The sequence below is a fragment of the Dreissena polymorpha genome, chromosome 2 (assembly GCF_020536995.1).
Source record: "Dreissena polymorpha isolate Duluth1 chromosome 2, UMN_Dpol_1.0, whole genome shotgun sequence".
NCBI lineage: Eukaryota > Metazoa > Mollusca > Bivalvia > Myida > Dreissenidae > Dreissena > Dreissena polymorpha.
Window position 1 is genome coordinate 44,175,665 of NC_068356.1, and position 144,179 is coordinate 44,319,843.

General features: G+C 35.2%; 2 protein-coding genes and 2 long non-coding RNA genes across 5 annotated transcripts in view; 2 read left to right on the forward strand and 2 right to left on the reverse strand.

Annotated features, from left to right (window-relative positions):
- The first annotated feature begins 297 nt into the window (after positions 1-297).
- On the forward strand, positions 298-58,092 carry LOC127866838 (uncharacterized). 2 transcript variants are annotated; one of them, XM_052407671.1, is made up of 23 exons: positions 298-452; positions 2,987-3,255; positions 26,968-27,150; positions 27,384-27,490; positions 27,669-27,742; positions 29,757-29,918; positions 30,468-30,673; positions 32,738-32,853; positions 34,316-34,435; positions 34,775-34,865; positions 36,783-36,935; positions 37,114-37,234; positions 40,232-40,926; positions 41,751-42,043; positions 42,734-42,874; positions 43,618-43,705; positions 44,743-44,855; positions 45,397-45,516; positions 46,504-46,830; positions 47,416-47,625; positions 50,068-50,173; positions 53,272-53,342; positions 54,338-58,092. In XM_052407671.1, exons 3-23 carry the CDS (start codon positions 26,991-26,993, stop codon positions 54,551-54,553), a joined length of 3,690 nt encoding a protein of 1,229 aa, XP_052263631.1. In that variant the 5' UTR covers positions 298-452; positions 2,987-3,255; positions 26,968-26,990; the 3' UTR covers positions 54,554-58,092. The 2 variants fall into 2 exon arrangements, with proteins under 2 accessions (XP_052263631.1, XP_052263630.1); XM_052407670.1 differs by lacking the exon at positions 2,987-3,255.
- A 59,280-nt stretch (positions 58,093-117,372) lies between these two features.
- On the reverse strand, positions 117,373-118,570 carry LOC127866852 (uncharacterized). Its single transcript, XR_008043138.1, has 2 exons — positions 118,445-118,570; positions 117,373-118,143 (listed from the first exon to the last, which is right to left on the reverse strand). It is a non-coding gene; the product is annotated as an uncharacterized LOC127866852 (long non-coding RNA).
- Positions 118,571-120,725: 2,155 nt separating this feature from the next.
- Positions 120,726-138,774, forward strand: LOC127869694 (proteoglycan 4-like). The gene is made up of 5 exons (XM_052412351.1): positions 120,726-120,802; positions 121,917-122,065; positions 124,717-124,783; positions 131,850-131,989; positions 138,245-138,774. The coding sequence occupies exons 1-5, from the start codon at positions 120,726-120,728 to the stop codon at positions 138,772-138,774; spliced, it is 963 nt and encodes a 320-aa protein (XP_052268311.1).
- Positions 138,775-143,735: 4,961 nt separating this feature from the next.
- The window catches only part of LOC127866850 (uncharacterized), a 2,597-nt gene continuing 2,153 nt past the window's right edge, over positions 143,736-144,179 (reverse strand). Inside the window, exon 3 of the long non-coding RNA XR_008043136.1 lies at positions 143,736-144,179. This exon is cut by the window's right edge and continues 1,220 nt beyond it. This is a non-coding gene — a long non-coding RNA (uncharacterized LOC127866850).

The following is a 144,179-nucleotide window of genomic DNA, read 5'->3' on the forward strand; positions in this document are numbered from 1 at the left end:
GCAGTTATAAACTCCCATACTTAACAATCTATTAATTGCTCTTTTTAAAAGATATTTCTTGTTATATTTAGTTGTTTTTCATATTCGGTTTTAATGATTATAAAGCATTTTTGTTGTTGTCTATACTATACATGTAGTAATTGGTGAAATCATGTTCAACGTTTTATTAATTGAGAACTCTGAATGTTAAACAACTACCTGTATCACCAAGTACGCTGACCGATTGTAAAGTAAACAGTGTTATCGTAAACGAACATCCGGCTGATAAATTACCGTCTCGCATACACACTTATTATTGCCAACTGATTAGAGACTGTGATCAGACTACGTATGTGGCATGCTCTGTAAACAATATTGATTCCAATGTTCTTCATACAAGCAATCATCCAATTAATATGTGCATTTCATATAACTTTTATTGCGAACTTGGGAAATAAAGAAACAAAGACCAGGTAAGAAAATTATTTTTGTGAATGCATTGACGTTTTAGTACAAATGCAATTAATACATGTTAAAATAACAACAAGTTGCATGAAAATACCTTGTTTTAACTTACAAAGTACATGTCTTATCTATATACGTTAGTACATTTATATATATAAGGGGTAAGCGTTCAATGAAAAGTAAAACAAAAAGAAACGATGATGCCAGTGTAACATCTATTTATTTTTAGAGGTTTTTCACGTCCCATATAATGTTAAACAATAGCTAATTCACTAGAGGACGCTTTAAACGCACCAGTTGTATAATGCTTTATAAAAGCTGCATTTTACTCATTGACCGATCGCGCTCTGACACTGTTAAGCCACGTACGGGTGTGTTTGTTTTTGTACTGTACTTTTGCATTGAAGTATTCGATAATACTGATTTTGTTTTACATATAATTCGTTTTTCAGGACAATATCAACGACCTTAACATGTCTATTTTTTTATATTGTATTGACAGATTGTGCGTGCAATAAAGCGGTTGCATACTGCTTGATCACAGTATTAGCTATTGAACACAAGCTCTTATTGAACGTGCAATATATGTTTAACATGTACTATGTTCTATTTAGTTTAATTGTACAATACAAGCAGTATATTTGTATTTTACTAATGAGTTGTGTGTACTGGTAAAGGAATGGACGTGCAGTGAAATGTTTTTGTATTTAGTACAATGAAGAGTGATACCTTTATTGCAAAATAGTTTATAGATATGACTTATGAACATTTAAAGGTTTTATAAAAACACTTGTACATAAAACACAAAGTTTTATTCCAACACAATGCAGTTTGTGAAAAAACCAAAGACGATAAAGACTGATTCTATAATTGTATTCATTTGCGAAACAAATACATCACCAAGCTAGTGTAATATCAAATGCGCATTTACTTTTATAATTGTGCAGATAGCAGAAGGTGGTCCCTGACGTGATAAGTCGGGTCATGAATGTATCCAATGTTACAGCGGCCTTTACAATCGAATCGTCACTCTCTTGTAAGAACTTGTTTATGTGGATTTAACGTAGACGTTCTTAGTATAGGAGTATGTTCAGTTCACCTAGAGGTTGTAAGTACTGTTGAATGTGCAATTTACCGAAAATTGAATGTACTGGTTTATGTTCACCTAACGGAGACGCAATAAATACGTGTGTATGTGCACTTAACGTATACGTTATAAGAACTGGTGTATGTGAAGTGCACGCAGAAGTTGTAAGTACTGGTGTAAATGCAATTGACATAGGAATTGCACGTACTGGTGTGTGTACAGTGCATTTAGACAATTTACGTACTTGAGTACAGTTTGAAGAAGTTGTAAGTACTGGTGAATGTGCAATTTACGCAGAAGTTTCAAATTATCTTGCATGAGAACTTTACGTAGACGTTGTAGTTACTGTTGTATGTACAGCTGTCAGGCAAACTTTGTAATAATTTGGGTATGTGCACTTCACGTAGAATTTCTAAATACTGGTGAATTTGCAATTTCCGTAGCAGTTATTAGTACTGTTATGTACGGAATTCACGCAGAAGTTGCAAAGATTTTGAATGTGCAGTGCGCGTTGAATATGCAAGTTCTTGTGTATGTGCAGTTCAATCAGAAGTTGTTATCCTACAATACCGAAATAACTTCTGATTTCACACATGTTTTGTATTGTTTGCTTTGCAGATAGAAATAATAGGAGAATTGATAATCTGACAAACACTTATGCAGTCAAAATATAAGTGTTAATCACGATATACCCGTTGATGTATTCATTTTGAATTGCGAAACCGATAACATTAAATACGATTAAAGATATAAGTATTTAATACACAGACACGTGCTTGATTAGTTAATAAGATTTTCATATATTTAAAAATTTCCGTCACCAAATATTGCTGCTGCTTCCTGTATTTGCACGATGATGATCTGAAATATTAACAATATGATGCTATATTCTTAAATCATTGTGAAAAAAGAAGGGATGTAGTTGACACTTGTTCGTAATTTCACTCATCGTTCCTCAAAAAGTAATAACAGTTAAACTAATTTTATTATCGGTATTTTCTCGTGATCTCAGTTGTTCAAGCGGTATCGGTCTGCAAAGCTGCAAAGTTAACGCGGAGTTTTACACATACACATACGCACACAAATCGTACTTGCAAAACAATCGTTCTCTTCATGCATGTATGTTTTTAATATAAACTTACATTAAAATTTACGACAATTTTGAGCGATCAACAACAATTAATGGATTTGCGCTGAACAACTTACAATTATTATATCGGTTAATGTAGTTGGGATTAAATGTAGTTGTCGACCCCACGTTAAACGTGTACTCTTATTGCGTTATTAGCAACGTTGGTCTGTGAACAATTTAATATGGGTATGCCTGTTCATAATTTTTCATGCATTTTCTTTAAAAGATACAGCACTTCAAACGATGCAGTGATCAACGAAAGCCATAGAAGCGATTACAAAAATGCAAATGTGACTAAATCTGTATTTCTGTTTTGTTTTCAGCAACGTCGACATATTTACGGTTTAAGTAGTTATAGATGGAAATACGTATTTGAAAAAAAAAGTCTACTTTAAAGCATCACTATATACTCTATCAAAAGTCAAATTGGCAATGTTATCAAATATATGAAACGTGAGCAAGATTGTCCTATATTAGATTGTATGCATCATCTCGCGATTCATTGATAACGCCCATGAGATATATATATACAAAGTCCACAAGTACGCACCCCAAATAAGTAGAACGACACCACTGGATACATCAACGACAGGTAATACAAATATTTTTTTCTCTATATCAATATGTTGCAGATATTAGGTTATATTTCTGTTGCATTTATAATCTTATTACTTTGTTTCTGTACTTGCATCCTTTTTTATTGTAATGTAACGTGTAACCTTTGTATAAACTCTAACAAGGTAAAATAACGCAACAAATATGTATAAAATGCATTGCATTGAATTGATTTTACCATTAAAAAGACAGCGCCCGTATTGGATAATCCACAAACATGATATTTTCTTCATCAACTCACTAAGCATTAAAAGATAGCCGTAAATATTTCATTAACATGTTGCCAAATCATGTCGTTGCAAACCCGAACTGAAACGACGTTTCTTTTAATTCGCCAAAAGCGACCGTACGTTCTCGTTTTTTTTGCGTTTTGAGAAAAATCACATCGGAATTCGTAAAGTTGCAACAAACGTTATACGCAAGCTTATATATTAAAGTAGTGTAGTGCGCTTTATATGTACCCACTTATTCAACGATTGCGCGGCCTTTCAAATGGTTTAAAAAGACTGGAGCTTCTTTGACTGTTGTACTGCGTTTTTCGTAATTTTGATCGTCTTTTAACTTTGTGTAATATCTATGTAATGTTATGATATCCTCTGGTTGAGGCTCCATTGGTACATACGTAATTTTCTTATTGACAATTTTCTTTGCGCAGATGTGTCCGTTCTTTTGAAACACATCTTTCTTTTTGTTTTCTGAGGAAACAGTGAACAACTGATTCACTGTGGTACCAGACGATGAATCCCATGCACCACAGTCGTCTGGTATATCAACTTGTGTGTCACTTTCGTTCTGCACTACAAAGTATACATCACTTTTAGCACCTATTGGGATACTTTATACCGGCACATCCGCGTTCATCATTGTAACTAGGAGTTTGTCATTGTCCAGAAAACGTTTACTTTCTAGTTTTTGCCCGACCTCCGGTTTATTTAGTAAATCAGTGGAACTTTCCGCTAAATTTTCATCACCGCTTACAGTCTGATGACGGTTAATTCCCATGAAGTAATTAAACTAAACTCCGAGCCATCTAAGGTCCGGCACTGGACCCAAACATAATCCAATTCCATATCTGACCACACTTTCAGTTCATTTTCAGACATGTTTTGGCATTTAATATGAAACCAAGATCTACACGTAGAACAATACAGACAAAACACTGAACATTTTCCTTTACACGTACCGCACGGGTATCTAGAACCAAGAGCCTAACTTAAGCCAGCCATATCTATTGCACAATATTATCTTTAATTGTACACGGATAAAAGTTTTATAAAGCAGTTTAGTTAAGCACTTTAATTTATCAAGTCTGTTGTTTATTTCCATGTGGTTTTATTATATACGTTGAACTTTTTGGCATACTTAGACAACGATACTGCAGACACACATATTACAAATGACCGTCTTTGTTGACACTTAGCAGATGACACTTTTATTGCCATGCGATGTAAGGGCCCCCAGTGGTCTGATCTGGCTAATATCCCTTATTAGCTCCCTTGAAGGTATGAAAGTAGAAACGGTATCAAGACTGATAAATCAACATAACAGACCAGAACCTGTCATTTACAGGGTTTTCATGGTCTTAAAAAAGTTGTCGCAACTTTTACGGATTATGAGCGACTTCAACTAAGTTTTTTAACTACATAGTCATTTTATTCAATAATTGATCCGTAAACATATGTATTTTATTCTCTTTTCAATGAAATAAAAAACATTTTCACAAGACAGAGTCATTTTATGATAAATTATAAATGTATGTAAGAAACAGAAAATTGGAAAGTGCTGCCTTTTTTTTGGAAAACTTCATGGCTGTGGCTGTTCCCCTGCTGTTATCTGGTGGTCTTAACAAAGTAGAACAAAAATATTACATTGCTTTAAAAGAAAATAAACAAGATTTTGCATTTCCCTACATGTTTTTGTAACTTGGAAGCATTTTCAGGTTTTTTAATTCAATCATTGTTTAAAGCATTTTTAGGTTGAAAGAGATTATGTAAAGCCACGATTGCAAGGTAATTAAAAATGTTGTATCTGAATATATTACAATTCTTTTAATTTCTAATTACCTAATAATTACTTTAATGACAGAACACCGTACATTAAAACGCATATATATGATCGTGCGGTTCATAATGTGACAAAACATTCAGTATTTGGGTAAGTCGCAAGCGTATTTGGGTAGGTCTCGTGCGTATTTGGTTAAGAATATGGGTACGTGGGATTGTACTAGCACAAGCTGACTGTAATAATTATACGTATTATTTCAAGTTGTCTCATTTTATAAAACTTTAAAACATATTACTTTTCATTCAAAATATCTGTTTTAAAATATTTGGGTACGTCTGGAGAGTATTTGGGTATTTCCGCGGTGATGGCATATCTTTAAAATGACATGCCTAATTGCTGTTCTTCAACAGAATTGTATTTCTCCTTAAGAGGATTTTTAAATAAATATAAGAGTTACTACTACTTTTAATACTAATTCCGAAAATTATGCGTATGATTTTTAGGTTCAGTATGTACATGAGGGTCAGTGGAAACACGTTTCTCTCTTAATGTTAAAATTGAAAATAATTTAAAAATATAAATATGTATCAGAATATTTGTATAAAGTAACAATCCAACTTTTCCAACTAAATTTATAATTTTTTTTAGACCAACAGAAAATTTATTTAAAACGAACTATTTACCGCGAGATTACCGATGACGCCATTTTTCAAGATGGCGGCAGTGGTTATACATTAGGACACTCATTTTAAAGCGGTTGTTGTGTTTTGAAACCCAACTTTGATTGTAATTCATGTCCAAAAGTGCATTTTATTGAGAACTATTTAAACAATCTGTAAGGCTGACAGATTATGCAAAAATTGGGTGTCAATTGCTGCGAGTTAGGGGTAAACAGTATACGTAACCGGCCATTTCTGACTTCTATTCAGCACAAAATCATTATTTTCAATTCTTAAGATACAACGTTTTTCTTGAAATTGCTTCACTTGATTAAAAATGTCCAAAAATATGGACAAACATGCCGTTATGAGTCAAATTCATGAGTATTTGGGTATTTTGGGCGTATTTGGGTGTTTTTGGGTAAATCGTGCTGCCGGTTTATATGGACTACCCTTCCCCCAGCTTCTACTTCGTCCGGAACCCTCATAATTGTCCATTTGTTATACACAATAACAAAACAAAAAAAGTTGGTGGAATTTTTATGTCATCGACATTCAAGAAACGAAATGTATTGACGTTTGATGGAAATACATTTCAAAATAACGCGTAACTTTGGCAAAATGCTATCGACTGACATGTGCGCCGCCATGACGATTCTGTGCGGGTAAAGTTTTCCGCAAAACCTTCACCTACGAGGTTACATTCCACAAGGATGATTGCGATTCCGTCCAATGAAACCCTTCGTTTCAAATCGGTATGACTGAATAGCGGGAAGTGCTTCTTTCCGTTTTCAGCTTTTGTATTGATGAGGCCTTTTCCTTCGACTTAAAGCACTTTAAGCGGGATTTAGCCATCTACGCCTTTCAGTCACGCCTGTTCAAAATATTTCTCGTGATGCATATTATAGGACACATATATGAAAAGTTTACAACAAACATATTGAATTATTGCACACAAATATGTAAGTTTATAACACACACATATTTTGATAATTATACAACACACATATCAGAATTATACCACATGTACATCAAAATATTGCATTCATATTATGAACTTTTATAACATATATATGAAAATATCGAACATAAATATGAAATTTTACAACATATATTTGTTATGCAATACATATATCGGATTTGACCATAGATATATATAGTGACTGGTGGACATAAAAATGGAAATATAGAACATATATATTCAATTATACCACATAAATATGGAAACATTGAATTTTTGCAACGTTTGACACGCCATAGTTATTGAAGTTTGTGCTTAAACATACAAAAGTATGTTTATTGCATATTGCATCGATAGTGCGCATGTATATAGCAGTAATTAATGTATATTCAATGTGTAACGGTTTAAATACTACTGCTGATTTCCCTGCGTCCGCTAAACATTATATTTATAATGATGTGACATTTCTGCATTTCGTCCGATCCATATGATAATTCGTCAGCGCACAACTAATATTGGGTAATATAAATCTCACAGTGAGTTTACTCCTGTAAAGGAGAATATAAACAACCAAATTAAAGCTTTAATACTACTGCTGTGTTTACATCTTGAATGCCTAATTGCTATACATACACTTATTGTAAAATGTACATGAAGTATATATATAGCAATTAGGCATTCAATGTGTCCGAAATATTTTTGTCCGAAATGTCGACGAGTAATAATTTCTAAGCAAAATACTTGTTTTGATTAAATCATCTCGCATAAATGTTTACTTACCATACAGTGTAACGCACACTTGATGATTGTTATATGATCGGAACGAAACATCGATTGTGTTTTCCTCATCTATAAGGTATTAACTGGAGATATCTTTTTTCGCTTCTTTTTGTAATTGATAAACTAATTCCAACTCCCATATAAAAATTATAAAAATTCCTACTTTCAAGGCATTTTCATGCCTTTCCTATGTATCAATTTTGTTATCAAGTCTAGCATCATTTTAAAAATATATATGTCTTCTTCCAATAATGGCAGTAAAGCATATACAGTCTCTAAAAAAGTAACATTCGTCAAGATGCAAAACATGGTTTCGGCAGTGAGATATCGACAAGAGTACCGTACTTCAATTAACGAAGCCCAAACGTTCATCTTTAAACGTTGTCCCCATGTAAATGCAACAAAATATTGCGAAACACATAGGATGCCGGAAATAACCACCAAAGTCATGGGTGCGATCAAGACATGCATTTTAAACCAGAAGATACAAAGACCTCTTTAGGGACCACGGGGTAATACACAATAATTTATTGTAATGTGACCTAAAATAAAAGTGCGGTTCCCGCGAAATACCCGCCAAAGAATCAAAACCTACGTTATTTTATGTATCATTCGATTGGATCCTGCCATTAAGTGGTTAAATATCCTGATTTCTTACATTTAACGTTCAGTTCGATTTTAAAGAATTTAAAATTTATCCCGACATAGGCTGTGAAAACGCTCATGTCTTGGACTAAATAGGCTTAAAAGCTTCACAAGTTATGGGAAATATGTCTTAATAAACAGGTATGTATATGTTCTGTCAAAAGTTTTAGTCACTAGATCATCAAATAATGCTTCTGTGTCAAGCGTAAAAAAGTCGCGTAATTAAGCTTAGTGTTATACTGGTAAGCTGCTTACATGTAACCGTTTGTAGCTACAGGTATGTTTATTAATATCGTAACTGACTTTTACATCATTCACTTTGAGTATTGTAAACATATAAAACGGAATAAAAGTCATCAGATAAACGAATTATCCCTGCTACTTTTGTTTCCTATAAGGCAAGAATGAAGCGGGCATAGTCTACTTTCGATTTCAATTGATTAACATACCCGTAACCTTGGGGGAGGGGGGTGGGGGTTGGATGCGTTCGCACCCAATATTTTGACAAGTAAAAAAATGTGTACTATAAGTTGCACCCAACTTTATTCGACGCAAAAACGGCTATTTATCTTTTCTCTGAATCCAGTGAGTCTTCGTATTTAAGCGTTACAATAATGTTGAATTCAATAGGCTATCGACAGTTCACCATATAATTAAATTTTTCTATGAAGTCATTTCCAAGATAGACCGTGATTTTTATTTACAATTTTTAACCGAAGAATTGCTGAAATCATTGAAGTTTTGACAGCAACATATGAGAAGATCTATGCTGTTATAACATTTGATCAGGTGAACCTTATTGTTAAATGTTCAATAATTGTGAAGGATCTTGAGCATAATGGGCAAATACGTCCTTTTTTCAATGTCCTGGTATACACTGTTAAGGACTTTGAGACCAAAGGGCCAGTAGTTTGTGGTTATAGGGTTTTTCTGAAGCCTTAAGTTTTATATGTTTCTTAAATTCGTTTAGAAAACAGATAACTAATTTGTTAAAAATAGTTGACAAAAGTAAAAGTAACCAGTTATACCATTTAGTTTCTGTTTAATATTCAGGGTGCAGAATCAGCCTGGTTTTCAGGTATTTACACACGGGCTGGACAGAATGTAAACACACCGTTCAGAACATTATTTTTACAAATATGTCACGTTAGTGAAATACATTTGCAAAAATCTGTAGTGCATAAAAGACAGTTTTTCTTGCAGTTTGTGCCGATTCTTGAGAATACGTCTGAAATCGGTGACTAAAATTCAATTTGCGTGAAGGATATTTGTGCAGTATAAAAAAAAAATTTGAAAAAAGAACACATGACATATGCAGCTTAAAAATCTTTATTTTATGCACTAGTTGCAATTCTTAAGAAAACTGTATTACAAAGTTATTAGGAAAAAAGCAGCACTTACCGGTGTGTTGACTTCCATTAATAAAGTCACATGATCCTGCACCCTGGTATTGATACAAATTAGAGATGACCCAGTTTTGTTAAACAGTGTTTGTTGTAAAATACACTATTAGCACGTTTAGAGCAATTCTAGGCCTCTGGTACTATCCATAATAGCAGACAAACAATTGTTTAGAAAAAAGTAAAATATTTCCTTTTTATTTGCTCAACTAATGAATGGTACAATTTTTGAATGGTAAAATACACTACTTTTATCAAGATTCCAATAAATAATGATATTTTATATCGTTCTTCATGTGTGTTTTTTTCCTTCTTTGTGACCCGCCGAAAAACGACCTTTTCCTCTCGGATTTTTTTCCCCTCAGCAGGTTAATTTTCCCCTAGATTTCATCACCCCCCCCCAATTTTTTTTTTACCTTTAAATATATAAATTAACATGATCCAGTGTAGAATATAGAAAACTATAAAAAATATTGCATAATTAAATTATCTGTTGCCTTGAATTTGTTTTAAAAACAGTAAAATATTTTAAATTGATTATTTAAGACTTTCTTTTTGTTCCCCAGATCCGGCGTTTTGCGCGATTTTTTCCCAAAAATCCGGCGTTTCGTTCAATTTTCTTCCCCTCAAAAAAGGCTTGGCCCTTTTCCCAAAATCAGATTAAAAAAACTCTGTTCTTATTGTTGATTTAACTTTTTATAAATGTGTTGTTGCATATGTTAACAAAGTATGTGCGCGCATAATTAGTGTCGGGTTAAACGCCGTATAATATAATGTATTTCCGTGACTGGTCGATAAAGGTGGTAAATGAAAAAAGGTAATGGGAAATACATGTATGTTATATCATATACATGTCGATTAGTCACTGAGTATGTTCAATGAAAGGGAAATTTCATATAAAAATGCTGTACAACTCCAGTCTCTAAATACAGATAAAAAGTCACCAGAATGCAGTGTTTTACGTTTCATTTTCAAAATGTTTCTAGGGGGAAGGACCCGATTGCAGGAGGGGAACACCACTTCGTTGCTCAATTACATTCGTTGATGGGAAAATTCGCACCCCCCTGTTCAAAACCCTGGCTACGGGCCTGATTAATGAAAAATAGATTTACATATGTGTTTTGTTGGATTAAAATTTGTATTTCATTAACATAGACGTTTAGTGCGATTTGTTATAAAAACAACCTTAATTTTAGAAAAAACATTAGGAAACACCTACAGCAAACAATTTTCACTACTATTTTTGTGGGATCAATAATGCATAGAACACCTCAGAAAATTGAAATATCACAATATTTTGCACAGTTGCACATGCGTACAGTCAACAATAAATGGATGACTCTCTAGTACTCAGGTTTGGTTTCACTGTTCACAGTTTTAAGTGTCATAATCAGCAGTATTGCTGCTTGCTTTGAACTGTTATACTCTCAGGTCAGTTATGAAAAGAAGTCGGATCTAAGTGTAAAGTTAAAAGTTCACATTAAACAGGTTTAAAGAACAGTACAATGTTTTACATTTACCGAATCAATGTGATAACCGTATTTTAAATCAACTTTGATGCAGTGCTTTGTCAAATTGTTACCTAGGTGGTGACTGCCCTTTAAAAAGTTTTCTTTGCATGTTTGTGGAACTAGATAAAACCTCTAGTCTATTTGCAATAAAAAGCCAAGCGAATTAAGTGGATTTTTTTTATAACATTAAAACAGAATATGTTAACAATTGTTACTTAATTCGTCACAGTGTGCTATTTAACTAGCAGAGTTTCAAACGTTGTTTAATAGATTTGGCGGAAGTTTTGGATTTTGGGAGTTAAGTCGAATCGTATTTGTTTTGTTGAATAAATGGCACAACAATTAATAAATCTTCAGTTATGTATAAAGAACGATAAACTGTTTATGAAATGTTGAATGTTTTGTAGCCATATTTGCTATGGAGACGATTAAGTTAGTTTTGCAGACTGATGTACTGTTCATCTTCTATTATAAGAACCAATCAATACTTGCATATCAATGTAGATTTCATGCATCATGTACAAGTCATTTTCTGAAAATCTGAAGAGAGTGAAAGTATTGTTTTTATAAATGAAACATTGGTTTGTATTGACCGTAAATGTTCAAAATTATTTATATTTAGTATCGTCTGTGGACGTTGGTTTGGTTCTAATTTGTTTAACAATTCTTATGAAAATAAATATTCTTATTTTCAATGTTTAAAGAAAGGTTCGTTTACGAAATCATCTACGGTATTTAACTGTTTAACCTACTTCTACATGTTGACGGACCTATACGATCAAGGTTTTGACAGATGACATGTGCTTACCTAAATTTTGGATGTTATAATACATAGGGAGTTCGATGTTTGGGGCTAGATTGGGCAATAAAGCAAACACCCATATTAAAGATTGACTGGATATATGAACTGCAGGCGCTAGGGTTACTGTGAATTGATCTGGTTTATTCGCCAATTAACTATTCCAATCTATATTGCATAGAAACATATAGATAAATGATACGACAGGCGTTTACAAGCATGTATGATCTTTTTTGCAAGAATGCCTTTTTGCATTTACTGAAAAATACACTGATCAGAAATTATGCGGCTCCCCGGTCGCTCGGATTTTAAATTTCAAGCGCCAAGGTGAAGGGCCATAAAAAGCCTGTGGAAAAGACTGTTGTAAATATTACAATATATCTTTTGAATTAGGCACAAAGTCTGAATTAACAACCACCGGAATCCTATTTCAAAATACTTTCGGAATATACTATTTACTTATTAATTTATCATCTACATGTATAACCATTGTCTGAGATTTAATGGAAAAAGCAGCTAAAGGATTGGATGCGAAAAAACTTTGGGGAGGGGGGGGTCCTAATTGTTTTTATAAACTTACGAAGCTGTAAATCTTTTAGTGTGAATTTTTTTAAGTGCATTTCAATAAGCTTATTGTCTACAATTATCGGATTGATCAAACTATATACTAGTGTATATGGCATTGTCATTACATTTGTCCGAAATGTTTTCGTCCTAAATGTCGACGAGTAATAATTCCTAAGCTAAATACTTGTTTCGATTAAATCAACTCGCATAATTTTCTATTTAACATACAGTTTGACACACAATTGATGATTGGTATATGATCGGAAAGAAAAATTGACTGTGCTTTCCTCATATATAAGGTATTTACTAAAGATGTCATTTTTCGCTTCTTTTTGTTGTTGATAAAGGTTGGATTACACTAATTCCAAAGCCCGTATAGTCCAATTATAAAAATGCCAACTTTCAAAGCATTTTAATGCCTTTCCATTGTATCAAATGTTGCAAGTCTTGTGTCATTGTTAAAAATATACTTGTTTTCTTCCAATGATTGCAGTTAAAAATATACAGTCTCCCAACTTCTAAGAAAGTAACATTCGTCCAAATGCAAAACATGGTTTCGGCATTGAGATTTCGACAGAAGTACCGTACTTTAATAAACAAAGCACAAACTTTCATCTGGCAACGTTGTCCACATTAAAATGCACCAAATGTTGCAGACGCACAAAGGATGGGATGCCGGAAATAACCACAAAAGGCATGGGTGCGATCAAAACATTTCTTTTAAACCAGAAGATACAAAAACCTCTTTAGGGTCCACTGAGGACACATAATAATTTATTGTAATGTAACCTTAAATAAAGTTGCGGATCCCGCGAAATATCCGCCAACGAATCAAAACCTACGTTATTTTTCTATATCATTTGATTGGATCCTACCAGAAGGTGGAGACGATGTCAGTATAGGTTATGGGGGCTGTCTTGACGGTCACGTGACCTGCCGCCAGTACAATGCTCTCAGATTTCTGATATCAGCAGCAGCACCGGCAGCATCGATATAGCATTATTTTATTTGTTATCTACAAACGCCCGTTTACTGTATTCACAATGGCATCGGACACAACCATCGGTAAGTAGATGGTTTATTTAAGCTTTGTATGCACGTTTCAATAATCAATGCGACCTATTAAGTGCATTACAATGTTAAAATAGCAACCTTTGTTTTACGCTTTTGTTTTGACAATTGCACAATAATGATTAAAATTGTTTACAGACGCTCTCTTGAATCTAATTTTATTAACGCAATGTCACAGTTATGCCAGCCCGGTATAATTATCAGCCAATCGAAACGCTAGTTGTCACGCGTTGCGCGTAAACATTGCCAAATATGGGACAATCTAATCATGGACTATTGTTTTACACTGATCAAATTGCCGAACAAACAAATCTATCCGAAAAGTTATTCATATTGACAAGTTTACATCAATATTTTTCTACAGGCCAGCACACAGACGAATACAGATATTTTGAAATAATCAAACACACATGTGTTTGTAATCAATTTTTCAGTTTGAAAGAAATTCATGGAATCGCTATTATAAGATAGATGTATCAGTGCATGTCGTAGGTTTAACGGTAATTCAACGTTAAAATGATATTTTAATTTCAGTTTGACGTTGGCCAAACGTTGAATCAATGTTGCTATCTAAAACAGCTATGGTTGAACCTTGTTTCAACCCCCCCCACCCATCCCTTCCCAAAAGAAGCACAACAACAGTGAGAATACAATAAACAAAAGTGAAATTAAGCCTTTTTTTGTTTCAGGCCTTTCCCCAGATGACGTCAAGTTGACAGTGAATGATCCAACCCTTTGGCCAAATGTGACTTATGAGGATTTGGTTGACGACATTGTAATGACCAAAGCATGTGATGGAAAAGCAATGAAATCGTTTCGATAACTGTACGCCTTCAACAATGGCTGGTTAGGGGACAAAATGTGGAGATCACACAACAACATTTAGTATCTAAAAGCCAAAGTGTCCCATCTCAACCAGGAATCGGCCGTGCAGATTACATGGATTGGGCGCCAATTGCAGATGATTCTATCATCCTCACAGGCTATTGTACATGTCCAGCAGGTACAGGCAAGAGCTGCAGCCACATATCGGCCATTATTTATGCTGTGGCATTAGCATGGAGCCATGTACTCGCAGGAAACACCTGTACAGACAAGGCTAGGCTGTGGGGTAGAGGTGCAGGGGCAGCTGTGCTGCATGAGGAGTTTGAGAACATTTACTTCGAAAGACCCAAGCCAGACGATGCAACAATAGTTTTAAAAAAGGTGACAGGAACCAAACTGCCAAACATAAGATCATTCCTTGAACACTCTGAGCTTCAAGATCATGTCAGTGAGTCGTGCACCAACAAGCTGTGGGCATGTGAAGGTACACTGCTCTAAAACATCTTAAGTGCCAAGGAAAAACCTGTGAATGTTATGAAGTGAGTGGACCACAGTGACCACAACATAGACCAAACCAGGCCAGTAAAGGAAGTGACTTGTCGGCCATGTGATGCATTTTATAAAAAATACATAAATCTGTCTGCTGAAGCAAAGAGGGGCATCAGCGAAGCTACCTCCTTGCAGTGCTCCACAATAAGGAGTGATGCTCGAAAGCTGCGGATTGCATCGAGTAAAGTCCATGCCCTTCCTAAAACAAGCCGTGCAGACCCAAACAAGTTTGTGACAAACCAGATCTACCCACGGTTTAAAGGGAACAGTGCCACTCAGCATGGGCAAAAGTATGAAGCTGAAGCCAGAGCTTGGTTTGAGCAGAACACTGGTGTAAAAGTGATTCAAACAGGTGTTGTCATCGACCAGACTGAACCATATCTTTCTGCAAGTCCAGATGGTCTTGTTAGCGAGGACACCATTTTTGAAATTAAGTGCCCAACAAAGTCCTTGAAGGAACTAATTTAAGGCGAAAAATATGATGTTGTGAACACCAAATCAGGGGATCACTGCCTGAACCCAAAAGGACGAAATGGCTATTACACACAAGTGCAGATAGCGATGTACTGCACTGCACGACAACACTGCAAATTTGTTGTGTGGACAAAATGTTAGAACCAAAATGGTTAGAATTCGAGAGTTTTACTTCAAACACCTGATAGTCCGTCTGGTTGATGAACATAATTTTAAGAGATTAATGATATCTGATGAATACAAACACTACTGTTGATGGCAGTTTTAGGCAAACACTGCACTGAGAAGAGCTGAGCAATTTCTAAATTTCTGTAAAACAGAGTAAACTATAATACAACAATAGGAGCTTTCCCATCAGGGTATACTCTGTTTGCAAGTAATGCGTGAATATAATGACATGCTTGTCATATAAACAAAGAAGATCTATTTCGGTTAATATATGCAAGTTATCATTAACATTTCTATTATACAAAATTTCAAAAGTTTCACTGTGACATCTTTAAAAGTTTGTGTACAACCAATTGATCATTTCCTGAATAATAAAATAATGATAACCATAACCACATGAGTACTAATTATCATTATAATTATTAATGGTAGAATAAATAATAAATATGAATTTAAATCACTAAAGCTATATTCTAATACTCAGTCAAATTAAAAGTTAAACTTGTCCATAGAATAGTAGATAAATACATGTAATATTATGAATATTTAATAATTTATTAGCTAAATTGGTTAGAATAAAACTTGATACAGTCATGTACTAGAACATATCGTCACATTGGTGCAAAATGGTACCATGTTACATTAAAATTAGTAGGCACATGATACCTTTTTGCACTAATGTGGCGAATTATATTGTGTCCAAATTGTCATTCTTCTTTTTCTGACTCATTCATTAGTTGCTCCTATATACAACATGCATTCTTGATTGTACTAAGGCTCTCTTCTTTGAAATCATGAAAAACATGTCTTCAATCCTCAGAAGTATTCTCTCTAATTAAGGAGACCTGCAAATTACAAAGAGCGGCAATCATTCGCATTTTCTTGTCAAGTTTTGTGGTCGATTTAATATTCAAAGTTGTATTTAATATTCGGTAGCATCTCGGTCTATTTATGGCGTTTTCCACATGTATTCGTACAGATGACATACGCATTGATGTAATGATTTCTTGTGCAGATAGCAGTGTTCTTCCTTTCATAAATGCTGGAATGTTCAATTTAACTTGTCTAGCACACAGTTCTTTGCCTAAAGTAAACCCGCGATCGGCCATAACTTCATCGCCAGGAAATAAGTATTCTAAGAAACCGGAAGAGTTAGTGATGAAATTACTAAGAATATAATTTCATGATGCTCTCCGGCCATATGCTTTTGACACAAACATTCTGCACCCATTTTGAGCAATAGCAACACGAAATTTGGCAGTATTATGACTTTTATAATCGCTGTAAGTCTGATTCAAGCTTTCAAAGTGAACGGTCGCTGGATAAAAACTTCAGTACAGTCAATAATGCATGTTGTCTTAGGATAAGTGTCTACAAATGATGAAGGCAATGTTCTTCTTATAAATGTTCTAGGTAGCCAAACTACACAGTCGCTCAACTTTACAGCCAAAATGTCAATCCATGTGTGAAATATGTTGGCGACTAATGGTCTTGAAATGTTGAAGCGCCTGCTAATAAAAAAAAATGTCAAACCTAGCCGCAGTCTCATCAAGACAGATCAAATTTGATCTTAAATGTTTAATTTGTAACTTAAAGCTTTACCAAATGGAATCATCATAGTTATTAGGGCCATAAGAACACTATAGTCAAGTCCTGTATAAAGCGTTCATCAGTGTCTGAAGAAATGTCATCAATGCTGAATTCTTGTATGGTTTGTTGAGTAGATGCATATTTAGTGGATTTATGATACGCATATGGATGGTCAAGTCTAATTAAATCATCAGTCTTGGCGTTGGCCACTACCATCTTAGGCACATTATTGCAAAACCTGGATATTTTAGACAGCACGTTGTTTTACACTCAATCTGTTCATTACTAATGTCATTTACATAATCCGATGGTATCATAGTGGCAGTAAACAAGGGCTCGGAGGGCTCCTACTTATTCTTGTCACCTTCAGGCATCAGCGCTCTTCCGACCAGCTGACGTCTTGGCTTTGGCGTCTTGGTCACTTCATAGCGCATGTTGACGGTAGGCAGAGGGTTTTTTAGTTGTTCGCGTAGCGAACACTAATGTTGTTGCTGAAAATTTCAAGTCGGTTCGGCTTATCTATGGAAAGCCTACTACCCGCCACACATGCCGTATCCGCGGGAGAAAGAGTTGTATAATTTATGCAAGAGGTTTGCGTTTTCCAATCATATTCATTCACAAATAGAAACATTACATAACTATCGTGTTAAATGTAATAGTTTCGAACGGAACTTACATAGAAAAGAATCAATAAACAATGCTTGCATTATACCTGTCGCGGAAGACATTGTTATGAATGATTAAATAGTCCACTTTCTGCTGCGTCTTCGTGACGTAATATTTTTGCTCAGCTCATTCATAATATGAGGTTATTAATAGATGCGGCTGCCGATAAACAAGGGAGAGTCCAATTGCACGAGTGATAACAACGCAATAGTATAAGGTTACGCTTGTTTATATTCTCAATTTATAAACGTTGAACATAAGTTCAACAATAACTTCAGGGATACGATAGACAACAACAAAAATGCTTCATAATCGCTAAAACCGAATATAACAAACAATTTAATATAACACGTTCGTGCTTCTACAGCGGGGATTTCCTGGAAATGTTGTTTTGTTCTCAAAAGATAGAGGCGATCTTTTGTATTTACGGGTGCTAACAACGCAATAGTAGAAGGTTAAGCTTGTTTATATTCACAGTTCTCAATTTATAAAACTTTTTACATGAGTTCACCAATTACTACAGGTATACTTTACACAACCTCTAAAATGCTTTAGTATCGATAAAACCGAAAACAACTAAATATAAAAAGAAATAAACGCTGACTTTGAAATAAAGTTTGCAATTTACTTTTCTAAATAAATAAATAAAAAGAAAAACAAAAGTTTAACTATTGCGTGTTTTTTCACTTGTAAGTTGCATATTCACCGCATGAAATGTGTGTTATCATTGTTAAACCACACATAAGTGAAAGAAGATAAAAAATATACTACGGAATTGCACATCATATGTGTCCTCACATGCCTAATTATGAGAATATTTCTTCACTATCGAAATATATCGTATGTTAATATTTGATTTAAACGCAGTTTTCTTTCGACACATTTAAATCACAATTTCGTAGCCGCGTCATGCGAAAATGGGTCTTATGCGTTTCGGCCAGCGTTTCTTAAACCCAACATGTGCATTTGCGCAGTCAGGTCAGAGGCGATGCTGTTCGCTTTTATATCGCTGAATATGCTATGGTCTCATTATGTTTCTCCTGACCAGACTGAGAGATGCGCAGGCTGAGTGGGCTATATAAATGATGGGCGCATATGAAATAATACCCATTTTCGCATAAAGAGAGTCATTAAACATCTCATTGCGAATTGTAAATGGCACATTTTATCACAATGCTTTTCGATACAAAATTGAATTCAAAATAGCAAACTCTTAAATAAGGGCAGCCTATCCAGGTGTTCAGGAACGATGTCAAGACGTGCTGACCGAGTAAGGCAAACACTGTGGTTGGATAATTAAACGATTTTCCCTCTTATCGTGACACTACATGTATACTTTTCGGTAATGATTGTTTTCTCATCTTGAAAGCAAAACTGAAATTCTGCGAGATGGGATTTACCGCGTAATTGTAACGGGGCCGCAATTTGTGTCGTTTAAACATACAGAGAGTAGTCCGGAGTTCATTACAATGATCAGTGCTAAATCCTTTGCGCTGAGCACAGACACAGTGATTAAGCCAAAGTTCAGAGGTTTTATCTCGAATCAGCCTTTGAAATATTCGAAAATATTCATGCGTGTCTGCTGGCGTTATGTAAAAGTCAATAAGATTAAAAGCTCGGTAAAACAGCTACGCCGAAAAGCGCATTAGTGCTCTATACCTATGTTTAGGTCAGAGTTGTTGACACCGTGTGAACTGCTACGGTAACAAGTAATACATAAACATCAATGTACGGTCAACAGGGCTGTCTTGATGACTACCTAGTTCGTGAGTAAAAGGTATTGCTCGCAGATTTATTTTTTATTTATTTTCATCATGATTTTATTAATATTTTGAATTTGTATATGATGTCAAAAATCAAAAGTTGTGTACAGGGAATTTTCATCATGAAATTATATTCTTAGCGAGATAGGTATTTGATATTCCAACAATATTCATTTAATATGATGGTGACAGCAAATTGTCTTTATATTCAGTTCTCATTTCCATTTTCATCATACTTTCTATGCTTTCAGAACGTCCAAAAAGGGACATGTTGTTGTTATTTTGTCTAAGTTATCTCTTTCAAATAAATAGGATGATAAAAAGTGCACACAAAGCTCGACCCGTGCGTTATGACACACTCTTTACACATTTGAATGGCGTGTGTTAATTTTAAACTTACGATACATTCTGAAAAATGAATTGCGTCTTAAATTATGCAATAGCGAACAACTTCAGTGCCTCCAGCGCTTTGATCTTCGTTGGAAGCCCTTCTAAAAAATGCAGGGCACAATACTGAAAATAGAAAATTCATACATCTGCCAGTATTTGAACTGATGCATGTAATAAAAAATAATTGTAATTCCCACCCCTGAACCCAACTTTTTGTTTGAGGGGGGGATGGGGCCCAAAAGGTAAAAAAACATTTTTTACTTTGGTAAAACTGTCCTCAATCAACCAATGAACTAATTCATTATAAAGTTCACCAAACAGCACTCGTTCCAAGATCGAAACAGTGTTAACAAAGCTGAATAACAATTTTGTCCGACCGAATTGCCATTCGCCAGAATACTCATCAAGTTTTTATTAAAGACTGACTGCTCAGGCCCAATTTCAGATTTATACGAGAAGTATGCAGATCTTTACTTAACAAAGTTAACTTACCTTCATGCATGGTTCTTACCACGGCTTTGCTTGCTGGATTGAAATCTTTCCTGTTGATAACACCCAACCACTCTCGTCTTCGCTCGGCGTTCGGTGGTAAACAATGGTACTTGAATGGAGCGAGGCATATACAATCCTCATTTGCTTCGCCATGTTCAGCACATATTGTATTTTTCCAACGATACAGGTCCCTCTGGTTATTGCTGCACCCAACTACGACACATTGTCTGCCCATACAGTTTTCGGAAGGCATAGCGGCTGGATAAGTTTTCGTGATTTCGGCGATATTGACTGATTGATTAGGGGGCACCGTAATGGCGGAAAAGGAGAGTTTCAGGGGCGATCACTTTGTCGACTTAATTTCTGAAATCTTCTCTAGGTGGTTAAATATCCTGATTGCTTACATTTAATGTTCGGTTCGGTTTAAAAAAATGTAAGTTTTCACGACATGTTTTGGACCAAATAGACGTAAAAGCTTCTCCAGCTATTAGTCCGGCAGAAAATAACATATACCCGACATTGTGGTGTATAGTAACCGTTAAAATGTTTTTTTAGGGAATATGTTACTGATGAAGAATCCAAATGATGCCGGGCTGGTGTCTTTGGGGATTTTGAGAAATCCCAATTGGCGTCCAAGATGGCCGCTGTTTTCAGCATGTTAACGTACATGTATATGGTGATATAATTATGACTTTATCCATTATTTTGTATATTTTCAGCTTAAATATAGTAATGTTTTGAGTATTAATATTGTTTAAGTGGTTCATTTGAAATTAAATTAAAGATTATACGCAAGAAGGCTGCCAATACGGTCGCTCATGCAAATAATTGCACTTAAAATTCTATTTCCACTACATTGGATCGAAATTTCATTCTATACAAACTAAAATAATAGTATATCTGAATGATATTTTGTAAATACCATTCAATAAAAGACTTTAAGTGTATTATTTTACCTTAACAAGAAGAGATTACTTACAATGAAACTAAGAAACCATAATTAACATACAAAAGTAATGCATAAAACGCTAGGTGCGAACATCATGTACACATTTTCGTTAAGCACCAATGATTTACAGCCGTTTGATTTACATTGGGTAAGCATGGACTACGCAAATGAATCAATTATAATGTTTAATTATGTTTCAAAAACATTAAATAACAGTTAACCAACGAAACTTCCAGTTGATGAGTGAAACGTGTTTAAAGATTACTTGTGGGGGTCAGTAGGAACGCGAATGGCAAATAATGGTTTGGAAGAGCTGCATGATTCACATTTGCTGGAATCCTCAAACTCCTAAATGGGAGAAATATCCACATAATGTACGGGCATTACGAATAGTGACAGAGGAATTGTTGCGCAAGGTCATGTGCCAGTCGCACGTCTAAATTGATGGTCATGATTTCTTATACTGATCCCGTGTGTCAGTGATTGGCCCTTAGACTGAAAGGCACATGATTATAGAGATAACTTTAAGTCGTCTATAAGACAAAATCTGAATAAATGCGATGTCTACGTAATGTTTGGCTGATACACATGGTTCAGCACCAAAAGTGTGGCGAGGTAAGGTAGACAATCCAATGTCTAAAGGGTGTCGATCTAACGGGTGACATGTCTGTACCACCACAAAATATTATACTAAGTGTCACTGAGAACAAACAACAGCTGTTTGGATGCAATTAGGTTGCTGGACAGTTTGGTATCGGTAAGGGAACATTTATTCAGATGCTGAACGCAGGCAACTCCATAAGACTTTAAGGTGATATGACAGCTTGTAAGAACGAAAATGTGAAGGAATATTTGTCTCAGGACGCTATTAAATACTGATATAGAGGAAACGTGTATTACCAGACATAACCTTTAAGAAACCAGGGTAGGGAAGTCGGATAAGTCCATGCCACTGCAAGCAAGCTTGCCGCCAACCACGGAAACATTCTATGCAAATGAGAAACGTGTTCACATACAGGCGTGTTTATGGAATCTCACATAAGATGCAGCCCCCCACCCGATCTAAATCCATGTGATTAACACACTTTTACCCATTACAGTAGCATCAAATGTTGATTAAGTTCCACTCATTTTGCTTAAAATAATAAAATAGGGGTGTATACGCGATAAAAGTGCGACTATCATGTACTATCTTTTTGCGCTTGTCAGAAGATTCAGGTTGACAAAATACAATTTAACAATGATCAGACAAAACATATGGATCGCCAATACTGCCTTATGATGGCACTGGTCTTTACCGGTATGTTCTGTGCATTAACTAAGTTGTTTTGTGTAAACTACATTTTGTCCTGTAGAAACATCATTTTGTTCTGTACATTTTTCAGTATGCTAAGTGCATTTGCAATATCGTTTTGTACTAACGACATTTTGTTAGGTGCATACATCATTTCCTTCTGTGCATTCGTCATTATGTTGTGTGAATTTACCAACCCGTTTTGTACTAACGACATTATGTTAGGTGCATACATCATTCCGTTCTGTGCATGTGTCATTATGTTGTGTGCATTTACTAACTCGTTCTGTATTAACGACATTTCATTTAGTGCATACATCGTTTCGTTGTGTGCATGTGTCATTATGACGTATGCATTTGTCATTATGTTGTGTGCATTTGTCATTATGTTGTGTGTATTTTTCATTATGTTGTGTGTATTTGTCATTATGCTGTGTGCATTTGTCATTATGTTGTGTGCATTTGTCATTATGGTGTGTGCATTTGCCATTATGTTGTGTGCATTTGTCATTATGTTGTGTGCATTTGTCATTATGTTGTGTGCATTTGTCTTTATGTTGTGTGCATTTGGCATTATGTTGTGTGCATTTGTTATTATGTTGTGTGCATTTGTCATAATGTTGTGTGCATTTGTCATTATGTTGTGTGCATTTGTCATTATGTTGTGCGCATTTGTAATTATGTTATGTGCATTTAGTAACTTGTTCTGTACTAACGGCAGTTCGTTCTGTGAATTTGTCATTATGTTGTGTGCATTTTGTTAGTACAAAACGATATTGCAAAAGCACATAGCATACTGAAAAATGTACAGAACGAAATGATGTTTCTACAGGTCAAAATGTAGTTTACAAAAAAACAACTTAGTAAATGCACAGAACATACCGGTAAAGACCAGTGCCATCAGAAGGCAGCATTGGCGTTCCATAAAAACAAGCCCATGAAGTAACTTGCTTTGTCCATGAGAAATTGGAAATGGAGAACAATGGTATATAGCGTGATGTAATTGTAGGTACTAAAGACAAACATGGGAACTGAAATAACCTTAGTGAACAAATGTGGAATTATGAGTTGTATGATGTTTCAATTGAAATATAATGTTCTTTAAGACATTTATGACACAGTAGTATTTTCATAACTCAAATAATACTTTTGACGAAGTTGCTGTTACTGTACACTCGCGTTATATAACTTTTCTCCAATGGTCAGGATTAGGTCGATATGTTCTTGTTAAACCATAATCTGCTTATGAATTATACGAATTCATTGAATCGAACAGTTATAAAACACTTAATTGCTACTCAATTGTCTTATTTCTTCATAGTCATTATGTTTTGTGAAAATTTGGGTATGATCTTGGTTTTAAGAGCAATTTTTGAGCAGTTAAATCGAGTCTGTTAGCCATTTTGGATGCCATTTTCATTTTGTGTTTATATAACACACGTTTGCATTGCTTGAATCATATTTTACATGTGTTACTACATCAAAATGACATTAAAATACATAAAATAATTCATTTCTATTTTTTTAAACAAATCAGACCGAAAATGGCCGCCGTATTGGACGCCATTTTGAATTTCTCGTAACCCCTAAAGATACCAGCCCGGCATCATTTGGATTCTTCATCAGTAGTATGTCCCCTAACAAAATATACTTTAACATTTACTATACACCCCGATCGCGGGTTTAGTGAAAAATGGCCACTTTTCTGCCGGACAATATGGGAAATATGTCTTAACAAACAGGTATGCATATCATATGTTCTGCAAAAAAATGTTTAGTCACTAGATCATCAAATAATGCATCTACGTCACTCGTAAATAGGTCGCGTAGTGTTATACTAGTAAACTGCTTACATGTAACCGTTTGCATCTACAGCTATGTTTATTAATATCGTAACTGATTCAACATTCATTTTGTGTATTGTTAACATATAAAACGGAATAAAAGTAATCAGAAAAATTATCCATGCTCCTTTTGTTTCTCATAATACAATAATGAAGCGGACATAGTCTACTTTCGATTTCAATTGATTAACGAAACAAAGGTTCAAAGATGGCTTTTTGTTGGATTAACATTTTTATTTCATTTATATAGACGTTTAGTGCGCGTTGTTATAAAACAACCTTAACTTAAGCAAAACAATATGATACACTTACAGCAAACAATGTCCACTACTACAAAACAGCATTTATGTAATCCCTTCCATTTGAGTATTGGGAAATAAGTTAGCAAGCATTTTAATTTAAATATTGGCCTTTGTTGAGTTCGCGTATGAGACTCAGACAGTGTCAAATGTGTGACCCATTCACCATTTCGAGAGAAAAAATAATGATCTACACGAAACTTTAAATACCGATTACTTATATGCATAGGATAAAGAGCATTTACTTAATATAGGAAGGTGTTTTATATTTCAGTGAAACTTTATACATAAAAGGACAAATTATACCATGATCTTTCCTTGCTATCGCATGTGTGTTTCGTGGGGTGTAGATTACCATTTCTTAAACTAGAAAAGTGGTTTCAGCTCAATTTCTCCACTGCAAATTTCATACATTGAAACCTTGTACTATTACTCTGCTTTTTGTTGCATGGTTGGCTGGATTCAAAGTCAAGTTTCTAAGTATTTTTAAATATACACATTGTTTTCTCTCACTAACATTGAGATTGATTTTAGCTTATGCTATGGCATCATACATTACACATGGTGTGCGTTGGTTAAAAGTTAAGATCATCGTGCCATTGAACTATGTTAACCATTTCATAACTGAGAACATATGCCATCTACATGAGAACACCATTTAAGTTATACTAGCATAATTATCATTAACATGATTAATATAAAAGTATTGTATAATGCAAACACATATGGAACTTAGTCCAAGGTGTGAATGTTGACACTATTTTTATGTAATATTAGTTTACCCCGAGAGCGATTGTTATTATGGTTCGTGCTTAAATATACTTAAATTAGAAAATGCACATTACATCGATAGTGCGCATGTATATAGCGGTAATTAATGTGTAACGGTTTTAATACTACTGCTGATTTTCCTGCGTCCGAAAACCCTATATTTATAGAGAGTTGACGTTGCTGCATTTCTTCCGATCCATATCAATATTCGTAAGCACACAACCACAATTTGGGAATATATGGATACAGTAAGATATTAGTCGCATAAGCAGTTGCTTTCCTATCGTCGGTATACGAATATAAGTGCATAATGAATTAACATGTTATTACCATTTGATTAATTGCTTGAGCTTTGCATCGTATGCATATATATCCAAGTAATCTATTGGGGTTGTGTACAATATGGATTACGGCATCCTTTTGAAATAGGTTACGAAAATCTGTGATTTGACAGCTGAGAGTAAATTTTTACAATTATTCATAAGTAATAAAAGATTTGTCTGACGAGTTTATTGTTTTGATTGACGACACTAATTTACATTAACGCTTTCCATTGAAAATTGTATTTTGAATACATCGTGCGTCAATTTAATAAGATATCCCGGTTCTGTGTTTAGATCTATATACACGTATTTATGATAAGGTGTGTTAAAGCGTTCAATTAACTCAACTGAAACAACATCTAACCTTTGTATGGTTAACATTCGTGTAATCGTCTCAAATAAATTGATTAACTAGCTGAAAAAAAGATCATGACCAGTAGACTAAACATTTGTGTATATACGATTGTTAAATTTGTTTAAGTTTTTATTTTAAAAAAGTCGTCTAATACGAGCTTCAACAAGAAGACATGTTTGACTAACTTATTGAGCCTTACATAATGATTTATGTAAGGTGATACACACTGTGTGCCTAGATGTTCATGAAACATACAATTTAGGTAGGAATTGAAGGGCCTAAGGCAGCGCGATAGCCTCAATTTTTACCTTGAAGTATTCAAGTAAAGTAATATGTCAAGTAAAATGTGTACTGATGCCATTTTACGCTGTAATAAATTTTCATTAAAATGACGTTTAACTAATGAAAACTTTGTCACTAGTTATTCATACATTTGTATATGATTTTGTTAGAATGCGCCGATTCAAATAACGTACAATAGTATACCTAAAACGATATAAAGTTATTGTATGACTTAGACAGCATCTTGTATGATTTCAGAAAGCACTAGATTGGAAGGTACAATGGCACTGGATACTTGTTGGGATGAAACCGAAGTTAAAGACATTGAATCACATTTACAGGATGGAAGAATGGTTGAACTTAGCACATCGTTTCTTATGCAGTTAAAAAATTGTTCCGAACTTACTGACAAGGGCGGTGGATTCGGTAAAATACGTATTTGTAAGTAAACTCTCCAACATGTATTTTATAATAAAACAACAACCACATTGCAATTACTACTTTTACTTTCTGGTTTTCTAATTCACTTTTAATATGTTTTTACTTGTCCGAAAAATATGTTCTTCAGAATATTAGAAAATTTAAATAGTATAATTAATGAATGTCAGGTTTTGCTACACGTAGAAACCAGTGTTTTACATGTGCACATGTTTTCTTGTTTTCTTTCTTTAAAGCCCGCGAGGTCATCCCTGGATTCAAACACCGACTTGTCTTAAAGGAGATTGGAGGAGACGATGGGAACAACAAATCTCACACCCAACTTTTAAGTTCAGTTAAAAATGTTAGTTTAAGCTGGATGGGTTATTTGTAATATGTGTTTTGTCTCGAATGTAAACAATATACAGATAAAAGCAATGATAAGTCTCTGGCTATAAGATTGTTTATGTTTTACATGTAAATACACGTCATGCATGTTCGTTAGTTTGGCTGAAAAATATTATTTACATCAGCATTTTTAGGAGAAGCTGGCATCACGCGTCAGACATTTTGCTATTGTTCCACTGCTAGCATACCACGACGACATTTCGATTGGGTAAGCACATTAATAGTGAAACCTTTTCCACGGAATAAGCTTTTTTACAGTCCTTAGATGGGAACGACGCTAGATCGCGATTCTTATGAAACACTTGCATTTTTAAGAATTTTACGTTCATTTGTAAAAATATTCCGGATGAGGAAAGATGAACCGTTTACATTTCTTTTGAATCAATAAATTACTTATTATTTAACAAACACTTTTACTGAAACGTATTTCTCTATGATAAAAAGTCAGGTTACAAAATCATACGATGTGAAACTCATTAAGCAGTTAATCATTATTTAATGTGCATTAGACATGCAGTAATTCCTTGTTGCTAGATATCATGTATGCCAATTCCCTGATGACATGTTGACAAACTTATTCATTTCATTGAGAACCCTTAATATCTGATGAATTCCAGTGGGATGTAAATCCTTTCAAACGGGCCTGTAGGCTACACAGGGTTGCGTTTCGTGTCTATACACGCATGATAAACTCGTCACAAACATGATACCAATCTAGACACCACGTTAATCGCCAAATCTTCACGAAACTTTCACAGAACATTTGTCCTAATGATGTATCGGTCAAAAAGTAAACTAGGAGACGTATGAAAAAAGTCACTATATTAAATAAAAAAAGGTTGTGGACATTCTTTAGGTTATTTTATTGGCCAATCTTGATAAAACTTGGTCAGAAACCTTTTTTTTCAATGATATCTGCCAAGTTCAAAAACTCTTCCGGTCTGTTCAAAAACACAGCCTCTAGTAATCGGGGCAGTGTTTCAAACATGATAATAGTTAACCTTGTGAACACTTAAGATGTAAAATATATTGGTCAGTCACCATAAAACTTGCTCATACACATATTCCAATGATATATCGACCGAGTTCCATAATGATTCCAATCCGTTATCCTTATGAACACTCTGTCAAATGTATTTCCAAATAATCAAACCCAAACGATTGGATCCATACATTTATACAGTTCGACGTTATTATGTCAAACTAATGCAAAGATTGTGAACACCTTAGAATGGTCACATTTATCGTACAGGCTTTATGAAACTTGGTCATATAATTTGCCCGGTGTCACTAGATTTCAAACACTAGGTCACTACCAAGTAACAAAACAAATTTTAAGTTGTGTATGTTACAATTGTTTACTCCGTTTTGCGAACTACTACTACTACTACTACTACTACTACTACTACTACTACTACTACTACTACTACTACTACTACTACTACTACTACTACTACTACTACTTCTACTACTACTACTACTACTACTACTACTACTACTACTACTACTACTACTACTACTACTACTACTACTACTACAACTACTACTACTTGTACTACTACTACTACTACTACTACTACTACTACTACTACTACTACTACTACTACTACTACTACTACTACTACTACTACTACTACTACTACTACTACTACCACTACTTCTACTACTACTACTACTACTACTACTACTACTACTACTACTACTACTACTTCTACTACTACTTCTACTACTACTACTACTATCACTACTACTACTACTACTACTACTACTACTACAACTACTACTACTACTTCTACTACTACTACTACTACTACTACTACTACTACTACTACTACAACTACTACTACTACTACTACTACTACTACTACTACTACTACTTAATGCACTAACGGGGATCATGTATCTCGAACTCTCCCCCGTAACCCAGCAGAGCACATTTTGGGAAATTAGAAATTACTGGTGGACTCGAATAAAATATACTGCTCACACAAACGAAGCAAAATAATACATCTTACAAAATACCAAACTGCATATGCCTTCGAACTCGGTTAACATGTTGCTCTCAAAAACATAACACGTCCCATAAATTGGGGAGCAAAGACCCTATTAGTCAGTGTCCCATTTTCTATTTTCACATAGTTAACAATAAAAACACATTTATTTCAACGTATATAAACATGTATTATGCTTTATTATTTACGATGATTAGGAAATGATTTCAGGAAATATTACTTGATTTCACCGTATTTTGAAAATCAAGACTTGTTCGATGCAATACGATCTGACACTGGGGAACAGATTATTCTTGTGTGGAAAACAAGGCTGAAAGTGATATACCAGATAGCCTGTGCAATAGACTATATGCACACACCGAATTCCTTCCGGTATGTCTACCATGATCACATTTAAATTGAAAATTGATCCAAATGCATTTAAAACACGTGTTATTTTAATTTTTGAAAAACACTGAGCCACATTACGGTCGTTTAAGCCAACACCGTTCCTTGTACCGAATGTCAAACGTAATTCCGATTACCAAATACGGTTTATGCCGCTTTTGAGTAGAGTCTTTGCAGTGCACCGTTTGTCACCGAATGTCATCAAATCGTGTTCTAAAATCATCAGCAAAGTATTTAAACGCCGCCATGTTTAAGTATTGTATTTATGCGGTGTTTGTACTGTCTTCGTTGGCATAATCGGGAAACAATTTCATTGAACGTTCTATAGACGCGGTATACACCTTATGCAAATTTACTTGGTATTGTTAGCTTTATGCTGCTCACTGGTAGTCTAAATAGTTTTATCAGATCCTACATTAACCAGTAGTAGTACTCAATATTTCATTTTTTATTAAAAATTTATGATCTTTTATTTGCGTCCAAAACTTTAAAGAAATACTCATGCTTTACTACTGTGGATTATTTTTCCAACAGAGGAACCATTCTTCATTTGGACATCAAGTCAAAAAACATTGTGCTTGACAAAATGTACAACGCTAGATTAATAGACTTTGGCTTGTCGAGGGAGTCTAAGGCAGGAGGGAATATAACGACAGGGCTTTTCTCAGGAACGGAGTTATACCGACCACAAGGTTGTTACAAACCGAGCCCCAAACTGGATTATTATGCTTTCGGTGTTGGTAAGATTTGAATTAATATTGGCGCAACACAGTCATATTGTTTGTATGAACATATATACCATATCAAAGTGTTATGCATTGCATATTAAACGTTCTAACAGTTTAAAAATTCAATTTTTCCATATTCGAGCACATGTGTCGGTCCCTAATTCTATGCACCTCTATGACAAGGATATCACTTATATTAACACCTCTGTGTAAGATATCCGACCGCACCTTGTGATAGAGCGCTGAGCGTAATGGTTCGCATCTTGTGATAGATGCAGTGGAATAAAAGGAACGTGTTCTCAACACGTGTCATCTAGAAGACCTTTACAATTGTAAAAAGCAACATTAATCATTCTCTGAAATGATATAACATTCAATATCTTAAATATCGGTATAAACATATGATGTTTTTCATCTATGTTTTATTTGTTTTATACGCTGAGGCGCAGGTGACACTCTCCTCCTCTTTACCTGTGACTTAAGTAATATGTCTTAGTTTAACAATTCTGATCAGTATAAGGGCACCACACATATAATATATTATTGTTTAGATCAAAATTAGGGAGGGCACATGTGGGTAGCGTGTGGCTGTGATAATAATTCGTGAAAACATAATTGTGAATGATAAATAATCATATTATAACGAAAAATCAACTTTTCTGAAAAAACATTTCACTATCAAATATATATGTAACAAGGTAATACACTCGAAATCAACCGAAAAAAGGGTGCATCGCTTTGAACAGCCATTACTTCATCAATTGTGCAGCGATTTCATGAACCAGGTCTTATTCAACGCATAAATGAATTTCCTTTCTGGAAATGTATATATCTTGTTATACATGCTATACAAGCATTCTACACATGCTGGGTCAAATTTTAAGAAATAACACGATACACATCACGCGTGACACACTTGAGGTCGATCAGACAGTATTCATTAATGAAATCTCCAGTTGTAAAGACACACCTTCGCATTGGACCAATGAAATCACTCGTGTGTTTAAAATGTCAGTTAGTTGAAATGTATGTAAACAAAGGTTGCAAAAGGCGCTGGACAGTTAGTTTTGATGCATAATTCAACGGCAAGCACGGTTACAATGTTTTTCCATACGTTTTATTGATTTATGGTATCAAGGTCCGTGAACTTTGCAGGAAAAATGCCCTTTACTCCGTGAAGAGTTCAGTCTAAAATCCTGTCTGATCGACCTTAAGTGGGTCACGCGTGTTGTGTATCGTGTTATTTTTCAAATAGTTGACCCAGTATTTGTAAAAATAGTGCAAGACATGTACATTTCCAGAAAGGAAATTCATTTCTGCGTTGAATAAGACCGAGCTCGTGAAAATCGCTGCGGAAATTGATGAAGTAATGGCTGTTCAAAGCGATGCACCTTGTTTTCGGTTGATTTCGAGTTGAATACCTTGTTATATATATATTTGATAGTGAAATTGTTGTGTTTTTTTCCAGAAAAGTTGATTTTTCGTTATAATATTATTTATCATTCAAAATGAGGTTTTCACTAATTAATATCATAGCCACACGCTAATCACCTGTGGGGAGGGTGGATTTAAGCGCGGAATTAAATTTGCAACGTTTAATACCCAATAGTAATGCCATCCAGAATGTATGTCCAAACATCGATATAAATAGCTCAATTTTAAATTTAACGTTCCGACACGGTAATCCAGCTTACATCTTTTTATGGTAAATGTTGTGTTGTATGTACTTTCTTGATCAAAGTAGACGATTTGTCACAGTTCTTCAATGAAAGACTAACCAGCAAGAATGTTTCTCTTTATAATATGTCTGGTGTTTGATTATAAAGTATTACTCTTTTTGAAACATACTTTACGTCTCATAATATCGGAACATTTGAATGACTACCAACATGTTTATCGTTGTAAATTAAAACAATTCGTATTTAATTCACTGGTTACATGTCGTTTACCCATCCACAAAAACACATATTTATTTATTTGTTTGTTCGTTCGTTCGTGCGTTTCTTTAGTAAAATAGTTAATTAGTTAGTAATTGAGTTAGTAAGTTATATTATACAAATAATGTTTTTTCCGCAGTAATTCGAGAAATTTTGACCGGTCTTGGTCCAGATGGTACAGGACCTGAGGAAGCAGGCGCACCTCAGACACCATTGGGGAAATTGGATAAGCGTAATTTCGAACTTTTGATACTGGTAAATGTGTATTGATTTGACTCGTCATGCTTGAAAAATCGATTTGTTTTATTTAAACTCGTATTTGTTAGTTCGGATTTTTTTTTCGATTGTTGGTACAAAAGTACATTTCTTTAAAGGCAAGACAAGCTTAAGGCGATTCCGATATTGCATCTGTTCAAATGTGTATCAAGTAATGTTACTGTCTTCATCTAACCCCAGTTGAAATGAATGACAATCCAGAAAATATATTAGGAGAGACATTCTTTTTTATCATCCAGCAAGCAAACACCTTATAATAAATGCAATCGCAACTATCCCATTAAACGCATATGACGGAACGGATTGCTCTTAATAAGTACTTTGTTACAGCAAGCTTTTTCGGAAAAGTACATATGTTATATGACCATGATACTTTTGTTTAAAATGAAAATATTATAATTTTGTTAAAGAATTGAATAATATGCCGATGGAAGTAATACATTTTTGTTTCCGTGGTCTTAGTGATCAGGATTGTATTAGACCTATTTGTCATTGGTCGAGTATGGCTAAGGCGTAAATGTAAACAGTTTAAATAAACCTAAAAAGTCAACAGTATGCACAATGAGCGTCAGCACAATTACGTTCCAAAACTATCATGTTGTATTGGTTAAGCTTTTTTTCTGTTATTTGACGTCAATTGTAGGTTAAGAACGATATCTTTTCCTAAAGATAAACATACTGACTTAAAAGTATCAAATATTAGTTAATATGTTTATCTCGGATCTGATCGCGCTGTATTCAAGTAGTGCATTTTGCATGATTTCCGGAAACAGAAACTATACAAACGCTTCTTTGTCCGTCGGTCCAAAATCTAAATTTGCTTCAATTTCGTTTCTCTGGATAAGTTTCCCGATTCATTATTGCCGGCGTTCAACCGTTCTAATTCCGTCTGTTCGTTTGGTACTTTATTTCCGTTACAAAGGTATCGAAGTGCTGACCTGATTTTGACCAAGCTTTTTCTTGAGAATAAGGATACGGTAGTATTAGCGAATAGCCATTGTCTTTTCGCTCGGGTCACATTTTCAGAGTAATATTTCCTTTTAATTATATAAATGACGTTTAAGAAACAATTATTTTAATAAGCACATTAGCAACACTTTGAATATAGTTAAAATGAAACTTCGTTTGAGAAACATGCAAAGTCATGATAGTCCGTCGCAATAAATAGTTAAGGGTTCCATTCACGTCAACCGCAAACGGCAAACAATTTTCTAATTGTGCTTAAAATTAAACGTTAAATGAGGTGTCTTGCATCATGTAAATGCTTTTATACCTTTTCACGAGATAAACTGCTAATATGAACTTTAATTCTACGGAATAATAAAAAGTAGCTAAACAAATACAAAGCAAGAACATACGTAGTATTTTAAGAATAATTTTATAAGTAAATGTGATGTAACATATTTTTCTAATTGATATTTAATTGATTTGAATTTCACAGAGGCGAATATGGAACGTTTGTGTCTGGAAGGATTTGTCAATAATAGCTGATCGATGCATTTCGAGTTGCCACGACAAAAGCAAACAAATAACGTCAGATTCAATGTTATCGTCATTGAAGGTGAGTATATTGTAATAAACCATTAAATATAAAAAAACAAACGTTGAAACAACACAAACTGTTAAATATGTAAAAAATTTAAAAGAAAATTGACATTGATTATGGCTTCACATTCAAACAAACAACATACTGTAGCTTGAACATTAACTATGTGTGAAGTCATGACAGTGTCACTTAATTCTGCCCATAATTTATCTGGATTAGGATTGTTGAAAATAAAAGATTACAGACAAGAAAACAACTTTTAGTTCAATGGTAGGTTCGTCACTAATGAAGAAAATAACATTTGATTTGCAGCTGTTGGTCATCTAAATGGTTCTTATTCTTTTCTTGTAACAGTTGATTTTAAGAAAAGAAGGACAAAAAGAGTGGACGGTTTTGGGAGACAATAAGTGCGAAATATGTGTGGTAAATGAACAAATGGAACAAAGTAAGTGATTGATTTAATTAACTATTGATTTACCCGACTGATAAAAGTCTATAATGCAACAATATTCGGATTAATAAAACAAGAAACATATTGAAAACAAAAAATTCGGAATGAAAAGTGGTTGAGGCGAGAGTCTTTTGATTGGCATGTCTTTATGTCTTATATATCTTATTTGCATCACGAAGTGTTATTGGAAAATTCTGTTGTTTTAAGGTTTTTCCGAGAAGGCCATGAAGTGATTAGATTTGAATTGGTCAGATGTTGTTCTCATGGGGTAAAAAAAAGCAAATACATAAATGGATAATATTGATTAACTGGTCGATCGTTATTTAAATTGCAATAGTTGGTTTTCATAAACAAAGCTTGCAAATATTCAACAACAACATTAAAACAAGTCGAGTCCGAATAATATAAAAATGTTCTTCGTTATACTAAATTTATTTGCAATAATAACCATGCACACATTTTTGGATCATAACCTTCTTAAGTTATAGACACACTTGATTCGATTATATATATTAATATAAATATTAATATAAATATAAATATATATACTTACACACACTTTTGCATTTCTTATGTTGGATGATAGTTGTTAATATTTTTTATTAAACTGAAAGGAAAATAAGCAAAACATGCCATTATTTTGTTCTTTGTACTTATAATGCAAGTAAATTAATCGTTATAGAAACAAGTTGCCGTTTATTCATATTTATTCTGGAACTGCGGCTGACATAACCATTGTCATTATCATTGATGATAAGAGATTTATTTACGTAAATAAGAAAAACAGAAAATCCATTTATAAATGCGTTTGACTTAAGTAAGCCTTATTCAGGTTCTTATAAAATTTGTTTTCAAACATATATTGTTCATAGGAATAATGAAAATCAATAAAGATATTCATATGTGAAGAATTGTATAATGTTTTCCTAATCAATTTGCGTTCTCTTGAATGTCCTGAACAAATTAAGATGTAATTATTCAACAATTTCCTGAAAAACTAAGGGATGAATCGGCTAGTGTCCGTTCGAATTATCGTTCATTGCAGTCAGTTTCATTTAAATGTGTATTCTACTAGATTGATTACAATTCACGTTTATATGAGTTGTAAGTATTTCTAGGTAATGCGTAAGGTATGAGTATCTTTAAATCGGCGATTAAAATCAATACTACAGACACTATGAGACATTTACTTCAAAGGCGGTTTCCTTAATTTATTCATTTGTGCTAGTGCTTGTCGTGTGCTTTTACCCCACATCTATATCATTGGTTTAGTGATAACTTACCATTTTAGTTTGTGTTTTGTATTTTAATTATAAGAATAAGTATTACGTGATAAACATGATTATCATGGAAAACAAATCTTTTAATTGTATGTGTTATAATCGTCATCATGTTTTACACATTAAATGGAAAACGTGTACTTTATTTTAATTGATCTCTATGTTGTACACATCAAGGTGAACTAAGTGATAACAAAATAATTTAAAAATGAAATTTCAGCTATATCCGCAGCGGATAAACCTTAATACAGCTTTGTTCTTTTATTGATACAAAGCAACCAATTGCCAGCCATTATGACACAAAACACATGTAATAGACATGACGCGGAAATACACAACCAACCCCCGAAAACAAAAACTGGGGTCAAAGCTTTGAAACGTTCCAAGCAATGCATTTAAAACCAGTTTAAAGGAGTATAAACCTCATCATTGTTGCATAGTTATTCACAAACATTTAATTGTTAAATATGTTAACCACAGAGCATATTTTAGTTTTGAAATGTTTCTAATTCGAATGTAGTCCACATAATCGCGTAAATATACGAGACTGTGAGTGGTCGCATTGAATTACAACCTTAACATGTGCGTGTAATATTTTGTTATTAATGTATATGCTGATATTTTATTGCAGAATATAGTTTTATTGGCCCAGTAACAAGAAAATATCATTATTCTAACTGCACGACACAGATCAAAACATGTTGTGCCTGCATGCGAAACGGGTATATTAATCCAGTCAAGTGTCAAGGGTGCGATAAAGACGACGAGATCAAAGCGATTATCGGTAAGACAAAGCGAAACATAACTGGGATGGTTCAGCACCCTATGTGATATAATAATTATTAAGTCATTGACCATAATCCTTAAACATACACCAATATTAACACACATTAACTTAAAGTTAAGTTGAAGTTTGATTATCAGAAATATCCGATCACGAACATCTTAAAACATTATTCAAGGAGATGGATGGGGTGCCATTTTAATAGCTGGATATGACGAAGACAACAGTTTCTTTCAAAAAGATGTCAAGGTGTTTGCACATGCTATATCATCGAAGGTTCTACCATCAATGTGTGTTAGGTAAATGCAATGTTTGTTAGTAACATTATTTATCATATACATAAATTAAATTGAATGAATTCCCCGATACTGTGTCTAGAATTTAATGGTTTATATATTTTTAGGCGTCAATTGCTTAGACAATACAGGACAATGCATACATTAAAACAATACAATTATTAAAGATCTTAGACATAAAATGATATAATACAACTTAAATTGGGCTTAAAATGGTCACACTTAAAACTTATCACTAGAGTAAACACCATTAGCCTGAATTAATCTTTGAGTTTCAAATAAACAATTACAATATAGTTACTCAATTGTTGAATTTGCACCATAAAAATCGCATTGACACTTTCTATTATAGAAAAATTGAATGAAGCTGAAACATATACAAGCTACATAATATCTTGTTGGCAACACCTTTGAATCGTGCATCACTAATATATTGTTTAGTAATATTTCCAGATCATCGTTATGCAACTCAGAAAGAAGCGTTATACGTGGTGTAACATTCTAGACTATATATCAGTGATGTATAAATGTAATATATAACTATTTAATAAAATTGAAAGAAGCATTCTTATATAGTCTTAATCGATTAAGATCGTTAAAATCTAGATGGCAAAGTAGAGTAAAAATGAAACTCACAAATAAATATTATAATGGCACTATTAAATTGGTTTTATAGCAATCATGTCCATGATCCATTACTTGAATTGATTAAAAAATATTTGTTAATAATTTTCTTAAAAAATACCTGTATTGTATCAGGTTATGCCGTTAATGCATAATCGATTGATTGTCTCGCGATCACTCGTGTTTATATTTTATTATATTAAACACAATTTATAATAATACAGCCATCTTATCAAAAAGTGACCGAACCGAACAAAACGGTAACAATCCTCATACCCAAAGCCTAGTCTCAGAATATTCTTCTGAGATTTAATTCGTACATCGAAATAAATGTTAAAAACCTTATCGATAAGATTTGCAAGCAAATCGGTTTTAAAAGTATCTTTGTTTCATGAAAAGTGTTTTGTTTTAGTAATGTATTGTTTTAATTATCAATTAAATATGTTACGAGTCCCCTACTTGTCTCGCTGGAGGGGATTTGAGGTTTTACCTCCATCAGTCAGGTCTGTCTGTTCGTTCGTCTGTCCGTAAACTGGATCCTAAGATATTTAAAAAAGATACTTTAATGAAAAGTGACATACATGTCAAGAATAATGTAAAAATGAGGTCAAAATTCAGGTCAACAGCTAAACAAAGTTGGACATTGTATTAATTCAAACAGTGCTATGATAAAAATTGGTATACACACAAGGCTATATGATTGTCAAATGTCCTACTATCAAGTCAATCTTCTTTTCATTCGGTCGTACGTCTTTCCGTCTCCAACTTTCGAACTAGTTTAAACGTTCATTAGAAAACAAAAGAACTGCGATTTCTCAAAAACTCACCGAGATACTCGGATAACAAATGAATTTCAAAAGTCATTATTATCATTATCTCCATCGCCAAAATCTTTATTACCCATACTCATATTACACATTACCCACTTAATCATATATTTGAATATAAGCGTCATAATGATTTACATTAGTAATGGCAATAACAGTTCCTCTATCGGCAGGACAGACGGGTAGACAATTCTAATATTATATATATAATTTTATTCATCGCAACGGATAAATACTTTTATTTTTTATGTACATTGATTCGTGAATTAAGGTCGCAGTCAGGTTAAATATTTCGACCTCTGCACTGGATAAATCTTCCTTAACTATCAAATCCACTTCTTTATTCTGCCTTAAATGTAATGCAAAAATAGGTAGGTAGGTAGGTAGGTAGGTAGGTAGGTAGGTAGGTAGGTAGGACAGACGGGTAGACAATTCTAATATTATATATATAATTTTATTCATCGCAACGGATAAATACTTTTATTTTTTATGTACATTGATTCGTGAATTAAGGTCGCAGTCAGGTTAAATATTTCGACCTCTGCACTGGATAAATCTTCCTTAACTATCAAATCCACTTCTTTATTCTGCCTTAAATGTAATGCAAAAATAGGTAGGTAGGTAGGTAGGTAGGTAGGTAGGTAGGTAGGTAGGTAGGTAGGTAGGTAGGTAGGTAGGTAGGTAGGTAGGTAGGTAGGTAGGTAGGTAGGTAGGTAGGTAGGTAGGTAGGTCGGTCGGTCGGTCGGTCGGTCAGTAGGTAGGTCGGTAGGTAGGTCGGTCGGTCGGTGATTTCTGTTTATTGAATGCTTTCTATCGTTATTCTTATTTTTATACATTTTATACAAATAGTGTTTTATGTATTCGCGTTTATTGTCTTAAAAACAATATAACAGCTCTATGTTTGATTGCAATTAATGTGATGTAGGTTTTAAAAGTAATTTTATGGGCTACTTGCGGTCCTATATGTATGCATAATGACTAGTTCCGTCACGTTTTTAGCCGTCTTGACCCGGGCAGAAACAATGCATAATATGACCTTTACTATGCGGAAAGTGCTTACACAAAGATAAAACAGTCATAGTCAAGGTCACAAACTTGAAACGCATATGTGTTTTTGTAAACAAGATGCTCTAACAATTATTAATGATAGATATTAATAGTTTTCTTTCGTATTAATTTTGAAATGCCAACGTACATGGATTAGAAAATTCGGCCGCTTTAAGGGTTAAAATACTCTTAGACATAATTCGAATATGAGAGCAATAAAGGTACTATAAACATGTTCTTCTACTTAGCTTAACTTCTTTTTCGTGATTTGCTTTGACGAAAGGTGGCAAACATAACTGTATTTTTAACATACACGAATCGAATCAAATTAAATTGTTAAACGTAGCCCTTAGTCAGGCTTTTGAATAAAATTTTGGGAATTATTTCTCCAAAACTGTTTAATACTTCATCAATTAGCATTAAATAAATGTGATTCCACGATGAACAATAGTTACAAATAAATTTTACTGCTCAATTCATTAATTTTCTGTAAATATTCTAGCACTTGGATAGTAATTGATCCGGCAAGAAATACAGAACGGCCCGTGTCAGCAAGAATTGATGATGCGTTTGAGGAGATGGTCAAACGAGATATCCACACGTTGGTGTTCCTTTACTCAGGACATCACGGCAAAACAGGATTTCAAGTTGGCATGAACGAATATGTCAGCATACAACTCATAAACGACAGGATACAAAAATGTACAAACATTAAAAAAGTCATAGGATTTATGGATTGTTGCCAACCGGAGGAAATCAAAGTAAACGCAGAACAAAAACTCATTCAGTTCAACGCAACAAGTAGTGCGAATGAGGTCATATGGAAAAAAGGAAAACCAAGTTATTTTACCAAGGTGTTGGTACAGGCGTTTACAATGAAAGCTTCAGGTGGCAAATGTGAATGTTCGGGTTGTGAATGTTGCATAGATGGGGACTTCATAACGATCGACACATTAAAGAATTACATTGAGATACATAGACAAAACGGACTTCTACCTCACGATCCTCAATGGTTCGTTAGCAAAATGGATTGGAAGAATGAATACCTTGCATACAATTACACATACAAAGTGGCATTTCGTTTCGAAATTGTACTTCCAAAACCGTTTACGGCAAAACAGGCACACGAGGTTTCGGCAACAACTGTTGTAGACTATCAGGGCCTGATACAAAGGATCCTTTTTCCGAAGTTTGTTAGTAGGTATTGTTTTTGTATTGACTTCTTTTTAAGAACAAACAAGAAAAATACAGTAATCATTTATGTATTTTTGCTGTATATTTCTTGATGAAACAAAATACAGTTACCAGGAATTTAAATGTGCAATTTATTCATTAAACAAATCGTAAGATTTGTGTTTTGCAATAGTGTTGCATGCGATAAAGAGCCGCTGATCATATAGGATCATTGATGACATTGTTCAGTTATCGACACTTTAGTTGATATTGGCGTGTATTTTCTGGGCTAAAACTGTAACGCTTTCCAATAACTGTTAATACTCGTATTTATGAGTTTAGGATTTGTGAACAGGCTATGTGTGTGCAACCAGAGAGTTAATATTTTGGCATTAAAAGGTAAAATTTGCATAAACTATACTGCAAGATATGTCGGTTTTATCAATAACATCACCCATACTTTAACATTTAAAAATAATTCAATCTATTCCATCATTTACATGTTTGTGCAGTTCAGTAAATTGCGCATTCCGACATTGTGTTTACACAAATTCCTCCAGTCGCAATTGGATCGTTCAACAAATTACAATATGGGGATATGCGTTTCACACATAAATTAAACTAATACATGCGCACCGTAATGTTTCACGAAGTAACATTTGAAATAGAAAACATAACGAGATGCATACCTAAATTGCAATTTTCCAAATATTAACTCAGATAATTTTTGTTTGACGTCAAGCATGTGCAAAATCTTTAAGCTAATTTTTACGAAATTAGTTTTGGTTTGCGTTTCACATAACGGTGAGCAATTAAGACATAAAAGTTAATGATTCTTATATTTGCAGACTTATTGGGAGAACGACTGAATACAAAAGGAAAGCATATCTCACATACAAACAATGATGTTGATTGTTTGTGCATTGTTTATGAGACGGGCCCCAAAAGTTGTGAAGAGATAGATACCATAGAAACACTTCTACTGGCATGGAACGCAAAGCGTTTGTTGTTCTGCAATTTACGGTTCTCTCAGAAAAGCAATTTTCATAAACCATTTGGCTTTTTCTTGGAAAACGGCAAATCTGTCCAGGATTGCATTTATGAAAACGGTAAATCTGTAAAGGACTACTTGTATGAAAAGGTAATGTTTATGCTATTTAAGTTATTTCAATTAATGAATTAATTAAAACAAAAACATGAGTTACATCGCACCGACCTCTTTAAATTTTGTTCTCTCTGTAACAGTGTTTCACAAAAGTTGCCGAAAACGTTACAAAAAATTACCACCGCCTGAAAATTTTGGCGTGTCAAACGTTGCTATATATATATATGTATATACAAAATATTGTATGTGAGTATGTGTACAAAAAATTACCACCGCCTGAAAATTTTGGCGTGTCAAACGTTGGTATATATATATATATATATATATATATATATATATATATATATATAAAGTTAACAAACTTTATGATGCCTTGCCATATTACATGTCCAAAAGTAAGAAACACAACATTTGACCATCGATTCATGTTTCTACATATCTTTAAAACAGTCCGATACATTTAGAACCATTTGAAACCATTTTTTACTATGACTATGACTCAAAAGCATCTTGATCTCGTCGATACAATGCATCTTGCTTTTATTTTTTACGACATAGATATGTATGTTGACAATATTATAAATGTAAAACTATACTATATATACATATATATATGACAAATACATATTTTGTGATGAAATAAATTTTATAATGTAGTGGAATACCATAGATGCTTAGTAATTTTATTGTAGTAAATTTCAAACCAAACGTACGCACATTTTCCAGAACGAATTTGAGATGAACGAAATGGAGAATATCTTACAAGAATTACAAGATAAACAGGAAAAGTGCGACACACCCGAAAACGCGATAACAAATTTTATTTTAAACGTGTCTTCATTCATAAACTGGTGTAAGCAGACCAAGGTAAATCAATGTGTCAACAAAATATTGTATGTGAGTATTTCTTTAATGAACCATGTCCATGTCAATTACATGGACTTCTGAAAAATGCAGCCGTCAGAGATGTACATGTATAAAGAAAAAATATGGCACAACATGTGCAATTTTTAACATGATTAAACATTCATGATTCAATTATTATTCTACTGTGGTTGCTTTAACTGCTAGGGGCTGCCTTGTATTTGCATGCGCAAATATATCTTTATTTGGTTCATGTTGAACAGTTTTTAATTATACCTTTCACCTTTCGTTATAAGTTCGCAAAAACAGTTCCTTTATATCGTACGCAAGCTTTCATTATATCCAGTCATTGAGAAACACGACCTTAAGAAATTGAACTTGGGAGACATTAAAAATTTATCTTGAATCCATTAAGAAATGACCGTTCAAACATTAAAATCGCCACATCTCTTTAAAACAGCTTTGTTGATTTTAAAACATTTCAAGACTCATCGTCGAAATTAGAGGTAGTTTTCTTCGATTGACAATAGCAAAGGAATGAAAACATAAAGTTTTATTTACAAAGATACTAGTTATAACACGAAACCATCACCGATTGTATGTTAATATAAATGCTAATTCAATGGTTCCGCATTAGTGACACAAGAAAGGTTTTGAGTAGGAATACAATACGTTGCATTTTCTAGAAACAAATTTGTCGTCTTCATTAATTATGCATATAATTGAGTTATGTTTTTTCCTTTCAGCTCAAGCATCGAAAATTAAAAATTCGCTTCATTGATCTCTTTGAGGAATGTTCCAGCTGCGTCGTTCACCTTTTGTTGATTGCTCCAGGTAGGATTTGCATTAACATTCAATTTCATTCAACGAGTGTTAAAAAATACCTGCTTGAAATAGTAGTGTCGACACATTACAGAAGGTTCACCGTTTGTGTTTTTCGATTTATAAGCAATTAAACGCAAACAAAGCTTTTAACCATTTTTTGCGTTTAAACGGTTTTCAGCTATGTATTTGAAAACGAAGTACTCTGAATTATTTGACCTTGTTCTCGATAAGAATGCAAACATGAAAATCTTTTTTATTCTTAAGTGTCTATTTAAGAAACTTACCCTGATGTGATACTCGTTACCTATATTGATTCAACTCTTTCCCATTATATTATATTTGATATTATAAGAATTATTATAGAACATGCATCTTAACTTTTAAGCATTTATGTTAATGACGCCTTGTTATGGAATTTAATCGTAAACTAGATTCTGGCAGCTGCAATGTTAATCATCCCCGAATTATGTTTGCATGTAAATTTTTAGTATGCAAATAAAATTAATAAAACAAATAAATAACACATTACTTGTGCACTCAATAACGGTAATAAGTATGTCCATAGAAACTCAAACAATATCAAAATGAAACATTATAACAGGATGCCAATCCCAAGCTTCATGGTTCAAAGTACAACAACAGCCAGTGTGGTATATTAATGACTTTTTTTAATGAAGCGTTTGTCATATGACGAATGATCTGTCCTTAAGATATCGATAATAAAGAGCTATATAAACGGAACAGTCAAGCACTACCGGAAATGATTCATGAGTGTCTGGTTCTTACAGTTCTATATTTAAATACATATGTATTGTTATTAAATGGCAAGGTTTGAATGTAAAAAAATGCAATCACGGTCTTAATAGATTAAACAGGATCTAATTAATTATATGCAACAATGAAAAACTAACCTTAATGCGATTTGAAACAAAACATAAATGAAGATATTGCCGTATTTTAAATTGAAAATAATATAACTCTATTTAATAATGTACCGAAGAATGAGATTTTCAAGACAATCAGATTATATAAGATTTTTTTAACAGGCGACGCAGGGTTCAGGGTTGGGGACACAGTAGCGAAGGACAAGAAACGCTTCGAGGCAATCACTGAGGCCAAGGCAGACAAGTACCGTGCCTCCAAACAGAAAAACGCTGAGGTGCGTTCACTCGGTTGAGACATTTTTAAGGCAGTCCATAATATATGTGTATGGACATCGAAGGTAGTGGGTGATAGGAACGCCCATTGTTTATTCATAAGTTATTTGTACAGGCGATTTTTTATAAATCACAAGGCAGTGTGTTGGGCTTGGTGGTTCCAATATTTTAAAGCTGTTTATTATAAGATTGGGGATAAAAAAACTGATGAAGGCGTAAGCCGAAACGTTGATAAAAAAAGGAAAGAAAAATATGTGTTTTGGTTGAATTTATCATACTTAGATTGGTGATAGATAGTTTTGCGTCATTTTTAATGTCTGTTATAAATCAAGTTGGTTTAGAAAACTGGCTGGCATTTTTTGCAGCTCTAGATTAAAAGAGTTATTGCAATTGATGTTATATTGTTTATGTCAAATGTCTATTGTCTGTGTATTGATCATTTCGTTGAATTTTGAGTTGTTTACAAGAATTTCATAAGTGGAGGAGCTTAAATGATTGTGATGAAAGTTTTTAATGAAGTATCTTTTCCCATATATACATCAGGTGATGTGCACAATAGATGAACTTATGGAGTGGTTCACTGATGAGCAGAAGTTGTTGCAGTCATGTGAGTCTATCAGCTGTGATCCTGCGCGTATCCAGAAACAGCTGGCTGAACAGAAGGTACCTATCAGGTGGCAAATTGTGGAATAGATAATGTCAGTCAAACCATTGTTTGTGCTTGATGGCACTAACATATAGATTTTTCTGAACTTAAAGGTATTTTTTTCTCACAGGTGTCTAGCTACTTATTTAGACATCGGCCATTTGAAAAAAAGTGGTTTAGCCGATTCTAATTTGTAGCTTAACTTAAAAGCATGAGAATATTCTCAAACCAAAACTCTATTATGTAATTTTGTTTACTTCCAAATAAGACGATGATATGCATGTTGTTAAAATTGTCACTTTTGAGTTTTAGTGTGGTAGGTTTTTGTTTTCGTCGTGGGTTCTTTTTCAGTCATGATTATAGAGATAACGTGAAATCACATGACAGAACATCCCCACATGATGCAATTGTTACGGAAAAAAGTTGTGACAGTCATTCGTTTGGCTGATAGAAAATGTGACAAACATTTATGTCGATATTGTAATTCTTCAGCACTCAATACGTTCTAATCAAATATTTCCTCTTTTATGTATTGTTCATATAGTGTTCAAAAGAAGCACTTAATCCATTATTTTCCATACTATATCATCTGTTGACATTTTTTCACAAGAAAGTTATCTCCCCTGCATTGTCAATTTTAAAGCTATTATGGTATGCAAATCTTGATATTGGAAAAGCGAATCGGAATCCACAGCTTAACGGGGACCTGTTTTCAAAATGGCAGTTTGACATTGTCAATTTAATCGATTATTTATTATTATTACAGTGGATACAGATTTAAAAAAAAGTAACAGTTATTAAGACCAAATATTAATAAAAATGTTTATTATGATTTATCGTCATACATTTATAAAATATTTGTGATATAACAACTTTATGACAAGTACCCTCAACAAGCATATAGCATACTGCTTATTTTATGTACGCCTACAAAAAGTTAATCAGGTATTTCAACAAGAAATATACAATAGAGCCTGATACAGTACATAATTCCGTCCTTGCAGGCAATTAATGACGACATCAATGCCCAGAAAGCCAAGGCCCGCAATACCATAGCAACGGGAAAACGCCTAATTCGAAAGGGCTCCGTGGAGGACGAGACTTGTTTCAACGGTAAAATGGAGCAACTGAAGCAACAGAGTGACACAGTCGCCAAGCTGGGCACCGTCAGACTGGTACAGCTGAAGCAGGCATTGCCGATGTCAAGGAAGTTCAAGGACGCGCACCAGGACCTGGTGAAGTGGTTCCAGGAAGTGGAGCCTATAATTGCTGAGCTCGTAGCCATGTCCATTAATCAGGACACCGTGAAGAAACAGCAGGACAAGATCAAGGTGAGGGGTTTCTCTGCTTATCAAATGTTTTGTTCTTAAAGTTGGAAATGTCTCCATGGCTAGGCTGGAACCACAACTATGAACATTATAAAATGTAATCTATATAAGACGGACGCACTATTTAATTAGCGAATCGAAATAAGTAAATAATAACAAACAATAGTATAAAACATTTTTATTGATCAATATTATCAGTTATGTCTTAGTTTGACACAAAGAGTGTTTCTTGTTTTTTAGCCTGTTGGTAAGAGTTTTGTCCATTAACAAATGCTAAAAAAATGTTATTTAAAGTGATTAAAAGTATCATTTTTAACCCAGTAGATTAATATTAAGTAAGGATGTACCTTTAATTTTAAAGAATATTTTTTAGACTTAGGTCAGATATATGACCCACATCATATAGGAAAGGTTCTTATGCCATGTATGGATAGTGTAGCTCTAGATCTGATCCATTTTCGCATGACACAGGTATACAGATTTGCGAAATTTGCAAGATTTCAAGATATGACTAGATCTTATACCGTGTTGGTACCCATTCTATGATCTTCACATTAATTAACAACTTGTATCATAATTCTTTCCCAGATCCTGAAGCAGGACCTGCAGGACAACAAGCCCCTGATGGACAAGCTCAACAAGACGGGTCTGGACCTTACTAAGCTGGCCATGAGTCCTGCAGATGTTGACCTCCTTCAAGAGACCATGCAGGATGACAACAGGCGCGTGGAGGACATACGACGGGGAGTCAGAGAGCGCTCAATGTCCATAGATGAGGCCCTGCAACAGTCTGCTGAGGTTTGTAGAGGTTTTTTAGCTCATCTATTTTTTTGAAAAAAATGAGATATTGTCATCACCTGAGCGTCGGCGTCTGCGTCTGCGTTCGGTTAAGTTGTGTGTTTAGGTCCGTTTTTAAATGTATCAAAGCTTTTGCATTCAAACTTGGTTCACTTACTTACAATCATGAGGGGACTCGGCAGGCAAAGTAAGATAACTCTGGCTGGCATTTTGACAGAATTATGTGCCCTTTTCATACTTAGAAAATTGAAAATTTGGTTAAGTTTTGTGTTTAGGTCCACTTTATTCCTAAAATATCAAAGCTATTGCTATCATACTTGTAACACTTACTAGCTATCAAAAGGGGACTGTGCAGGCAAAGTTATGTAACTCTGACTGGCATTTTGACATAATAATGGCCCCCTTATACTTAGAAAATTGAAAATTGTGTTTAGTTTTGTGTTTTGGTCCACGTTACTCATAAAGTATAATAGCTATTGCTTTCAGACTTGGAACACTCGCTAACTGTCATAAGGGGAATGTACAGGACAAGTTGTATAACTTTGGTTGGTATTTTGACGGAATTATGGCTCTTTTTTTACTTAGTAACTTTGCATATTTGGTTTAATTTTGTGTTTGGATCCACTTTACTTCAAAGTATCAAGGCTATTGCTTTCAAACTTCAAATACTTTCATTCTATCAAGAGGGTACGGTACCTGTCAAGTTGAATTTGACCTTGATCTTTGAATGACATTCAAGGTCAAATTATTAAATTTTGCTAAAATTGCCATAACTTCTTTATTTATGATCAGATTTGATTCAGACTTTAACAAACACCATTTACCTGACATACCACAATAGACTCCACTCAAACCATCACCTACGTCCCACCCCAGAATCTCCCCACCCCCCCCCCAAAAAAAAAAAAAATATGTGTTTTGCCATTTTTTCTTATTATTGAAAGATAATCTAATAAATGACCACACCCTCACACTATACCCCCTCTCAACCCCCCGTCCCCCCTCCCAAATATTTGTTTAAACACGGTTAAACAAACACAAATATTTATGTTTATTTTTTTTTTTGAAAGACCGTCCAATTTAAATCAAACTGAAAATATTGGCCAATGATATTGAAGGGTATATGTAGCAAGCATTGTCATTGGACAGTGTTTCAGAGTATAAGTCAATGAAATTTAAGACTGAGCTGTTTTTATGCCCCCGAAGGGTGGAATTTAGTTTTTGAACTGTCCGTCAGCCCGTCCGTCTGTCTCTCTGTAAGTCAGTCAGTCTGTCCGTCCAAAAACTTTAACATTGGTCATAACTTTTGCAATATTGAAAATTGCAACTTCATATTTGGCATGCATGTGTATATCATGGAGCTTCACATTTTGAGTGGTGAAAGGTCAAGGTCAAGGTCATCCTTCAAGTCAAAGGACAAATATATGGCTTCAAAGCGGCGCAGAAGGGGGATTGTGTTTCTGACAAACACATCTCTTGTTAGTATTGTGATTGGTCAGGATTTTAAGTATTGGCGAATTATTTTCAAGACTAAGGTGCACATAGCATTTTCATTTTTCTGTGTTTAATGTTCAGACTGTGTGTGACATTCTCTGGTAAGTTTTAAAAAGTTTGATTAGTCAGAAATAACTGTTAAGTTTAATTATAATTGTCAGTTCTCTTATTTTACTCAAGCCATGCGTTTTATGAAGTTCATGGTAACCTAGTTGAGAAAATTTCGTGTTTGATGCAGTTATTATGTTATTTTAGGGAAGTGTTAGCGATCATAAGAAAATGGTAAATATAAGTTAATGGAATGTCGTCTCATCAGGTGTCAAATATAGAGAAAGATCGAAAGTGAAATAACAAGATACTGCCCCCTGCTCCTTGATATGTCATCCCCTTTAAAATGGCTAAAAAAAGGGAAATCTGTTGAAATTTTATTTGTAAATATTCAATGGCATATGAAAAGCCTAAGTGTAAAAAATGGCATGTCTTGGGTTAAGAAATAACAGGAATTCATTAAATTATCAGAAAATGTCACCAGACTGATCCGGCTTTTTTTACCAACACAGTCTACCTTTTCATGAACTTAATTCTGTCCCTATGCAATCTATAGAACTGTACTTGATTTCTATATTTTGTGTAGAATAATTGTGTTCAAATCCTGTCGACAAATGGCCTTTTATTTCCCCTGTTTCATAAATGGCCCCTTATTTTCCCTGTTTAATAAATGTCCCCGTATTTCCTCCCTACAGATTGTGGGAGACCCGGTGAAGAAGCCACCGTCATAAAACCCCTGTTCATAATGGCCCTTTACTTTCTGTTAAAAAATTGCCCCTTATTTCATCCTACAGAATGTGTGGGACACTTGTTCATAGATAGCCCCTTATTTATGTTTCTTCCAAAGATTTATTGCGTGCAATCCTCTGTTTATTAATGGCCTCTTATTTCACCATACAGATCGTGTGGGATCCCGTGAAGAAGCGCTGGGTGGACAAGAATGGGGACGACAAGGAGGAGACCCCTACTGCCCCACCCCCCAATGACCATGAACTCCCTGGCACAGGTCTGATTTTCACATGTCTACATAAACCGCATCATGCGAAAATGTTTTTTATGTTATATGCAGCCAGCATAGGTCCAGACCAGCATGAACATTCGCGCAGTCTGGTCAGGACTTCCTTGATTCCTGAAATTGTGTTGATTATTAAAATCAGTCATTTTCATTTGATCTTAAATTAGTGGAATTTTTAATAATGTCTGATTTATTGATCTTAAATTAGTGGAATTTTCAATACTGTCTGATTTATGACCTCGGACTTGAATCTCTGTTGGACATTTTATTTCCTAATTGACAGGACCAACAACATAAGTGTCCGACAAATAATATTGGTCCCACAGTATTTGAAGTGAATTTATTTCAAATAGAAATTATAAACTAATAAATGACCAATTCGCTCCTTGATTGAAAAGTAACAATTGATCAATACACTTACTGTGACAACTGTTAAAGTGTGTCTGTCAGTCTGTTGGCCTTATAGATAAAATCTTTTCCAAGGAAGTACTTCTTAATTTTTAAACTTAAATCATTCAAACATTTATGCATGAAGTCGTGAATGTGCAATAAATATTATCATAAACGAAATTTCTTCCAGAGTAATGCCCCTTTTTCAACTTAGGTTTTTTGTAACACTTTGATACATATTATAACATGCATTGCCTTGGGTATTTAGTGCTACTAAGACAATCTCTAAATATATAACATTTTATTTGATTACATTTTTACATGCCGTCAACACATTTTTAGTATCATGTTAATACCATGCTTGTTGTTTTCACTTTATTTTGTTGCATAACCCTGTGCTGATATTCGGGATACTTGCCAATGCCTGACTCTGTTTTGTACTTAGTTATTCTTGATTAGTGTTCATGATTGTTAAAAGCTTGAAATTGTATGATTTTTTTAACTTGGCTGACATTTTATGTTACGCCAATTATATTGTATTACCCTTTGCTTTGTCAAGTTCAAGTGGATGTTTGTAAGACCTTTTTTGTTGGTTCCGGGTTTGAATTATTCTTTATTTTTCAATGCCATGAATGACATTTTTTGTTCTTCCTATTGTTTTATATGCTTGCTGCTATCTTATAATCATTTTATATGCTTTTTCAGAGCTTGGTTTGTATACTTTTTTTCTTCTCCATCATTTAATGTTTTCCCCCATAAGACGCAAAGTGAAAATGGCTTTTGCAACCAGCATAAAACCAGAACAGCCTGCGAGTAACTCGCAGTCTGTTCAGGTTTTATGCCGTTTGCTGCTTATCAATACCTAAGGGTTGGTAATGAAGCCTTTAAAACTTGAATTTAGTAAGAAAGGTATTTAATTAAATGTCTATGGGACTACGAATGCTTCAAAATACTTATCTAAGTGGTAAAGGGTTATAAGCAGTGGAAAACAACATGTATTATGCCTGTTAGTGCTCACATCCAAATGTTGTCATATTCATGTTACTTGATTTTTCCTTTTCTGTAAATCAGTTCAGATCACAAAGCAAGCATGTCTATCTCAATCATGACATTTTGTTTCCATTGTTGAGGAAAACTAATCTCATTTAAATTGATGCGAGTATTTATTTACATTTTTAAAACAAGCCATTGATGATTCATATTTAAAGTTAAAACAAGTTTACCGATTCCCCGAGTTGTGTTACTTGCCGATTATTTCCGTACCCGGACAAACGGCACAAGGGCAATCGGTTCCCTGTGTTTTTTTTGCCGTCCGTCGGTCCGTCTGTCCGTCAGTTCTTCCGTCCGAAACTTTGTCCACAGCATAACTCTAAATTTATTCAATGATTTACTTTAAACTTAGAACATAAACAGATGGCAACTAGGAGAAATGCAGTGACCAAGAACCATAACTCTATCTACCTTAGTTTTTTTAATTATCTCCCTTTATTTAATTTCAAAGTATTTTTTTGTCCGGAGCATAGCTCTAAATCTACTGAAGGGATTTACTTGAAACTATAAATATAAACATATGGCAAGTAGGAAAAGTGCAGTGAACATGTACCATAACTCTATCGGCCGTAGTTTTTGTATTATCTCCCTTTATTTAATTTCATAGTAAATTTGTATCCGTTTTGTCCGGAGCATAACTCTAAATCTACTGAAGGGATTAACTTTTAATCTACTGAAGGGATCGTGATTACAGTGATCAAGAACAGTAACTGTTTATAGTCTTCTTTTTAAATAACCTCCCTTTGTTTCATTTTCATATATCTTATTCCCTACAGCATAACTCGAACACTATATAACTAATTGATCATTGAAATATAAATAGATGACACATGTTCCATGTTTTACAAATATTATTCTACTCTCTAAAACAAATGTTCTCATATAAGCAAACACATTTCGGCGAGGATAGCCATGTTAACATGGCTCTTGTATTTAAGTGTTAAATGGGAATCCATGCTATATAATCTTTATTCAGCGTATATATTAATATATACCTATCAAAGTTTTGATCTGACTCAAGGATTGTACATTGTTGTTGATGTTTATTTTATAAATAAGGTATAAATGTTTCTGTAAGCTTTATATCAGTCTAAAAAATGGAAATTAGAATGCCTATTTTCTGTCATTTCTTTAATGTAAACCTAATTGAGTCTAAAAACTGCATGGCTGGGTGTAACTCAGCATTTATGTCTTTTTGTTATGCCCCCGAAGGGTGGCATATAGTTTTTTAACTTTCCGTCAGTCCGTCTGTCTGTCCGTCAGTCCGTCCGTCCGTCCGAAACTTTAACATTGGTCATAACTTTTGCATTATTAAAGATAGCAACTTGATATTTGGCTTGCATGTGTATTTCATAGAGCTGCACATTTTGAGTGGTGAAAGGTCAAGCTCAAAGTCATTCTTCAAGGTCAAAGGTCAAAAAAACAAATCCAAGGGATGTAACAAGATTTAAAGGTAGATAATTTCTATTTATCATTTGGCAGGTACAGATCATTTTTTACAAGGGATATAATAAACAAAATCAAAGCGGCGCAGAAGGGGGCATTGTGTTTCAGATAAACACATCTCTTGTTTTATAAAAGTTTAAATAAAAAATCTTGCAATTGTCATAGTGAAACCAAAGACAAAAACTGAGTAAAAAATGTTTCAGTGTATGCAGAAGTTTCCGAGGAGACTGAAACATTGCAGTTTGACGAAGAGTTTGACGAAGAGTTAAGAGAGGTAGGCTGTTGGACATCATGTATTAATGGCTGCTTTTGGATCTAATTATAATTAGTGAATATCCTTAAACCTTTTCCACTCAGAGGCAAACGGAAAATGGCTATATCCAACCAGCATTAAACCAATGACTCGTAGGCCATTCATTTTTTTGCAGTGTGATTCTCATTAGTATGGTAGGGTTGGAAATTAAGCCTTTATATCTTGAATCTGAGAAAGTTCTTTAAATTAATTTGATTTTCTGTGGAACTGGAAATGCGTCAAAATGTGTTACTGAGCGGAAACGGGTCAAGACAAAATACTTAAACATGCATATTGGAAGTTGTATTAGTTAAGGAAGGGTCTGTGCTGGTTCCATTTTCATTCCACTTGTTGCTTCTAGACTTAAAATTAATCAATTGACTAAATACGTATTTATACTGATTGATTCAGATCTTCTACTCATTTACCGAATTTCATGAATACTTAAAATAAATAAATTCACTTGGGACAAATTGCTTGTGTGTTCTGAGTTGTATAGAGAGAAATGTCTTATATTCAGACCGACTCTCTGCTCACATCTCATGGTTGTGGCCATTTTGCAATGTTTTAAGATATAATTATCGCCACCTTGCTATGGAAGTGTTCATTTTCACCAGTTGTGAAATTCCTGCTTTCATTTTTAATTCTCTTGGGTGGGGTTTGGTCTTGTCAACATTTTCTAATTAAAATTTTCACAATTCAATCTTGAGCACCATAAATTGAAATAAATTGCTTATTGAACCTTTGTTCATTGTTTACCTTCTTTATATAACTTAAATATCATTGTGTATTTAAGTTTTCTTATTTCAATTGAACATTTTGGTCCAAACCATTTTTTCACACCTAATCATCAATCATGGACAGTCCAGACAACTTTTAAATAGGGGCTATTAATTGTATTTTCCATTTGCAAGATTTAACAGCGAGGATGTGTCGCTAAAAAACAATCAAAGTGTCGTTGTTGTTTTTTATGTCAGGTTGAACCTCCAGACGTAGACCACTTGGAAGACTCTGACACACGGGAAGTGGGATTTGATGTAGACAGTGACAATGCCAGTGACAATGAGGATGAGACTGAAGAAGACATAGAAGAAACTGAAAACGAGCCTCAATCTGATGAGGAAAACCCTGATGAGGATTTTGATGAAGAAGAGGTCCATGTAGAAATGCTGAAAAAGCTGATGAAAATTTGAAGATAGTACAGATTTAGATGGTGTGAAAGAAAGACTGCACGGCGATTTGGAAAATGCTCCTGGTGAGAATTGTGAAAGTGAATCAGACAGTGACCGACGAAGTAGTGGTGAGGTGTATCAAAATGCTTTAGATGACAATCGAAAAGTAGTGGATAAATAAAATGTTGAACTGGCAGAAGATCCTGGTGGATCTTCTATAGATCCAGTAAAGGTTAATGCAGACAATGATGATTTGATTAATAATTTAATTGGTGATACTTAAGATTAGATGGTGTTAAAAGTAAACTTGAAGAAAACATTTCAGGGGATATTTTAAATAATGACAAAGACTTACAGATCCTTCTAATAATACTATAAATAAAGCAGCAGAAATAAAACAACAGTTGGGCACAATTCCCACAGCTGATAGTTCTGTTACCAATGCAAATGATGCAAATAGTGAAGAAGTTTCAAACAGAGTAAAATTGATTGTACACAAATGGATATGTTGACAACAAGAATATGTATGCTTTTATTTGATGTTTGATAACTGAATCTTAATGATAACAACATGTTTTAGCAGACTTTTGAAGAAGACTGAATGGTGTAAAGAAAATTACCAAATTCCATGCAATAAAAGCATCATTGGTTTCAAGGTTTGACCTATATCATATGTATATGCATATTGGAGTTAGATTTGTTATCTTGCTGTTTTGTTAGCATGTTTAACAGAAGTCACATATCTAGTTGGTACATCTGTTACCCCATAGCAGTAGTCTAGACGAGAAATTCATATAATTACATTGGCAGTTTTATACATTTGTTTATTTGTATTCTTTGTTTTATAGAGCTCTATATGTACACATAGAGTTTGTCCTGCAATTGTTAACAGTGCTTGCACATATGTACATACATTGAATATTTTTATATATAAACATTACATATTAATGCCATTGAATACTGTGTTAAATGCTTTATGTGTATAGGAATTGTTTGGTTATAATTTCTCGCACAGCTGTGAAGTTGGCTTAGATTTGTTATCTGTTTGCGTACAAGTAAACTTAGCCAGTCAAGCTCTGTCCTCATTTGAAAACATTGATTAACATACCGCAGTCGGATTTCATCTTTTGGTATTGTATCTTATAATTAAAATGAATTCTAATTCATAAGTAATAACAGTAAGTAGTAACTGTAAGAAACAGTAAGTAATAAGTGACTCAAAACTAAATGCATGCAATACGAGAACAAACATCTGTGATTTCTGAGTGCAAATTTAATCTACAAACGCATTTGGATACATGATATATATCACCACATACATGATGTTATTTTTTTTCCTTTAAAAATTTTAGAAACATAGATAAACAATCAACAGTTAAGTGAAAGTTTGGAAGTATACAGTTGATGCATTTTATGTTTATTATGACCGTTTATAATAATAGTCTGTGTGCCATGGATGTCTACACATTGCTCCATCTCAGTTTGTGTTTTGTGTGTTCATCTTGGAAAGCATGTTTTTTGTGGCAATTGTATGTACTCAAGAATAAACAGTTTTGTCAAGAATAATACCATAATGTATGAATTTTAAATTGAAGTTTTGCGATATAAAGGATAAAAGTATTATATCCTTTGATATTGGTGTCTATAATTGTGTGGGACTTTTTTCAAGTGATTCCGCACATAATGTTTGATGTTAAACTAGTAAATATCTTGAAAGTGTTGGTGGCATTTATGAGGTATATATGTGAAATCAAAGTCTGTAAATGTGTCATTATATTAACCAGCTGAATTATGTCTGTCAGTAAGATCAGTGTGACTTTGACATCATTTGAGTAGGATGCATTAGGTATGAATTGCACTTGTCCATCCGTCCTGTACGTAAGTCCTTACCCTTGTGTTTTTAGATCCATCTTTTATCTATGGCTTTATTTCGCTCAAACTTATACATTTGAAAAACCTAAATGTGTGGATTGGTATTAAGAAAGAAATTTTGAATTTGGCTGAGGTTTGGCAGAATTATGGTTTTTGTTTGTTTTTCCAGTATAGAATACATTGTATCAACGTTTTGTGAGTTCAACTCCTCTTTAGCTACTTTGTGGATCGCGCTTTAACTGCATATGTGTATCTTAAAGAAAGGAAATTTTGCGACTTTAAATTTTGGCAGAATTATTACCTGTTTGCCTGTTTTCCCACTGTTGAATAAATACTAGTAGTGGATATGTCTGTGTCCGAATGTGTGTTGTGGGGTTAACAGTAATGTCTGTGTCCGAATGTATGTTGTGGGGTTAACAAAATCTGGGAAACTTTTATAGTTTAACTATATTTATCATGTACTTGATTGTTATGCCCCCAGATCAAATGATCGGGGGTATGTAGATTTTGGCCTGTCTGTCTGTCATTGTATGTGTGTTTCCCAAAACTTTACCCTTGGTCATAACTTTTGCAATATTGAAGATAGCAACTTGATATTTTGCATGCATGTGTATCTCATGGAGCTGCACATTTTGAGTGGTGAAAAGTCAAGGTCAAGTTCGTCCTTCAAGGTCAAAGGTCAAATATATGGCTTCAAAGCGCAGTAGGAGGAATTGTGTTTCACAAACACAGCTCTTGTTTTATAAGGCAGTGTCATCAAATTAAGTGTTCAAATGTCTAATTTGACTTTGAATACATTTTAGTTTGTGCTAAATTTGTCGATGATTAAAAGCAGAAGTTAAAAAATATGTCCAAACAAAGCTGATATCAGTTTGGTAGTTTATTATAGTTAAAAGCAAGTAGTATTTAAAAGACATGCTATATTGTTGGAAAACGAGAACTACAATTATATATGTGCAGTTCTGAGTCTGCATCATAACGTTCTAAGCAAAAATGTGAAGGCATCAAAAACGAAGTTACAGACTAAAATTGATGAAAAAATGCATGATTTGAATAATTTAATGCGTATATATGTGCAATACATTCAAAAGCTTTCTGTTTGTAGCTTGGTTTTGGTTTCACATGTTATAGATAAATGTGTATTTTGTCAAGCAAGAGCAAAATAGTGTAAGTTCAGTTTAGATACATAGAAAATGTGTGTATGCCAGTACATACATTTTTTTGTTGTTCAATTCATTGAAAGAAATTCAGTTTACAACGTACAGTGTATACTTTTTGATGATAAGTTCTGCTTTAAACAACATTTGTTAACAAGTTAACCCGTCAAAGATCGTAAATGAAAAATAAATTCACTTGTTGATACTGTGTCTTGACATTCCAGGGAAATTGTGATTTTGTTGTTAAATTTCCCCCTTGTTAGTTTCTGTATTCGTTAAGACTAACTGTTTGTGGGACGGTTTTAGTTCATTTGAATGCATATATAATTATATATATAAACGTTTTGCACAGGCATGGGATTAAGTGCCCGATTGTTATACATGTTGTTACATATTCTAATATTATGTTGTACAGTATAGCATAAGAAGTTATAATATTTACCATGGGCTGTGGCAATACGTCTTAATACCTAACAAATTTCAATTTGCAACAATTTTATGATAATTGCATCATTAAAAATGAAAATAATACTGCCGTTTCCTTTCTGTGTACCTTTTTCAGCCGAGTTGTAGGTCTATTAAGTGAATTACTCTTTTCATGTCATGTTTGAGGCTTGCTAAAGTGAAAAGTGAAAACACCATTTATAAATAACAAAATGCTAAATACCAAGTAAATATGGTAAATGTATAGTATAAATGGGGAGCCCACTTTTCTAATGACTGTTAAATCGCAATAATTAAGCCCCCATTTTGAGCAATATGGATAAATTGCTTTTCACTGATTTGTCATTCCGGCCATTTACCATTGTATGTCCCGTTAATATTTAGATGACGCGTTTACCTGCAATCACGCATTTTGAAGAGGCAACCAACAATCCTATTGTTTGAGATCAACATGTCAACGGTCAGGACATGTATCATGAAGATCGTTTTAAGAGAACGCTTTGTCCATATCTGTAATATTTATGCAACACGAGAGGAAATGAAGACGACCCCAATCAATTTTGAAATGTTAAATGTAAAAGTCACATGGTCTTGTGTAATAAAATTTGTATCTACACTCCAATATAAGTTCCAATTTTTTTTGTAATATTGTTTCTAGAGAATGGCTTGAGGGATTTCATGTAAACTTAAAATAAAATTCACCATAAAGAAATTACCCCATAGGCAGATTTTGGTTTCTTTAGGTCGAAATGTCAAATTTAGGGGCAATTATATACTTGAAAATCTTTATATACACTTCTGTATACTGAAACAATACTATTTGTCTGACAATGTTGTTTTCCAAAAATGGTGGGTTCACTCAAACACAATTCAAATGTTCGATGAATATCTACTTCATTAGTCTTATATTATGACAAGATTAAGAGCTCTCAAACAGCTCTTGTTACTTTTTATGCCCCCGGTAGGGTGGCATAAAGCAGTTAAACTGTCCGTCAGTCCGTCTGTCTGTCTGTCAGTCTGTGCGTCCGTCCGAAAACTTTAACATTAGCCATATTTTTTGCAATATTGAAGATTGCAACTTGATATTTTGAATGCATGTGTATCTCATGGAGCTGCACATTTAAAGTGGTGAAACGTCAAAGTCAAGGTCATCCTTCAAGGTCAAAGATCAAATATGTGGCTTCAAAGCGGCGCAGTAGGGAGCATTGTGTTTCTGACAAACACATCTATTGTTTCATATCAACAATACATATATGAATTCCAGGCACCTTTGGGCAGACTCAGTGGCAGGCACAGCCCGAGATGACCAATTAGAATCAAGCGCAGACTGAGGCAGCCAATCCGAACACAGCAGGCTTTATTCAGACTGCTGGCCACTTTCAGCCATACAGTATTTTTGTAATCCACACATACCAGTACACAAAATCATTTTTTATTGCCTAGTGTTTGGAAATATGTATTATTTATATTGATCTGTGAAAAGTTAGTTTCATACTTCATTTTGTCGATATGTTCAAGTGTTTAACCGTACAGATATAACTGCAATTATCCATGAAGCATTAAGTAAATTATTTATAAGCTTTAAATTTTTAGTATCCTTAAATTTGAATATTTGAGTACAAACAAGTGGTCATATAATTATTTGAGTACCCATACATTGTTCTGTGCTAGTACCCAAAATGTCTTCAGTAATATAATTGGAAGACAATGTGTAATATTTTAAAAAACTAAATGTTTTTTTTTCATTTTTAAAAGAAAATGTAATAATTGACCACATCCCCACACTATACACCCCTCTCCACCCCCACCTCTACCCCTTTTTTGATTGAAGTATTGAAATAGGTCCCTTAACCTTACACAAGAAAACTAGATGAACGGTCTGCACCCGCTAGGTGGTGCTCTTGTTAGAATTTGTTATAGCTGGTGAATATGCAGTGTGCAATGAAAAATTTACAGTGAATTAAATCAAAGAAAAGAAGTATCATATCATAATATGAGATTAATAAGTCATTCACCTTCATCAGGTATCTGAGAGGGACCGTAATCTTGACAACGCCATCCTTCAGTCAGGCAAATTCAATGTGGCCCTAACCTCATGGTTGAGGCAGGGGGCATTGTGGTTATGGGCGCGGAGAATTCTTCTTCTAGTGCGGTGGGCGAGCGCCTGAGTCTAGCTGGGGTGAACCTAGTACGTTGTGGCATCGATGAGGATTTAGGGTTTGGGACGTGAGAAGATCGATCTCTCGCTCGAGTTGGAGTGACGGCTTGCGGAGGATCTCTAGCATACCAGTTGCAGTTTAATGAAGAAGAATGACCGGCGAGATAAACGGGCTGTCCAGTAGGCGCTGCGGTGGAAGTGTGTATCCTAGAAGGCAACTCAGTGGAAGTCGATTGTAGCTCAAAAGGTGAGATCAAGAACGTCGGGGTACCCAAGATAGCGCTGTGGCGGAAATCGTCGATTTCCCTGATTGTGCGGTTTCGAAACTTTGTGGAAGCCATACTGGCGTTGTGGCGGAAGTGACCAAGTCTGCGTGGTTGCGGAGTTTTGCGGTAGTCCAATAACTATATCGACAGTAGTTGGTTGTAGCCCGTAGGGCGCGTGTGCGGTGGAATTTGACGATAGTTCATATGGTGCTTCGGTGGATGCTGGTGATACAAGTGTGCTCTCAACAGTGGTGACTGAAGCCGACGGAAGACCTGAGATGTCAACAGTTTTATTGTTCGTGTCTGTGGAAATAAACTATTTCTTTAATTTCTGTAACTTTCGTTTAAGCTGATTCGTGTACGTCGCTGTTTCCGTCATCTCTTCGGGAATTCGATCAACTTCTGTTTGACTAAAAATCTTCTCATCAATCGCTTTTAACGAGTCCAATATTTCCCAAATGTTGTTCAAAATCACCTCCATGGAGTCACGATCATTTTCATCTTTTGCAGTCTGTAATTCTTCAAATTCATGTGCGATAATTGCTCGACTCCCATTCCGGATAGACAATAGTTTATGTAAATCTTGTATCATTGTCATTTTTCGTCACGGCACCATAATTTGTGAGAAATGTTGCTTAGAAAGTACTACGCGTCTTAACGGTTCGATCCTTTATTTTCTCTATTTAAATCATAACAATTACAATGACGCTACCGTCATCGACGGCCGACGTTAACGCGCCAAATGGCGGCAAAGCATGACGTTACATATTCTCCTCCGATTGTTAATAATTGTCACTTTTCGCGGCACCAATATCGCGATCGTGTGAGATAATAAAAGAACAAAGCGTTGTGTGTTCAGGTTCTTCCTTTTACTTCAGATTCAAATATAAACATGACGTATATTAACAACAACAAATATAACATGACGTCAAGGACGGACTACACTAAAGCGCGGCGCGGCAAAAAACGTTACGTTACATTCACAACATTGTCCTCGAGTTATTTGCCATTTATCATATATGACATGATTGTTTTTTTTTCGTCCTTCATAGGCGGAGGGATCTTGTTTTGGCGTTGTCCGTCCGTCCGTCCGGCACTTTTGTGTCCGGAGCCATATCTTGGAAGTGCTTTGGCGGATTTCATTGAAACTTGGTGTGAGTATATATATGGATAAGAGGATGATGCACGCCACATAGCATTGTACACCATCTGTTTATAACGGAGTTATGGCCCTTTGTATCTTGAAAAAATGCTTTTTAATATAAGCTTTGATCTTTATCTCCATTAACACATGAATAAAATCCATCAAACTTGCCATAGTTGTTCTAAATCATCTGGGGGTGCTTCACACTCAACACCCATAATCCTAGGGACTAAGGTCAAGGTCACACATTGAGGTTAAAGGTCACAAATGTGATGAATTATTCATTATTTAGTTATTCCTTTACTATGCATCAAGAGATTCTGTAATAACTGTCAACAATTGTTCTCCATTATCTAGCTGAGTGTCGAATATAAGATCCAGGTTGCTAGGGTCATGGTCAAAGTCACACACAAAGGTCAAAATCACACATTTGGATTAAATATGCCTTATTTGGTAAGGATTCTACCATACTAAAATTAGTTTAAAAAAATAATTGACAAAAGGCACAATCCTTCACTTGTACCTTTTCTTTTAGTTCTTCACCCAACCATAAACAAAATTTATTTCGCGGGTGATGTTAATTCAACGAATTTGATTGTAATTCAAATGTTGTCTTTAAATATTAGTTGGATGTTTAATGGAAAAATGAACTCTTTAAAGCTCGAACCATTGAGTCATTTTTTTAATCTTCTTTCTGTTATTTATAAATCTTCAACGTTAGATTGGAGGTACAACATAAAGTTATATATTGTTCAATTTTCATTGCATTTATGTTTTTATTTTTGGTAAATTATTCCTATAATAAGGAAGATATGGTATATTATTATATTTTCAGTTCCTTCTGGAGGACAGAGCACCAAACGTGAAATCCGTGAAAGAGTCGGGAGAGACGTTACAACTCAACCTGGAGGCTAAAGAACGGCAGGCCATCAAGAACCAGACGGCGCAACTTGACAAGCGATGGAGTGACCTGAATTTACGGGCCGAACAGCGGTCCCAGACCCTCGAAAACATCGTCGGCATCGACCAGGAGTTCCAAGAAGTGCGTGAGCCGTTGGTTGGCTGGCTTGATGGAGCTCAGAAGAGGTTTGCAAGTTTGGAACCATCCACGATGGATGCGGATAATATTGAGAAGATTATCAAATACCTGGTTGACCTTAGAAATAAGATGAACTTTCTGGATGAAAAGACGAGAAAACTCGCGCTCGTGGGAAAAGAACTTCAAAACCATTGCAAAGGTAAGAAGTATTGCTTTTAAATGGTAATACGAATGACAAATATTCAGTACACTAACTTTAATATATATTTATGGACATCGAAGGTAGTGGGTGATAGGAACGCCCATTGTTTATTCATAAGGCATTTGTACAGGTGATCACAAGGCAGTATGTTGGGCTTGATGGTTCCAATATTTTAAAGCTGTTTATTATAAGATTTGGGATAGAATTTTTTGCGTCATTTTTACTGTCTATTATAAAACATGTTGGTTTAGAAAACTGGCTGACATTTTTGCAGCTCTAGATTAAAAGAATTATTGCATGTGATGTAATATTGTCAAACGTCTATTGTCTGTGTATTGGTCCTTTTGTTGAATTTTGAGTTGTTATACAAGAATTTCATAAGTGGAGGAGCTTAAGATTGTGATGACAGTTTTTAATGAAGTATCTTTTCCCATATATACATCAGGTGATGTGCACAATAGATGACTTTTTGGAGTGGTTCACTGATGAGCAGAAGTTGTTGCAGTCATGTGAGTCTATCAGATGTGATACTGTGCGTATTCAGAAACAGCTGGCTGAATAGAAGGTACCCATCAAGTGGCAAATTGTGGAATAGATAATGTCAGTCAAACCATTGTGAGTTTGTGCTTGCTGGCACTTATAAATAGATTTTAAATGTAGATTTTTCTCACAGGTGTCTAGCTACTTATTTAGACATCAGCTATTTGAAAATAGTGTTTTAGTCGATTTTAATTTGTAGCGTAACTTAAAAGCATGAACATATTCTTGAACCAAACATCTAAGAAAGTATTATGTAATTTTGTTTACTACCAAATAAGACGTTCATATGAATTTCTTTAAAATTGTCACTTTATGAGTTTTAGTATGGTAGGTTCTTGTTTTCGTCGTGGGTTCTTTTTTAGTCATGGTTATAGTGATAACGTGAAATCACATGACAGAACATTCCCACATGATGCAATTATTACGGAAAAAAAGTTGTTACAGTCATTCGTTTTGCTGATCAAACATGCGACAAAAATATGTCGATATTGTCATTCTTGAGAACTCAATACGTTCTTATCAAATATTTCCTCTTTTATGTATTGTTCATATAGTGTTCCTATGGAGCACTTAATCCATTATTTATGACTATTTTTCATACTGTATCATATGTTGACATCTTTTTCACAAGAAAGTAATCTCTCTTGCATTGTCAGTTTTAAGGCTCTTTATGGTATGCAAATCTTGAAATTGGAAAAGTCAATCATAATTCACAGCACAACAGGAACCTGTTTTCAAGATGGCAGTTTGTCATTGGCAACACTATCGATTATTCATTATTATTACAGTGGATACACATTTGAGAAAAAAAAGGTTACAATTATAAAGACCAAAGATTAATAAAAATGTTTATAATGATTAATCGTCATATATTTATAAAATATTTGTGATATAACAACTTTATGACAAGTACCCTCTACTCAACAAGCATATTGCATACTGCTTATTTTATGTACGCCTACAAAAAGTAAATAAGATATTTCAACAAGAAATATACAATAGAGCCTGATACAGTTAATAATTCCGTCCTTGCTGGCAATAAATGACGACATCAATGCCCAGAAAGCCAAGGCCCGCGATAGCATAGCAACTGGAAATCGCCTAATTCGAGAGGGCTTCGTGGAGGATGAGACTTGTTTCAACGGGAAAATGGAGCAACTGAAGCAACAGAGTGACACAGTCGCCAAGCTGGGCACCGACAGACTGGTACAGCTGGAGCAGGCATTGCCGATGTCAATGACGTTCAAGAACGCGCACCAGGACCTGGTGAAGTGGTTCCAGGAAGTGGAGCCTATGATTGCTGAGCTCGCAGTCGTGTCCATTAACCAGGACACCGTGAAGAAACAGCAGGACAAGATCAAGGTGAGGGGTTTCTCTGCTTATCAATGTTTTGTTCTTAAGGTTGGAAGTGTCTCCATGGCTAGGCTGGAACCACAACTATGAACATTATAAAGTACAATCTATATAAGACGCATTCTTTAATTAGCGAATCGAAATAAGTAAATAATAACAAACAATAGTATCAAACATTTTTATTTATCAATATTTTCAGTTATGTCTTAGTGTGACACAAAGAGTGGTTCTTAAATCACTTCAAATAACAATTTTTAAAAATTTGTTAATGGACAAAACTAAGTTAGGATGTCCCTTTTATTTTAAAGAATATTTTTTAGACGTACGTCAGATATATGACCCACATCATATAGGAAAGGGTCTTATGCCATAAATGTGGATAGTGTTGCTCTAGTCTGGATTACCTGCCCCTGACACTTTGTATTGGGTCAGGCACACATGATTCATGGCGGCAGCAAATGTGTTCTTTAAAATGGATAATTATTTGATTTTCGGAGCAAGGAGTTCAAATTATGATACTGTGAAACCATTATTATTCGTCAGACATTAATTTTCGTCTTTTTTGTCCTTCGACCGATGGACGAATTCAAGATCCTAACGAACAATCATGTCACATATTTGAAACAAATAAGACTGAATTACCGTAGGCATGAGGCATTTAAATCCAGCGTAATCCACGCATATACAAAGGGCTCGAAATTAACACTCGCACACTCGCAAAATGCGAGTAAAAAAAGATTGCAAGGTAAGTTATAAGCCACTAGTATTTTTGCAAGTAAAGAAATAGTGAAAAAAACGAGTTATATTGCTAAATGCGTTCGACGGCGTGAACGCTAAACCGTAGGTCAATTTTTTGAACGTCCAAATACCCATATGCGGAAGCGCGCACCTTGTTTGTAGACTGGTATACTTATAGTACAGATACCCGGATGGTATTGATACAAAGAACATGAAACAGTCGACTATTCACACTCAAGTTAAATCCGGTTTTGACACAAAGGGGTGTACATTATACAGTGTACTGACAACCGACATTTCCTGTAAAACGCGAATGCAATAAGGCTGTATCGAATGCGTCAACATCGTTTAGGTAGAATAGTGCTGATTAGCGCTAATTGTTAACAAATTTATTACCCATTGTGTGTATTGTGTTTTTCAGGGGTGTTGCAGTTTATACAGCCAACGCGCGGCGAATCCGGATTAAAGACAATACTATTAAACGCAATTAAAATATGACGATGTGTGATCAACACCTGACTGAAATATATTCTGCGCTTTTATTACAAATTAATAAAGAACATATTGATTTGTGTTCGGTTGTTTGGTTTTAACTGCATCTACTATTTTTGTACATATACATAAAAACCCGTACCTTTGTTTTTTTTATAACTCGTTAACGGTTATTCAGTCCCACTTATCCGCTAATCATAACAAAGAACGTGTCAATGACATAAAATAATAAGGGACAGTTACTATCACCTGAAAAAACAGACTTGTTAATTGGCATATGCCAAACAAGGCCCACCTCCTGCAAGTGACTACCAAGTGTCACCCCTCTTTCCCCAGCACGATTTTTTCGCAACCGCGTATTACATGTATTACAAACATTACAAACAAATCGGACGCTTTTTTTTCAAAACCAGAAATGGACGAATTTAAGTGCTGACGAAATAGTCATTTTTTTAAAAAAAGAACGAAATTTCGTGCTGACGAAAATAATTGGTTTCACAGTAATCGGTACGTTTTATTATAATTAATATATTTGTGATATTGATTTTTATTGATTCTTACGCAAAACCTCAGTACATAGACATATTTATATGGCTATATTTCGGAGAGAAAGGATTTCGGATAAACTTGTATAACGCAATTTTTAAGTAGTAATTTACAATCCCTTTGGTTTATCTTCGTGACACATGTGTGACAATTATTCCATGTGCCATGAGATATTTCCATATTCGGAGTGTATAATTTTCTACTGTTCGATTTAGTTTGCATGATGCAAAGTAAACACTGCATAATTTCTTGAAGACATTAGTTTATGTTAGTACACAATCTCCAACGTATTGTTAAGCATATAAGTGGACGAAGAAAACAACAAAATACACATGGAACGACCACCTATCCAGCATTTCTTGCATCAAAAGTACTGACCACTTTGTGCAAGCAACTGACTGCTTCCTCACTTGAATTTGTAGCGAAGCACGAAGGACTCTTGGAGAAAAGGATAAAAAATGACAGTTAAAGTTGGCTTGTTTGATGGTTTACCCAACGACACAACGACACATTGGACTCCAGATCAGCTAATGGGGCTGGATAAATATTTAAAAACTGACCTTTAACAGTTATTGCTCTGAAATAATATAATTTTACAATATGATTCACATATAAACTGAAATGTAGTATCTATACATAATTGATTCTTTAAGTAAATCACAAAGTGAACATTTTCTGTGAATTGTAGACTTTATTTTCGCTTGGTGTAATTTCATGTAATTTAAAGGTGTCAAAAAGGATACAACCTATTATTTTTAGAGTCTTGTTTTACATATTAATTGCTTACATGGCTATGTGTACCTGGAAACGAACAGAAAGCGATATTGTTAAATCATTTTTTTTTCTTTTTTTGAGCAAGTAATTTAAGAAAAAAGTTGGTACATATTTCCCGGTATATCATAATTAAGCAAACACTTTAAAGATGCTGGGGACTGTTTCATCAAAGGTCGCACGACAATTCAAATATACAATTAAAACTGAAAAATTGAAAATATAAAAGCTGTTAAACAACATGCACTCAAAATTTGGACCATGGGTAAGAACATTATGACTTGTATTAATTAACCGTAATTAGCAATACTATGATTGTGTGTTTAGTAATAATGTTTACTTGAAATATGCATCGTATTCTAAATATGTGACATGATGCTTGATGAAACGGCCCCCATGACCGGTAAGTCAAGGTCAATATTGTAGGATGAAAATATTAAAATCAGAATATAAAATAACAGCATCTTTAACAAATAATCATTATTAAGAATTTTTCAGTTTTTTTAGAAAATATCCTATTGGGCACACTTAAATGTATCCAGTCAGTAGAGAACTGCAGTACATTGTTCAAACAACTCTTAGATTTCCAAACTGCCAGTCCAGTTCCAGATCAGGATTACAAACGCTGCAACAGGCAAGTGGTTTAACCGTTGTGTGGAATCCGAAGAAAGAATTTATTATTTCACGTTTGCATATTGATTTGTTTAATCAATATTCTTTCATGTCTTTCCTCATTGCTGGTGACACCAGGTTGAATAACAGGATGGCCTGTGCATCTGTGCCCGTTCTTCCAGCTCGTCCAATTTCTTAGACGTATGCTGAAATAATAAGACAATTTGACTATTTGTTTTAAGTTGTTAGCAGTTGTAAATTGTGTTATATATTTGACATAATACAAAAGATTTTCTATTTATGAACATTTGTTTAACCACAACGTTGAATCAGAAGTGCTTAAAAAAATCTTATTTCTGTTTAAAAGTCACTAGATAAAGCACATATCATACTTTCAACAATTTATTGTAATGTAATGTAAAAAGTACTTTTGAAGAAATTGATTTGTTTTCTCTGGTCATTCATTTAACAATCTTAAATCATTTTAAATCATATTTCTGATCAAATATTGTAATGATTGTAATTTAAGTTAAGATCAATGTTGCTGTTTTTGTGATTAGATCCAATGCAAGGTATCCTGTTATGCATGTTTTAATAATCTGAGATAATCAACATACATGAACATGGATTTATTACAGTATTTACCCTTTCTTGGTAAGTTGGTAAGATATATTTGAATCCAACAAAAATGATAATGATGTATATATATATATATATATATATATATATATATATATATATATATATATATATATATATATATATATACCATTTCCATTTGCTATTGTTGACCAAAAAAATATATATACAGCATATACAAATGTACATACGTACATTGAACATATATTCTCTTGTGCAATCGTGTACACATTAATTATCCGAAAGACGCTGTGTCCGAATTGGGTAAACATGACATAATATCATTTTTTAAATAAATCGTAAGTGATTCGAAAAAACAAACAATAGACGGATCGATACCTATAATTAAACCTTAAAAAAGCTTGAAGGATTTTCACTTACTCCAAACTTTTAATAGTTTTCGATAATTAATACATACAGTCATTCATGCAGTTCCGGTCGTCCTTTTGCATTTTCGCGGCAAATTCAACAATTAAATTAGACATATTTCTCCTTTTTTCGTAGGATTAAAGATAATTCTTTTATCTACAATTTAAGTCCAGTTTGAATGAAATCAAGCAAGTATAAGTATGTAAATGATTCATTTAAAAAACGCACCCAATGTATCCGATTCCGGTCTATGTCAATCAATTCCGACACTCATATCTATTTATAGATGTGTATAGATGTGCGCAATCGGGGGTCATCTCAAAGAGGTTTTTGACAGTCACTTTTGACAGTTTGTGTACAGAGAAGAGACAAAGGTATAGTCATTGTTACACAATTTGGGTTGCAAATAAAACAACATGATAAAGTAATAGTGTTACAGTTGTATTTCTAACAAGTCAACTGCCTGTTGACATAACACTTTCAATGCTGGGTAATTTTTATTTAGCCCAGTCCATAGACAATAGTCAATAATCCCAATAATAAAATGCAGCATTGAATTGTTTAAAATTTATATATATATATATATATATATATATATATATATATATATATATATATATATATATATATATATAAGGCATTAAGAACCAGCATATTATGAATCATCATATTATCACATATTTTGTAGAAAAATAAAGTTTGGTTTACATATTATGCACACAAAAGCAGTACGTCTGCATAAGAATAACATGGTCCTACAAGAGATCATAATATGAAATAAAGTTTAAATAATATGCTATAAACAGCAGTACCTCTGCAAATAAATTAGCAACAATAGTTCATAATATGGAATGAAGTGTATATATTATGCTCAAAACAACAGTACCTCTGCATATGACTTAAATGGTGCAAAATAGATCATAATATGAAATAAAATCTAAATATTATTCACACAACATCAGTGCCTCGGCATAGAATAAAATGGTGCAAATATACTGAACTCCTTACAACCTAACACCAACTTGCATCCGGTAGCGATGACTTTCCAAAAGTCTTGTGACAAAAGGAGACATTTAATTGCTCGAAACAATGCATTTTAATCTCTTTGAATATCATAAAAGAGCTAACCGCAGATGATACATTTACGGTGGCATAGAGGTGACATTCACTTCTCTTTTTTTTTTAAATTGCTCTCCTCTTTTTTTCTATCTCATGGCCACGAGCTACCTATGCCGTGGCCACGAGATAGAAAAAAGAGGAGTGCAAAACTAAATAAAAGCGGCGTACAATTAAAAAAAGAGCGGTGCTTCTCTTTTTTTAAATTGCTCTCCTCTTTTTTCTTTCTCGTGGCCACGAGTTAGCTATGTCGTGGCCACGAGATAGAAAAACGAGGAGTGCAAAACTAAATAAAAGCGGCGTACAATTAAAAAATAGCGGTGCAGTAAATAACGACAGAGTGCATTAAACAAAAGAGGAGAGAATGTTGGCTATCTCGAGATCCCGCGTTAGTCAGCCAATCAAATTTTGCGTAACATGTGTAAATATTCTGTACGCATATATATAGCTGGTCAAAGCAGGCAAGGCTCTGATATAACATAACATACTACTATAAGGCCTACTATTACTGCTACTACTACTGCTGCTCTTGCTGTTGTTGCTGATGTTACTACTACTACTACTACTACTACTGCTTCTACTTCTACTACTACTACTTCTACTACTACTACTACTACTACTACTACTACTACTACTACTACTACGACAACTACTACTACTACTTCTACTACTACTACTACTACTACTACTACTACTACTACTACTACTACTACTACTACTGCTGCTACTTTTACTACTACTACGACCACTACTACGACTACCACTTCGACGGACGACCAACGGACGACCGACGACCGACCGATGGACGACGTCCGACGGACGACCGAGGGACGACTGATGGACGACCAACGGACGACCGATGTTTGGACGAGGGACGACCGACGGACGCCGCCGGATGGACGACCGTTGGACGACCGGAAGACAAACGATGGACGACCGAAGAACGACGCCGGATGGACGACCGACGGACTGACGATGGACGACCGACGGACGCCGCCGGATGGACGACCGACGGACCACGACCGGAGGACGGACGACCGATGGACGACCGACGGACGACGACTACGACGACTACTACTACTACTACTAATACAACTACTACTACTACTACTACTACTACTACTACTACTACTACTAGCAACAGCAGCAGTAGCAGTTACAGTAATAATAGTAGGAGGAGGATAAGGAGGAGGAGCAGTAACAGCAGTAGCGATAGTAGTAATAGTAGCAGTGGTAGTAGTAGTTGTAGTAGTAGTAGTAGTTGCAATAGTAGTAGTAGTAGTAGTAGTAGTAGTAGTAGTAGTAGTAGTAGTAGTAGTAGTAGTAGTAGTAGTAGTAGTAGAAGAAGTAGTAGTAGTAGTAGTAGTATTAGTAGTAGTAGTAAATTTTTGGGAGGAGCATATAGTCGCCGCTTCGTCTGTCCGTGCGTGTGTCCGTCCGTGCACAATTTTTGTCCGGGCTATTTCTCATTAATGCCCGGAATTCAATTAAACTTTATGGGAAGCTTCACTACCAAGAGGAGATGTGCATATTATCAGCGGGTTCTGGTCGGATGATTTTTCACAGAGTTATGGCCCTTCGAAATTTTCCATTAACTGTACATATAGTGCAATTCTTGTCCGGGCTATTTCTCAGCAACTTATGACCGGAATTCAAATAAACTATATGGGAAGCTTCACTACCAAGAGGAGATGTGCATATTATCAGCCGGTTCTCGTCGGATGATTTTTCACAGAGTTATGACCCTTTGAAATTTTCCATTGTACATATAGTGCAATTCTTGTCCGGGCTATTTCTCAGCAACTTATTACGGGAATTCAATGACACTTTATGGGAAGCTTCACTACCAAGAGGAGATGTGCATATTATCAGCCTGTTCTCGTCGGATGAATTTTCACAGAGTTATGGCCCTTTGAAATTTTCCATTGTACATATAGTGCAATTCTTGTCCGAGCTATTTCTCAGCAACTTATTACGGGAATTCAAAGAAACTTTATGGAAAGCTTCACTACCAACAGTAGATGTGCATATTATCAGCCGGTTATGGTCGGATGATTTTTCACAGAGTTATGGCCCTTTGAAATTTTCTAAAAACTGTACATATAGTGCAATTCTTGTCCGGGCTATTTCTCCCCAACTACTGACTGGAATACAATAAAGCTTTATGGGAAGCTTAACTACCTTGAGGAGATGCGCATGTTATTAGTGGGTTCTGGTTAGATGATTTATTTAGAGAGTTATGGCCATTTGAAATTTTTAAGTTGCTAAACCATCCATCGTATTATTTTGTCCAAAGTTATGCCCCTCAAGACGTTTCCTTTTATCTGAATATATAGTGCAATATTGTGAAAAAAACCTTTGGGGAGCATCACCCGTCTCCGACGGTTTCTTGTTAAATAGAGCCACCATAATCATCATATCAGGGCTTAAATGATAACACTCAAACCCTATTGTGCTATTATTGTGGCACAATGTACAATTCATGTTTTAATAAAATTGTATATTTTTACATTTTGTTAAAGGCAAACTTTTACCGTTGATATCTTGTATGTTCATACAGAATTGCATGAGAATAACATACATTTAAATCCATAGTTAATATATGTATGTAACTGTACTCTGGTTTTATAAAGTTCACATGTAGGATACAGAATACAGACATCAATTGTAATGGAATTTTAAGAATAATTATTACTAGTATGTGTATCCTTATGAGATGCACATTATAAGTGAACACATTTCCACTGTGTAATGTTTAATTGATGTAAGAAATTAATTACCCACTTCACAGATTTTGCAACTTAACAGCCGGACTACATTGAGGTGTCTAGTGATCTTCTTTCACTCTGCTTTCCGATGGATGGCTATTGTATCTGCAAATATAAATGATATACCAAGGGTTTAACCAAATATTTCATGAATATAAAAATTTGACAATTTATTTGACATCATTTTCTAACTTTATCTTAGTAATAGTTTTTATTTGGGATATATTCTGCAAATATGTTCTGAGACAGCATATATATTACAGTACAGGTATAATCAAAATAAGTATATTATTGAAATCCATGACTCATTTGAATAAACATAACATCAGGTTTGGATGCAAAGGAAGGAGTTCACAGTACAGATATATTGAAATGATACCAGTTTGTCTTCCCTTGGTCAGTTCAATTATTTATATTATAAACGAGGGAAAATAGTATTAATATACTTAATTACAATATATGCTGTGCATGTAAACAAAGTGTAATGACCAAAAATAGGCAGTGCACAGCATAATAAATATGTGAACATGCATGAAATACGCGTGTCGAAGTTACGGTAACGTGTATACGGCCCCCGATTTATGTGTCAACTTAAACCGGAAGTGATCACCTAGTGACCTTTACAAAACGACGTTTCTCTTCTTTAAATGAAACTGGAAAGTCATATTGATGACTGTAAGACATAAAACATACATAATTTCACACCTAGTGACCTTTACAAAACGACGTTTCTCTTCTTTAAATGAAACTGGAAAGTCATATTGATGACTGTTAGACATAAAACATACATAATTTCACTCACTAACACCAACCTTTTAGTATTTTTGAAGCACAGAACGACACAATAATTACCTCCAACTTTTCACCCTTCCAAAAAACGTGAGCGGAAATCGCTCGTTCTGAAACCTCGTTATGGAACTAAAAGCGCTTGATGACCTAGAGTTCAACCAATGTTTGTAAACATGCATTTGTTTGACGAAAAAAATCATAACTAAACATGACACTACAGAAAAAATAATGTTTCTCAGCGTACTATATCGTTTCCAGCCTTACAATTTAGAAAAATGCCGGAACTGGATGAAAACCGGAACTGCATGAATGACTGTACGTAGTGCGCCGCCATTTACCACGGTTGCCTGAAGTACTAAAGTATTAGTACGACGGAAACCAGAATAAGTGTTGCTCTAGACAAGACCCATTTTGGCATGACACAGGTCATAAGATTTGCAAAATTTGCAAGATTTGAAGAGATGACTAGATCTTATACTGTGTTGGTACCCATTCTATGATCTTCACATTAATTAACAACTTTTTTCATAATTCTTTCCCAGATCCTGCAGGACAACAAGCCCCTGATGGACAAGCTCAACAAGACGGGTCTTGCCCTTACCAAGCTGGCCCGGAGTCCTGCAGCTCGGCGTCTGCGTCGGCGTCAGGTTAAGTTTTGTGTTTACGTCCACTTTTCTTAAAAAGTACCAAAGCTAGTGCATTCAAACTTGGGGTACACTTACTAGCTATCATGAGGGGACTGGGCAGGCAAAGTTAGATAACTCTGGCATTTTGACAGAATTACGTGTCCTTTTGATACTTAGAAAATTGAAAATTTGTTTAAGTTTTGTGTTTAGGTCCACTTTATTCCTAAAGTATCAAAGTATCAAAGCTATTGCTTTCATACTTGCAACACTTACTATCATAAGGGGACTATGCAGGCAAAGATATGTAACTCTGACTGGCATTTTGACAGAATTATTGCCCATTTATACTTAGAAAATTGCGTTAAGTTTTGTGTTTTGGTACACTTTACTCCTATAGTATCATAGCTATTGCTTTCAGACTTTAAACACTCGCTAACTGTAATAAGGTGACTGTACAGGACAAGTTGCATAACTCTGGTTGGTATTTTGACGGAATTATGGCCCTTTTTTGACTTAGTAACTTTAAATATTTGGTTAAATTTTGTGTTTTGATCCACTTTACTTCTAAAGTATCAAGGCTATTGCTTTCAAACTTCAAATACTTTCATATACTATCATGAGGGTACTGTACCTGGCAAGTTGAATTTGACCTTGACATTTGTATGACCTTGACTCTCAAGGTCAAATTATTAAATTTGGCTAAAATTACCATAACTTCTTTATGTATTATCAGATTTGATTCATACTTTGAAAAAACAACACTTACTTGACAAACCACAATAGACTCCACCAAAACCACCCCCCACGCTCCACCCCAGAATCCCCCCCCCCCTAAAAAAATATTTTTTGCTATTTTGTCTTATTTTTGAAAGATCATCTAATAAATGACCACACCCTCACACTATATCCCCCCTCAAACCCATCCCCGACCCCCATTCCAAAAATAAATATTTTTTTGAAACATGGTTAAACAAACACAAATATTTATTTTTATTATTTTATTTTTGACAGAATGTCCAACATTTTTGAAAGACCGTCCAACCATCCCACCCAAGAAACCCCTCCAAGATTTTTTTTCATTTTTTTTCTTAATTTTAAAAGATAATGTAATAAATGACCACACCCCCACACTATACACCCCTCACCACCCCACCACTCCCTCCTTTTTGATTGGAGTATTGAGATAGGCCCTTCACCTTTAAAAAGAAAAATAGATGAGCGGTCTGCACCCGCTAGGCGGTGCTCTTGTTTATTATATAAATAATAATTTTAATGAAAATACTTGTAATTTGAAACGTGTTGTATATACAAAATGCTATTCTGAAAAAACTCCACGGGTTAAAATGATTGGTGCGCTCTATAGTACCCTTTATTCAAAGGGTTGGCTTGCCCTTTTTAAATCCTATCTGGAGAACAGCATAATCTACAGACCTGTGATATTTTCCTTTGTAGATCATGGAGAATTATTATGACATTTTCTCAAACCTTATTCAAACTCGATAAAATCCTAGGTACATGCAACTTCTTACAGTTATAAACTTTTCTAACATGAATTATTAACATAATGTTTCAAGATTTGAGGTCTCTTGAATTTGAATTATATTACAAAAATGCTTTTGAATTTTGTCTTTTTTTGTTTAAATCTCATGTGAAGTTGCAAATAACATTTATTAAAGCATAATGGCACTATAAACCTTATGTCGAACTGACTTGAATTCAAATTTAAAAATAATTATTATTAGGCATCCCTCTTGGTTATTGTTTGGTAATTGAAGTAGCAGTTTCAATAGAAATGATATATATATATATGTTATGGCAAAACTGGACATAATGCAAGTGTTGTCCCTGATTAGCATGTGCAGTCCATACACACTAATCAGGGACAACACTTTCCCCCTAATCTGCATTTTCATTTAGCAATGTGCTCCATTGAATAAACAAACAAGAGCTGTGTTTGTGAAACACAATGCCCCCTACTGTGCTTTGAAGCCACACGACAGCTATTTTAGAAACAAGGTTATGTTTTGAATGTAAAGGTTACAGTGACTTTGACATTTGACCTAAAACCATGTTTGGTTGTAGATCTTAATGAGATTCATGCACATGTGAAGTTTAAGGATGTGTTCTAGGAAACACTTATGCCCGAAAACATGTGTGACAGTGAAACTAGCATGTTTATGCTAAATATACATAGACATAATACATTAACTGAACTAGTAGTGAATAAAAGTTTCATACTGTTATGTTCATAATGCTTACCCAAATTATTCACAAATTTGTTTGATCAGTCGTTCAATGAGCTCAGAAATCATTATACATAGGTAACACAGAGTTGTTCAAGGACTCGATTGATCTGCTTCAAAGTCATATTTACACTGCCTACACAAAATTATTTGATCACTCGTCATTTGTTTGATCTTCTTCAAACTCATACAGTTTACACAAGATGGTTGATGTGCTTCAAAGTCATTATCGATACATTGCTTACACAAGGGTGTCTGATTACTTCTTTAATCTGCTTCTAATTCATTTTCATATCACTTATTTGATCTGCTTCAAAGTCATTATAAAATTCTTTCATTACACAAGTTAGCTTGATAAATTGGGTCAGTTTACACTGCTTACACAAAGTTGTTTGATCTGATTCAGTAATTTATACTGCGTAATCATATTTGTTGGAGCACTCGTCACTCGTTTTGTGCGATTAGCTTCAAAGTCAAATTATACACTGCTTACACAAATTGTTGGAGTATTCCTAACATGTTTGATCTGCTTCAAAATCACACTTGGTTTACACAAGGTTGTTTGATCAATATAGCATTGGTTACAAAGTGATACAGTTTGCCTAATCAACTTTATTTGATGAAACAGTAGTAGGGTTTCCAACATCCATGATAAGAGTTTCCAACATCCTTGATATGGTCTAGAGCAGATCAGTCTAAGATGAGCACACCATTGTGTTCATACTGCTTCCAAGAAGTTGTTTAGTCAAATCTCATCTTACACGACACCCACATGTGGTCAGAGTAGTATGTAGTTGAGATTAATGACTCAGTAATACTTATATTTTTAGAGTAGATGTGGTCCAAACAGGAACCTTGTCTATGTTTAGGTTTCTGTATCATCTGCTGGAACCCGTTAGACACGAGCAGCGAATGTATTGGTCCTGGAGCACTGTTTAAACAATCTTCATTAAAATCACCGAGAATAAGATTCGGCTCTGTACCAGCAATGGAAGAAAATCCTTCAATAATGGAGGTATCCTGGCGAGACTGGCTGGGAGATCTGTATATCCCTGTAACTTGGAATTGATGTCCAGAAGGATCTTTGATCTTAAATATCATTATCTGTGTATGACTGCCAGCTATGGTTTTGTCTACTTGACATGTATATGGTTTCTTTACTACTATCAGTACACCGCCAGCTCTTCTACAGCCAGATGTTGACATTGGTCCATCAGCTCTACAAACTGTGTACTGGTCAGCTGCAAAAAGACTGTCAGTGCTTACTGTAGCTGACAACCAGGTCTCTGTCAAAACTGAAACATGTGAGTACACGAAGGTAGGATCTTTGATAACATCTTCAAGATGGCAAGGGAGAGACCTTACATTCAGTGAAGATACAACTGTAGAAGTCGTGTTTACAAAGAAGGCATAGGATGATGGTAGACTTCTGTCCTTGGTTAACACTGACATTTCAACCACAACACTTTTATCTGTATGAATCTTCTTTGGTTCAAAATGAAGAACATAGAGTCCATCTGCAGATTTCACTCTACTAAGAGCCACATAAGCGCTTCCAGGTATGAACCGATCCTGGAAACTAACAACTATCTGTGACACTGTTAGTCCTTGCACTTTGTGGATTGTACAACCCCAGGCTAATTTTAATGGAAACTGGGAGTGGGTAATAGTAAGACCTTTATTCTTCTTGTTTACAGTAAAAGAAATGTCTGTTTTTTCAATTGGTGTGGCATTTGGAAATTTGCGTTTCTCTGAAACATGTCTGGTATTTGCTCTTGTCTTGGCTCTTACATTTGGATTGTTGAATTGCACTAGAACAACTGAAACACTTGTAGATGAGCGTGTCATTGCAACGATAACCCCCTGAGCTCCATTGACTAGCCCATCTGTCACGTCTATGTTCCTTATCAGCATGACCTTGGCACCAATAGCAAGATGAATTACTGAAGGTAGTCCACCAGTAAACCGTGTATCTGAATTAACATTATATGATGCCAAAGCTGCAGGTTTCTTGTCTTCCGCCAGTATTGTAATTTGGGGAGTTTCTAGAAGATTTAACATCTTGTTGTTATGTTCGTGAACAGCTTTGTTTGTAGCAAACACGTGCAATGCACTCTTTGGGTAGTCTTGACTTTCTGGTGATGTTTCTCTTGACAACAGGAATTACTCATCTTCTTTACTATGAGAAGAGGTTCGGATCCGGTTAAACAGATGTGCGAAATCAATATCATCTTGATGACGCATAATTGTGTCAAGTTCCTTGTACAAAAATGGTCCCAAAAGGGATCCATTGACAGGCTTTAACAGGCTTAAATATGAAGTATTGCATGAGAGGTGAAAGCTGGAACAGGTCACCAAATGCTATGAAAGACACACCTCCAAATACCTCATTGACCCCTTTTATCTCACATAGTCTGTTTTGAATCAGCAACAGCATTTCGCTGCTGACCATAGATATCTCATCAACAATCAGTAACTTCATTTTCGCTGCTTTTGTTCGTAGTCCATTTCTTTTTTCATCTGACAATTTGACGTAACTCTTTGTCTGACCAAGAGGCAGGATAAATGCTGAATGGAGCGTAACACCAGATATATTATGGGCTGCTGTTCCTGTTGGTGCTGCAAGAACAACATTGATGTCATCCGGACTGTCCCCTACATTTGGTAATGTCCCCGTGGCCATCTGGTAGAGTGCAGATATCAGGTGCGACTTCCCAGTGCCTGCACCACCCGACACAAACAAACAAATCTGTTCTGGTTGAACACTCCGCTGGTTACTACTTACTGATGAACACCAGTTGGATAGATACTGGAACACATCCCTTTGCTTCTCATTTAGTGATCTAACCAGATAGCTATAGTCTTCCTCTGTAGAAATATTTGGTCTCATCTCTATACTGTAGGTCATTGGTTTAGAGGGCATGGTATCTAATCTGTTGTTATTAATGTCTTCCATATGTTCTGGTAAGGGTTCGAGTACTGCCATTGGGTCATCTGAATCAAGCTCAACCTCTTCTTCCATCATGGCTCTTTCTTCCTGTTGTAAGTGAGGGGCCAACTCATCAAATGCATGTAATGGCGGCCCATTTGTTTCAAAGTTTTCCATTGCTGTGTCAATGATCTGCATGGTGCTCAAATTCATTTTTATTTTCCAGTATTTCATCTATGTGTATATCATAATACATGTACTCTTGAAAGGACTGTAACTGTAGCAGTTCATCTTCACTTCTCCATGGTAGAAACAGCAGAAGCTGGCTGTAGTAGAAATCAGTTGGTGTCTTTATTTCTGATTTCTTGTGATATCTAAGAACTGCAGGTTTAGTAGCCTTCTTCATACTACCACAGTCACCACATACAATTGTTGTAGGTCTATTTTGTGCTTCATCTTCATCACCACTATAATTTTTGTATACTGGCACAAACCATGCAGCAAAGTAGGCCAAATATATGTCGTCTAGTGTAGATGGTCTTGCAGCATACTTGTCTATAAGGCTCTTCTGAAACACATCTTCATCGTTGTCCTCTAAAGAGGCAATAGAGGATAATGGCTTCAGGAAAGTAACACGTTTCTCTGGAAGGTCTGCTGCAACAAACACTGTTCTGTAGCTGCTTTTAAAGAGTGGGAAGCTTAGAAGACGATACACTGCCTCTTGAGCACTTACTTCTCTGGCATTTAAGAAGGCTTTTGCACAGTTCTTCATTTTCTGACGCCAGCTCACATCAACAGTCTCTTTGGACACAGCTTGTTAAATCTGACTCATCTGTCTTTCATCTTTTGTTATATACGCAGTCATATATGTAATGCAGGCATATGGATCCAGACAAAACTGCACATCCATGTTTGCACCCCATGCACGTAGTAGGTCAGGATTGTAATAGTTTGTGGACATTTCTAAAAGTGTTCTTTTCAAGACAACAGTTGACCCCCGTGTAGCATTCTTGAGAGCTTCAGTGTATGCTAGTAAACTTATTCCTAAGGAACCGACCATCTCATCAACTGTTGAGAATGAACAATCCTTATTTTTGATGACATCTTGGACACTCGAGAGAATTTATATATTTCTTTTCTTGACAGCCTGCATCTTTATTGGATCTTCAATATCCAGTTTTCTAGCAATGAGTGTTTCAAGTGATGGTAACTTTTCAAAACCGAATCGACAGAGTGTTCCTTTTTTCCGACAAGTAGCTGTGATGATGTTGCTGAACAGTGGTCACAAGTTTGTGCAAGTCTGGGTCATCGACAGCTGACGGAATTGCACATGTGATATACCGGTCGATAAAGTTACAGACAGTTTTGTCGTCATCATGTGGTGATGGGGAATTTTCAATCCACAACACGATATGTGCATGTGGAGACCCTCTTTGTTGAAATTCTATCCTGTATGAATAGTGTGAGATCTTACCAAGTGGATTAGCTGGTGACAACAGAAACTTCCTGAAGAATGACTGGAGACGACGATCAACGTGACTGGCTGCAACAACTGGATTAGAGCGCAGTAATGAGGACTTGTCTTCAAAGGACATAACATCTATTTCTTCATCTGTAAGTGTCCGACCCTGTTGTCTTGATATGCTCTGTAATGTGTCCTTCCAGTTTAGGTCTGCTGATGAAAGTGTTACAAAAAAGGTAAAAATACCAAACTGTTTCACGGCCGCAAGGAGCTTGTATAGAGCCTTTTGCCAATATGGTGGCGAGCCTCGAACTGTTTGTAAGAATTGGTAAGCCTTATCTTTCATAATTAATCCAGTTAGCTTTGTTCTGTCATTGATCATACTGGAGTTTATGTGACCTTCTTCTGAAGAGCTGTATGTTTTTTCTCAATGCTATTGGGATGTTGTCCATGACCTGTTTGTATTCAGTGATATATTGAGCAAAGAAAAAATATTCAGTATTTCGTGCAAACTTTCCAGTATAATTTAAAATTCTCGCATTGAAGTACTTTTTTGGTGTCAGTGGAGTTTCCCTTATTGTATCAAAACCAAATTGTCCAGTAGGAAACAGTTTCGTGAATGCCATTTCTTCACAACCTTTGTCCATCATCAATCCAACTGGTGTTTTTCCTTCTCCTGGAGACAAGTTCATGGCTTGACATGCAGCAAGGGCTGGGTCAGTCACCTGAATACATGTATCTATTGGCTGAATTTCTGTGCTTTGATTACTTATAATATTTGACTCTGAACTTATATCTTCATTTGACACTGAGTTGTTTGTTTCTATGTCTATGTGTTCTGGACGAGACATTTGGTCATCTGTTGATTCCACTGACTGTGTCAAATGGTTCCACAGTTCTGTATCCTCTTCAATACAGTCATGTACCCAGTTTACAGATACATCTATAGTATTTTTGTAATGAACATTGTTCTTTTTTAGCCAATCAAATGCTTGGTGAATAGTATTTGGTCGCACATATTGATAAAAAATATGACCCTGATACTCCTGTTTTCTTTTTAATTTAACAGGGATTAGTCCAGCAGAATTTGGTGTTCTTGGTAGGGCGTTACATGTTTGATCTACATCTGAAGGTACATTTATGACCGACCCAACAATTCCTTTCTGTCTTCCTCTTGGAAGTGCGGTTATTTTCATGAAAGGGATTCTTTTGGCCAACAATCTGGATTCAAAGTCTGTTAATTCATCCAGAATAGTTGAATATTGTGGTATACTCATTTGATTTTTCTGTGCCTGGGGTGGAATATTACCTTTTTTAATATGTCTTTGACATGTTTTACACAACCACTCCTTGTTTGATACAGACATTTTTTCAGTACGTAAACAGCCAATTAGGTCTTTCTCCTGAGATCTTGTTTTCCTTTTCCTCTTTTTACTGTTAGTATTAAGATTAAATTCGTCTTCAGACACAATACATTGAACAACACTTTCATGATACATTGTTCGATGACATACAGTACAAATATATTCAGGACTCTTGATGATTTCATTTAGAAATGATATCCTTGCTTTATCAATTGAACTTGGATGCCTTTGTTCCTAATGCCTTACAGCATCTTTTTGTTTTTTTGCACTTTCATTTTCATTTAATCTTATTCTTGATTGGAGTTCTGTATTTTTCCTTTTTCTTTGGTGCCTTGTGATTTCACTTTCATTTAACTTAATTTTTGCTTGACATTCTCTATTAATTGATCTTCTTTGTTGCTTTCTAATCTCACTTTCATTAGATATATTTCTGACTTGTCGTTCTCTATTTTCGATTGTCCTTTGTTGTTTTTCAAGTTCAGTTTCATTAAGTCTTAGTCTTGATTTACTTTCACTATCTTTGATTTTTCTCTGTCTCCTTTCTTCTTCAGTGTCAGTAAGTTTTAATCTTGATTGCCTTTCACTATTTTTTTCTTTTTGTCTGTCTCCTTTCTTCTTCAGTGTCATTAAGTCTTAGTCTTGATTGCCTTTCATTATTTTCTCTTTTTCTCTCTCTCCTTTCTTCTTCAGTGTCATTAAGTCTTAGTCTTGATTGCCTTTCACTATTTTATCTTTTTCTCTCTGTCCTTTCTTCTTCAGTGTCATTAAGTCTTAGTCTTCATTGCCTCTCACTATTTTCTCTTTTTCTCTCTCTCCTTTCTTCTTCAGTGTCATTAAGTCTTAGTCTTGATTGCCTTTCATTATTTTCTCTTTTTCTCTCTCTCCTTTCTTCTTCAGTGTCATTAAGTCTTAGTCTTGATTGCCTTTCACTATTTTATCTTTTTCTCTCTCTCCTTTCTTCTTCAGTGTCATTAAGTCTTAGTCTTGATTGCCTTTCACTATTTTATCTTTTTCTCTCTCTCCTTTCTTCTTCAGTGTCATTAAGTCTTAGTCTTGATTGCCTTTCACTATTTTATCTTTTTCTCTCTCTCCTTTCTTCTTCAGTGTCATTAAGTCTTAGTCTTGATTGCCTTTCATTATTTTCTCTTTTTCTCTCTCTCCTTTCTTTTCAGTGTCATTAAGTCTTAGTCTTGATTGCCTTTCACTATTTTATCTTTTTCTCTCTCTCCTTTCTTCTTCAGTGTCATTAAGTCTTAGTCTTCATTGCCTCTCACTATTTTCTCTTTTTCTCTCTCTCCTTTCTTCTTCAGTGTCATTAAGTCTTAGTCTTGATTGCCTTTCGCTATTTTATCTTTTTCTCTCTGTCCTTTCTTCTTCAGTGTCATTACGTCTTAGTCTTGATTGCCTTTCACTATTTTTTCTTTTTCTCTCTCTCCTTTCTTCTTCAGTGTCATTACGTCTTAGTCTTGATTGCCTTTCACTATTTTTTATTTTTCTCTCTCTCCTATCTTCTTCTGTTGCAACAGATCTTTGTCTGGTTTTACTTGCAGTGTTTTTAATTCTCTTAAGCAGACTTGAAGCTTGAACTGTTTCTTTTTTTTGTCTCTGAAATCGTTTCTGCTTTTCAATTTCGTTCAATGTCATAATCATGCAATTAAATTTGCCTGTGTCTGAGTTAAAATTTTGTTGGGTTAACACTGGAAAGCGAGTAAATTGTCCCTTTTGTAGGCATTTAAGCAGATGATTTCTCATTAAGAAATCGGAAGCAAATGTATAAACATTTGGCGGTACATGCTCGGCACAAGCTACAGCAAATGCTGCTGCATATGCTCCACAGGAAGACTCAGTCTGCTGTGTTACACCAGTAACATAAATGGGAGTATAAACATTTAAATCATACACAAGTCACAGCTTTGGCATCAGGGTAGATAATTGCCGATTTGAATGTAATGAATCGTAAATCTTTATTGTGAGATCACAGGGATCCTGCCATGATGTAAGCCAGTGTCCATTAAGAAAATGTATATTCACAGCATGCACATTGACAGGAACAGTTAGTATACTAGAAACATCTGTATGACTGTGAAGAACTTCTACTTCCGCTGGAAGTCTAAATCCGATATTAGTATTGGACCATTGTTGCCGCACAACTGTTAAGACATTCGAGATCACTTCATCTGGAATAAATGTTCCATAAGTTGTTATTGTAGAGATCACTTCATCTGGTATTAATGTTCCAGAAGTTGTTATTGTAGAGATCACGTCATCTGGTATTAATGTTCCAGAAGTTGTTATTGTAGATATCACTTCATCTGGTATTAATGTTCCAGAAGTTGTTATTGTAGAGATCACTTCATCTGGTATTAATGTTCCAGAAGTTGTTATTGTAGATATCACTTCATCTGGTATTAATGTTCCAGAAGTTGTTATTGTAGAGATCACTTCATCTGGTATTAATGTTCCAGAAGTTGTTATTGTATTATCAACTGCATAAGAAGGCATAAATGAGTGATCCGTTGACATATTTTGTCTTCCATTTGAAATGATTTCTCCTTCAAGGTCTGGTATCTGTACTTTTTTACCACACATGTATGTTGGCAGAACTTCTGGTAAGAACTGTAGACTTTATTACACTTCGAACAATATGCACATTAATGATTTGTAAGCGTCCGTTCCGTCTGGAAGTGTTTGTTGCACATGAAACACTGTACTGTTTGTACCACACATTTATGTTGGCAGAACTTCTGGTAATTACTGTAGAGTTTATTACACTTCGCACAATATGCACATTTATGATTTGTAAGTGTCCTTTCCGTCTGGAAGTCTTCGTTTCAAATGGAACACTTCACCATATTCCCGTTGTAAGCATGGGCCCCTTTATAAACTGTTAAGACATTCGAGATCACTTCGTCTGGAATAAATGTTCCAGAAGTTGTTATTGTAGGGATCACTTAATCTGGTATTAATGTTTCAGAAGTTGTTATTGTAGTGATCACTTCATCTGGTATTAATGTTCCAGAAGTTGTTATTGTATTATCAACTGCATAAGAAGGCATAAATGAGTGATCCGTTGACATATTTTGTCTTCCATTTGAAATGATTTCTCCTTCAAGGTCTGGTATATGTACTTTTTTTACCTCACATGTATGTTGGCAGAACTTCTGGTAAGTACTGTAGGCTTTATAACACTTCAAACAATATGCACATTTATGATTTTTAAGTGTCCTTTCCGTCTGGAAGTGTTTGTTGCACATGGAACACTTCACCATATTCCCGTTGTAAGCATGGGCCCCTTTAGTACTTAAAAGGTAGTGCTGCCACACTGAAATAGGCAAGGTAGATGCGTCAGGCTGAAATATGAACAGAAAAGACCATTGACCTTGACCTTTGACCTAAAAACTGGTGTGGATTGTAGATGTCATTCAGATGCATGCACATGTAGGAACCTATTTAACAGAATTTTCATTTTATATTTTGAATGTAAAGGTCACAGTGACCTTGACCTTTGACCTAGTGACCTCAATATAAAGAAATGAAACTCAAACCATGTATGATCGTAGATGTCAACAAATATGAAAATAAAAGGAAATGTTACTAAATAAATGAACCCATATATTTGACTTTTGACCTTGAAATATGACCTTGACCTTCAAGTGAAATTCAAAGAACATAGACCCAGACCCAAAGAACCAAGAGTTTTCATTTCACTGAAATAGGCAAGGTAGATGCCTCAGAGAAAAGACAATGTTACTAAATAAATGAAGCCATACATTTTACCTTTGACCTTGAAGGATGACCTTGACCTTGACTGGAAACGTTATGAAGAAGGTTAAAGTTTTGGTTAAAGTAAGATGCGTCCGAGAAAAGAGCAATAGAAATAAATGAAGCCATATATTTGACATTTGACCTTGAAGGACGACCTTGACCTTGAATGGAAAAGTTATGAAGAAGGTTAAAGTTTTGGTTTAAGTTAGATGCGTCAGAGAAAAGACAATGTTACTAAATTAATGAAGCCATATATTTGACCTTTGACCTTGAAGGATGACCTTGACCTTTCACCACTCAAAATGTGCAGCTCCATGAGATACACATGCATGCCAAATATCAAGTTGCTATGTTCAATATTGCAAAAGTTATGAAGAAGGTTAAAGTTTTGAATTTTTTATTGACCTTTGACCTTAAAGGATGACTTTGACCTTGACCTTTCACCACTCAAAATGTGCAGCTCAATGATATACACATGCATGCCAAATATGAAGTTGCTACGTTCAATATTGCAAAAATTATGAAGAAGGTTAAAGTTTTGGTTAAAGTTTAGAATGACCTTTGACCTTGAAGAATGACCTTGACCTTTCACCACTCAAAATGTGCAGCTCAATGAGATACACATGCATGCCAAATATGAAGTTGCTACGTTCAATATTGCAAAAGTTATGAAGAAGGTTAAAGTTTAGAATGACCTGTGACCTTGAAGGATGACGTTGACCTCAACCTTTCACCACTCAAAATGTGCAGGTCCATGACATACACATGCATGCCAAATATCAAGTTGCTACGTTATATATTGCAAAAGTTATGAACAAGGTTAAAGTTTTGGTTAAAGTTTTGGGACACACACACACACTCAGACACATACACATACAATGACAGACAGGCCAAAAACAATATACCCCCGATCTTTCGATCCGGGAGCATAAAAAATCCATACAAGCGAATAGTGTTTTCCCTGATTAACTGCACAGGCTTCCCAGGGGCAACACTACCCAAATGCATTTAGCCCCGTTTTCCCAGAGCGAGGTTCATATGGCAGAAAACAACCCAGCAAACCTGTATATATTCCTGCTTCACATGGCAGAAAGCAGAAGCCCCCGGCAGCAGCGGGTGGGGGCCTGTTTGCCAAAATAAGAGGCCTGTTTTCCCGTCAAAATAAGAAGAAGTTACCCGATGACAAGGAACCTGCGGTATGTGATCAATCTATCTGGAATTGTGACACTCAAATCAAACTAAAAATATTGGCAAATGGTATGGAAGGGTGATGTGTAACAAGCATTGTCATTGGACAGTGTTTTGGAGTATAAGCCAATTAAATTCAAGACTGAGAGCTGTTTTTAGTATTGTGATTGGTCAGGATTCTAAGTATGGGCAACTTATTTTCAATACTAAGGTGTAACTAGCATTTTCATTGATCTGTGTTTAATGTTAAGACTAGAGCTGTAACGATTCACTCATCATTCGATTCGATTCCATTTCGATACCAAATGGTCCGATTCGCTTATTTTCGATTCGATTCAAATTAAACTATTTTCTGCTTATTTTACAAACTATTTCATTTTTTGTTTGTCCAGAGCATGAATTAATATGTTTGGTATTTATGATTAACTTATTATGTTGTACATTTAAAGGGTTTAATTTTTTAAATACAATTTAAAAACGCAACATTATTTATAAGTAACAAATTTATTGAACAAAACTTCCTGTTGAGTTATTCTTAAATAACATAAAATGCACAATGTATCACACGTGTTTAACAGAAAAAAACATGTAAGTGTATAAACAACTTCCAGTGACTTCTTTACAGAATGCACACATTTTAGTAAACAAACCATATTGGTAACTTACGTCAACAAAACACGTTTTGCAAGTTGCCTTTGCATAAGAACCTTCGCGAAACCCGAAATGTTCCCATACTTTTGATTTTAATTTTGACGGTGCGTCTTTCAGCGTCGTTTAAGAAGCCCTTTTACCGGCTGATGTAAAGCTCAGCATATTATTCATTCATTCATTGGATTCAATATTGGCTATTGACCAATCACAAGACGTATTACAAATGACAAGAACGTTTAGACGACGGATTTTGAAAGTAAGGTTTAAAATGCGGACCAATCGAGATTGCAGTGAATCGAATCGAAATTGGCCGTATTGGTATCGAAATCGAATCGGCGGCATTGAACCGGTTTTTCGATGCATCGAACCGAATCGTTACAGCTCTAGTTAAGACTGTGTGTGACATTCTCTGGTAAGTTTTAAAAAGTTTGATTAGTCAGAAATAACTGTTAAGTTTAATTATAATTATAAGTTTACTTATTTTACTCAAGTCATGCAATTTTCATGAAGTTCATGTTAACCTAGTTGAGAACATTACCTGTTTTATGCAGTTATTATGTAATTTGAGGGAAGTGTAAGCGATCATCAGAAAATGGTAAATATAAGTTAATGGACATATAAGTTAATGGAATGTCGTCTCATGAGGTGTCACATTTAGAGAAAGATCTTAAGTGAAATAACAAGATGCTGCCCCCTGCTGCTTGTTAGTTCATCCCTTTGGAATGGTCAAAAACAAAAATGGGAAACCTGTTGAAATTTGATTTGTAAATAGTAAATGTCATATGAAAAGCCTTAGTGTAAAAAATGGCATGTCTTGGATTCAGAAATTCCAGGAATTCATTGGATTATCAGAAAATGTCACCAGACTGATCCGGCTTTTTTTACCAACACCCACTACCTTTTGATGAACCTAATTCTTTCGCTATGCAATCAATAGAGCTGTACTTGATTTTTATATTTTGTATAGTGCAAACCCTGTCCACAAATGGCCTATTATTTCCCCTGTTTCATAAATGGCCCCTTATTTTCCCTGTTTCATAAATGTCCCCTTATTTCCTCCCTAGAGATTGTGGAAGACCAGGTGAACATCAACAAGAGCGTTTCGAGATCTAAACTAGGTAACCAACACGCAAAAGGCAAAAACATTTTGCAACTTACCAATACGCGATATGCATATTAACTCAAAAGTATCGCAAATTATGTTCTATTAAAGCTGTATTCCTGCATTTCGAGGTTCGAAAAGCAAGGATTTTCCAAAGACAAATGAAATACGATGTTCAATACGATTTACGTATTATTTTTACAAGAAACTTTGGAAGCTGGTACACATACCAAGGTCTTAATTGTAGTTTCTTTTGGAAAAGAAGGTCATATATATCCCAAGTGATTGGAATTCATTGATCTAAAGTATTGATTTTTTTATTTGATTTAATCTATAATTATTATTTGTCAATTAATAAAGCCAAGCCGCTGAAACATGCAAATACATCGTTGAACTGCAGTATAGTCTAGAGAAATACACGAATATAAACTAATAATATTAATCACAAGCAAGCAGGCACGACAAGACAAACTTTACTTATTGTTGTTGCATTTCTTAAAAAAAAAAACAAAAAAACTTGTTATCTAATAGATATCTAAATCGTTTAAATGATATATCAGTATAATACACTGAAGATATGTATTTGCTTTCGGGGTTAGACCGCGTAAAGTTTTCTCAGAAAAGCTAAAAAATATACTGTCACGAGCGATTGCAATGTAAATTTTTTAACTTAATGGAGTAAATCAATTCACTGCATTACTCCAAAAGCAATTCTAAGGTGTCCCGTTTCCGTTTGGGTGATCCTAACTCGTCGGGCTTGAGGGCTTTCTGCTGTAATGCCTTGAAGTTGTCCGTGTCAGGGAACAAAGTTGGCACTGCATCAGGATCAGGGTTGGCATATTGACCGGTCGATTGAGTATTGACCGGGCCGGGGGTCAATACCTGGTTAAAACCGGTCAATACTGGTCATTACTGGTCATTATTGGTCAATACTGGTTGATTGAAAATTGTAGAATTTTTATAAACATCACAAAGGAAGACTTTAAGCTATTTTATATTAAATCAATCATTATTCTTGATAAACTTCTTTTAAGTTTTTTATTGTAAAAAAAAAAATCTTTAAAGCTATAAAAAATTACTTCTTTATTATTTTTGGAAACGGCCTCAAATACATAAGGACTAAGGCAATATCTTTATCTCAGTGTATCACATCTGTTACTAAATTATTATTACTATTGTAGTTACCATTGTATTTCACTGATTTATTGATATATCTATTTGATAAGCAGATTGACATACAGAACTGCCGTGTTTTCTAGGGTCATAAATCTGGCCCCTAAGCCTTAATTGGTAATAAAATGCATGCAGTGTTATGTCTCTGATATAGACAATGAAGCAAATCTGCCCTTAGGCTATTTCATTTCACTCACACAAAAGGAGATAACTTGCTATTAATTTAATAGTTACTTCTAACTTGTCTCCTTTCTGTATTAAGACGGTTTTTTATGCCCCCAGGATCGAAAGATCGGGGGTATATTGTTTTTGGCCTGTCTGTCTGTCTGTCATTATGTCAGTCAGTCATTGTGTGTGTCACAAAACTATAACCTTGGTTAAACTTTTATAACTTTTGCAGTATTGAAGATAGCAACTTCATATTTGGCATCCATGTGTATCTCATGAAGCTGCACATTTTGAGTGGTAAAAAGTAGGGATGGCAACGAATACCGATATTGGTATTCGGATATTCGGTCATCCTTCCGAACGAATATTCGGATATTCGGTCAACATCTGTTAGAAAAAAATCAACTTTGTTTACCGTACCATTGCTCCATGAATTCTACTTTCGTTTTTACCGGAAGTTCCCCGGAAGTGACTAAATATTGACACAGCATTGCCGTCGCAAATTGTTAAAATTGAATGACGAAAACTGTTTTTTAACTTCTAATATTGTACATCAACAATAGAACGAGAAACATAATATTTACATGACGACAAAACAATTACATAACAAAACAGTTAGATCTATAAATAATTTAAGCTGAACTTAAACGTAGTATTTACATAGCGAACACGTGCTTTAATATTGTACATCAACAATAGAACGAGAAACATAATATTTACATGACGACAAAATAATTACATGACAAAACAGTTAGATCTATAAATAATTTAAACTGAACTTAAACGTATTATTTACATAGCGAACACATGCAAATAAAACACCGTTGCCACATTTAAAAGTCACTCGGATCGGCGTCACTGGGCACATGAACATTGTTCTTATTTAAAAACACGATTGCGTCGACCAGATCACTGGCGAGTCTATTTCTCCGCAATAGCACATGTAATCCGTTCACTTTCGGAAACACACTTTCTTAGGAGTACTCAAAAACGATGACATTGACGACTGTTTCTTAGAGTCCCCAGCATCATACGAAGATGCAGAAGATGGATGTTTGTTACTAATATGATTGAGAAGATTGGACGTCGTACCGGCCTGGATGTACGTAAGATTAACTCCACACAAGTTACACGTTGCCGACTTCTTATTGGATGATCTCGTGAAATACTTCCAAGCAGCGGAAGGTGTAGGTGGCACTTTGATTGGACAGAGATTTACTTTATGCGTGTAGCAATGATTATATTTTCAATTAAATGAGGGCGAAATACCAAAAACATTTCTTTAAATATAATACCTGATTGAATATTGAGTAATTAATTAAAGTTTGGACCATACGATACGCAAATACTCATTAGAGGTTGAGTAAATTATTTTCTAAAAGCTTTTTTGATTGGACAACGTGATTATAACCATACGATCTTTTTTGTTTTTCACACCAAGTCGGCACTTCCTTTACTTATTTAATCGTTGATCATGTTAAATGTAATTCGAGTTATTAGATCAAGACGGGTCGGTGTTTAAATTGCCATACGGTCTTATTTGTTTTTTTTACACCAAGTCGGCTTTTCCTTTACTCATTTAATCTTTGATAATTTTAAATGTAATTCGAGTCATTGGATCAAGTGCAGGTCGATGTTTTGATTGCCGATGCGATTTGAACCTATCATAATTTTGACACAAAGTGACTGTCTTTGTTAGGCAATTAGCGGGATTTATGACCGGTATACTGTCATCACCATAGCGACGAATTATCCGGACTAAACATTATGACACGAGGAACAACTTTTTTACAATGTTTGAAGCAAATTTCACGAATACAAAGTCTTTGAAATTACTCGATGTTATTTGATTTTTTTCTTCCGAATATTCGATTCGGAAAATAGTATCCGAATATTCGGTCCGGGACCGAATATTCGGATATTCGTTGACATCCCTAGTAAAAAGTCAAGGTCAAGGTCATCCTTCAAGGTCAAAGGTCAAATATCATTGTATTTTTCGTTCCTTAAACTTTAACCTTCGTTTAAGTTTGGTCATAACTTTTTGAATATTGAAGATAGCAACTTGATATTTGGCATGCATGTGTATCTCATGGAGCTGCACATTTTGAGTGGCTAAAGGTCAAGGTCAATGTCATCGTTCAAGGTCAAATTTATGGCTTCAAAGCGGCCAATAGGGGGCATTGTGTTTCTGACAAACACATCTCTTGTTTCCTTTCATATTTAAAATTTCAAGTGGTCTTCAAATGAATAAGCAATAAAAGTTCTTGATTTTGCCAACAAATAATTTTTTCTAATTGTGGGTCTACTCTATACTCTTCTTTTCAATTATTTTTTTATCTTTTAATAATTATTTCTTATAATGTTTTTTATTTTTATATCAATGGAAAATAAAATATTTTTTCACTATTTTGTTTAAAAAGTACTTAAAGAAATCTAGGCAAGAATACATGACAAGTAAGGTTTGTGTCAAAAAGGTGCCATTTAAGGCCCTATTATCAGTTTTGGGTGCCCCAACCTGTATAGGTGAGAAGACAGTGAGAAGACTGTGGGGACAGTTGGCATGAGGAACAACTAATACACAGTAATTGACAGGTTCTTGTTGAATCAAGCACATAATTATCTGAACATTCATAATTCACTAGAATTGAAAAAAGTTCAATCGACTAGAAAAATCCAATTGACCAACTTTGACTAATTTGCAAAATTTTGAGAGATTGCCCTACAAATTGCATGAACATGTATAAAATAGTGGGTATTAATAGCTTAAGACATTATAGGCAACTTGTCTATATATTTATATTATCAATATTGTTTATTAACTAAGCATGGATTATTAATCAAAATTGGGGGTAAAGTTCAATCGACCAGTATTGACCAGTAATGACCACTTCGGGAGTATTGACTGGGGCAGTTTTAACCGGTAAAAACCGCCGGTTAAAACCGGGGCCGGTCGATTGGTGCCAACCCTGATCAGGATGCAGCAAAAGTCTCATCCCAAAGCCCGCACTCGCCATCACACTCGGAGAGTGGACAAAGCACAAAGCTACACACTGCACCATCTTATAAATCAGTAAATCCTCAATGTCATGTAACAGTTCGAATCGTAATCAACAAAAAAAGATTAGAAATTAATTAAATGCAATTGAATGATCAACACAGTCATGTATACCTTGACGTTTTGAGGGAAATTTGCAAGCTTCAGTGCATATTGTACATAACAATGGAGGTCGTTCTGGGTCATGCGCAGTGGTGCACTGTGACGTCATCGGGGTAAAATAGCGGCGGAAATTGCCGAACGTATTCCGGAAATTCCTGATCATCAAAATCATCGTTTTTTAGCTCAAAGTATTCTCTCAGTTACTATTGTAAAAGATAACAACGTATAATACACACTGCCGTTTAACATAAATTAAACATAAGTTTAATTCAAAACAATCAAATGACCATCAACTAGATTGTCATGTTATTATTGTAGAATAACACGCTTTGCACGTGCTCGCTCACGACTCCATGTCATGAACCTCGTGTTTGTAAATTTATTTTCTTTAATTCTAAAACAAGAAAAAGAAAAGAAAATACAAACGAAATAAACTATTAAATGGTCATAAACCAAATTGTGAAATATAATTTTAAATTCAATATATGTACACAATGCAAACAATAAAGATTCTCTCAATTATTTATTGAAGTAGAAACACGAAAAGCACTTGCTCTCGTATGTAAATTCATTTCTAATTTTCTGAAACAGAAGAAAAAGAAAAGAACCTACAAGAGAATAAACAGTGGTTATAAAACAGATTTGATGAAAAAAAAAACACAGTAAAAATCAATTATTTACACTGTACAAATCTTCTCAATTGCTTATTGACAAAGATCACGAAATGCATGTGCTCAAGTGCATGAGCACGTACGAAAAACCCGGCAAAGCTGAAAAAAATTATAGTTTCAACAATTTTTACAAGAAATAACTTCTGAATGAACGAGAAAAGATAAATAACACAATTTATCCCTCTAAAAACCCAAACAACCATGCAGAAACTAAAGAAAATCAAAATTTCACTGCGAGAAGAAAAATGGCGTGCTGCATGGCGGTTCTGCGGTGGTCACAATATACTAAATAGTTTCCCTATATAATTCAATGTAAAAGCGACAACTTTGAGCGAAAATAAATGCAACATTTTGCACATAGAGACCCCCATAACCATACCTTTTCTTAAAGGCCATTCTAAGCGGAATCGATTTATGCAATAAAAAAGATATGTCATGTTCAAACCAAAAAAGAACTTGACGCTAATCAAAATCGACTGTTTTTGCAACTTTTTTTTTGGCCGTTTCTTAGTGGAATGTAACCTTTTTCAGTGCAAGGCTTTACTAAAGTCTCCAAGTTTATCATATTTCAGGGTTTCGGTCGTGAACACCTATTTATGCCCTACCATTATCTCCGAAAGATAAAACCCGAACAATAGTTTAAGATGTAAAACATGCCTTCGAGTCAACTATGATATTTTTTAGAGAGTACAGCCCTTCATGAAACGAGTATTTAGTATATTGTAACCTATAAGACAACATTTACTGTTAACATCGCGAAAAATAAGCACCTCTCGATACTTATAAACCTGTTTTCTATGTGCATGCCAAATTTCAGACCGATCTTTCACGTAGAAATGCTTGAAAATGCATTTTATTATAACGCCTGATAAGCCATCTGGCTTTCGCGGTTGGAGCTTTGATTTATAACGGGCGTTCAGGAGTAAAACGATTACCCTAAATAATATCAATCGGTCAAAATACTGGAATATTGTTACAAGCTATGTAGAAAAAGAAGTAAACAACTATTAAAACGTGTTCATGAGTTCTTTCAGCACAAATTGTTGCGATTTGAGATGCTCAAGACGAGTTTTTGTACGTTTCTTTTCTTGTTTTCCTCTGAAAACGCATTTTTGTCTTAAAAACACACAATGCTCCTTAAATTTATTAAACAAACGCATTTATTCCGTGACATTGGCAAAAACGCGTAATATCCCTCCCCAAAAAGGATGATTTTCTGTAAATACAGCTCCTTTGTGAATAGGCCAGGTTTGCGTTTAGGTCACAATATACTAAATAGTTTCCCTATATAATTCAATGTAAAAGCGACAACTTTGAGCGAAAATAAATGCAACAGTTTGCACATAGAGACCCCCATAACCTACCTTTTCTTAAAGGCCATTCTAAGCGGAATCGATTTATGCAATAAAAAAGATATGTCATGTTCAAACCAAAAAAGAACTTGACGCTAATCAAAGTCGACTGTTTTTGCAACTTTTTTTTCGGCCGTTTCTTAGTGGAATGTAACCTTTTTCAGTGCAAGGCTTTACTAAAGTCTCCAAGTTTATCATATTTCAGGGTTTCGGTCGTGAACACCTATTTATGCCCTACCATTATCTCCGAAAGATAAAAGCCGAACAATAGTTTAAGATGTAAAACATGCCTTCGAGTCAACTATGATATTTTTTAGAGAGTACAGCCCTTCATGAAACGAGTATTTAGTATATTGTAACCAATAAGACAACATTTACTGTTAACATCGCGAAAAATAAGCACCTCTCGATACTTATAAACCTATTTTCTATGTGCATGCCAAATTTCAGACCGATCTTTCACGTAGAAATGCTTGAAAATGCATTTTATTATAACGCCTGATAAGCCATCTGGCTTTCGCGGTTGGAGCTTTGATTTATAACGGGCGTTCAGGAGTAAAACGATTACCCTAAATAAAATCAATCGGTCAAAATACTGGAATATTGTTACAAGCTATGTAGAAAAAGAAGTAAACAACTATTAAAACGTGTTCATGAGTTCTTTCAGCACAAATTGTTGCGATTTGAGATGCTCAAGACGAGTTTTTGTACGTTTCTTTTCTTATTTTCCTCTGAAAACGCATTTTTGTCTTAAAAACACACAATGCTCCTTAAATTTATGAAACAAACGCATTTATTCCGTGACATTGGAAAAAACGCGTAATATCCCTCCCCAAAAAGGATGATTTTCTGTAAATACAGCTCCTTTGTGACTAGGCCAGGTTTGCGTTTAGGTCACAATATACTAAATAGTTTCCCTATATAATTCAATGTAAAAGCGACAACTTTGAGCGAAAATAAATGCAACATTTTGCACATAGAGACCCCCATAACCATACCTTTTCTTAAAGGCCATTCTAAGCGGAATCGATTTATGCAATGAAAAAGATATGTCATGTTCAAACCAAAAAAGAACTTGACGCTAATCAAAATCGACTGTTTTTGCAACTTTTTTTTCGGCCGTTTCTTAGTGGAATGTAACCTTTTTCAGTGCAAGGCTTTACTAAAGTCTCCAAGTTTATCATATTTCAGGGTTTCGGTCGTGAACACCTATTTTTGCTCTACCATTATCTCCGAAAGATAAAACCCGAACAATAGTTTAAGATGTAAAACATGCCTTCGAGTCAACTATGATATTTTTTAGAGAGTACAGCCCTTCATGAAACGAGTATTTAGTATATTGTAACCAGAAAAGGAAGATGAATTGTGGGTATTGATTTCCGGTTAGGTTACATTGTACTATGCTTAACCTGACCTACCTATCTACTTTCGTTTTGGAGGTGGACGGTTCCCAGCGCTTGGTTAATTTCTGGACGAGATAACCCACCTTGAAAAGGTGTAGCTAATAGATAGCAGGTAACGTATTTATGACACTAAAATATTGATGGAGCTTATACAAGATCTTTTGCAGTTGGATCCACAGTTTATCATGTGTAAGGTGAATTGTAACATATTCACTTAAAGTTAATATCAGGATTTTGTTTACACATTTTCCAATTTTTTTTGTTTTTACTGCAGATCTGATGTTGCCACGTTCTTAATGGTGATGAATCATGATAACATGGAATACATCACAGGGTAAGCCAAATAGTGTGTCATCATGCTCTGTAATAAATTAGCCACGCCATTCGAAAAATAGATCTTATGGTATATGCGACCAGGGTATCTTCAGACCAACGTCAGTAGTCGCGCCGTCTGATCATGAGCTGCCTTGTCCACTATAAAGTCACGCAAGGTGTAACGGTCTCATGAGCGGAGAGCGTAGCTCCTGATCAGTCTAAGCGAATGCGCAGGATGATCTTGAGCTAAGCTGGCCGCATATGGCATTAGACCCATTTTTTCATGACAAAAGTAAAATGCTTAAGTTTTATTTCTTTCGTAGATTAAGGTTATTTTTTTTTATAGTGACAATGCTAGGTTTGGGTATACTAAATAAAAGTGAAATCAAAAATTATCTCAACGCTATCTGCTGTTACAGTACATAACTGGCGTCACGTGTGTGTTTTATTTTCATATAAAAACTGAAACAATGCTCTTTAACTTTCTCTATCATGTGCATCGTGATATGTTATTATTAAGTTATCAATTGATACATTATTATGTTTTATTTGAGAAACATACATTTTGGAAAATTATGATATTGAAAGAACAACAAATACCAAGTTCATTTAGAAAAATGTAAATGACAATCAATTAGTGAGATGTTCCTATTTACTTTTTGCAGCATCCTGACAAGCTTGTTAAATGACCTGATAGACAAGGATGTCTCATCTAACACACCCACACTGCTGCTTAGGAGGTATGTAGACTCAAAATGCTTTTATTGTACGTGTGAATTAAAATTGCATTTTTGTGTTTTTCTAGCTCTATTTGTGATACTTATTATAGCTAATACTTAAGAGTTCTTTCAGATATCAAACAAGCATACAATGCAATATAGAACAGACTTATCGATCTACTGGTGAATTATATATGTAATATTATCAAACATATCTTATTATAATTATACATCAATTAGATTACAATAGTTGTATAGTTTGGCGTGTTAAACGCGTTTTAGAGGAAAACAGTTTCAAATAAAGTCTTAATTATAAAGATTGTTGCCAATGGAATTCAATGAACAAGCATTTTGTTGGTTAGTATTTTCAGCTGAAATAATGATATGGAGGCCACAGGTCTGACAATTCTTAAGATCTTCCACAAATACACCAAGTTCTGGTTCCACCCACAAAACTTACTCCAACGCGTTTTATAAGCCACAAGTTTTTATGCAATCAAGCTAAAATAAATAGTTTTAAACTAACCCACATAGGTGTCTTTACTTTTGCTTATTCTCCCAGTGTGAGGCAGGTCCTATGCATCCTTACAGCTGTTTAAAAATGCATCTTTTATCAAATCAGCTCGGAGTCCATTGGTGAGAAGTTGTTGACTTATTGGCTGTCCATTGGCCTCTACAATTACCTGAAGGAACAGACCGACTCAGAGCTATTCATCCTGTATAAGGCAATCAAGATACAGGTGGAGAAGGGACCAGTCGACTACATTACGGCCTGCGCTAAGTACACACTGTCAGAATACAGACTGTTCACTGACACAGACACAGAGGACCCTAAACAGCTGGTAATACTCCTGTCAGATTCATGAACATGAATTTGTTAAAAAGAAAACTTGCCTTGACACAATTTATTTGGTCTAATATTTAAAGTGTCAAAATGTTATGATACATAAAATTGAATTTAATGAAATGGTGGGGATGAGATTCAAAAGTTAGATCAGCTTCAACTTCACTATGTCCTTATATTCATTAAGACTTATGTGTGCAGCTGCTTAATGTACTCAAAATTGAATACAATATACAAAAAGGCCATGCTAAATTCTGGATATCATTAGAAAAAAACAACATAAACTACATCATTTATCATCTGCATAAAAAGTGTTTCGTACTCACACTTGTATAATAGAAACAGTCATTTCATTCTTAAACATAGATACGTCTTTGATACGTACGTGTATATCACAATTGTAATAAACATAACTCGAATATTATTGTCTTCAGAGACTGGAGGTTACCCACTTTGACTATCGGGAGAACAAACAGAAGCAGGTCGAAGTGACGGTCCTCGACTGCGACACGATAACACATCTCAAAAGCAAGATGCTGGAGATCCTCTACAAAAATGTCGGCTACTCCATGAGGCCTCCTTTACACACAACTGTGCTGGGTAACTCACGATCCTCTATAAGAACATAGAAAAAAACAACATGAGACATCTTTTGAATACTATTGTTCTGATTAATGTAGCCATTGGTAACATAGCATGTTATGAAAAATATAGTATGTATTATTTTTCCGCAACGTATTTCTCATTTTCTATATAGAAACAAGAGGGCCTGAAAGGCCCAAAGTCGCTCACCTGAGATAACAAGATATTATTGGGACAAATCTTCTGACCAAGTTGCATGAACATTGGAAAATAACTGTGGCCTCTAGAGTGTTAACAAGGTTTTACTATAGCCATATAAGGAAAAATGCCCCGCCCCCTGGCAGCCATGTTTTTCAACCAACTGGCATCATTTTCTAACTCGTCCAAGATATTATTGGGATGAATCTTCTGACCAAGTTTCATGAAGATTGGGCAATAAATGTGGCCTCTAGAGTGTTAACAAGATTTTACTATAGCCATATAAGGAAAAATGCCCGACCCATGGCAGCCATGTTTTCTAGGAAAGGTTACCATTTTTTAAATCATTCAAGATATCATTGAGACAAATCTTCTGAACAAATTTCATGAAGATTGGAAAATAAATGTGGCCTCTAGAGTGTTAACAAGGTTTTACTATAGCCATATAAGGAAAAATGCCCCGATATCTGTTGAGATGTGTTACATTTGAAGACTCTGGTCGTTTTTCCAAACCAAGAGTAGGAAGTTTTGGTTCTAAAACATTTACATATAATGGTATCTGTTTATGAAACAATCTTCCTCAAAACATCAGGGATGTACCTAAACCTAACAATTTCAAGGGTGCCATCAAGAAACAGCTTTTAGAGTCTTTATAGCTTTTTATAGTATAATTTTTTTTATGAATTTTATGTTCTGTTAAAATACTGTGATACATTTTTAAGTCTTATGATCAATATAATAAGATGCAAGGATCTCATAATTATTCTTTAACTTATAGTATGCTACAAAGTGTGTTTATTAACTACCTATGCAGTGTGTAACTTTCTTATGCAACTTCTGTGATAATAATGAACATGTGATTATATTTATTCATTCTTAATCAGTAATATACTTTATTAAACAGTACATATTTGATACATATACATTATTAAAATCTAATACATGACTGTTTCATGGTTACTGCCACCAATAACAAGGACCACAATGGAAATAAGTGAAAATCATTTTTCTCTTTTTTGTGTTATCCTTGGTATTATGTGTGCATTCCATGGTTTGCTATGTATATTGCTGTGATAATATATTTTATATTGTCTGCATTATGTAGTAACTATGTAATGTTCATATGTTTACCAAATCAAATCAATCAATCAACCCCTGGCAGCCATGTTTTTCAACCAACCGGCATCATTTTCGAACTCGTTTAAGATATCATTGGCATGAATCTTCTGACCAAGTTTCATGAAGATTGGACAATAAATGTGGCCTCGAGAGTGTTAACAAGATTTTACTATAGCCATATATAGCCATATAAGAAAAAAATGCCCCGCCTCTTGGCAGCCATGTTTTTCAAGCAAAGGTTACCATTTTTGAACTCATCCAAGATATCATTGGGACAAATCTTCTGAGCAAATTTCATGAAGATTGGAAAATAAATGTAGCCTCTAGAGTGTTAACAAGGTTTTACAATAGCCATATAAGGAAAAATGCCCCGCCCCCTGGCGGCCATTTTTTTCAACAAACCGGCATCATTTTCGAACTCGTCCAAGATATTATTGAGATGAATCTTCTGACCAAGTTTCATGAAGATCGAACAATAAATGTGGCCTCTAGTGCAATAATAAGATCGAGTTAACAAGATTTTACTATAGCCATATAGCCATATAAGGAAAAATGCCCCGCCCCTTGGCAGCCATGTTTTTCAATCAAACGTTTCCATTTTCGAACTCATCCAAGATATCATTGAGACCAATCTACTGACCAAATTTCATGAAGATTGGACAATAAATGTGGCCTATAGAGTGTTAACAAGGTTTAACTATAGCCATATTAGGAAAAATGCCCCATCCCCTGGCGGCCATGTTTTTCAACCAACTGGCATCATTTTCAAACTCGTCCAAGATATTATTGGGATGAATCTTCTGACCAAGTTTCATGAAGATTGGACAAAAAAAGTGGCCTCTAGAGAGTTAACAAGATTTCACTATAGCCATATATAGCCATATAAGGAAAAATGCCCCGCCCCTTGGCAGCCATGTTTTTCAAGAAAACGTTACCATTTTCGAACTCATCGAAGATATCATGGAGACCAATCTTCTGACCAAATTCCATGAAGATTGGACAATAAATGTGGTATCTTGAGTGTTAACAAGGTTTTACTATAGCCATATAAGGAAAAATGCCCCGCCCCCTGGGGGCCATGTTTTTCAACCAACCGACATCATTTTCAAACTCGTCCAAGATATTATTGGAATGAATCTTCTGACCAAGTTTCATGAAGATCGGACAATAAATGTGGCCTCTAGAGAGTTAACAAGATTTTACTATTGCCATATATAGCCATATAAGGAAAAATGCCCCGCCCCTTGGCAGCCATGTTTTTCAAGCAAACGTAACCATTTTCGAACTCATACAAGATATCATTGAGACCAATCTTCTGACCAAATTTCAATAAATGGACAATAAATGTGGCCTCTAGAGAGTTAACAAGGCAAATGTTGACGCCGCACAACGCACGACGGACGACGGACAAAAAGCGATCACAAAAGCTTACCATGAGCACATTGTGCTCAGGTGAGCTAAAAAGTAAGTGGTATGATGTTGATTACTTAGTAGCTACTCCGTATTGTCATTCTGTCTTGAACGAGGTGTAATTCAGCAGCAAATTTTAAATGAAAAGTTCTACGAATTGTTTTAGTCATTCAAAATGAACAATCAGGATTTCTATTCAAGACATATGGTCACGCTCAAGATGTGTTGCTGAATATTCATGTTGACGTATGATATACATTTGTGCGACAATGTCACATGATATTTAAAGTAATAAAATGCACTGGCTTAAATTTCCAATCTAGCAAATTTCGCCATGTCTGCACTAAAACACTAATATTTACCTACTTTTTGACTAAGCCTTTTTTAGAAGGTCACATTTTTGTATAAACCCAAATTGACCATTTGCTTCACATCAATACTACTTACTAAAACGCTATGATGTTTTCATTAAACTCTCTTATAACACTTATATCACCTTACTTTACTAAGTCATCGACATTGACCTAACTTAGGATTTAGACTTATTTAAATTAATCAATACTTACAATGCATTTTTCGCGAAAGCCTTCAGTGTTGAAATCAGCATTATGTTGCATTATTTTTTTGTTATAAGTAATTACTACTAGGTTCTTCAAATTTACTAATGTGTGCATAGAAATCAAGAGAAAAACAAACAGAAATCGTTCCCTGAAGTGTGCCTGAATGCGTCCGATCTACTTTCAGAGCTTTGTGAATACCATCAATCCTATGGACTCACACACATGCAAGTTATAAAACTCACCTTAAACTTCAGACAATATGTGACTTACATGACATGTTTTTCTCTCAGAGGTTACCATGGGTGAAGGATCAAAGCTAGAGCTTCATGACGAGGACCAAAGCAGCGTAAAGGAAAAGGCTTCTGACGTCGCATCAACACCATGCGCCACTTCCGTGTACCTGACGGCGCCAATGCATCCCTGTATTTCAACAAGGAAAACCTGACCAGTTCTCTTACCAGGAAATCAGGTATGAGGCAAAATAGTGGAATTGTACCAATGTGGGCAACACTTTGGAAAAACTATTTACTGTTGGTCCGATGTTAGCCCCATATAATTATTATTCTTACAGGAAGCACAGATTTTAACAGATAAAGAAAAATAAGATTGTGTTTGAATCATGATAAGATATATTTCTATAATAGTTTGTTTTCGGAAAACCCATGGTCAGGGTGTAGATCCATGTAATCAAATCATTCGTGCTATGCACTTGTGATTAAATTCCAATATACGTGGTCCAAATACAGGTTCCATAATCGAACCCATGTGTTTCCAAGATGTATTGTATTTGACAATACAACAAATGTTCATAAATACAATTACAGAAGTGATGTTGCCTATTGTGTGATATAAAAGTACCCCTTGTCACAAAGAAGACGGTGGTATACACCCTACAGAAATTGTTGCAATCATCTGTCCATCTGAAAAATATTTCCCTAAATGTTATGTGTGCAACATGAAAACTTGCATGTTCCTTATGAAAGTATTCTGTTGGGCATGTGAGGTTATTGTGTGACATATTCGGTGGGACACAATGGCGTACACAAGTCCATTTCAGTTTTCACCGTTTTTTTTTTTTTTCTTTAAAATAAAACACAACGATTTCCAGATTTTGAAATGTACAAAGATCTCAACAACATCAAAGCAAGTGAGTGAGACCTATCTAATCGGTTGTCTAACGTGGACTGACTCTACTGAAGTGAATATTCAGAGCTTACAAATATGGTCGTATTCAATTTTGATTGTTCAATATAACTCACCCTTCGCACTTGCTAATTGTTTATTGGCCGACTCGCTTTATAATCGCACTTGCTAATTGTTGATTGGCCGACTCGCTAATGTACTGATTTAAGGACGTTATATAATACGACTCCCTAATGTACTGATTTAAGGACGTTATATAATATATGTATATATATATATATATATATATATATATATATATATATATATATATAATTGTATATATATATATATATATATATATATATATATATATATATATACATATATTTATATATATAATACTTATAAAATAATTAAAGACATAAACTAAACTAATTGTAATCAACAAGGGACAAAATTGTCACAAAACCAGGATTTCATTGTGAAAAAAAAATCTGATAAAGGGAGAAAACTCAAACTGAACTTTTGAAATGAACAAACAAAATTAACCCCCTTTGTAAGTTTTTTTTTTTTTAAATCTATTTTTAGTCGTGGCGACCTTGACATTGGAGATATTGACGTGATTCTTTCGTGCGACAAACCGTCCCATGATGGTGAACAAATGTGCCAAATGATTTTAAAATCTCACAATGAATGACATAGTTATGGCCAGGACAAGCTCATTTATGGCCATTTTTGACTTTTGAACTCAAAGTGTGACCTTCACCTTGGAGATATCGACGTAATTATTTCGCGCGACACACCGTCCAACGATGGTGAACAAATGTGCCAAATGATTTTAAAATCTGACAATGAACGACATAGTTATGGCCCGGACAAGCTTGTTCCGCCCGCCCGCCAGCCCGCCCGCCCGCATTCGCCAATCTAATAACCAGTTTTTTCCTTCGGAAAACCTGGTTAATAAAAGCTGGATGTGTGCGACTCGGACTGGGATTTAGACGCTTGTTGGGCGTCCTCGAGGCTGGTGCCATTTGTTTGTGAGAAATGGAGGCATCTTGACTCATTGCCCATACACTCTGTCATAATACACCCTTGCTCTTCATCACTGTCAGTGTGAGCAGAAATGGCTTACTCTTGTAAAGGTTCTGTGCAACTCGTGCAGCTAGCTCGTGCGGCTGGGATACATCTGCTGGCTGGTCTGTGTTTGAGCAAAATTTAGCTAAATACTTGGATGTATAATTTTTCTTTAGCATTTTTTGTCATTCTATTTCATGGCGTTTTCAAAAACATAATATTAAATGACCTTTATATACATATGTAGACACAAATGAATAGTATTAAGCTTCCCGCTGTCTCAGTCGCAGACGTGCCCAACCAGTCTTGCCATGACTTCTACCCGGGCTAGGTTGTTTTCTCAGGGTGTAGTTTTTTACTGAATTATTTACAAAACAATTGTTAACGATCCCAGTATCCTTGGACAAAATTCGTCCTTTTGCGCGGGATATATAGCGACCACTACGTATGCTTTTGTCATTCCAATTTCATCGCTTTTTTGAAAATCATCGTATAAAATGTATTTTATTTACGTTTGTGTTGAAGGAATAAACAAAATAATATAATAATATATTATTAATAAAACAAGAATAATCAATTCCTGTGTTTTTACAGTAGAAAAACTAATAGTATAAATTGTGTTCTCCCCCATCTGTGTTTACACGGGCTTTGGACCGTTCCCTGAGAACAAAACTTTAAATAGTTCACAGGAAGCCACATTCAGGAGTGACAATTCGTCTGCTCCCCACCCTCAGACCGAAATACTGCTTTCGGTCTGGGGGTGTCTTCTCGTGTTGTTGGACTGCCCTGTCTTTCCCAGTAGACCGCTCCCCGGGCAGCTACCTTTCTATAGTCCTATTAGCGGGTGATACATACATATTGGGGCACGGAAACGCTACTGTCCGTCACCTTGCATCTACTGAGCCTTTCCAGGCACCAGCTTGATGGGCATCTACCAAAATGCTAACTCATTGGGGTCTCCCCTCCATCTGTGTTTTCGTGGGCTTTGGACCTGTCCCTGCCAGCAAAGTGGTACTTTGCAGTAAGCCATATTAAGGAGTGACCCCATTCTTCGGACTTATTCGTTGAATAACGTGGCATGGTTGGAAAATCAGAGAAGGATTTTATTAAATTTGAGACTTTTATTAAACTTTTTAGACAATTTTTTGTCATAAAACACCTTATAAGATTATTTTTAGCCAATCATTGTGGTATATCCTGGTAAAAGACTGTGTGAAATAGTGAAATCGTAGTATTAACAAGAGCAACGCCTTTGCGGGTGCAGACCGCTCATCTATTTTTCTTTTTAAAGGTGAAGTGACCTATCTCAATTTCAATCACAAATAAGGTAGGGTTGGAGTGGAGATTTGGTGGGGGGGGGGGGGAGGGGAATGGTTTGGATGCAGTCTATAGTGGTATGTCTGGTAAGAGTTGTTTTGTCAAAGTACAGTACCAAAAAAAAAAAAAAATGAGAGGGGGCGGCGTGGGGATTCGGTGGGAAGGGGGGCGTGGGGAATGGTTTGGATGGAGTCTATAGTGGTATGTCAGGTAAGAGTTGTTTTGTCAAAGTACCAATCAAATCTAATCATAAATAAAGAAGTTATGGCAATTTTAGCAAATTTTAATAATTTGACCTTGAGTCAAGGTCATTCAAAGGTCAAGGTAAAATTCAACTTGCCAGGTACAGTACCCTCATGAAAGCATGAAAGTATTTGAAGTTTGAAACCATATACTCAAAGTAACAAAGTCAAAAAAGGGCCATAATTCCGTAAAAATGACAACCAGAGTTATGCAACTTGTCCTTTACTGTCCCCTTATGATAGTTTGCGAGTGTTCCAAGTATGAAAGCAATATCTATGATACTTTAGGGGTAAAGTGGACCAAAACACAAAACTTAAAAAGTATAAAGTCCCCATAATTCCGTCTAAATGCCAGTCAGAGTTTCATAACTTTGCCTGCACAGTCCCCTTATGATAGTTAGTAAGTGTTGCAAGTATGAAAGCAATAGCTTTGATACTTTAGGAATAAAGTGGACCTAAACACAAAACTTAACCAAATTTTCAATTTTCTAAGTATAAAAAGGGCACATAATTCTGTCAAAATGCCCGTCAGAGTTACATAACTTTGCCTGCACAGTCCCCTTATGATAGTTAGTAAGTGTTGCAAGTATGAAAGCAATATCTTTCATACTTAAGGAATAAAATGGACCTAAACACAAAACTTAACCAAAATTTTCAATTTTCTAAGTATAAAAAGGGGCACATACTTCTGTCAAAATGCATGCCAGAGTTATCTAACTTTGCCTGCCCAGTCCCCTCATGAAAGTAAGTAAGTGTACCAAGTTTGAATGCAATAGCATTGATACTTTCTGAGAAAAGTGGACCTAAACGCAAAACTTAACCAGACGCCGACGCAGACGCAGCCGCCAAGGTGATGACAATAGCTCTTTTTTTTCTTCAAAAAATAGACGAGCTAAAAAGGACTTGCCTTTGTTTGCCCCACCAGCGGGTTGCCGCCATCTTATTTTCTTTTTCCAAGTGAAGAGAACTTTGTAGTTAGCGCAGTGGTAGATGCAGCTCTCGAGTTTTTATAAGTATCGGGACGTAAATACGGAACATTCTTAAGACACAGACAATTTTTTATCAACGTCGTAAAGGATTTTCAACACAAACTCTTGAAAAGTGTGTGCCAAATCTATGACGTCACACAGATCTTATTTTTAGAGACAATATCTTAATCTTTTTAAGGCTCTACCCTCAACCACGCATTTTACCCTAGTCATCATCAACATCATTATATAAACACATTCATCATTAGGTTTTATCTTTAATTCATATGTTTTTACCCTTAAGATTTTTACTCAGATTTCATACTTAGATCTGTTTTTAGCTCATTACAGATTATTTGGCCTGTGAGGGTCCGGTTCTGGTATGATGGCTACGTTACAGACAGGCAGCAGTACGGGTGTGCTCCGGAGTACAAGACGGGCAAATGCTGGCTGGCCTGGGATTGATGGCAGTCTCCAGACACCCTCTGGTAGACAGGTACCCGCAGTGTCAACACAGAAGGTAACTGAGTATGACTTGCGCCTAGATAAAAGTCTTGCAAAGAAGCTTTCTGCGGCCAGGCTTGAAAAGAACATGCCTACAAGAGCGGTGGACTAGTCATCATGGCTTATCTAGCTGCTTTTGAACTGATCAAACAAGCAGCACTGTACTTTTATGAAATTGATTCCTCAGTTAAGCATGACGCCCAGATTAATTCAGTTGTGGACAATTCCAAGAAAAATACAGTTACTTTTGTAATAAAGCACAAATTGTACACAATCAATATTTATACTACATACTAGTAGATTTCTTGTCAATGGACAGAATGTTCAGTTATTTGTAGACAAACACCTGAAAGAAACACAGACCATAGTGGCAAGTGCTCGTGTGAATGGACAGCAAGTGGACCCTGCGAGTGTAAACCAGATTATGGCAGAAAGTATCGAACATGTGCTTCTAAATGGTAACCCAACCCCAAAGCGCAGTGAACCAAGCGACAGCACGAGTCAAAGTAATTGACCAACAAGTAAGATTAAAGTGTTACCCCCTGTTAAAGATTAAGTGTAGACAGCCTGCCTGCTTTCAGACGGTCAAAGGCTGAAACAGAAGGTTTCATTAGACAGGCTGAATCAGTATGCAGAGACAGAACCTGTGACATCGCCTGTAGTCGAAGGACCAACCACACAGGTACCTGTCAACCAAGCAAATTCGTTGAATTGATATCCCACGCCAATATGCTTCTGGATACAAAAGTATTATATTTGACACCCAAAAAAGCATTCTTTCAAGATACAAAGGGCCATAACTCCGTGATTAACAGATGGTGTACAATGCCATTTGGCGTGCATCATCCTCTTATCCATATATATATATATACTTATATACCAAATTTCAATGAAATCTGAGAAAGCACTTCCAAGATATGGCTCCGGACTATATTTGAGGCAATCAGAAGCCTGTTTATAAAAAAAGACGAGCCAATGAACACCAGGCTTTCTAATCGACGCATGCGCGTGCACCTGCGTTCTCTCGCGTGTTGGACATGTGGCTTTTGTGTGCAGTGGGACTGTTATAAACGTCGCAGAAACCATCATAACGGACAACAGATTTATATTTTATAGAACCATATGTTAGGTAAGTTTCGTATGTTTTCTTTCTATATATATACTCCATTTAGATGTTTTCTTTTTGTGAATGACTTATGGCACCCAGTTTAAGCAATGAAAACAGGAATAAATAAGGTCATTTTGAAATATGTTTTATTGGCCACACAGTGATCGGGAAATGCAATATTTAATTTGTATCTGATTGTTTTTACATTGAATATGCCATAAGCACAACGACTTTTCGACGAGAAAACGTACATTGCTTCCACTAGTTGTTAATAATTTTGCTTTGTTTTAACGCGCACCTACTCGTCGTTAGCAACGTTAAAATGAGGCCGCCATTTTGTAAGGAAAAAAAATAGTAAAGCAGCGGTTTGGGGGCGGCAGCCCCATAATACGATTTTAATTAGATTAGACAAACTTGGAATTTCGTACTGGTCAAACCCGAGTGCCGAAGCGGCATTTCATTACGATGTCGAAGTTACCAGGTGCTGAAGAAACTAGATACCTGTCAATTGTATCCATTACCTGTGTCTTAAAATGGCGGCTTTTCCATGGAAACCATGTGTTGGTGCCTACATGTTTCAAGCTTTACATCTTACAAGCAAAAAAATGCGTATTGCTCAAGCAAAAACATTGATCATTACATTGTTTTCAGTGAATCATATTGTAGGATTTTCTTATTTTCTTTTAAAGATGCATTGGCGATTATTAAGTCTGCTGAGGAATTGAAGTTGGATATCCATTATTTGAACAAAATTAATTGAACCTAAAGCTCCTTGAAATGACACCTATTGTTAGGTAGGTTTTACTTCCTGAAATTAAATGTTTATAAACACTATGATACAAAATCTTTACAATACATATGTTTGATGGACAAAACGAGTCCCACAAATCTAACAGGAAGTTGGTCATCTTGAAACTCCACATGTGCTGCTTTAACATTGAAGCATGAATGTTGAACTTATAATCATTTTAGTTATTATAATACTCATGACAGTGTTTACAGCTGTTGTTTGTGTTGAATTAGTATTTCTGTATAGATTGATTGACCGTTATTTGCATGTATGGGATCATTTCTATGGTTATCATTGGATGTATAACCAGGACCCACAATAAGGTAAACCGTCCATTAATGTTAGCTTGTATTGTATAATACATATACGATTTCATTTAGTCATCTGAATTGTATATTCAATACTTCAATTAAAGATGGCATTTACTTCACACTCGCAGGTTTCTGTACGGGTGCTATTCAATTTAATACATGTTCTCATATGCAAGATTGTTATGCAGACGCCCTGTTCATGTGCTTCCGCATGCGCGTACATATATTTCATATTTTAATTTGAATTTTGAATATGAATTTTAAAAACTTCTGTAAATTTTCGCTAGTGTTATCGTGCCATAAGGTATAGGTTAAAAAAGAAATATAGGGCAATATTACATGACGCAAAACATACGGAAAGTTCACCATCTTGTCAACTAGTTGTAGTTTCAAGACGTAAAGTATGAATATACTTCAGACTTTATTAAAATAGGATAGGATATGTTCATTGCCTTGTTGAAGATAAAATTACTATAATAAAACCAATGTTGTCGTTCAACTAGACAACTCTCGTTCGCATGCCATCCACATAAAATGGCTCACCAAGAGATTTTATGCGGGCGGATTTTGGGAACATGCGGATGTGTATGCAGATGAATGGAATAGGAGCAACATATTTTATAGTGATTGATTATTATGCGGTTGGGAAGATGCGGATGTAGATATTATATAATAAGATAGATGGAATTATTTCAGTAATACAGTGGGTTTGGATGTGTGTAGATGATAAAAGATTAAAGAAACGTTTTAAAATATTAGAAAATGAATATTTATATAAAAAACTACTAAAATGCAGCTTTTATAAAATATCAAGACAAATGATTGTGTCTGTGTTCATTTTGCCCCAATCTGCCCTTATTAGGTGTGACAGTTGGGTAACACAATTCTCGCGAATCTGGATACTTGCCATTATTTACCAAGAAAATTCCCCTGTTTTTGTTGGGTAAATCCTTTGTAAAAAGTGTTTAGGTTCTTCATTGAAATAAAGTGTTGTTAAATTCAGAAGTGCGCATAAGTATATAATATTACCTTTCAGCCTTGCGAAGATAATGGAAGACGGGTTGTTCTGGAGTAGGGTGCCAGGGATGCCGAAGAATGTTAAATGGCCTGTCCAGATGGTATATTGCAAAGAGAAGAAAGTGATCGTCTTCTGCAGATCGGACAATGCTTAGTATGTATATATTTTTATGTTTACCTTTTTTTTCACCTATGCACGAAGTGCTCATTGTAAGCTTTTCTGACAACCAAATGTGCATCATCATCAACAATTTGTTAACAAGGACTGAACAAAAAACAGTTGAAATCAATCGGGACATTGACCTTTAAATTTAAATTCATTATATGGGCAAGTGGCTTGCAAAAAGTCTTTAGTCCCAGACTAGCAACTAATAAAAAATATGTAGACGTTAAACCAGTTTGAGCAAATATTGGTACTCTACATTAGTGTTAATAAAATAGAAGTACATGTAACTGCTGCAAGGATTCTGCTCGCATGACTTGGCTACTTTCATTTTTACTGTTACGAAATCTGGTTTCTCGATGTTGGGTTATTTGCTAGCATGAGCCAATTGAGAATTGTTTAACCAACTTCTTCATTCTGTCGCCAATGGCTCAAATGGCGGTTGCCAGCGGGAGCCCAGTGTTTGATGACATGAACATATTGAAAATTTAAATGTGATCTGGGCAAATATTCTGTGACAAGCGATCAGAAAAGTCGAGCGGTGCTGTCCTCCAACAGCTCTTGTTTTTATTATTGACTGTTTGATAAAACATTAAAATTAAACAGAATGTGTTGGTCATTTCAATATCTATTTATTATCCACTGTGGTACTTCCAGTTTTAGTGTGGACCAAGGGCAACTTGAACATTTCCCTGGACAATTAGAGATGAAAAAACAAAAATGCATTGGTACAAATAGGATGTTAAAAAAGTTATGTTTGTTTATTTGTTTATGTTTAGCTTATTGAATGCTGTTTTTAGTCAAACTCACCATTGTCCTCTGTAACATAATAGTTACATTTGATGACGTCTCTATAAAAAACTGTTCAAATGAAATTGGTTGTCCCATTTATAACATTTCTATCACAGATTGGTGCTCAGTGGGCGCATAGTGAACTTTTCTGATCCTTAATTAAAGAATGACTACCATTTTGAAGCAGGTTTTTAAATTTAAAATGCTATCTATGTTAAGTTTAAATCTGGGTTAAGTTTGTCACCAGATGAACAATTAAACAAGAGCACCGCCTTGAGGGTGCAGACCGCTCATCTATTTTCTTTTAAAGGTGAAGGGACTCTCAATTTAAATCACAAAGGAGGGAGAGGTGGAGTGAATAGGGGTGTATAGAGTGGGGGTGTGGACATTTATTACAGTATCTTCCAAAAATGCGGAAAACAAAATGCAAAAAAAAATGCAAAAAAATTTTTTTTTGGGGGGGGGGTTTAACCGTTTCAAAAAATAATTTTGGGGGGGGGGGGTGGGGTGAAGGGGGGGGGGTAAAATAGTGTGAGGTTGTGGTGGTCATTTGTGAGATGATCTTAAAAAAAAAATTAGGGGGGGGGGGGGGTGGGGGGGAGGGGATTCTTGGGTGCGATGGTTGGACGGTATTTAAAAAATAAAATAATAAAAATAAATACCGTAAATTTGCGGCCATAAGTCGACCTAAAAACGCTCCCAAAATTGACTTTAAAAGTCAACTCGACTTCACAACTTTTGTTATTTAAAAAAAAGAGATTGTGTGCCCTTTCCAGAAGTCGCTAATAATATGTAACTTAAGCTGCAATATGTATGGTCAACTTGAAGAAAATGTTTTGGCAAGACCAATATGGAATCTGGGTCATGTGGGTCCAAAAGCTAGAATGTGTGCAAAAATTTACAAAAATAATTGTATATAAGCTTGAAGACACATGTTTGATCCATTTTTTTTCAAGTTTGACAAATCTTTGTAAAAGTTGTCTAGACATTTTTAGTTTGAAATTGTTAGTACAAAATACATATGCACACACCCTAAGCATGTTTTTTGTTTTACAATTACTGGTTTGTAATATTTAAAAAGGACGAGGCAGTTGAATAAAACACTGACAATTAGTTTTTTCTGATGGGAATGTTTACCACTATGATTGGAATAATTTTTGTCATGCCGCTGGCATTGAGCTTGATGCCACAATGGCACTTGCGTGTCTGTATGTTAGTTGGTTTAGGTTTTCGGTCAGGATTGCTTGTCCAGGCTTTATCGCCCTTATGCATTGACACTTTAAAAAAAAATAACTTGTTAAACACCATGAACCGGTGTGCAACACGAAAGATCCAGATCTCTAGCTCAAAGGTCAAGGTCACACTTCACAAGGTTCTGCGAGTTTGACAGTCCCATTACACAAAAAAAGCCACATGTCAAACACGCGGGTGTACGCGCATGCATCGATTAGAAAGCCTGGTGTTCATTGGCTCGTCGTTTTCATAAACAGGCTTCTGATTGCCTCAGATATAGTCGTTCAAGTCAATATAAGAGTTCAAAGGTCAAAAATTAGCATTATACACCTTGTTCGGTCTGTATCTCCCTTATACATTGACACTTTTTTTTAAACAAATATTTCTTGTTAGTTTTGTCAGGTTTGTTTGTTTTTCGTTATTAATTGTGTCTGTGTCCAAACAGGATACCAACTTTGCTTTATTGACACTGGGCTCGACAGGTATCTAGTTCTGAAGTTCATGTCACGTGTGTGTATAGGTAAAAGGAGATATATTTTATACATATTGACTGTCTATACATGTTGTAGATAGGATTTATACTGAGTCTGTAGAAGAATACGACATTCAATTTCAATATTTGTTTGACTTTTCCTAGGTGTTGTTTAGCTCAACTTTTCAAAGAAAATGAGAGCTATTGTACCCACCACGGCATTTGCTGTGGTCAATTTTTTTTATAAATCACAAATAACTTTGGGAAAATGTTATTTGTATTTGTCAATGTTAGTTTTTCATTACAAAAGCTTAAATTACAAAACTTCAATGTACTGAAAAGTAAGTGTGATCTGAGATTATACTCTGTAATAACTTGAACATATTGAAAATTAACATGTGATCTGAGCAAATATGTGACAAGTATTCAGAAAAGTTGACCAGCGCTGTCCTCTGACAGCCCTCGTTTTTAATTGTTTTATTTTGTTCTATTTTGTTTTGCTGCAGTAAAATCCATTTGCAAACATAGTTAAATCTGATATTTACTAATCTTTACTCTCTTCCTACAGAGACGGATATTTTAGTTTAAGAATAAGGTCATATTTTTTCAGTAGCATTTTCATTATATCTTTCTTTGATGACCCACAATAATTGATATTAGGTTCATATTAGTGACATCCCACAACCATTTTGTTAATCTTATGCTATTAAAGTTTGTCCAGTATGCCTGCATTTTGTCATTTACTGGTTTGCAACATTGTTTTAAATAGACCAATAATGCACATTACTTTTGAGCATTTTATCTTGCAGGCAAAATATCCACTATATGTCTTACATACACCTCTGAAAAGTATAAAAATGTGTTGTGTAAATGTACCTGAATGTATGTTGAATTGGTGGGTAACCATGGTCTTGGTGTGTGATGCTTTATGTGGTTTTGTATGACTGAAGTGAGAAAGAGAAGAAATTACATTATGAAATGTTGCCATTTTTTATGTGTGAATCCAGTTAGTTGTGGTTAAGCGCAATTTGATGCACAATACGGATCATTTCATTTATAATATTTTTGAACATGATAAAGGAAACTTGTGTCAATATTCCTTTTGCTTAAGTTTTGGGGAAAGTGATTACAATGGTTGAACTTTTCTACATTCAAAGAATAAGTGTTGTATTGTTTCTTTAGAGCACTAGCATAGATTGCAAATACTTGATTGTATTAGTTTACATTTATAAAAGTATGCATTCGTGACAGTTATTAGATACAATATGTTTTTATTAAACATTTCTAACATATGTGTCATTTGTTGGTATTTGTGTTAAATACATAGTTTTCCAGTTGAGTTGTAACTCTTTATTTGACATAATATGATCCCACAATTTATTTGGATGGAAAGACACACAGTGATATAGACACAGAAGTCTGAAAAACACACAATGTATCTTTCGTTAGAAACAAAAATGAAAAGACCCACAATACGATTTTGATAGTCACACAAAATATTAGACACGCAATGTATCATTCGTGGGTCTGTCCGTCCGTCTGTCCGTCCTGGCCACTATCTCCTCCTACACTATAAGCACTAGAACCTTAAAACTTACTCACATGGTAGCTATTAGCATATGTGCGACCATGCACTATTTGGAATTTTGATCTGACCCCTGGGTCAAAAGTAATGGGAGTTGGGGTGGGGCCGGGTCAGAGATTTTCACTCATTTTTTAATGTTATTTTACATTAACTTCTTCATTTGTACACCAATTTAGTTCAAAGTGAACATCTCTTATGACAATACAGTCAATCGGAGCTATGCATGGCCCCATAACCAACCCGGGGGCACCCAGCCCACATAGGCCACACCCATCCGAAATTGCCTTTTACTATAATTTCTTCATTTCTACACTGATTCACTTCTTATTGATACTGAAGATCACTTATGACAATACGGTCAATCTGAACTATGCATGGCCTCATTACCAACCCTGGGGCGCCCCACCCTCATAGGCCACACCCATCCAAAATTGCCTTTTACTATAATTCCTTTATTTCCACACCGATTCACTTCTTATTGATACTGAACTTCTCTTATGACAATACGGTCAATCTTAACTATGCATGGCCCCATAACCAACCCTGGGGCACCCCGCCCACATAGGCCACACCCACCCAAAATTGCCTTTTACTATAACTTCTTCATTTCTACACCGATTCACCTCTAATTGATACTGATCTTCTCTTATGACAATACGGTCAATCTCAACTATGCATGGCCCCATTACCAACCCTGGGACGCCCCTGGGTCAAACATGCGGCGTGGGGATACGCGTAGGCCTCTGCCGAGCCATTTCTAGTTCTGGCTTTTATTTACACCAAACATGCGCAACCTACATGTTCAATCTGCAAGAGAACATCTTTTGCTGCCTGGAAGAATTGATTTATGAAACTAAATATTAACAAATGATCAGATGGAAAACATCATGTTAAGCGCAAATCAAGTGAAAATTCTTCTAGTACTGAAATTTTCCATTAATTGCTTTCACTGTTTGTGTATGTCTGCTTTCAGTGCTTAGGTTAGACATAATCAATATTATTAAAATTCTTTTGGTTACAAATTATATGAAATAAACTATATATTTTGACAATTTTTGTGGTCTGACTACCATTATTTCAATGATATAGTTATATTGATTAATTAAGAAACAAGAGATGTGTTTGTCAGAAACACAATGCCCCCTATTGTGCTGCTTTGAAGCCATATATTTGACCTTTCACCTTGAAAGATGACCTTGACCTATCACCACTCAAAATGTGCAGCTCCATGAGATACACATGCATGCCAAATATCAAGTTGATATCTTCAATATTGCAAAAGTTATGACCAAGGTTAAAGTGTTGGGACACAGTATACAATGAATGAATGAATTAATTAATGAATGAATGACTGAAAGACAGACAGACAGGCGAAAAACTATATACCCCCGATCATTGGATCTGGGGCCATAAAAATGTGAACAGTGCTTGAAGTTAACTGAAATATTCATATAATTTTGTGTCATGAATCAATTTATTAAAACTGATAAAACTTTATTGTTTGTTGCTTTTGATGGTATGTCATATCCTTGTTTATCCAAGTTTGATTTAATATCAAAGCTTTCTAACATATTTACCATGTGATGATCAATTACAATGGCAGACAGTTGTTTTGGTTTTGTTAAGACTACTGTTAAAATTTAAGAATATTCGTTATAAAAAAATTGATGAAATAAAGTCAAATATGATTGTCTATGCAATCAATAATCTTATGTATAAACATGTTGTTTAAAAGCGAATGATTATTCATTGAGTACTGCCATTATACCGAATTTCAGTCTTCATATGGTTATTATGATTCAAACAGACTATCGGTAGTTGAGAAAACATTAATCCCATGATAGAATATTGAACATGTTTGCTGATCACACATCACTACAAGAGTTCCGCGGTCGGAGATGACCGCATTGAAGCCGGATTTTTGATTTAAATGACAGGAAAGTACCTTTCGTGTTTTTGTCAATGCAATACTTAAATTACTGAAATATTGTTCAAAGGTCAAAATGAAATGTAAGTACTTTTCAAGGCATGAGCAAACCTTGTGTTATGTTTTGAATGCATGCATACACATGAACAACAATAACATTTAAGGTCACAAATATGAACTTGAATTGACAATTAGGAAAGTTTGATCTCAATTTTTTTATTAGCAAATTAGTAACATATTGTTTGAAGTTTCCATCAATTTCATTATCAAATGTAAGAAAATAAACTTAGATGAAATAATACTATTTATTGTTTTGCTTTCACATACCTACACAGAAATCCAGACATTTTTACATTCAAGGTCACAGTGACCTTGACCTTAGAATGAATGACCTTGAAATGACCAGTGGTCATCTAAGTGTGCTTGCAAACCTTCATGTCAAGTTTGAAGACTCTATGTCCAAGCATACCAAAGTTATAACAATTTTAACATTTTAACATTTAAGGTCACAGTGACCTTGACCTTCAAATGAATGACATTGAAATGACCAGTGGTCATCTTCTAGTACTGGCCAATCTTTATTTCAAGTTTGAAGACTCTAGGTACAAGCATACCAAAGTTATAACATGAAATAAGAACTTTAACATTTTTACATTCAAGGTCACAGTGACCTTGACCTTCAAATGAATGACCTTGAAATGTCCAGTGGTTACTTACTAGTTCTGGCCAACCTTCATGTCAAGTTTCAAGACTCTAGGTCCAAGCATACCAAAGTTATAACAGCTTTAACATTTTTACATTCAAGGTCACAGTGACCTTGACCTTCAAATGAATGACCTTGAAATGTCCAGTGGTTACTTACTAGTTCTGGCCAACCTTCATGTCAAGTTTCAAGACTCTAGGTCCAAGCATACCAAAGTTATAACAACTTTAACATTTTTATATTGAAGGTCACAGTGACCTTCACCTTCAAATGAATGACCTTGAAATGACCAGTGGTCATCTGTTAATCCTGGCCAACCTTCATGTCAAGTTTGAAGACTCTAGGTCCAAGCATACCAAAGTTATACCATGAAATAAGAACTTTAACATTTTTACATTCAAGGTCACAGTGACCTTGACCTTCAAATGAATGACCTTGAAATGACCAGTGGTTACTAACTAGTTATGGCCAACCTTCATGTCAAGTTTCAAGACTCTAGGTCCAAGCATACCAAAGTTATAACAACTTTAACATTTTTTATATTGAAGGTCACAGTGACCTTGACCTTCAAATGAATGACCTTGAAATGACCAGTGGTCATCTGTTAATCCTGGCCAACCTTCATGTCAAGTTTGAAGACTCTAGGTCTAAGCATACCAAAGTTATACCATGAAATAAGAACTTTAACATTTTCGAGCACGCCGCCACCCCGCCCGCCCCCCCCGCCCCGCCCGACAACATCAATCTATAAGCCGAGATTTTTTCGAAAAAAATCCGGCTAAAAAGCTAGCTTAAAGCGTATAACATGAACATGAGCATTTTTTTTGCTAAAAATTACCATAGATATTGGCAGTTTCCCAGTGGCAAAAAGCAAAAAACAAGAGATGTGTTTGTCAGAAACACAATGCCCCCTATTGCGCCACTTTGAAGCCATATATTTTACCTTGACCTTGAAGGATGACCTTGACCTTTCAGGACTCAAAATGTGCAGCTCCATAAAATACACATGCATGCCAAATATCAAGTTGATATCTTCAATATTGCAAAAGTTATGACCAAGATTAAAGTTTTGGGACACACAATCAATGAATGAATGAATGAATGACTGACTGACAGACAGACAGGCCAAAAACAATATACCCCCGATCATTAGATCAGGGGGCATAAAAATCCCCAAAATGTAACAAAATTTCCCCCCAAAAAAGTACCAAACCATGAGCGGCTTAAATGTACAAAGTGTTCATACATGAGCAATTATCACAATCTGTATGAGGAGGTTGAGAATGAAAAAGGACTGGGTAGGCGTGCCGCAAAGGTAAACATTGTCCTTCAGTTTGGTCTGTGTACTACACCAATTAGTAATACAGGTGTGCGCAGAATTTTAAATAATGCAAACATCATAGCCCCAAACCAGGGCGCCATGCAAAGATTAAGTAATAAAGTAAATGAAAAGCTAATAAGTGTCAATATAAGGGACATGCATGTAAAAGAAAATGCCATGATAGGTAAACACATGCCCAAACTGTAAATGTGGAGGGTGACTCTTGCTACAATAACCCTATGTTCAAATCCGATTCAACCTTATTTCAGGCGGCGTCCATTGCAACAACCACATTTTGTGAAAATAACACCAAAGACAAGAAAATAATGAGGGTACACATTGCCAATAAACTTTGCACAATCGGAGCTAGATTGCGAAACAAGGGGAACAATGTTGTTTGTCGTAATCATAGGGTTCATTGCTCGTCAAACCTGTCCAAGTCAGATCCAATAGGTGACGAAGGTAGATAGTCTGAAATTGTCGCCCGTAACAAATCAAACTAGAGATTTGTCACAGACGTGACAAATACCCCCACATGCCGCATTGACATATTGAATTTTTTGCATGTTGTCTTCACAAAAAACAGCGGACACCATGCCCTATGTTTAAAGCGCACTAAGTTACCTTGTGACCTTCTTTTTGACCCAGCATGGCCCATGTTTGAACTTGACCTCCACATAATTAAGATACAACTTCTGACCAAGTGTAGTAAAGATCGGATGAAAACTACTTAAATTAGAGAGCGTGACCCTGTTACCTTGTTTTTTTATTCAGTGGCTATGTGTCACGTCATATCATTGGCTATGTGTCACGTCATATCATATCATTTTTAAACTTTCAATGCTGTGAATTGACTAATTTAGTAAGGTCAATGTTCTCCCTGTAGTGCAATGTAGTACACTATCCAGTGATGCACTGGTTAGAGATGCGAGTTCAAGTCTGGCCAGGGAATTGTCCTTATTTAGTTACTTTAGATGCATTGAATATGCAATGAAGACCATTCAAAAATGTATGTTTATTATTTCCCTTAGTTTTCATTTTGCCATAAAAAGCAAGATGTCTTCTGCAAAAACATTACAAAATATTATAGATGCTGTTCACGTGTTTGACCCAAATGTAACACCCAAGCCAAAACAAATTTAATGTTTACAGACAATATTGTGTTGTAAAAATGTCATTGTCAATTTACCTGTTGGCTATGGTAAAAGCCTTACTTATCAGTGTGAAATCTGTGTGTTTAGAAGCTCATAGAAGAGTATGCAGTTGAAAATGGTTTGCCTTTGCCTGGTTGAATGCATAATTGTCCTGATTCAAGTGTGTTGTTACTTCCCTGGGATAAGACAGTTGCTGATATTTACAGCTTATACCAAGAAAGTGCAGAAAAGCAGGCCATCGCCAAGTGTCATTTCAAACGTAAAGAACAAGATGGAAAGAACTTTGTCCACATATAAATGTAACAAAACCAGCTACAGTTTTATGTTTAGTCTGTCAAAAATTCTTGACAAAGCTTAACACTAGTGGCAGAATGTCAGAAGAAGACAAGGAAGATGTAGCTAAACAATACTCTGATCATTTGGAACTTGCTATGAAACAGAGGCTTCTGTATAAAACAAGTGATATAGATACTAAAGCCATTTGTGCATCTCAGGATATTGTTTTAGGTGTGAGATAGAAAAATAAATTAGACTATACATTTATGTATTTTGTTAAAATGAAAATTATTATAATTGTTATATTAACCATAATGATTTTTTTTTTCATTATCTTAAGGACATGTGGCATAGTTCATTATCATATCTCAAAATGTCATTTTTCCACCAAATGGGTCAAAATTCTTGTGCGGCAACATATGCTTATTTGACATTTTTCAGGGGAGAAGAATTCAGAACCTCATTTCAACATCTGAAGACCTTGCCATCAATATTTTCTAATGCCTCTTTCATCGCTCTGAGTGGTTCCTTGACCAAACAGCAAATAAAAAAGAGATGTGTTTGTCAGAAACACAATGCGCCCTATTGCCCCACTTTAAATAACATTTCAATATATCATTTGGCAGGTTTAGAAATTATCTCCCTTTTAAAGCTTATTACTTCCCTTGGATTGTATTTTTTGACTTTGGACCTTGAAGAATGACCTTTACCTTTCACCACTCAAAATGTGCAGCTTCATGAGATACACATGCATGCCAAATATCAAGTTGCTATCTTCAATATTGCAAAAGTAATGGCCAATGTTAAAGTTTTCGGATGGACGGACAGACAGAAGGACAGTTCAACTGCTATATGCCAACCTACCGGGGGCATAAAAACTTCCAGGTATTTTAGGTCTACATGAACCTGCAATTCTCAAAGAAAGCCTTGACTGATCTAATATCTTCTTAAGCACAATTCTTAAATCAAAACATTAAACTGACATTCATCAAATTTATGAAGAAATCTTTAGAAAGGAATGTGATTTAAAAAAAAAGATCAATTGAATTATCTTGTTACATAAATGTTCACGCCACTGTATTACATTAGCTAAGATTCTGCATACCTTAGATTTTTATTTGGTTCAAATAACATCACAAAATCATGTTATTCTGTGTTGTACTCTAATCAAGACAAATGTCTTTTAAAAAACACAATTAATGCATTGAAGGCAGCAAAGCCATTGATAAGATTAATCCTTACTTCTTCAGTGGCTTGCATGGGTTTTGATCCCCATGTTTAACAAGAATCATCCATGCCAAGCCACCGGCCAGCATAGCACAATACCTGCAGGAGATAGGCCGGACAGGTAAAAGGGGTCAACAGAGCCATGCCATCCTTTACTACAATAAGAGAGGTTTGGCTGCAAATACTCCTGGTACACAGCAAGACATAAGTAAGTATTGTTCTAATGAGACCAAGTGTCTTCGAGAAAAGCTCCTTGAACCTTTTGGCTTTCAGAAAAGTGATCAGATTGCCAATGACAAATGCTGTTAAATTTGCAAGTCGAACTGACTGCAGCATCACACTTATTGTCTGCCATGGAAAATATCCAGATCTAATTTTTTGTCATAAAACAAGATATGTGTTTGTCAGAAACACAATGCCCCCTACTGCGCTGCTATGAAATAAAATTTATATTTATACCGCGGGGGGGGGGGGGGGGGGGTATGTGGACAGTCAAAAATGACCAAGTCAGACAGACATCACTGACAACCAAAGCCTGTGGTTAATCAAAGTGATCATAGCCAGAGTTCATCATATATCTATGGACATAAGTCCACAGGTATATAATGAACCCTACTATTCACAAATTAGTGAGTACAAAGAAATGATAATTATATCATTAAAAAATACCTTTGACAAATCAATCATTTAAGTTATAAATAATCAAAGTAAAAAATCTGTACATTAACTGTGAAAAGAACTTAAATTCTTGTTAAGGACATATATAATATGAGATTTAAAATTATATAAATTATTTCCCTTGAAAATAATTGTCTCTAACAAATCTCTATTTCTAGTAGCAAATAATTAAAAGCCACTATCTATTTTTAGTAGCAAATAATTAAAAGCCACTACCGTGACTGTAGATTCACCACTCAAAATGTGCAGCTCCATGAGATACACATGCATGCCAAATATCAAGTTGTCATGTTCAATATTGAATAATTATCTCCCTTTATAGCTTATTACTTCCCTTGGATTTGTATTTTTGACCTTAGACCTTGACTGACCTTGACCTTTTACCACGATGTGTTTGTCAAAAACACAATGCCGCCTAATGCGCCGCTTTGATTTATTTAACAAGAATATATAATTTGGCAGGTCAGATAATTATGTCCTTTTAAAGCTCATTACTTCCCCTCAATTTGTTTTTTTGACCCCGTGACCTAGTTTTTGACCCGGCATGACCCATATTTGAACTTGACCTAGATATTGTCTAGATACAACTTCTGACCAAGTTTGGTAAAGATCGGATGAAAACTATTTGAATTAGAGAGCGGACACGAAAAGTGTGACAGACAGACTGACAGACTTACAGTGCGAAAACTATATATCCCCTTTTCTTCAAAAGGGGGCATAAAAACAGAAATGTTTTAAACAGTAACTGATAAGATATTAGTCTATTGGCAATCAAAGCATTGCTTTCCGTTGGATAATTGCTTTGCGTAAAGGGGCACATTGACGACTAATTAGATATTAAATTTTGAGAAATAAAATTATAATTTAATTACTTTAGTAATAAACTGAATTATTACTAAAATGTAGATCTCGTTTTGACATAGCTATATATACATATTATAAATATTTTATAATATTTAGCAAACAAGAGCACCACATAACGTGTGCCAAAGCTCGGCTGAAGGTGCAGTTTTGAATAAGCTTGTCAGAATTTTTTTTTTTTTAGAGGTCACAATGACCTTGACCTTTGACCTAGTGACCCAAAAATGGGTGTGGCGTGTAGAACTCATCAAGGTGCATTTACATATGAAGTTTCAAAGTTGTAGGTGGAAGCACTTTGATTTTAGAGCCAATGTAAAGGTTTAAGCACGACGCGGACGGCGGACGTCAGACGGCGGACAACGAGCTGGCTATGACAATACCTTGCATTTCCCCCGAAAACAGCCGATCTAAAAATTGGTAAATTGCTTAAGAACATCAAGTTTTGTATAAAGTTGTACCAAGTTTGTGAGGCAAGCAGTGGTTATTGTTTGGAGTTTGATGTCTATGCCGAAAAGACTTTAGAGAACACTTACTATTGTGAATCTTTAGGAATTTACTGTGTGGGTAAGTTGGCAACAACCTCGTGTGTGCTGAATCTCATGACCAGATGCAGCCTTCTCGGGAAGGGTCTTTGTGTGTTTATGGACAACTATTATACTTCACCAGAACTGTTCTCTGAACTTGAACAACATGAAACTTATGCCTGTGGAACAGAAAGTGTAAATCGACTTGGTATTCCAGTAGAAATAAGAAGGAAAAAAAAAGTTGAAAGAGGGTGAAGTTGTCTACCAGAGAAAGGACAATCTGCTTGCTCTCAGGTTGCGAGACAAACGGGATTAATAATGCTGACTTCCTTTCACACAGAATGTTTGTCTGTTCTGGACAAACTGAAGTTTGGGACCAATGAAAATGTTGTTAAGCCTTCATGTATTGTTGACTTCGGTAGTCGCATGGGAGGAGTGGATTTAAGTGACCAACTGAATCAGTATAATTCAGTTGCACGCAAGTCCAAAAAGTGGTGGCGAAAACTGTTTTTTCACCTAATGCACGGTGTAGAAGCATGGGACTTTAGACGATTGAAGACGACTCAGATAGTGAATCAGAAAGAATACTAGAACTTGACGTGCCTGATTATAATGTCATGTCATACATTCAAAATAAAGGCACAGAGCCATCTTCAACAGTTCAAGCTACTGCATCAATTATTCAATACCATGATGATTCCCCTGATAAATCAACACGGTTTGACCTGCCAGCAGATTATAATGTCTATGCCATATTTTGAAAGTAAAGATACAAAGACATCTTCAACATTCCAAGCTACTGCTTCATCTAGTCAATATCATAGTGATGATTCTGACACTGACCCCAACAATAATGTCAGGAAGTAAGTGAAATCGTCTTTAGATTCTAGCTTTAGTCCAATATCAGAATCTATACCTGGTGTAGGCTGCAATAAAGTCACAGGCTCTGTCCATGAATGTGAAATATGTGGCAAAACCTATAAAGCAAAACCGTCACTAAAACGACACTTGTCAATGCACTTAATAGCTGGAATGCTGTGTTCATGCGGAAAGAAATATTATTAGGGAGAACTGAACAAGCATAAGAAATTACATCGTGAAATATTGATATGCAAATATTGTGGGAAAAGATATGCCACCAAGTTAGGGAACAAAAGGCATGAAGAAAATGTTCACGAAAAGAAATTTTCATTATATTGTGAAATATGTGGAAAAGGTTTCAAGTATAAAACTGATTTTCTAAATCACACATCTACACATGACACAGAACCAAGATACGATTGTAAAATATGCATCCGGAAAATGAAATCTCCAGGAACGCCATACTTCCCTTTGTGGTAAAAGTAAGACATTTAAGTGTAGTATTTGTGGAAAACTTTTCAAGCAAATCTTCAAGAGCATTTAAAGGCACATAGAGAAGAAGCTACTCTTCCAATGTTCAGTTTGCAGTTAGTGGTGTATTCCTACCCACGCTGTGACACACAGTTGAGTGTAGCCTTTCCAATACACTACACAAGGGTGTAGTATTTTATCAATATCAGCTGATATTGTTATGGTAGACAGTGTTTTTTTTCATTCAAAATCGGGTCTGGTAAACGGCCCCATTCCCAATGGAAAATAGTATATATTTTTCCCAAATGGGAGCTAAAAATTCCCAATGGAAGCTTTAAATTTTTTATTTTTTTTTATAGATCTCAATATTTTATTTTGTTCATCTCCAATCCATATCATAGTAAATATGATACTAAAACACATGTATTTTCAATTTTGAAGCATTTTTAGCAAAACAACAACAACAACACTAATTTCCCAATTTTTGTCAAAATGCCGCATATTTTCCCAATCCAAAGGGACCCAGCCCCATTCCCAAAATGGTGAAAAAAAACACTAGTAGACCAAGAAAAATATCACATTCTCGATTCTTTTTTAATTTTTTTTTCTCATATTTTCAATATGAAAGTATTAAAAGGAAAGGTTTTAAGTGGAACTATTTTTTACGCGACACAATCGGTAGTTATTCGGTCGTCAGGAATGTTGTGTACATGTATGAGGCTTGACAAGAATAATTATATTGTTATGTCAATTTATCATTTGTCTTTGATAAAATGTGTCAACGGCTTGAAGTAGGCTAAATCGATTACATCATGGTGCCGAGGTGGAGAAAGTTTATCCTGTTCGGCCCGAAAAAAGAAAAATAGGGCGAGCTTTAGCTAAGCCTCATTGGATAAACTTTATCCATCTCGGCACCAACCATGTATTCTCTATTATCCACAATACAAGTATTCAACAGCATTCCACATAAATGAATACTATATTATATTAATTTCATTTGAAGTTATTTTGGTGCGTTACATTTTAGAACAGTGTGAAATATTATCATAATTATGTACAGGTAGCCAAAGAGTATTACTTATGTTTTTGTTATTTGTTTAATTTTTGTTGTTCACATTTTTTTTGTAAAAGTTTATTATAGATGTTATGGCTTCGTGTCAAAAGTGTCTGCATTATTTATTTTCATTTACTCAGGTAATGTTCGTTACTGCTGATTACTGATAGTTACAGTCAAATATACAGTTAAATAATATGATATGATATTGTGTTTTCCCCAACACAAGTATTCAATAGGCTTAGCATTCCACATGAATGAATACTATATTATATTATTTTTATTTTAAGTTATTTTGATGTGTTACATTTTAAAGCTGTGTGAAACATTATCATATATACAGGTAGTACATGTACTCACGGATAAAAAACAGATTCAATTGAGGCCGTGGTGTACTTATTTCTTATTTTCTTATTATCGCTATGTGATTTATTGAGTTCTACCAGTATTATGTATGTGCATGCTGATTGCTAAGAACGGTCTAGCATACTCCCTGTAGGCTGATGCTGCAAGAGTAGAACAAAGAACGTGTACTGATATCTTGTTTGCATCTGCCAGTTTCATACATGTACCATTTTTGTTTTAGTGGATTACTACCTCTAGAGTCAACTGTAAGGCAGTCTTGGATGTACTTCATTGCAATTAATCAGTCGAGAAAGGTATGAACTTAAAATACAAGATTGACATTGTAAGAAGTTGCAAGAATGCTGAGATGTGAATAGGAAGAGGCCCAACAAGGAGTATAGCTCCTAGATAAAGACATTAAAAACATTCATTATCCGGAGAACAATTGCTACTGGGGATGTTGAAACTAGCATACCTTAAAGGAAAAGGAGGAAAATACATTCCTGTACTTTTTCCAATTGATCTTGTAGAGGTGATAAAAATTATTAACAGAGTTAATGTATGGAATACAGGACGGAAATATTTTTTTGTTTGCCACAAAAAACTCCCATGATTTGGGCTTGAATTAAAGGACTACTACCAATGTCCTCAAGGTGCACAGGCAGTGTCTGTCATGGGCAAGACACTTAACAGCTTGTTGATGAAGGTACTGAAGGTTGATGAAGGATTGACAACTATTTAAGAAAACAAATTATTACAATAATTCTTGTGACGAGTCAACTAAGCAGTTATTTAAACTTATTTCAATCTTCAAAAAATACACCATTGAAATACTAAAAAGTTGCATATTTTATCAGTTCTTTACTTTAAGAGCCTCAATCAGCTAGAGATTATGCTTTAATGCTTTTTCACATGTATACTTTATCATTGTCCAGAACAATTTGAAAGAACTGAATTGAATTGTATGCAGATTTATTTTTGAAGTGAAAGATAAAACATATAGTTATATGGGTTTTTTCAAGTTCTAAGATTTCATCCTGTAATTGGTAATCCAAAACATTGATAATTGGCCACATATTGTTTTTTAAGTACTAAGATTTTATTTATCTAGTGTGATAAGCCAATAAACAATATAATCTGACAAGTGCATGATTGTGGACATGCCATGAAAGTGACACTTCAAAATTTTGATATTTCATATGTATATGTTGGTCCAAAATTGACAGTCTCATAGCCAGACTATTGTGTCATCAACTTAACATTGAACATGATACATCCAATTGACAATAGAATGTTATTGATTAATGATTCTCCCTTTGACTTGATCGTGCCTGAATATTTGATAGGGCGAGTCCCCATTCGCACTTCTGTTCATTTTTAATGCTAACTGGTACAACCTTGTAATAAGTGGTCTTTGGTATAGGTTGCACTGATCTATAGTCGTGTAGCTTTTCCAGACAGATTTAATGGCCTGAGCCAGTTCTTCCTTGTTTTTGGGTTCACATATAGGCATATGAAGCTCAAGCTGATTCCAAACCATCCCCTTTTGATTGCTGTCTAAGCTCTGGGTTGGCTATAGCTCAAGCTGATTCCAAACCATCCCCTTTTGATTGCTGTCTAAGCTCTGGGTTGGCTATAGCTCAAGCTGATTCCAAACCATCCCCTTTTGATTGCTGTCTAAGCTCTGGGTTGGCTATAGCTCAAGCTGATTCCAAACCATCCCCTTTTGATTGCTGTCTAAGCTCTGGGTTGGCTATTGTTGGTTGTTAACTCCATCACTTTGCATAAAGTTAATTATAAATAATAAAAAGATGTTTTGGGTTGATGTCCTGGTGACAATTATTCAAGCCTAAGCATTTCAGCAACTTAAAGGCACTAAATTGTAACGCACTAACACATCTGTCCCCATTCGCACTTCTGTTCATTTATAAATTTGGAGTCCAATGTGCCATCAAAAATTGGGATCCTTGTTGGTCCTTTTCACCTTCTTCTGGCCCAGACATGTAACCTCAACTAATGTTTAGGTTTAGGCATACATGTGTTCACTCACTGTGAAGTGTAACTGAATTGAAGATGCATCAGTCAATATGACATCTTCAAACAAGTCATTAACTTCAAGGAGGCTCTCATCGAAAGTTTATGGTAGTGCCTTGTTTGCTTACAATACCTATGGGCCACACAAAAAAAATGTGAACACGGCAAGTTTAACGGCCTATTCTGTGGTTGACAAACTCAATGTTGCTGCTTCTTCTGTCAATTCATTATGAACATCCATACTACTGACATTTGGATCATAGCTTACTGTTTGTCGTATGAAATTAATGTCACATGGTTACATCTTACTCCCTCCTGTATCATCACATACATCTATTCCAACGTATGAATAACATCCAGTTGTGTATGTTCTCATCCAATAATTCACCAGATTTCATCAAATTTTCACATTCCAAAATACACTAAGCTAACATGCGAAAACACACATCTTAACATTTTATAGGCACTTGGATGTTATAATGTTTCATGTCAAGTTGATAACGGTACAGTCTGGGTAGGAGCCTATTAATATACGAATGGCATATGACATGAAACATGAAAACTTTAAGCCTCACTGTCATGGCTTGTTCAAAGGCACTTGTCAGATAATATTTTGTATTGGCTATAAATTTCAACAACAGGATTGAATCTTAGTACTAAAAAAACACACGACATAACTGAAGATCTTGCAAAAAATTACAATCTTCATAAACATTACAGTATCACACACCCTTCCATTAACATCAGTTTTGTGCATATCATGTTTGTTAACAAGGCTTATACTTAAGCTCCCAAAGTTGGTGTAAAATATTAAAATTCTTTTTAGTATTTCCGATTTGTGATAAAACATGATGTTCTTTTTTTCAAATAAATGTGTTCAATCATTTTCATCTTAAGTAAACAATCATAATTTCATACTTACTTATCTACATTGTTACAGACACAGTAGAATGATCCATAAAAACTAATTTTAATATCTTAGGACTATGTAAATGATGTCAAAGAGGACATGGGGTCTTTATTATTATAGGCTTCCATTCGACACATTGAAATTTTATACCAGAGCAGCAATAAAGACTACAAAGAAGGCTACCAGAGCAGCAATAAAGACTACAAAGACGGCTATTAGAGCAGCAATAAAGACTTCAAAGAAGGCTACCAGAGCAGCACCCAAGACTGCAACAAGTTGACTGGAAACAGTTCAGACGTTCCCTTTGTTTCAAAGACTGATTGATTTTCAACTTACTCTGAAGCTGTGGACATTCAAAAGTAACTTTTTTTAACACTTTTAAACCAGATTCTTCAAATGAATCAGAAATGAAAATGGTGGCAAACCATATGGTCATAACCTAAATGTTCACACAGATTTGTACAGACAACAAAGCTCTTTGTAAGAAAATAACAGGTGGCAAGGGTACCATTTCTATGGAAAATGGATTTATAAATAAATTCGAAGGAAAACAACTAGATGCCATTTGGATCATAGGTCCATTGAGTGTATGGGAAAGTCTGTTTTGTACCCAGATTTTTTATACAACTTTAAACAGATACATTATGCTTCAATTATTTGTTTGTATTATCAAATTTGATGTCACCTAAATTATTTGTTTAAATAATCACATTTGATGGCACCATAAATTGAAACACATATTATCTTTTTGAATATTTAAAAGGTTAAAACATTCATAACATTCAATTAATCTTTTTTTTCCAAACTAACAAGAACATGTTGATGTGTTAATATCTGTTTATATTGAGATAATGAGGCTGGAATAGAGTGAAAGTTTTTTAACTCTATTTTTTCCTTATTAAGAAAATTATTGCTTTGAAGCGGAAAAAGACCATCTTGCTCTTTCTGCATTTGTATGGGAAATGTATATATCACATCAGATGGCCCATAACAACTTAATTAATTTTTTACACAATTTTGCCCCTTTAAACTGTGATAATGTGGAAAGTAATAAGAGTAATTTGTTTTGTATTACAATTAGACTGCGGCTCCAACCAGAGAAAAAAAGATAAACTTTATAAAGCTTCCTTAGGAGAGAAAAGGATAACATTTGAGAAGAATGACGACTCGGCTTATTTCAAAAGTAAACTAGAGGAACAGTACCCGAAACTTGAAGGAATTTGGGGATTTGATGTTTAAAAACCACTAAAAGAGAGGATGATGAACAAACATTCAAAATATCCAAGTCATAATTACCATAACAACAGAGAAAATTGAAAGACCCAGCACCATCATCAGCAGTATGATGTAGAACTCTCTTGTGCACCTGACTATTGATGGTGACATTCTCGGTACCAGCCTTGTGGATATGAAGTAGACGTACAACTTGTGTAAGAGTAAGAATGGCACAGATTTTTTAACTTAGAGCTATTAAAGTATTGCATTATTTTATTTGCTTAAGTTGTCTTTTTTTCTTACTCACCCAGAATGGAATATAAATGCAATAAATAAAATGTTTTGAGAGCTGCAATGAGGCTTCAGTTTATCCACCAGTTTTGATTATTTATCATTATAATTATTGAATTTCTTTAAAAAATATTTTTCAGGAAAAGTTGATGTCCATGTGCAGAACCTGATCCCGCCGCATACTTCAAGAGCGGTGCATGTGATCAACCATGATCATGTCAGCGTTTTGACAGATTCCTTCATATCTAACCCCATTGGGCAGATTGTAACGCTGGTTGGAATGGTGGGCTAAGAAGATGACATGCCAGCCATCCCCACCATGATGACCCATACATCAGTGAACCTTGGAAACGTGACCTGCAGACCAGATGTCACCTCTTTTGATTACGGACCACACCTTTTAGAAAGCCAACCCACAAAAGAACTGTTGAACAACAGTTATTATAGTAATGAACACAAGATATCTTTTATTATATTTTATTTTTAATTATAAAGATCAAATTGCTAAGCTGCATAATTTATAGTTAAGGGAAAGCCTTGCACTGTATGTTTCTCGTCCGACCTGATAAACATGATCTTAGCCTTTGATAACATAATATTCTGTATGTAGCACATTTATAATAAATACACAATGTCAATTGTTTTAATTTTTTCTTAATCATTACTCTTGAATAAATAATGTTTAAGAGCTTTAACCTTGTATGAAAATGTCAAAATAAAAGGTTCATTATTTTGTATATATTTTCAGAGAAACTGACCAAGATGCTTTTCACTCCTTGCAATCAGCATTGGAGTTTCATGACTTTATCCAGCCTGAACCTGCAATGTCGGAACAAAGCAAGTTGGCCAAGGCAGAGGAGCATATCGCGTTCCTAGAGAACAACTTTAGTAAGCTTTCAGTGGAGAGATTTGGATTGGAATCATCATTTGTTCTCATCTGACCCTAAAATGATCCAGTACGCGTGTTATACAGGATTCATGTCATGCCAAATTCTTATCCATATTTTCCATCTGCTGCAGCTTCAGCCGAAAAAATGACAAGATGGACTCAGATTCAAAGGCAACGCAGTGAACAGAGCTTCTCGATTAACACAGACATGTCATCAAGAAAGGAGTCCATGCCTTTAGTTGATCAGTTTTTTATGTTCCTTGTTAAACTGCAGCTAGGATTATTTCAGCAAGATCTTGGTGTTCCTTTTGGTGTGTATCAATCAACAGTGAGCAGAATAATCATCACTTGGGCCAATTTCTTGTTCTTTCAACTTGGTGCTTTACTTATCTGGCCATCAAGAGACCAAATTGACATTCACATGCCGTAATGTTTTAAAGTCATGTACCCTAAAACCAGAGTTGTATTGGACTGTACAGAACTGAAAATCATAATACCATCAGCCATGTCACTGAACTCAGAGTTTTACTCTTTTTATAAAGGAACAAATAACTTTAAAGGACTGATAAGAAACTCACCTATGGGAAGTGTGACCCTTGTATCCTCTTTAATTGCTGGATTTATTTCCGACAAAGAAATTACCAAACCATCGGGAATTATACCACTGCTAGAAGCTGGAGACAGTGAGATGACGGACACAGGATTTTTGATTCGTGATTTGGTTTCAACCCGGGTTGCAATACTGAACATACCGCTGTGTCATCCAGGGGTGTAGATCTAGGGAAAATAATGAGCTTTGGATCAGATGGTGCATCAGTGATGACCAGCAAAATAAATGTAAGTTTTAGTCCGTTGTTCATTATAGAAACAGCATCATAATTTAATTAAGTTATAATATTTTATCACCATTTATTAATATATATATATATATATATATATATATATATATATATATATGAGCATTTTCTTAAATAGAAATCTTACATACTGAGTTGTTGCCCCGAAAAGTAACAAAATACAACAAGAGCACCGCATAATGGGTGCCACGCTCGGCTGTTGGTGCAGTAGTGAATAAATGAAAGCTTGTCAGAGGTCACAATGACCTTGACCTTTGACCAAGTGACCCAGAAATGGGTGTGACATGTAGAACTAATCAAGGTGCAGCTACATACCAACTTTCAAAGTTGTAGGTTGAAGCACTTTGATTTTATAGCCAATGTTCAAAACCTTGACAAAATGTAAAGGTTTTAGCACGTCAGGCGGACAACACGACGACGGACACAACAAGATGGCTATGACAATACCTCTGAAAACAGTCGAGCTAAAAATAACAAAGGACAATAACTCAAAACTAAGACAGAGGAGGGTTCTTGAGCGTTCAATATTTGCACTTTATGTAAATGTTCAGTCAGGCTTGACCAGTGATTTTCCCACCCTTTCCTTTGTCTATTGGTCACTTCCAACTTGAACACTAAACTGTTAAGATAAAAATGAATTCTAATAACATTACAAAATCGAATATTGCAGAAATTTATCTTTGTGCAATTGGATACAAACTTACCAAATTAATTACATCAGTGCCTCCTGCAACTAAAAATTTTGTTTGTAATGATATACTCCCATTATTGGAAACGGCGGCAACAGAAGTGAAATCTGTTTCTAATTGCCTACAAAGGCATAAAATATTGAAGACATTAAAAAACAACACATGAAGCCTGCTTTAAAAAGGAAAGTGCCTGAAACATTTACAGTACAAATGTATTCACCGTCAAAAAAGGCAAGGGAATCGCCATCTACCAGCAAATCGACATTGAACACCCAGGTATATGGCTGTTTTATTATATGCAGTGAAATACCTCAAACCTCCTACTAGTTTTATTTATTTTTCTCTAAATAACTATAACTATTAATCTGCTGCATTGACGATAGGAGTAAACAGTTTATTTTGGGAAAACATTTACGTGTCATACAGACATTCTGTAGCATTCATACATCATCATTTCAATAATCTGTTTTGAGGCAAACCTGGTGTTATTACATTCCTATTATTGTATATTTTAATTTGTTTCTGATGACGACTTGCTGGTGAATAATTCACAAGACCAAAACAACATCAAATCTAACAAGACAACAACAATGTTACTGCAGACGAGACAGAAACACCTGAAGAAAAAGGGGAGAAAAAAGAAAGAATGTTGATCTGTTTATAATGAAATAATTATGTATAAACATGTACATTAAATGCAAATGTTAATATGTTATGTCTTCATTTCTGTATTTCTAACAAACAGTGAAATGCTTGTAATGTTTGATTTAAACTAAAAAATTCAGTTACATCCTGGACAAGAAACACAAACAGAGCAAATTGTATGTTGTATGTAACTTATCATACTTAAAGGGACCGTCAACCAGATTTACGAAAAAAAAATTGTTATAAAATAACGTATTTTTTTACATTTAATACTTTATATTTATTAAAATATCAAGACTTGTATATTACATTACTTGAAAAAAGTTCACTATGTTGCTATAAGTCGTGTAACTACCATGACCTTTCCATATTCTCCAACAGTTTGATCCTTAAAAAATAACAGTGTCTGTAGATATTAAGCTAGAAATTCAACAACTACCATCAAACTGCCAAGTTAAACTCTGTTAAACACCTTTGTATACACTACCAACAGATTACTTTTTACTATGCTTCCACAATGCTCAGTCTGTAAAAATTCATTTAGATGATATTATTTATGAAAGAAACTTTTCAACCTTTGACCTTGACCTTTCACCACTCAAAATGTGCAACTCCACGAAATACACATGCATGCCAACTATGAAGTGCTGTGTTCAAAATTAAAACAGTTATAATAAAACTTGAACGAAGGCTAAAGTTATATAGGAAAGAAAAATATAATGATATTTGACCTTTGACCTTGAAGGTTGACCTTGACCTTTCACCATTTAAAAATGTGCAGCTGCACAAGAAGTAATTGAGAGATTGAATGGAGAAATGAAAATTATTTTTTTTTAGTTTTGACCTTTGACCTTAAAGGATGACCTTGACCTTTCACAACTCAAAATGTGCAGCTCCATGAGATACACATGCATGCCAAATATGAAGTTGCTGTGTTCAATATAAAAAAGTTATGATAAAACTTTAACAACAGTTAAAGTTATAGGAATGAAAAATACACTGATATTTGACATTTGACCTTGATGGTTGACCTTGACCTTTCACCACTCAAAATGTGCAGCTGCACAAGAAGTAAGTAAGAGATTGAATGGACAAATGATTTTTTTTTAAATATTGACCTTTGACCTTGAAGGATGACCCTGAACATTCCCCACTCAGAATGTGCAGCTCCACGAGATACACATGCATGCCAAATATGAAGATGCTGTGTTCAATATGAAAAAAGTTATGATAAAACTTTAACGAAGGTTAAAGTTTTAGGAAAGAAAATACAATGATATTTGACCTTTGACCTTGAAGGATGACCTTGACCTTGACTTTTTACCACTAAAAATGAGCAGCTACATGAGATACACATGCATGGTTAATATAAAGTTGGTATGTTCAATATTGCAAAAGTTATCGAACTTTAACAAAGGTTAAAGTTTTGGGACAGAATGACAGACAGACAGGACAAAAACAATATACCCCAGATCTATCGATCCGGAGGCATAAAAAGCATTTTTTTGAAATACAAAGGGCCATGACCTTATTCCCTAGGATTATGGGTGTTGAATGTGAAGCACCCCCAGATGATTGAGAACAACTATGGCAAGTTTCATGGCTCTGGCTCATGTGTTAATGGAGATAAAGCTCAAAGCTTATATTAAAAAGCATTTTTTAAAGATACAAAGGGCCATAACTCCGTTATAAACAGATGGTGTACAATGCCATTTGGCGTGCATCATCCATATATATACTAATACCAAGTTTCAATGAAATCCGCCAAAGCTCTTCCAAGATATGGCTCCGGACACAAAAGTGCCGGCTGGCCGGAAGAACAGTCGGACAGACAACGCCAAAACAATATCCATCTATCTATGGTGGGGGATAACAAACCTTGACTGACCTGTTCTATTATTTCAAGGTATTTTTAATTATTTTGCATTACCTTCCCTTGAGAAAGTTATCACCTTTACTAATGTATTTGTTTTAAACAATACCTAACTTATTCACTAACTTACAATACCCTTGCAATAAACCCTTTTCATATTTCATTTTATACAACATGGAAATCATTTTAATTCTGTTGAAAACCATTTGACCTAGAGGTCATGCGAGTTGTGTATCGTGTTATTTCTTGTAATATGCTGTCCGAGTTGTCCGAGTCGTCAATTTCACCCTTCCGGACAAGCAGTTTTTGAAAGCTGACTTGTCCGGGGACGAGTAAAATTTCCGTGGTATTTTTTTTTCGAGAATGAAACTACTCTATTTTCCGAAAATCAAAAACAAAAGTTTATATAAATAGCTTATGATTAATCTGCGGAATGGCACACTTTTTCAACTGGAGGTAGGTTATTTTCCGATAATAATTATTGAATGTAGTAAACCAGTCCATGAGTATATATAGCAACAGCCAATCACGCATAAGAAAACAATTTTAATAGAGAAACCAGCACACATGTGTATAGCAACAGCCAATCACGCATTAGATGACACTTTTCGTACATTGCAAATGGCCGCATACATATGTTCTAACGACCTGCATTTGATTTTTATATAATAAAACCACTTCAACGTCAAGCCATGACGCTAATCAGACCAATGATAAAATCAGTTTGGCGTCGGAAAAGAAGAGAAAAGCCAAGTATGAATATGATAAACATACAACGCCAAGCGGAAACGAGAATTTGTTGAGTCTTGGCTTATTGATTTTCCTTGGCTTGAAAACGTTGCCGATGTGTGTAAATTTAAAATTTGTAAGGACTTTCCTTTATTAGCGGATAATTATGTACTTTATAATTAACGGAGGTTATTTTATTTCAAGTGAATTGTCTAGTCATGTTGAGATTATTAAATATCCGAGATGGTATCATGTGTGACTTAAACGTGATCTTATTATATGCACATCTTGCTTGTATTTTTTGTTCATGTGAATTTTCTAGTTAACTATGTTTATAATTTAAAATAGAAGTTAACAAAAGTGTATGCTTGTATAATTTGCTTAATTAGTAATGACCTTTTCCTTTATCTATCTTAAAAGTACGGACAGGTACTTTTTTGGTACGGACAAGTGAATTTGTGGGTCCAACTTGTCCGTGGACAAGTAGACTCTTAAAATATTTCAGAACCCCTGAGTCGATCCAGCATTTGTACAAATATTGCAAGACATGTACATTTCCAGAAAGAAAATTCATTTCTGCATTGAATAAGACAAAGATCGTTAAAATCGCTGCACAATTGATGAAGTTATGGCTGTTCAAAGCGATGCACCCCGTTTTCAGGTGATTTTGAGTTGGATACATTGTTATATATATACCGGTAATTAATATCATAGCCACATGCTAACCACCTGTGGCACAAAATGGGGTAAACAGGTCTGCATTTGTGTAATTAATCAAATGAATCTGCCATGTTATAATAAATCCAAACCTAAATACCTGTGCAAAACTTTTGTCCTTAAGTAAAGCATATAGTGTATCTGTTAGTATATAGCTTCCATGGACAGCTAGGGACTGTATGCCATGGTCAAGGTCATTGATAAAAAAAACACTATTCGCTAAATAACTTTTAAAAGCACTGAGATATAGGGATGAAGCTTTTTATGAAAGTAGCTTACAGAATAAGATTCCTAGCTTGTTTCTTTTATTTGCCTTAGAGTCTGGTTAAGGTTAGATCACTATTACTTATAATAAAAGCATTTCTTGTTTTTCTTTAAAACTTATTACTTTCATGGTTTGGTTCTGTTGTATAGGCTTGATGGTTTCAATGATGATGGGTCTTTGGGCAGACTTATAAATGACGACCATATCAAACCTAACTCTGTTGCTAAAGCTCTCCATGTGAACAAAACACCACACCTCTGTGTGTTTGCTGTGCGAGACATAACTGGAGGAGATACGCTACAACTATGGCCGCAACATGTATTTTCTTTGGAGAGATAAGGTACCTAACATTTTATTGAAGATATGTAAGCACCATATGTTAATCATGTGCAGAGCTTGACACTTATATTACTGTCAGGTATCCAGTCTATGCACCTGATCTGGATCAAGCTATTTCTTCCTCATAAGGTGATAAATAGAGCCAGTGAAGGTAGAACCAGTAGAGCCAGAGGAGATAGAACCAATTAAACCAGTGGAGGTAGAACCAATGAAGCCAGTGGAGGTAGAACCAAAAGATCCAGTGGAGGTAGAACCTATGAAGCCAGTGGAGGAAGAACCTATGGAGCGAGTGGAGGTCGAACCAATAGAACTAGTGGAGGTAGAACCAATAGAGCCAGTGGAGGAAGAACCTATGGAGCGAGTGGAGGTCGAACCAATAGAACTGGTGGAGGTAGAACCAATAGAGCCAGTGGAGGTAAAACCTATGGAGCCAGTGGAGGTAGAACCAATGAAACCAGTGGAGGTAGAACCAATGAAACCAGTGGAGGTAGAACAAATAAAGCCAGGGGAAGTAAAACCTATGGAGCCAGGGGAAGTAAAACCTATGGAGCCAGTGGAGGAAGAACCTATGGAGCAAGTGGAAGTAGAACCGATCGAGCCAGTGGAGGAAGAACCCATGGAGCGAGTGGAGGTAGAACCCATGGAGCGAGTGGAGGTAGAACCCATGTAGCGAGTGGAGATAGAACCAATGGAGCAAGTGGAGGTAGAACCAATGAGTGAGTGGAGGTACAACCAATGAAACCAGTGGAGGTAGAACCCATGGAGCCCGTGGAGGTAGAACACATGGAGCAAGTAAAGGTTGAACCCATGGAGCGAGTGGAGGTAGAACCAATTGAGCAAGTGGAGGTTGAACCGATGGAGCCAGTGGAGGTAGAACCAATTGAGCAAGTGGAGGTTGAACCGATGGAGCCAGTGGAGGTAGAACCAATTGAGCCAGTGGAGGTAGAACCTTTAGAGCCAGTGGAGGTAGAACCTTTAGAGCCAGTGGAGGTAGAACCTTTAGAGCCAGTGGAGGTAGAACCAATGGAGCCAGTGGAGGTAGAACCGATGAAGACAGTGGAGGTAGAACCAATAGAGCCAGTGGAGGTAGAACCAATAGAGCCAGTGGAGGTAGAACCAATGGAGCCAGTGGAGGTAGAACCTTTAGAGCCAGTGGAGGTAGAACCAATGGAGCCAGTGGAGGTAGAACCAATTGAGCAAGTGGAGGTTGAACCGATGGAGCCAGTGGAGGTAGAACCAATGGAGCCAGTGGAGGTAGAACCTTTAGAGCCAGTGGAGGTAGAACCTTTAGAGCCAGTGGAGGTAGAACCAATTGAGCCAGATTGGAGCTCTGAAAAAGGGGCAAACGTCATGTAACTCTAATGATTCTGATATTCTATTGTCAGCAGTTTGCCATTTAGCAGCAGAAGATGTTTAGCAAGTGTTTTCATCACTTTCTATAAATGTGTTTTCTGTACAAGAGTTAATCAACTCTTCAAGAACTAGCAAGAAGACTGCCAAGTGTCAATCTGATGGTGCTGCACGCCCACCCTTGGTTTTGAAGAAACTAGATCTGTTGGAGCAAGCCATGAGACAAAAAACTGGCATTAATAGTAAAACTTTTATCTTGATACTTGAAAACTTTCAAAAAACACTAAGACAGAAAAAAAAAGTAATAATAATAAGTGACATTACGGTAAACATACAAATATAATACACAGTCGTGTATAATACGCACCCCCAAGTTTTAACTTTTTTTTCATCATATTTACTACATTGAAAAAACGCATGCAATTATAATAACTTTTCCTGTAGCTTCCACTTTGTATTGTCAAAATTGCGTTAAAAATAAGAGCCTTACATGGATATTGTTGTCAAGGTATAAAATGCTATGCTGTCTCCCAGCAAAAATGATGCTAAAAACCCATGTGGGATGGCCACATTGAATATATGTTCTAAATGGGAACTAAGTCAACATAAATTGGAAAAATAAATGTATTTTCTGTGCTGCATTTAATATTTGACTTTTTTTAGTGATCAGACTTTTTGTCTATTAACAAGGCTAATTTAGAGGTTTCACTTCATGAAAACTTCAAGAAGTAAATTTTCATGAAGTTTCAGGAATAATTATATTCATGAATTGTTCCTGAAGTAAATACTCATGAACTGAAAATGAGACATTAAAATATTGAACAAGACATGCATGAACTCTTCACGAAGTAATGTTTCATGAACAACTGAGCAAGAAATCATGAATTCTTCATGAATATGAGATATGCACAGTTTCATGAATAAAACTTAAATGTTTCATGTTACTTAAATTTTATTGACAGAAGACTGAGCTTCTAATATAACTCTTAGATAGTGAACACTACAGTGTGCCATTTTAACATTTTAAGTAGTCACTTCCTGTTGGAATAAACCGAACAACTTTTACAGAAAAGTTTGTTTAATTTTACAAACATTTGACTAAGAGTAAAAACACGGTTATTAATACTTGATGATCTTGTGCTGGTATTTGGCATACAGCATGCATATCTTGGGGAAAAATACAATGAACAAGAGGGTCATGATGGCCCTGAATCGCTCACCTGACTCATTAAGATCAGATGAAAACTATGACCTTTATTGTCTACACAATGTTTTTCTATGATTTGACCTAGTGACCTAGTTCCTGACTCTAGATGACCCAAATACAATCCCAATCCAGATTTCATCAAGATAAACATTCTGACCACAGTTCATAAATATTGGATGAAAACTGTGACCTCTATTGTCAACACAAGGTTTTTCTATTTATTTGAACTAGATTTTTACCCCCAAATGACCCAAATACAATCCCACCCAGATTTCATCAAGAATTCTGACCAAATTTCATAAAGGTTGGATGAAAACTGTGATCTCTAATGTCTACACAAGGTTTTTCTATTACTTGACCTAGTGACCTAGTTTTTGACCCCAGATGACCCAAATAAAATCCCAACCCAGATTTCATCAAGATAAACATTCTGACCAAATTTCATAAAGATTGGATGAAAACTGTGACCTCTATTGTCTACAGAAGGTTGTTCAATTATTTGACCTAGTGACCTTGTTTTTGACCCCAGATGACCCAAATACAATCCCAAACCGGATTTCATCAAGATAAACATTTTGACCAAATTTCATCAAGATTGGATGCAAACTGTGACCTCTACTGTCTACACAAACAAATTGTTGACGGACGGACGCACAGACACACGCAGGCACGCACAACGGACGCCGGACATCACACGATCACATAAGCTCACCGTGTCACTTCATGACAGGTGACCTAAAAATATGTGTCGGAGATAAACATGAACAGTTGTGGTTAAAATCCCATAGAAACAAGGGCTGTTTGTAAAACATGCATGCCCCCTATATGGGCTATAAGTTGTAGTAGCAGCCATTGTGTGAATACGTTTTTTGTCACTGTGAATGGTGGTGGTGGTGGTGGTGGTGGTGTAGTAGTAGTAGTAGTAGTAGTAGTAGTAGTAGTAGTAGTAATAGTAGTTGTAGTAGTAGTAGTAGTAGTAGTAGTAGTAGAAGTAGTAGTAGTAGTAGTAGTAGAAGTAGTAGTAGAAGTAGTAGTTGTAGTAGTAGTAGTAGTAGTAGTAGTGGTAGTAGTAGTAGTAGTAGTAGTAGTAGTGGTAAAAGTAGTAGTAGTAGTGGCAGTAGTAGTAGAAGTAGTAATAGTAGACGTGGTGGTGGTGGTGGTGGTGGTGGTGGTTGTGGTGGTGGTGGTGGTGGTAGTAGTACTAGTAGTAGTAGTACTAGTAGTAGTAGTAGTAGTAGTAGTAGTAGTAGTAGTAGTAGTAGTAGTAGTAGTAGTAGTAGTAGTAGTAGTAGTGGTAGTAGTAGTAGAAGTAGTAGTAGTAGTAGTAGTAGTAGAAGTAGTAGTAGTAGTAGTAGTAGTAGTAGTAGTAGCAGTAGCAGTAGCAGTAGCAGTAGCAGCATTACAAGACCAATACTTAAGAATGATCAAATGGGAAAAGGTAACATAGCACCAGCAGTAAATATTGGGCTCATTTACAGGTCAGATTTGGAATCTCTGCTGTAAAATGAGATTTTGAATGAATTAAAGGGAGGCAAATCTGTAAAAAAAAGAACATGCATAAACCGTAGTTGTTTCCCTTGTTTGAACCATGCTAAATCCTTACAAGTTTGGAAAGAATTGGATGAAAAATTTGGACTTTATTGCATAAACACCATTTTCAAGGGGAGGTAATTCTGTACTTTATGGACCAATAATGCTCATTTTTTTGTAGGGTTCGTGTCCTCATTGATATAAAGACACGGTGCAAATTTGGAAAGGATCGGACAAAAAATGTGGAAGATTTTTGAAAGTTTTCACAAAATAGGCAAAAATGAATAAACATGCAAAGTTCAACGAGCTCCTGCGGCCATGTTTTTTGACGAATCAAATTTCTTTGAACAACTTTGTCAGGGGAGCCCTCAAAGGTCATCCCTGTGAAATTTTTTGAAAATCTGATGAGCGGTTTCTGACAAGAAGATTTTTTAAGGTTTTTACCATATATGGTCATGGCGGCCATCTTGGTTATGCGATCAAATTTTTTTTTACAATTCTTTTGTCCCATGACCTAGGGATGCTCCACATGAAATTTAGTTGAAATTGGCTCAATGGTTTAGTAGAAGAAGATATTTACAAATTGTTTACAGACGGACGGACGCCGGACGCTGTGTGATCACAATAGCTCACCCCGAGCTATCGCTCAGGTGAGCTAAAAAGAGCATTTTAAGGGCAGAAGATTACTATCTGAAAATATAGAGTTGAAAAAAGAAATTGCAAAGCTAAAGGGAAAGTGGTCTAGATTGACAGTCACAGGAGATTCCCCGTGTTGAGACACATACAAGAAAGACTAAGTAGAGTCATGGACCTGTCAAAAACAAAATTCAGATTGCCAGACAAGATGAAGGTCTCGGTTTCAGTAGCCTGTTTAACGATGTGTTAAGAAATCAGAGTTAATCTCCTTTTCACCTTCCTGAGAAAGGAACCATGTCCGGTACGTGGTTGCAGGGAGACTTTCTGTCACACGTATCGGAAGTCATTGATCTTCGGGTACCATTGAATGAAAATCTTACTCTTAGGAGGCTGGGTTTTCTGATGGCTTTCAGGGTCCAGGCTGTTCGGAAGGGAACCTATCTTTCAGATTTAACAAGGTTTTCAGTTAGTATGGGGTATACTTCTAAGGGAGAATCCGGTAATCCATCCAGATTCAGGCTGCTGGAGCCATCGCAAGGTTAACAGGGGAGAAGACAGGCTCCTTTCTTGACTAGTTGCACTGGAGTGTGTTGGGCTAACGGTGGGCCTGGGGTCGTCAAGGTTTGTGCGAATCTACAATCGAAGAAATAGGGTATAGCAAATGAGTGGAAAAGTTTTATATTACTACCACAAATGATTAGTATTCAGTAACTTCATTTTCATTTTTTTTACATTTTATTAGAGTATTTATTTCATGAATAGTATACACTATTTACTGACATTTTCTTTTCATCCTTATTTTACAGATAAAGTTCCTGCCTGCCCTTCTCGAAAAAGTGCACTAAATGCGCATTTAATGCGCATTAAATGCACATTTAATGCGCATTTAATGCGCATGTTATTGGCACCGTATTTTTTGCTTAACAAGTGCATTTTAATCTGTTAAAAAAAAACACTTTTTACTAGTGTGTTTATACATTTAAGTGTATTTTTTTTCCACGAAATAATACACTTAAGTGCGTTTATTATGATAATAAGTGCGCTTAAGTTTATTTTTAAGTGCATTTATACACTTGAGTGTATTTTAAGACATACAAATAATACACTTCATGGTCAAAGTAAATTTTTTAAAGCGCATTTATACACTTGAGTGCATTTCCAGTCATTCAAATAATACACATTACAGAATTAAAAGCAAATTATTTAAGCGCATTAATACACTTGAGTGCATTTCCAGTCATACAAATAATACACTTCATTGAGTATTCAAAGTGAATTTTTGTAAGCGCATTAATACACTTGAGTGCATTTCCACTGATACAAATAATACACCTTACAAAATTGAAAGTGAA

Excerpts from the sequence above, each read along its gene's own strand:
- LOC127869694 (XM_052412351.1), top strand. The coding sequence starts at position 120,726 with ATGTCAGAAGAAGACAAGGAAGATGTAGCTAAACAATACTCTGATCAT. Across the intron at positions 122,066-124,716 it reads TGGTACACAGCAAGACATAA|CTACTGCTTCATCTAGTCAA; the intron begins GTAAGTATTGTT and ends CAACATTCCAAG. Across the intron at positions 124,784-131,849 it reads CCCAACAATAATGTCAGGAA|AGAAACTGACCAAGATGCTT; the intron begins GTAAGTGAAATC and ends ATATATTTTCAG.
- LOC127866838 (XM_052407671.1), top strand. The coding sequence starts at position 26,991 with ATGGCACTGGATACTTGTTGGGATGAAACCGAAGTTAAAGACATTGAA. Across the intron at positions 37,235-40,231 it reads CTACCATCAATGTGTGTTAG|CACTTGGATAGTAATTGATC; the intron begins GTAAATGCAATG and ends TAAATATTCTAG. Across the intron at positions 42,875-43,617 it reads ACTGGTGTAAGCAGACCAAG|CTCAAGCATCGAAAATTAAA; the intron begins GTAAATCAATGT and ends TTTTCCTTTCAG.